This window comes from Mobula birostris, chromosome 25 (assembly GCF_030028105.1).
Source record: "Mobula birostris isolate sMobBir1 chromosome 25, sMobBir1.hap1, whole genome shotgun sequence".
Lineage (NCBI taxonomy): Eukaryota > Metazoa > Chordata > Chondrichthyes > Myliobatiformes > Myliobatidae > Mobula > Mobula birostris.
In genome coordinates, this window is record NC_092394.1 from 35,851,458 (window position 1) to 35,974,001 (window position 122,544).

Sequence of the window (122,544 nt, forward strand, 5' to 3'; positions counted from 1 at the left end):
AAACAGTTAACGTGTCAGACCAAGACCCTTCATCAGGACTGGAAAGGAAGGGGAAAGAAGCCAGAATATGTAGGAGGAGGGAGGTGAAGGATTACAAGCTGGCTTCATACCCTACCACCTCCAGCATTCGGTTCCAATGGCTGTTTCCCTCTATCTCCTATTCTCACCTGCCTTACATGTCAGAATCTTGCACTGATAGCACTCTGTATGCCTGTTTATCTCCCTCCAGCAGCTGCCTCCCATTGTCACACTCCCCTTTCCCCAAACCTTGCTTTATCTTTTTCTCATTTTCCTCTGTCTTTCTCTGGCTGCCTTTACTTCATTCACTTGCCATTGCCTTCCAAACTCCTCCTCTATTCACCTCCTCTAACTGCCTGTCATCTTATATATATAATTCAGAATCCATCTTACCTCTCCACTCTCAATCCAGTCTGAAAAATCGACAATTTCTGTGCTCTCACAGATGCTGCGTGACTCATTGTTCTTCTGGGAGATTGTTCCTCCGGATTCCAGCATCTGCCATCCCTTGTGTCTTGTAAATAGTCTTGTCTTTCTAAATTAAGGCTCCCATCCACCTGTACCTGAGAAATTATTCCAATAATTTGCCCTCGACCAAACTTAAACCAACTGATTCATAGTTTATACCTTTCTCCTTTCTGAAGAGGCTGGTCTTTGTCTTTCAAATTACCGGTTTTTCTACTGGACCTACTAGCCTTCTCCTTCTAACCCTCCCCCTCCTTCTTTATAGGGCCTCTGCCCCTTCCCTCTTCAGTCCCGACGAAGGGATCCGGCCCGAAACGTCGACTCATCGTCTCCACGGATGCTGCCCGACCTGCTGAGTTCCTCCAGCATGTTGTGAGTGCTGGTAGTTCTCAAATGCTCAGACATCACTATGGTGTTCAGACAGGAGAGAAAAATCACGGCATGTAAGTCTTTACACCTTTCAACAGTCTGAGTTATATTTCATTCTGGACTACCAATTTATCAGCTTTAGAAGTTATTAAATTCCTTTATCCTTACACTATTCCCCCATCCAATATTTCATCAATCCGCTTCACTGCATCGGCACATCACATCCTCTTTGTGAGGGGGCCAAACATCATTCGCTGAAAACTTTCCCACAGACTCTTTCCATACATGTGTACTTCTGTAGAAATTTGGCAACAAAGTGTGGGATTCGAGTTTTGTGACCAAAAAGCTGCCGACGTGAACTGAAACAAAATGTCAATGATAGTGAAGTTTAACAATTAAAAAAACGTCTAAATCAAAAGTTCTTATAAACTTTGGGAACCTTCAAATTTTGCTTGAGTCTTTTCACCCCAATTGCTTCATTTAAACATAGATCCTAATTCACAGCAATAGGGCCAAAAATCAGCAACGCAAAATTTTTGCGGGTTAATCATAACACTCCTTTAAAGCAGTCTCATCTCGCACGTTCTTGAATGCCAGCGGCTCCAGACCGCTTGTCTCCGCCCCGACGCCTAACGGCGCATGCGTGTATGTAATCATTGCGGGGTGAATGTCACCTCCACGGCAAGATGGCGGCTAGAGTTCTCCTGAGCGTTGCAACCGGTGCCAGGAGGGTTGCAGCCCGGCCTCGAAGCGAGCACCGCGTTTTACCTTTAGATGCCGGCACCGCCACGTTAACTCTAACCAGGTCAGTGCACGGAAAGATCCGCACCCAATATTGTTTTGCCGCCTGTGGCTGTGCGTTGTTGGAGTGCGTAAACTGAGGTAAAGTTTGTCAACAGGCCCCTTTCTTTTTGTCAAATGACAGGTGCGCCGCTATCTTTAACAAAATACCGCTAATCAGCAAAGTTGTCGGCTAAAGCAACATCAATTTATCATGTACTTTATTACAACCATCAGAATCGCCGACAATTGGTGGGCTTTAAGCCTTATTTCTAAAGTTTCTTTTAAGAGATTTGATTTGGGGATTTTATTTAGTCAAGGTCATTATCTGTAACAGTTGCATCTTTTGTAATTACATAGATAATTGTCCTGTCCCTTAGCTGAAACGTTTCAACATCTTTTTTTGGAGTACGTTCATTCTAAGCGAGAAAATGATTTATTTGCAGCTAAGCTGCAGTAAACAAAATAATAAACACGCGAGATTCTGCAGATGTTGGAAATCCAGAGAAACACACACAAAATGATGGAGGAACTCAGCAGGTCAGGCAGCATCTATGGAAATGAACAAACTATCGACGTTTTGGGCCGAGACCTTTCTTCAGGACTCATAAAAATAATACTGTGTTTGTGGGATTAGATAGTAAGAAATATTAAGTCTTAAATTCAATAAATCATATATTGAATATTTACAAAATTGAAACTTAAAGGCTCTCATTTATATAACCCTTATTTGTAATATTTACAGTAATATACTTTTGTAGGCAAGTCACTGTATAATTTAGAAAGTGTGCAATATAACACAATTATGGTAATGACCAGATGACACTTTAACTAGAGTTGATTAAAGGATGTAGGTATATTGATTAGGACAGGCTCACCTCCCTTCTGTTCTTCAAATTAGTGCCATGAAACTTTTGAGACCTGATGCTGCCCTAGTTTAACTTCCTTTAAGGTTCAACATTTTTAAGTGTGCTATGCTTCCCAAGCACTGAAGCTAAACATCACCCTCTAATTTTACTCTCATTATGCACAGTGTTTAGTTTGGTTTTCAGTTGCAATCAAAATTTGTAACTCTGGACCATTTGACTGTTCAAGCAGGTAAAAGCTAAATGGTTTGTTTGATACTACCCTGGCATTCTGAATTAAAATATTACTCTCAAGGAATGGGGAAATGTTACTTGTATTGTGCTCATGACTGCTTCCACCTACATTGCTTCTAAACAGAGCATCTTTTGAATGGAAAGGAAAAACTTGCTTTTGTAGAATTTAAGCGATAAGTGAAAAGAGACTGAAGGGGGTCCATGTATGAATAGGAATATAGAAAAGCATATGACAGGGAAGGACCTTTATGGATCTCTGGGTGCCGACATTGTATAGCATGTAACATATTCCATGATGTCAGACTAGTACTTTCTACAAATTCTCTTTTCTAATGTTCTTATGGATTCAGTTGTCCGTTTGCTAGTACCCCTCTGATTCTGCTGTCCTGTGCAGTATAACTTACATTATCATCATTCATTATACTTTTAATTTTATCATATGTGGGTTTACACTTAACCATATCTAACCTTAGTTCCCAAGCCTATATTTATCTTTCTGAATTTTAACCACTGTTTGCAGATTCCCACTTATTTTACTCCATGTCACCCTACCGCACTTTTTATAGGTATTGCCACATAAGTTGTGTCTTTGACAGGTTCCATGATGTGTTATTAAAATAAGTTTGCACAGAACCATGCATCATGCTAGACGATCAGAAGCCTGGTGGAATAGTTTGTAAAGGATGGAAGAGAGAGAAATAGCCGGGTAGGTTTAGGGAGCAAATTTATTAAGATCTTAGAAGCTCTATAAAACTCTGGTTAGGCCACACTTGGAGTACTGTATCCAGTTCTGGTCGCCTCACTATAGGAAGGATGTGGAAGCATTGGAAAGGGTACAGAGGAGATTTACCAGGATGCTGCCTGGTTTAGAGAGTATGCATTATGATCAGAGATTAAGGGAGCTAGGGCTTTACTCTTTGGAGAGGAGGAGGATGAGAGGAGACATGATAGAGGTATACAAGATATTAAGAGGAATAGATAGAATGGACATCCAGTGCCCCTTCCCCAGGACACCACTGCTCAATACAAGAGGACATGGCTTTAAGGTAAGGGGTAAGGGGTGGGAAGTTCAGAGGGGATATTAGAGGAAGGATTTTTACTCAGAGAGTGGTTGGTGTGTGGAATGCACTGCCTGAGTCAGTGGTGGAGGCAGATAGATTAGTGAAATTTAAGAGACTTCTAGGTAGGTATATGGAGGAATTTAAGGTGGGGAGTTATATGGGAGGCAGGGTTTAAGGGTCGGCACAATGTTGTGGGCCGAAGGGCCTGTACTGTGCTGTACTATTCTATGTTTTATGTTCTAAAATCAAATAAGCTTAATAGAAAGGAAACTATAGACCTGTTAGCGTGACATCAGTGGTTGAAAAGTTGTAGGAATTGATTGTTAGGGGTGAGATTATGGAGTACCTGGAGGCACATGACAAGATAGGCAAAAGCAGGCATAGTTTCCTGAAAGAAAAATCCTACCTGACTAACCTACTCCAGTTTTTTGAGGAAATTACAAGCACGGTAGACAAAGGAGATTCAGTAGATGTGTACTTGGATTTTCAGAAGGCCTTCGACAAGGTGCCGCACATGAGGCTGCTTAGTAGATAGCAGCCTGTGGAATTATGGAGAAGTTACTAGTATGGGTGGAACATTGGCTGATTAGTGGATAACAGAGTGTGGGAATAAAGGGATCCCCTTCTGGCTGGCTGCTGGTTACCAGTGGAGTTCCACAGGGCTCGGTGTTGGGACCGCTGCTTTTTACGATGTATGTCAATGATATGGACAATGGTATTAATGGATTCGTGGCTAAATTTGCTGATGATACAAAGATAGGCGGATGAGCGGGTAGATGTAGAGGGACTTGGATAGTTTAGAGGAATAAGCAAAGAAGTGGCAAATGAAATACAATGTTAGAAAGTGTATGCTCTTGCATTTTGGTGGAAGAAATAAATGGACAGACTATTATTTAGATGGGGAGAGAATTCAAAATGCAGAGATGCGAAGGGACTTGGGTGCCCTTGTGCAGGATACACTAAAGGTTAACCTCCAGGTTGAGATGGTGGTGAAGAAGGTGAATGCAATGTTGGCATTCATTTTTAGGGGTATAGAATATAAGAGCAGGGATGTGATGTTGAGGCTCTATAAGGCACTCGTGGAACTACACTTGGAGTATTGTGTGTAGTTTTGGGCTCCTTAGAAATGATATACTGACATTGGAGAGGGTTCAGAGAAGATTCATGAGAATGATTCTAGGAATGAAAGGGTTACTGGGAATGTCTGGCATTCTTGGGCTGTATTCCCTGGACTTCAGGAGAATGGGGGGGGGGGGAATCTCATAGAAACATTCCGAATGTTAAAAGGCCTGAGCAGATTAAATATGGCAAAGTTATTTCCCATGGTATGGGAGTCTAGGTCAAGGGGGCACGACTTCAGGATTGAAGGACATCCATTTAGAGCAGAAATGTGAAATTACTTTAGTCAGAGGGTGGTAAATCTGTGGAATTTGTTGTCACAAGCGGCTGTGGAGGCCAAGTCATTGGGTGCATTTAAGGCAGAGATAAATGGGTTCTTGATTAGTCAGGGCATTAAATGGTATGGGGAGAAGGCAGGGGAGTGGGGATGACTGGAAGAATTGGATAAGTCCATGATTGAATGGCAGAGCAGACCCGATGGGCCGAATAGCCTACTTCTACTCCTATACCTTATAGTCTTATAAATATGAAAGGATTACAGATACCTAAAAATTTAGGACAGGAAGAAAATAGGGAGGGGAGACAACAGAGAAATTTGAAATTGAGGACGAGAATTTTAAAACTGATTCAGTGGGAATTAGGGTAAGTCACCAGGTACAAGGGTGATGGTAAATAGAAAAGTGTACATTAGCTCCATTAGAGCAGAGACTTAACAAGAGTAGAATGGAAGTAATTGATGAGGAACACATTGAAATGATTAAGTCGATAGATAATAATAAATGTATTACAAGATGAGTTGAGGCAGCAATGGACTTGAAGTGTTACAGAAAAAGAAATAGACAGTTTGATTACATGTATACATGGGCTGAAGCACAGCCCAATCAGGTGTTACACCATGATTTTGGGCAATGTCATTCAATTTTAGAAAATTAACAGATGGAGGAAGGGAGTCAGTGATTAAGGTTTTGAGTTTGTGACAAATAACAGGCTACAGTTTTGGTCTTCACAGCATTATTTGTAGGAAACATGTTAAAAAAGGTTTAAATCATTATTGGAGATAATAGCTAAAAGAGGCGGTGTTTAGATAAAACTGATTGTCAGCATGCATATGGTTTTCAGCTATGTTGCTATGTCACAGGATGTGGATAAAAAATACAAAGATCTGCATTTGGTTCTGTTCTATGATACTAAAGGTAATGATGTAGTTATGGAAGGAGAAGGACTTTGCTTATAATTCTCTGCCTCTGCCTAAGTAAGAATGGAGCCAGTTGATGTGCTCCTATCTGGATGGTTGAAGGTGGGGAGGCTTTGGAGAAGGATAACGTGGTCAACCTGTCTGAGCTTGAAGACATCATGAATGGGGAAAAAGAGGGATAATTGTTTTGCAGTGATGTACATCTTTAGTTTCCAATTTATTCTTCACTCACTTCCTCATCCCTGGAACTATTCTAGTGAATATTATTTGCACCCTCTCTAGGAATTATCATAATTAGCACCTGTTATGTACCTATCAGGGTAAAGTCCGACTGGGAAATAAAGATTGACCTAATAAACAATGTTCAAAAAATAAGTAGCCATGCTCCCAATTTCTTTCTGAGGTAACTGTTCACGTTTCTATACAGGGCATTGTCTGCAACTTCATTCAACAACAGGGAGGATAGCTGGTTTAAATCGCTGTTTGTCAGAAAGGTGGATCCACGCAAAGATGCTCATTCAAATTTGCTAGCTAAAAAAGAAACAAGCAGCCTATACAAAATTCAGTGTAAGTATTCACAGTGTCTTCTGGTCTGTTAAGGGATGCCTTATTTTCAAAGAGTTTCCAGCTTAACTGTAAACATTTTCTTTCCAGTTCACAGTGTAAAACCAGAATCCCTAGAGGCTTACAACAAGCTTTGGTAAGATAAAGTTCAATCTCTTAAGTTATTTTGGCTAAAGAAATGTGTGATTGTCTGAAGTACATCTATTTCTCAGTTTGCTGATCTTTCATCTTAGAAATTTGTTTTCTTTTAAGCTGTAGCAGAATGTGCATAATACTACTCCATAATATAGTATTTTTAATCTTCTAAATGATTAACAGCCAGTAACACTTAAAAAAAAAAAAAATCTCATGTTATTTATTACTTTAGCTAAGGAGATTGGGAATATTTATGAAGTACAGTACCAGTATTTGTATTAGAAAAAGTGTCCAGGAATACTCTTATTTTTGAATGAAGAAAAGCTTGACCTGATGTGCATAATGTGTTTAACAATCTGTAGCTAGCATTCAGGTAATTTCAAGTTTATTTTGATAAAAATTATGTAATCGTACTAACCTGAGATACTTTTGGCTTGATCATGTTGTATGTTGTTTGCTGTCTGCTGCCTGAACTTGTAGCCTTTGGTTTCAAAAGGCTTGTACTCTTCTAAGCCTGATATTAAAGGCATGCATTGTTGGCATTCTGCTCCCTTGGAGTGGTGAGATCCAGATGGCAGGGAGACCACAGATGGTATAGATCAGAGACTTACCCCTAAAATAATGTGATAGGTTTACATAGCTGGTGAAGCAGGGCAACTCTGAATGCTGAATTACAAGGATGTTGAGAAACAAAACTGAAATGAATAATTGAAAAACTAAAATTCCTATTTTAAAAAAAATTAGAAAAATAAAACTGAAGAATATGTAAAATGCTTAAGAACATTAGAAAAACCCTTTCCTTCCTGCTTCCTAACTAATGTCTAATATCCTCAATGGTGATCAGTGTGAAACATGGATTTGGCTTATCTTTCATTCTCTAAGTTCAAGATTTCTGTTTTTAAAATTGCATGCATGAAGATTGGGTTTTGTATCTATTCATACAGCTGAGTGTTTGGTGTGCTAATCAGGTGTGCCAACAAAACTGCGGTAGATACGAGCCACTGTACACTTGTCCATGATTTATATTTTAAAATGGCATTGAATTCTTTGTTATATTGTAAACTGAAGATTTATTTTCTGATGGCTACATCACTTATCAGGTGCAAGAGCACTTGCTTGTTTGTCACCAATAATAAAACAAAGTAACTAAAGTAACTGGACCCAGAACATGAACACACTTATAACTCAAACATTCTTTTTATTTTAGCTGTGCACAAGGAGAACAGCATGACCCCTGTCACCTACACTGTTCTGAAGTCTAAACAGAAAACTGCTGTCTATAATACAGAATTGGCTTATCAGTTGTGGATATTAATCACAATATTCATTAAAAGTCAATCTGACTTTGAGCTGACAACCGATGATGTTTTGAAATTAGTAAAGAAGTTGTTCCTTAGTGGCTGAGTGTATTTCACATACTTCTGTTATTCTTGTCCCATCTGTCTCTGGCATCCCATCTTGTGTAAAGGGACACTGTTTTAGTAAGACCTTTCTAGAAAAGTGTGACTACAGAGGCCTCACTTGTCTGGCTTGAGTACACACTGCTGCAGTCACCCCTGCCTATCTGTCATAAGCAGAGGTGTTTACAGTGGTCTCACTTGACCACTACTGCCCCATTAGTACTATTGCCTATTTGTTATCATTAACCGTTGCCTTACCACAACTTCCACAGTTCCTTCTCTTTGTCTAGTGGAGGACAACATAGATCTGAGTGAATTTCAAGAATGCAGAGTCTCTGAATCTCTGACAGTTTCATCAGGGATATTTGGCTGTTGATATCAGGAACATACAAGCAACATGCCTAGCTAATAGTGGCACAAGCACCACCTCTCTTTAATAACAGAAAGTCTAGTGCCAGAAGGTGGAAGATTGAAAGTCTAGCTGAGTGATGCAAATAACAACATCCTCTTACTCAATGTCAGCAAGTCCAAGGAGCTGTATTGACTTCAGGAGGAGGAAACTAGAGGTCCATGAGCCAATCCTCATTGGAGGATCAGAGGTGGAGAGGGTCAGTAACTTTCAATTCCTCAGTATTATTATTTCGGAGGACTTGTCCTGGGTCTAGTTCATGAGTACAATTATGAAGAAAGCACAGCAGCACCTCTGCTTCCTTAGGAAGTTGTGAAGATCTGGTATGACACCTAAAACTTCGACTAACTTCTATCGATGTGTAGTGAAGAGTATTTTCTGGCTGCGTCACAGCCTGGTATGGACACACCAATGCACTTGAATGGAAAATCCTACAAAAAGTAGTGGATACGGCACAGTCCATCACAGGTAAAGCATTCCCCACCATTGAGCACATCTGCATGAAGCATTGTCGCAGGAAAGCAGCATCCATCATCAGGGACCCCCACCACTCAGGACATGCTCTCTTCTCGCTGCTACCATTAGGAAGAAGATACAGGAGCCTTAGGACTCATAACATCAGGTTGATGATCAGTTATTATCTCTCATTCATCAGGCTCTTGAATCAAAGAAGATGACTTCACTCAACTTCACTTGCCCTATCCTGTGTTCCCACAACCTCTGGACTCTCTTTCAAGGGCTCTTCTTTTCATGTTCTCAATATTTATTGTTTATTTATTTATTATTATTTCTTTCTTTTTGTATTTGTATAGTTTGTTTTCTTTTGCACGCTGGTTGAATGCCCAAGTTGTTGCCGTCTTTCATTGATTCTATTTTAGTTGTTATTCTTTTATGGATTTATTTTGTATGCCTGCAAGAAAGTGAATCTCAGGGTTGTATATGGTGACTTTCAAGCTCAACGAAATTTATTATCAAAGTTTGATTTTGGGGCCACAGTGTGGTTTGCCAGCAGTTTGGCAATAATGTCATTGATGGCCTGGCTGTTGTTGTGTAGTGCTGAGACTATGGTCGTGGCCAGTTTCTCCAGCAATGCTGAGACTATGTTAATGCTTTCACAAGCCACTCTGGCAGATTCCCAGAACAGGCATGCTACAATCCAGACGCACTCAGTTTCCATAGTCCTTTGATGGCAGCTCCACACAATAGGATATAGAGAGAGAGAGTTGGCTGATGGTACATCTGTGGTACTACATAGGCCAGATAACAATGACCTCTCCACGGCTTTGGTTCAGGCCAAAGATCCCATTTTGAAGAGGTACCCCTGGCAGCCAGTGATAGGCCTGTCGACAACTTAACTAGTAAACACCATTAATGGCATTTGGAGGGTCACTAGCAGTATAGACATTGCATGTACTGTTACCCAAGTCTAGTCCCATCCCTTAATGGTCACACTAATATACTTCACCCTATCCCCAAGAAGCAGCACCAGAGCAGGGGGTTTATGCAACCATTATAAGTAGGTGTATACTCTCCCTCAAAACAGTTGTATTGGCAAGATTCTTTTCTATGGGCAATGCTGTTCCATACAGTTCCAGTTTTGTTATCAAAGTAAAACACAGAACCAAACTCATTACAATCCAGGGATATACATGCATTGACAAGCCACCTTCTGAATGTATAGGCCAGTTCTGGAGAGCATCCACCAACCTGACCAGTGTGTACACTATGCATATTCAAAGCTAAGGCGAGGGGAACATGTTAGGAGCATTACTGTGATGAGCTACTTGTGCATTTAGGTGGAAATTAGATGTCCAGGTCACTCAAAACTTATAATACTATTTAAGGTGGCAAATAGCAAAGATCAAGAGTTCAGTCCATCAGTCCTTATCATCAATGTTTTTCTGGCCACCTGTTCCCTGGTCCAGTAGCACTTCTGGCTTAATGTGCGAGCCGTATATCCAAGTCAGCTTTCCTTGGATCTTAAAAGCAGTAACTGTGGTCAGCAACACTTGAAATGGTTCCAGACAGTTCTTCTGTCTGTAGGCTCTCCCCAATACCCAGTCTCCTGGATGGTAGGGCTGATACTGCAGCCAGCATTGTCTTCTGGGCGTCAAGTACCTGTTGATGGGAACCTTTAAGAGCTTGTGTTAGTGCTATACAATACTGCAATATGCTTTCACTTATAGTATGGATATTTAGCTGTTTCATTAAAAAAAGAGGTGACTGGCAAGCCCAAGGGATGTCCCAAAACTATCTCATGCAGAGATAGGAATGTTACGCAGTTCAGAGTGCAGTGCATTGTCATGGGGGCCAGTGGACGTGCTTCTGGCTACTTTAGCTTGAGCTCATTGCACAATTTAACTAATCTGTTTTTCAGCACCCTGTATCTGCCTTTCAGCTGACCTGTAAGATTGATGGTAGTAAGGGCAGGTGAAATGATGCTTATGCTATAAGGCTTTTGTTAATTCCAAGATAACTTTATTCCTAAAGTGAGGGCAGTTATCACAAGACTTTTCTGAGGGATTCCAAACTAAGAAATAAATTCTCATAATAAAAATGATCAAAAGTTGCTACATCGTTTCTCTGAGTTGGATAAGCTTTTGGCCATGAAGGTAACAAACAAAATAACAAGTGCATAATTACAACGCAAACATTTAGGCAACTGCATAAAGTCCATTGGGAGATGTAAAAATAAGGAGGGCCCAGCAGTGGCAGATATGTGGCAGTGACTTTTGGGGTTATGTCTCTGGCAAATCATATAGTTGCTGTTTATGGTCGTGAATCTCCCATTCTCAAAGGTGGCTGTGGCACCTCAGCTGTTATATGATGTACATACACCACATATCCAGTAAAATTTTCTACAATTTTTTTTTCCAGTAGCAGCTCAGAAGGAAAAGCCATCAAAGAAAAGTTGCATATGAGCTTTCTGCAGGTGGCATTTTACATTGGTCAGAATTAGACTCACACAAGTTCTTGAGTACTGTCTGTACGGCTTATTTGAACTGCGTAGTCTATGGGTGATGGTGGAGGTGGAAACTGATATCAAAGTTGCCTTGGCCTGAGGGCATCTTCAAGCCCAGTGGCCAGACTGTCCGCAAACTAAACATACCCTTCGTAGACACCTCCACGTTTTACCCCTACTGTGTCTACTGTCCTATTTCTATATTTGTTGGATCAAAGAACTGTAAAGCCCATTTAGAATTTACTTCACATTTAGAATAATATTATCTAAATAACTACGCTGTTCAAAATAAAAATTACCAGTCACAAGTGGATCACATGATCCATATGTGTATAATTTAGTTATATATAAAACAAAACTGTAAGTTAAAATAACAGTTAAATTGTATAGGACAGCTATCGCAATACTTTTAAAGCAACGTACAATATTGTCCAGATGCTATAATGGGGCAGTCACAAGTATTGTCCCCATTCCCCTTAACAGCTTTAATCCCTTGATGTTGCAATTGCTTTTGGCAATATTGTAAAACACTTGCAATTTTATTTAACTCTTCTTATCTGAACAATACATGTTTTCCTTTAATCCATGTCACAATTTATTTACAATAGTTTATTAGGATGGACATCGCCGCTTCTAAAATGAATCTGGAACACTTTATATTATGCACAAGTTCCACATATTCATTAACATTATTGTCTTCTGTCCAATACTTTTTTTAATGCCAATCTATGGTGTGAGAGACACATTTTGTCAGAGCTCCTACTAGGTCAGTTCAAGATGCATTTAAATCAATATTTTGCTCATCGCCTCTGCTTTCTATCTCCGATAGTGCTATTGGTCACCACTGCCTGTGGCTGGGCACCATCTGATGCCAGCCTCACTGAGTGTTAGAGGTGCCACTTGTCCTGGGCCTTGTTGAAACTGTGCCTGGGAAAGCAGCGGTGCAGCTTCTTGTTCATCCTCAGACTGATGCTAGTTGTTTCTTTTCAAAAACTGAGGTAGTTTTATACTTTGCCTGTCCTTCCTGTGTCTTTTCCTTCTTTAACTTTTGCTCACTTAATAGAGTACCTGGGCCCAAAATACATGCACTCTTACGACTCAAACATTCTTTTTTATTTTACTTATGCATAAGGGGAACAGCATGGCCCCTGTCACTCACACTGTCCTGAAGAGTGACCAGAAAACTGCTATTTTTATACAACACACAAGAAATTCTGCCGATGCTGGAAATCCAAAGTAGCATACTCACAATGCTGGAGGAACTCAGGTGGTCAGGTTGCATCCATGCTTTTGGGCCAAAACGATGACTGCTTGTTCATTTTCATGGATGTTCCCTGATCTTCTGAGTTCCTCCTGCATTTTGTGTATTTTTATATGGAATAGGCTTATCAGTTATGAATATAGACCATTTGTATATTGTATGTTTGAACTCCTTGTCAATCGCCTTTTACAATAGAGGTGTTAAAAGTTAATCTTTGCTCCTATACTCCCTTGTTATGAAGGCCAGCATGCCATTAGCTTTCTTCACTGCCTGCTGTACTTGCATGCTTGCTTTCAGTGACTGACGTACAAGAACACCTAGATCTCATTGTGCTTCCCCTTTTCCTAACTTGACTCCATTTAGATAATAATCTGCTTTCCCATTCTTAACACCAAAGTGGATAACCTCACATTTATCCACATTAAACTGCATCTGCCATGCATCTGCCCACTCACCCAGTCTGTCCAAGTCACCCTGCATTCTCATAACATCCTCCTCACATTTCACACTGCCACCCAGCTTTGTGTCATCTGCAAATTTGCTAATGTTACTTTTAATCGCTTCATCTAAATCATTAATGTATATTGTAAACAGCTGTGGTCCCAGCACTGAACCCTGCGGTACCCCACCGATCACCGCCTGCCATTCCGAAAGGGACCCCGTAATCGCTACTCTTTGTTTTCTGTCAGCCAGCCAATTTTCAATCCATGTCAGTACTCTGCCCCCAATACCATGTGCCCTAATTTTGCCCACTAATCTCCTATGTGGGACTTTATCAAAGACTTTCTGAAAGTCCAGGTACACTGCATTCTCTGGCTCTCCCTTGTCTATTTTCATAGTTACATCCTCAAAAAATTCCAGAAGATTAGTCAAGCATGACTTCCCCTTCGTATATCCATGCTGACTTGGACCTATCCTGTTACTACCATCCAAATGTGTCATAATTTCGTCTTTTATAATTGACTCCATCATCTTTCCCACCACTGACGTCAGGCTAACCATTCTATAATTTCCTGTTTTCTCTCTTCCCTCCTTTCTTGAAATGTGGGACAACATTAGCCACCCCCCCAATCCACAGGAACTGATCCTGAATCTATAGAACATTGGAAAATGATTACCAATGCATCCACGATTTCTAAAGCCACCTCCTTAAGTACCCTGGGATGCAGACCATCAGGTCCCGGGGACTTATCAGCCTTCAGCCCCAACAGCCTATCCAACACCATTTTTTGCCTAATATAAATTTCCTTCAATTCATTCATTACCCTAGGTCCTTTGGCCACTATTACATCTGGGAGATTGTTTGTGTCTTCCCTAGTGAAGACAAATCCAAAGTACCTGTTCAACTCGTCTGCCATTTCCTTGTTCCCCATAATAAATTCACCCTTTTCTGTCTTTAAGGGCCCAATTTTGGTCTTAACTATTTTTTTCCTTTTCACATACGTAAAGAAGCTTTTACTATCCTCCTTTATATTCTTGGCTAGTTTACCTTCGTACCTCATTTTTTCTCCTCGTATTACCTTTTTAGTTATCTTCTGTTGCTCTTTAAAAGTTTCCCAATCCTCCGGCTTCCCACTCACCTTTGCTATGTTATACTTCTTCTCTTTTATCTTTATACTGTCCTTTACTTCCCTTGTCAGCCACGGCCTCCCCTTACTCCCTTTAGGATCTTCCTTCCTCTTTGGAATGAACTGATTCTGCACCTTCTGCATTATTCCCGGAAATACCTGCCATTGTTGTTCCACTGTCATCCCTGCTAGGGTATTGTTCCATTGAACTTTGGCGAGCTCCTCCCTTAGCTCCATAGTTCCCTTTGTTTAACTGTAATACTGACACTTCTGATTTTCCCTTCTCCCTCTCAATTTGTAGATTAACACTTATCATATTATGGTCACTACCTCCTAATGACTCCTTTACCTCGAGGTCCCTGATCAAATCCGGTTCATTGCACAACACTAAATCTAGAATTGCCTTCTCTCTGGTATGCTCCAGTACAAGCTATTCTAAGAATCCATCTTGGAGGCACTTCACAAACTCCCTTTCTTGGGGTCCAGTACCACCCTGATTCTTCCAGTCTACCCGCATGTTGAAATCCCCCATAACAACTGTAGCATTACCTTTGCTGCATGCCAATTTTAACTCTTGATTCAACTTACACCCTACATCCAGACTACTGTTTGGGGGCCTGTAGATAACTCCCATTAGGGTCTTTCTACCCTTAGAATTTCTCAGTTCTATCCATGCTGACTCTACGTCTCCTGATTCTATGTCCCCCCTCGCAAGGGGCTGTATATCATTACTCACCAACAGAACCACCCCACTCCCTCTGCCCATCAGTCTGTCCTTTCGATAGAACGTATACCCTTGAATATTCATTTCCCAGGCCCTGTCCACTTGAAGCCATCCTCTGTTATTCCCACAACAGCATACTTACCAATTTCCAACTGTGCCTCAAGCTCATCTACTTTATTTCTTATACTCCGTGCATTCATATACAATACTTTTAATTCATTACTCCCCTCACCTTTCATATCAATTCCTATTTCACTTGGCCATACTGTATGATTCCTTCTTGAGCCTTCTGCCCTGTTGATTCTGTTGTCTGTCTTAACTTATTCTCACTTTCCCCTTAACTGCATCCTTATATTTCCAGTTTGAAAACAAAGGTAGCAAGTTGTCTGCTTAAAACGAGAATCCTTCAAAAAATTCTGATTTTGCAGAAAATGCACCAGTTAAATAAAATTCTGTTGCTTGTATCAACATGTTAAACCCAGACTCAAGAATCCAGGCATAGGAGTGCAGTGTCAACATGTCAAAATTTAATAATCTCACAAGTTGTTAGAGTGAATTGCTTGAAGAAAGAGTAAGCAGGGAGACTAATGAATACACGAGACTAATGAATACACAAAATAGTACTGCAGTATGCTGGTGCAATCAAAGTGGATATCCTGATGCATTTTATATTCCCAAATATTCTCCTAAAAGCAGGCCGCTTATCTGTATAGTTTTGGACGATAAAGGTTTTAGCCCATTGGACTAGAATATTAAGAAATTGCAAAGGTTACAAAATATCTACAATTAACATTGCTTGTTTTTTTTTTGCAGCATAGATGTATTACCAAAGATTCACAAAGATGACAAATACCCTTGTGAGCTCGTAGGGACATGGAATACATGGTACGGAGAGCAGGATCAAGCTGGTATGAGTTATATAAATATTTTATTTGTATGTGTTAGGACTTTTTTAGCATTATGGCAAAGCGTGTTAATTAAAACTTGAGATACAAGACTGTAGGTACTGGAAATCAAGAACAGCACACAAGAGCATTGGAGGAACTCAGCAATCAGACAGCATCCATAAAGGGAAATGAATATTTGACATTTTGGGTTGAGATGCTTTATCTGGACTGGACAGATTGACGAGACAGCTGGTATAAGAATGATGTTTTGGGTGCAAAAACTGGCAGGTTTTGGGTGCATCCAGCATTTACTTACCAAATGTGGTAACTAATTAAAGTTAGATTGGACAGAAGCATTTCATTTATTTACATAAACATGATTGTAGTTTTAATTTTTGAATGTTTTATCTTCTTTATGATGTATTCCATCCTGAAGTGTTTTTTGTTACTGAAACATAGTACTAAGCTTAATTTTTGTGACATCTTGTCTTTTGTGAGGCTTAATAAATCCTTTTGATTCCCATTTAAAAAAAAAGATTATAGAACTAACCTATCTAATCGTATCTCTAAATGTATATACAGACATGACCAATGATTGTAATTTAACTAACTTAATTTCAGATTTTTATGGTGGTATGGAGCCATGTAAAAATTAGTTTTAACTTAATTGTACAACTACCCAGAAATGAGTACAGTGAATTCTTGTTAATAGGGTCATTGGCTAATCAGTGTAGCCGTTTATTTGGGACAACTCTTAAAGAGCAAAAACTAAATAGAGAAAATAGCCCAGATTCCATTTATTGATTTGGGACACTGCTGCTTAATTAGGACAGGAGAATATTGCTGAACATTTTTTTATTGAAATTCAGCATCATACAAACATTTCCATAAGATGTATTTCAGATACTGTATGTATATATCATATATTCATGTTTGCTACAAATCTTCACATAGTATTTACCTGAGGTATACACTTATAGAAAAGAAAAGAGAGAACAAACAAAAGGAAAACTATGTACAAGTAGGGAGTGATTTCTTTTTTAACAACATAATCATTGATTTGTGAGAATAAAATCAGGCCTATGAGGTGTTATGTAGTTAAACCATTTTCCCAGTATGAATCAAATTGTTCCAATTTATGATTGATAGATGCTGTTATCTTCTCCATTTTGTAAATGTCCATTGTAATTTCCATCCATGTGTTTAAAGTTGGGCTCTCCTGTGATAACCATTTCCTGGTAAGAGTCTTTTTACCAGCCACCAGCAGTATATTCATTAAATATTTATCTCTTTTCAACCATTCTTGAGGTATATACCCAAAATATATGGTCTTATTTCTAAGGATATTTCACATTTAAAAATGTCTTGTAGGGCGTTGTGTATCCCACTCAAATAGTCTTTGATAACGGGGCAATCCCAGAAAATATGGTAAAGGTTTGCATTTTGATTTCCACAATTTCTCCAGCAAACAGGGAGGTTACTATTATAAGACCAATATCTGTTCTTAATGTAGATTATAGATTATTTACCTCCCTCATGGCCAAACTATTAGAAGAGTTTCTACCTACACTGATACATAATGATCAGACAGGTTTTATACAACAATGCCAAACACAAGACAATATACGAAGGACCCTACACATTATGGATTATATACAAAAAAAATAAAGCAAAGTGATAAGCGTGGACGCTGAAAAGGCATTTGATTCAGTTAATTGGAATTTTCTTTATAGAAGTTTTATATAGATTTGTTTTACATGCTACAATTATTAAAACTATACAGGCACTATTTGACAATCCCACTGCTAGGATTAAAATCAGTGGATATTTATCAAACAGTTTTACCCTAGAAAGGGACTCGAGACAGGGTCGTTGCATGGTCATCGCTACTCTTCGCATTATATCTGGAACCACTAGCTCAATACATCAGACAAAATGAAGATATCAGGGGAATTATTATTAAAGGGACAGCGCATAACTTGGCCTTTTACACGGATGACATTTTGATCTATCTAGGGCAACCAACATACTCTTTACCTAAATTGATGCAGTCCTTTGAACAATATGGTCAATTATCAGGATTCAAGATCAACATAGATAAAACCCAATTACTTTTATATAACTATAGCCCATCAAGAGAAATTGAAAGTAGATAACCCTTTCAAATACAAAATACTCTGTAGATGCTGGCGTCAAAGCAACACTCACAACACGCTGGAGGAACTCAGCAGATCGGGCAGTATCTGTGGAAACGATCAGTTAACGTTTCGGGCTGGAACCCTTTGTCAGGACTGAAGAGGGAAGGGGCAGAGGCTCTATAAAGAAGGTGGGGGGGGGAGGGTGGGAAGGAAAAGGCTGGTAGGTTCCAGGTGAAAAACCAGTAAGGGGAAGGATAAAGGAGTGGGGGAGGGGATAGGCAGGAAAGGTGAAGAAGGAAGAGGGGAAAGCACAATGGGGAGTAGAAGGAGGCGGAACCATGAGGGAGGTAGTAGGCAGCTGGGGGAGGGGGCAGAGTGAAACTGGGATAGGGGAAGGGAGGGGGAGGGAATTGCTGGAAGTTGGAGAATTCAATGTTCATACCAAGGGGCTGGAGACTACCCAGAGGGTATATGAGGTGTTGCTCCTCCAACCTGAGTTTAGCCTCATCATGGTAGTAGAGGAGGCCGTGTATGGACATATCTGAATGGGATTGTGAAGCAGAGTTGAAGTGGGTGGCAACTGAGAGATTCTGTCTGTTGTGGCGGACAGAGCAGAGGTGCTCGACGAAGCAGTCCTCCGACGAAGCAGTCCCCCAATCTGTGTCAGGTTTCACCGATGTGGAGGAGGCTGCACCGGGAGTACTGGATGCAATAGATGACCCCAACAGACTCACAAGTGAAGTGTTGCCTCACCTGGAAGGACTGTTTGGGGCCCTGAATGGTGGCAAGAGAGGAGGTGTAGGGACAGGTGTAGCACTTACGCTTACAGGGATAAGTGCCGAGTGGGAGATCCATGGGGAGGGACTTGTGGACCAGGGGGTTGCAGAGGGAATGATCCCTGTGGAAAGCGGAGAGGGGTGGAGAGGGAAAGATGTGCTTAGTGGTGGGGTCCTGTTGAAGGTGGCAGAAGTTGCGGAGGATAATGTGCTGGATCCGGAGGCTGGTGGGGTGGTAGGTGAGGACAAGGGGAACTCTGTCCCTGTTGTGATGGTGGGAGGATGGGGTGAGGGCCGAAGTGCGGGAAATGGAGGAGATGTAGGTGAGGGCATCATTGATGACAGCAGAAGGGAAACCACGATTCTTAAAGAAAGAGGAAATTTGAGATGTCCTAGAATGGAAAGCCTCATCCTGGGAGCAGATGCGGCAGAGGTGGAGGAACTGGGAATAGGGAATGGCATTTTTGCATGTGGCAGGGTGGGAAGGGGTATAGTCGAGCTAGTTAAGAGAGTCAGTGGGCTTATAGACGATGTCAGTGGACAGTCTGTCTCCAGAGATAGAGACCGAGAGATTGAGAAAGGGGAGAGAAGTGTCTGAGATAGACCAAGTGATTTGAGGGCTGGGTGGAAGTTTGAAGTAAAGTCGATGAAATTGATGAGCAGTCTTTCAAATATTTGGGCATTATCATGCCAAAAGATTTGGCAAAATTATCAAAGTGCAATTAATTGTTTACATATAAAAAAAATTAAGGAAGACATAACAAGATGGAATCTAATTCTTTTCTTTAGTCTCAGTTCAAGGATTGAATCCATTAAAATGAATATATTTTCCAGACTATTATATCTCTTTCAGACCCTACCAATAGAGATTAACCAAAATCAATTTGATGAATGGCACAAAATGTTACCAAGGTATATATGGCAAGGTAAAAGACCTAGAGTTCGTCTCAAAACTTTGCGGTTAGCCAAGGAAAAGGGGGGATGGGCCTACCTTCTCTTCGAGATTATTATTTTGCAGCATAGATGAGAGCTATGATATACTGGTGCAACCCATCATATGACACTCAATGGAAAAATATTGAAGAGAAGATACCTTCCATCCCCATACAGGCAATTTTGGCTGATAACAACCTACAAAGTTACATAAATGATATTGACAACCCATGGGTGAAATGGACTCTTAAAATATGGAAAACTATTATAAAAGAACATAAACTAGAGGAAGATATTGTAATTCTTAAATGGTGTGCATATGACTTGGATTTTACGCCAAATGAACTGGATGCTAGATTTAAGGACTGGACAGCTAAAGGAATAACAGTTCTATGCAATATAATGAAAGAAGGAACACTGTTCAGTTTTGAAATGCTTTAAAGAGAAACACATTAGAAAAACAAGACGTTTATCGGTATTTGCAGATGTGACATTATGTTAATAGGAGCGTGAAAAATGTAACCGAGACAAGTACATGTTTGATAGAACTGTTTAGAAAAGCATATAATTCAGATGATGGTAGTAGAATCATTTCAAGCGTGTATAAGGGTCTGTCAAATCTTAAAACACACTGGACTTCATACATTAAAACAAAATGGAAGAAGGAAGGAGGGATAACTATATCTGAGGAAGAATGGACAATAATATGGAGGTATCAATGGAAGTGTACCAGTTCACAGAAGTGGAGGGAGTTTGGGTGGAAAAACCTGATAAGATATTTTATTACACCCCAGAAATCCCACAATGATAGTAACCTCCCTGTTTGCTGAACAGTTTCTAAGTAGCATCAGTCATGTGCATTTGTGTGGCCAGTAAATACTACACCGTGCTTAGAGTGATCAGTTTTTAAATAGCATCAGTTGCATGTGCTTGTGTTCCACTGATAGTTGATGAGCAATTAGCAGTAAGACAGTTTGGAACTCTTTTGCCCTCTGTTGTTTCAAGCATTCAGGCTTGATGATACCTGAACTGGCTAAAATTAAAAATGAAACAATTTTGCTACTTCAGCAAGTTAGGAATTATGAAGGTATCGACAATCGTCTTGAAATTTATAATGAAAATGAAGATTTAGAGAATGTAATTGTTTAAAGCATTGCATTAAGGCAGTCCATTATCTTCACTAGGTGTCTGCTCATTTTGTTCATTTACAATCAAAAGAACACAGCAGATGAATTCCACTATTAATAACTATTAGGAAAATGAATTGTTACTCAGTTTGTCTTTTTTATACCTTTTAACTATTTTCATGAAATTTCAGCTAATTGGGCCAAGACGTACTGGTCTTGATGTGTCCTAATTAACTGGAATCCACGGTATTTTGCCTTATTAGCAGTAGTTACAAAAAGTGTGTCCATCCAGAACTTTCATTAACTTTGGTTGTGATTCAAAGAAAAGATGTGCTGAAACTGGAGAGGTTTCAAATGAGGTTCACAGGAATTATTCCAGGATTGAATAGCTTGTCATATGAAGAGCACTTGATGGCTCTAAGCCTATATTCACTAGAGTTCAGAAGAATGAGGGGTGACTTCCTTGAAACCTATCGAATGGTGAAAGGCCTTGATAGAGTGGATGTGGAGAGGATGTTTCCTATGGTGGGAGAGTCTAAGACCAGGGGACACAGCCTCAGAATAGAGGATCTTCCTTTTAGAACAGAGGTCAGGAATTTCTTCAGCCAGAGAGTGGTGAATCTGTGGAATTCTTTGCCACAGGCAGCTGTGGAGGCCAAGTCTTTATGTATATTTAAGGCAGAGGTTGATAGATTTTTTTTATTGGTCAGGGCATGAAGGGAGACGGCATGAAATTGGGGGCTAAGAGGAAATTTGGATCAGCCATGATGAAATGGTGGAGCAGACTCAATGGGCCAAGTGGCCTAATTCTGCTTCTATGTTTTATGGTCTAATCTTGAAGTATGAAATAGAGAAAACCTGCTATTCCTTTATCTTGGTCTTTTTCAGTCCATCTGTGGAAATACAGTGGAGGTTACCCTGCACTTACAGAGGTGATGAATAAACTGAGGCAAAACAAGGTAAAGTAGTTGAGCTATAATACAGTTAAAAAGACCATCCATTGACTGTAATGCTTTCACCATTGTGTTTAAACTGCTGTTACCATTACTAGATGAAAGTCAAAAAGCTGCATAAAAGCTGAAATTGCTGGAAGACATTGTATGCCATGTATCACTTGTGGAAGAGGAAAGTTTTTGACAATGGATTTCATCTGTAACATAAACTGCATAAATGGAAAGAGAAATAGTTTATCCTATGAAGTATTACAGCAGTTTCTGTGATTGCATATAAAACTTACTAGAGAAGACACATCTGAGTTATGAACACCTTTTGTACAATGGTGTTTCTTATAATTAACAGTAGAAAACTTGAAACTTGCATATATAAGCCAGTATGTTTTGTGCTACGAAGGAATATCAGAAAAGGAAGCTTCTGCTTTTTTTCTTTCTTGTTGAATTTCTTCCATTTGCAGTATGTAACTATGTCAAAACAAATTATCCTCTTTTTAAAAAAAAAATTAAAATGTTAGAATTTTGTCAGCAGTTTATCCAGCTTCAGTATAGAGAGTAAACATTTTAGGTTGATGACAATGATGACTTAAAACTGTTTCTTTCTCCATCTCGTTAAAAATTTTGATGTGGCAGGCATGCACAGTATACACCAACGATTTGTATTGCTATCACTCACAATGTAATATGCTTTACTGCATAAATGATAATATAAATGCAAGTGACGTAGTAAACAGTTTTTCCAATTTCCTCCTGGATTTTAATTTTGAAAGATCAGGGAATTGAGGGGTGTGGGGAATTGACCCAGATGAGGAGATGAGACCTGGGCTTATTAGACATGATCAGATTGATTGGTGGTTTTAGAGCCTACGCAGCCTTTTATTGCTCCAATTTCCTTGCATTCTTGGAGGCATTGTCAGATAAAACCTGGCAGCAAGTTTGTTAAAGTAATATTAGAGATGGGTAGATTTTAAGGAGCATTTCGAGGTAGAGCGGCAATGAGATTTAGAAAAAAATTCCACACCCTAGAGCTGATGGCACAACTCCCAGTGGTAGAGAGATTTTAAAATGAAAAGAAAATCAGGGTTACATAGGAGGCTGAAATTGAGAGGACCAGATCTTCAAGTATTATCCAAGCATAGATTAACTTACATCCTGAACAGTCTGGCTGTTTGTCCAGGAGTTGATAGATTGCAGAAATACAGAGTAAAAATGTTTTATAATTTCAAGTTTTGTACTGTTATTTACCAGAATTATTTTGCCCTGATGACATTTAGCCAATTCATGTTCTTAAAAAAATTATTATAAGAATAAAACTAAGCATAGGGTTTAAAAATGTGTTCCTTTTTGCATTCTCTCCCCAACTACTTGACTGATCTTTTTCTTCTTCTTGCTGTAGTGATGTAAGGCTGGCCTTGAGGAAGGAATGAAGCAGCTGGTTTTAAAATAGTGAAGGAAAGTGCAGTGGATCTGTATTCTGTATCCTATTGAAAACATTTTGCTTCTTGATCTAATGACCAACTAGTATGAATATTTGCCTTTGCTATTCGTGAAATTTAAGTATTTTTTTTGCAGGAGTTCATGGAATTTAGGAAGGAAAGGGGACAAATGCTACTTTCCCGAAAAAACCAAATGCTTTTAGAGTTCAGTTTCTGGAATGAACCTTTGCCCAGGACAGGACCCAATATTTATGAACTCAGATCATACCAGCTCAGGGTAAGGAACTTGTGATTTCTGCATTTATTATTACCATTGTAAGATATTATAACTGAAAACTGCAAAACACTAATGTATTAATTGGTTATGAGGGAACACATATAGTATCCAAAATTACTGTAATGTTTGGTGATGGATAAACCTATACTTGAAATAGTTTTTCAGATCATGCTAATTTGAATAAATCCCAATAACTGCTGTTGAATGGCCAGCAAACCAAAACCTACCACATGTAGCAATCTAAATTGGCTTTAAGTGCAACATTTAACATTTTATTTCTTGGATCATCCTCCATGCTGCTTCAGGCTTGCACTTCTGTTATTTTTTTCATTATTGGGCTCAAGCCTACTTCTGCTTAGTTTCTTGGAGCTGGTGTTAACACATATTCAGTAATACCTATGATATGTGATTTTTCTGCATGTACTTGAAGAAAATACAAGCCCATGGGGAAAGCGTAGTAGTGACATTAATTAGCTTGTTGAAAGATCCAGCATAGGCACAACAGGCCATTTGTTCTCCTGCATCCTTCAGGAGCATCCATATTTTGGAATCTCGAGGTTGAAATGTGTGTTTCTGCTGTTTTAATACATCTGAGATTACATATAAAGAAACTTGTCTATCTACAATTCCCTAATGATATTCCTCAGTCCTAAACTCAAGTGTACTTACCCACTATATTAACCATGCTTGATGTAACATGTACATAGTTGTACAGACTGACAGATGGTCCAGTTAAGTGTTACTGTGTCAAGAAGCTTTTTAGGTTATGATGATGGTGATGATGTGACTAAATGAATTAACAATATGAGGAAAATATCTTGATTATAATTCATGCATTGTGAAGTTCTTTAGATTATATACCGTGTATGATTCATTAGAATCTTCACCTTAAATTTGTGATGCATTTACTGTCTTAAATCACTAAAATACTGAGATCCTGATGCATTATATTTGTAAATGGAGTTTTAATATTGTTTTAATATTGGTATGATTTTTTCAGCCAGGAACAATGATTGAATGGGGTAATAACTGGTGAGTGGCAAACTACTGCTCATGTACAATTTACCCTTATAATTAGGTACCATGTGAAATTTGCATTGTAAAAGTATTTGGCAATGATAGACTGATATCACACTTTAATTCTTTAATTTGGAGTCACTGTTGGATATTATAATCTATTTTACTTTTCAGGAAAGGTAATCTTGTTAACTAGTTTCTTCATGTCCATTGTTACCCCAGTCTTCAAAACTTTATCCTCAATTCCTGCAAATTTCCCTCTGCTAACTATTTATCTTGCATTTTTTTCTATGATTTATCAATCTTCTCCATTGTCTGCTCACTACCACCATCTGAATGAAAGATTTCATTCCAGTTTCCATCCCGTCCACCCCACTGAGACTTAAGTGGTAAAAGCAACAAATGAGATTATTTGATTAACTGAAATAGTATCAATCTATTACAATAAATTTACTCCTCAAAACCTCAATTGTTTATTGCCAAAGGGTTGCCCTTTCTAATTACATGTTTAATGCAATCTCATTAACCACCACATTGTAAATAGTAGTCTTTCTTGCATGATAAATGAGAGAATGTTTTAAGAATCCCACTTTGGAAACTGCTGACTTCCATCTCCCTCCATATTAATTGATCCTGTCTTATCTACTGGCTGCCTTGGTTGAATTAATAACTTCTGGTAGAGAAATACTGTATATGCATACTTGATTAGAAAACATTTATAGCACCATACGGGTTTCATGGGCTGCTTGGTTTCCTTCCCTGCTGCAAATTTTCTGAGCTATATCTAGTGATGTTCTGATTTTCTATTCTTGTATTCTGCCTCCTATTTCTTTGTACAAATCTTGGAGGTCTTGGTTAGTTAAAGGCGTTATTTAAGTGGTAGTTGTGAGTTTGAGTCAGCATCTGTTGGGCAAAACATTTATTAGGTGTCTCATTCACTGAAATTCAAAGCTTATTTTGAAATGACCAAAAGAATTATTTAACACTATAGATGTATACAAGTGCAATTAAAGACTCTTTTAATTGTTAAGAGCTCAAAAGGTTATAATTTAGCAGCAATTATCAAGAATCTATTTTCTAGTTTTCTCAATTTCCAAGTTTATGAGAGTATAGCGGTAATAGCTGGATAAGTGATGGCAGATTTGTGTAAGCCATTTTTAAATCATCAGGAGCACGTGAAGAGGAAGAAATCATTAATTACAATGTTTTGCCATTAGACTACTAGTACTGACAGGCTCAAATAAGCTACAAATTTCAGGCAATTATGTTTCTATTTATTGTGCAATTAAACTCAGTGAGGAAAGTTAGGGTGATATTTAAGCATTCTATTAAAGAACATGTATATATTTGTACAATGCCACTTCAACCTTTCTAGCTCAGAATGAGCATAATTGAACTACAGTTTCATTTCAGCAGATAAATAAATTTGTTCTTGATAAAACGCTGCCCTAAATGAATTGGTTCTGAATGAGTAAGTAGAAAAGTTAAAATACTTTGAGATGTAATAATGGATATACCCACAGTATGATGTATTAGTCTTTCATGCTTTTACTAAGTTAACAATTACATAGTTTCCCAAACACAGCTATTAAGTGATCAACAAAACAAATGATCACTTGTGACAAGTTAGGGTTCTAGTTTCACTTCAAAAACTTTGTTCCTTCTGCCATTTTCCACATTGCTTCCAGTTAATTCTTTTCTGTACTCCCACTTTGTTTCTCTCTGTCTCTCTCCTGCTTCCCAAATTCCTCCTCACACCCAACATAATTTCTTTCTATGTCATTAGATTTTCCTTATTGCCTCTGTTGCTTATTCAAAGGCTCATCAGTTCAAAACGTTCAAAATTAGTTAAACTATTTATTTCGTTATTTAGTTTTCTTTGACCAGTTGATATATTTGCCTGCACTTTCAGAAACTTGCATGGCAAAAATTTTCAGAATGTCAAATGTTGAAAAATAAACTGATAGAACCACCCCATACAGGTATTACAACAGGTAATTTTACATTGGGGTGGCACGATAGCACAATGCTTAACAGTACAGGCCACCTGAGTTCAATTCGTGTTGCTGCTACCTGTAAGGAGTTTATATGTTCTCCCTGTGATCATGTGGGTTTCCTCTGGGTGCTCCGGTTTCATCCCACGTCCAAAGATGTACCAGTTGGGAGGTTAATTGATCATTGTAAATTGTTCTGTGATTAGAGGGGAGGGGAAAGCTAGCATTAAAAAATTGGGGGAATTGCTGGGCGTGTGTGGGTCAAAGGGCTGGAAGGGCCTACTCCACACTGTATCCCAATAAATAAATAAATAGAGTGGTTCACAATAGTACTTAAACCTAAAGTTTTTGAGTTTATCTTTCTTCCACCATTAGAATTACTCTCTAGTCTTCTCCATTACTTTCATAGTCTATTCTCCCCCCCGCCCCCATTATATGTTTAGCTGGGCTGCAAGGAATTTATGATAGTTTTATATTCATTGTTTCAATTTTAGTTGAATTACACAATGAATAACTGCTAATAGATTTAATCTTTACTGCAAAAAAAAGCTTTGTTTTGTTTCTCTAATCATTTAGAATAATTATTGTGTCACTGTTAGAATTAATGTATGCCAAAATGTGTTTGAGGATGCAGCATAAAACAAAATTTTAAATGCTCTATCCTAATGTAGCAAAATCACAATGTAAGTTATAGTTTGAATTTTTTTTTACAGAATAATAATGGAATTATGTGTTCATAGAAGAATATTAGTAATACAGCAGGAAAGCTTATCTTTTAGTGCATAACCCCATTAAAGAAAGCTAGTATATTTTTTCTGTTGAAAAGAGACCTGCTCTCCTTCGAAATCTGTTGCGGTATCTTTACTTCTGTTTCACCAAGATGGATGCTATGGGCCAAATGGGCTTTGCAGCATTGCTTCCTTTTATGATTTGCAGAAACTCTCGCTGACTCGGCAATAGTTTGGTGTATAAAGGGAGGACGGGAGGATGAGTGCAGGACCCTGATGGAGGACTTTGTCAAATGGTGCAAGCTGAATCATCTGCAGCTCAACATCGGTAAGACAAAGGAGATGGAGATGGACTTTAGGAAGACTCAGCCTGCACTGCTCCCTGTTACTATTGACGGTGAAGACGTGGATGTGGTGAGGACCTACAAGTACCCGGGGGTGCACCTGGATGATAGACTTAAGTGAAGCACGAACACAGAGGCTGTGTAGAAGAAGGGCCAGAGTTGCCTCTACTTCCTGAGGACACTGAGGTCCTTTGAAGTATGCAGGCCTCTCTTTCACATGTTCTACCAGTCTGTTGTTGCCTGTACAATCTTCTATGCAGTGGTATGCTGGGGCAATGGCATCAATGTAGGCGATGCCGACAAGCTCAATAAACTGATTAGAAAGGCTGGCTCTGTTATAGGAGTCAAACTGGACGCACCAGAGGCCGTGGTAGAACAAAGGACCCTACGGAAAGTCCTGGCAATTCTGGACAGTGTTTCACACCCTCTGCATGACAACTTGGCTGAACAGAGGAGCACTTTTAGTAATAGACCAAGACAACTGCACTTTTTCTAAAGAGTGCTATATGATGTCATTCATACCTGTGGCCATTAGGATCTATAATGAGTCAATCTATAGCAGGGAAAGTGATGACCTCCCCCCCCCCCCCCCCCCCCCGCCTCCTGTTAGACTGTTTGAGGGAACTTTTTAAAAATTCATTCTTTCTTCTCTAATATTTATATATCTGTGCACTTGTAATGCTACTGTGACACTGGGATCAATAAAGTATCTATCTATCCACTTGATCAGTTGTCTTCAACAATATTCTCTCTTGCTTTGGTGGTGGTTCTGTAGGATTTGATCATTTGAGATGTTGCACACTTTTCAAAATATCAAGTGGGAGTATAATCAGTGATGTAAAACTGTTTCTATGTCAGCTCCTTCTAAAACCACAATCTTATCTAGAAGACAAGGACAACAAGGGCCCAGAAATGCCACCTGCCAGTTCCCCTTCAAGCCCCACTCCATCCTGATGGAAATATATTGCCAATCTTCATTGTGTCAAATACAGTGGAGCCAGGTTAATTGGGACGCATTGGGACCAGAACATTTTGGCCCAATTAACTGGCTGACCCAGTTAGCCAGTTTCATGGAAATAGTTAAAAAGGTATTTTTTAAAAAAAAGATAAACTGCCATTTATTTATTTATGTATGTATGTATTTAAATGAAATACAGAATAAATTAGAATACAACCAAAACTACTACAGTACTATAAAACTGTTATTAGTTCCTTGTAGTTATGGATGGAGGAATTCATTCAGTGTATTCTGACATGTTCTTTTGATTGGCTGTAAACGAACAAAATCAGTGCAGACACCTAGTGCAGATAGTGGATTGCCTTCAAGCAGTGTTTTCAAAGATTGCATCCTCCAAATCTTCATTTTCATTGTAACATTCAAGATGATTTTTGATACCTTCAAATTCTTCATGGTTCTTAACTTGTAGAAGTTGTGAACTTGTTTCATTTTCACTCCCGGCTGTTTCTGGCACCTTCAAGCTTGAAACCTTAGTGAATAAAACAGTTCTGAATTGTCTTGCTCTTTATTCAATTATTAATGACAAATCATTGCTTTTTGAACACAAACACATAAGTGACATTATTTTAAAACTGCCTGCTGTAAGCACGGTGTAGTTAGTGTCTAATGGCCACTCGACTGATGCTAATTAGAAATTGTTTTTGGCAACAGTCTCCTGCCCCAAGTAAGTGGCATAATGTCCCAAATAAATTAAGGGAATCCTGGCGATTTTCTCAATTTGTTCATGTTCTTCAAGAGTTTTACCAAATAAGTGGTTGCCCTGATTAACCGATGGCCCAATTAACTGAAATCTACTGTACTGGCAATCTTTATGTAAAATACTGTGACTGTCACCTTCATCACATGACCTACCTCTGTCTTTCCAGCAACCATCAGATCCTTGAGTAAAATTCTAAGTAATTTAATTTTCTTTTGATTATTGACCAGCATTGGAGAAATATTGGTTAATAAATGAAAGTCAGATTCTGTTACAATGAAATTAATAACAGAATACAAGAAGACATAAGTAAACTAGTGAGTTGGGTAAACATAATTGAAATTTAAAGCAGAGAACTGAAATAAAGTACTTTGGTAGGATGAGCAAGATGCGGTTTAAGTAAGTAGAAGCATAATTGTTTTAAACTCTTTAAACAAAAGGTAGAAAGTTAAATGTAAATTCCTTCACTGTTATTAAGAAGCACCAACATGTACATATTCTAATAAAAATAAATCCTAATTATTAGTCTTATTTAATTTAATGTTTGCATCATTTATGGGATGTGGATTTTTTGTGTATTTCCAATTATCTCAAATAGTTTCCTTGCCTATTGTTCAAGTGTAGAAGGTACTTGAGCATTCCTTTTAGATTGAAGCTTGTGTAATTTAATATCACTTGTCACTTACCATCCCATGCCTGGATGTTGACTCGGTCTTATTTCATTCTTTAAAGGAAGTGCAAATAAGGCTAAAGATAGAAATCAAGCCCACGTAACATTAGGATGAATGGTTTATTAAAATGGCTACTAATATTGTTTGGGGCTATGGCACAACCCTGAGGAATCCTGATATAACCCTGAAGGTTAATTTATTGGCTTCCAGTATTACAGAAGCCATCTTTCTTTATGATATTAATGACAAGCAAGTGAATAGTTTATCCTCAATCCCAATTACTTTAATTTTACCGAATCTTTCTTGTATTATACTGTTTAATAATTTTATGATATCAAAGCTAGCCACTTTCACTTAACCTTTTCACATCCGGCCTTTTGTCCATATTTGAACTAAGGCTGTAAAGTGGTCAAAATCTGAATGGTCCTGGAGCTTAGTGTGTTATTGTTAGGTGAATGCTACTTGATAGAATGAGCAACCATTCCTTTCATCACTTTGACAAATGAGTGTAGGTTAAGGGAATGGCAATTGGCAGATTAAATTTCTCCTGTTTGTTGTGAATTTGGTATACTTGGGAAATCTATTTTTCCAAATACAAACGTTTGTAGAAGACTCAGCTGTCACTAGAACAATTTGGCTAGAGATATGACTAATTCTAGATTAGTCTTCAGTATTCAGTTAAGCTGAAGCTTTTTAATGAATGCAGTGCACTCAGCAGTTTCTTTAAGTGGAGTGAATCAAGTTGTCCGAGGACCGATCTCTTTAATTGCATTCTCTGAATGCAATTACGCATGCAAAGCTCTGCCATATTTGTGGATGGAGATGTTTATGGAAACTTTTTTATTCTGCCTGGAATTGGCAAGTCTGTAGAGCTCTGATCTAATGGCTGACGATACAGTCCACCATTAGATTAGCTCTATTCAAAGCTTGGTGTTTTTACATTTTAGCTTACATGTAGTTGCCATTTTACATGACCAGACTGTTAATATATGGATCTATCTGAAGTATGCCACAAAGTTGAAAATCCTGTTTTAACTGTTTAAAAATTTAATGTTGCAGCTGCTTTAATGTTTGAGGATTTTGGTTGAATGAAAAATCATTGAGTTTTTCAACTACTCTTCATTCAGAATTTAAAATACTGTAAGTGTTTGTGTAAAGTGTTATTAGTGTAAAGGAATCAAACTTTAATTTATGCAAAGCTAAATAATTATGACTGCATGTTAAATAAGTTGAAATCTTGTGTTATCAGTTTCCAACATTAAAATTTTAGGAAAATTGAGTTATTAATCGTTATTTTGTGAATCAAAGTTCAACTTTCAGAGGTCTTTTTCAACAAAATTGAAACAATCATTCACATTTATAATATAACTGCTTCAAATCTCAATTATCTATAATGATGAATAATAAGTTTATGATTCATTTAATTTTTCATAGGGCTCGTGCCATTCGATTTCGACAGGAGAACAATGAAGCAGTTGGTGGCTTCTTCTCGCAGATTGGTGAACTTTATACAGTGCATCACCTATGGGGTAAATAAGATCAGTTAGTTACTGCATTCAGGTTTCTTTATAATTTTTCTGACTAGTTATGGCTTCTAATGATTATTGAATTTGTTTGAACTGTGAGGATTTCTGGTCAAGGTAGCACTGAGTTGCAGTCTCCGTCAAGGTTGTGGCTCAGGTTTTGTGGCTTTTTAGGTTTGTAGGGATGGTTTTAGGGACAGAGAGGAGAGTTAGTGGTCAGACTAGGTTTTAGGGAAAGGGATGTGGGAGAGTTAAAGGTCTGGCCAGAGTCTAGGCCATCGCTCTGCATTTGAAGGCCAGTGATATGTGATGAAGGACATCTGTGGATGGGTGTCAGGCTGGAAGACCAGAGAAGGCTGGTCCCGCCACCCAACCCCCCAAATCAGTAAATCGTCATCAGCTTCTAGGATCAGAATTTTATGCGGACAGTAGTAGGAAGGGCTATTGACCCCTATGTATGCAAGTCGTTGAGAATGGAATTCAAGGCCTAGTGTTTAGGGTCCTAGTTATCAGAGAGTCTGGATCTCAGGTTCCTCATTGATTGTCACCAGCAAGTCCTGGGATTGTTATCAAAGACTGAAGCTTGAAGGTTGATTGGAAGTTTGGAAGACCGGAAATCAAGACCCAATGGCCAAAGCCCTGGGTCTGTGAGTCTGACTCCGTTAGGGAAGTTGAAGGCTCAATGTCTGTGAGTCTGCTTGAGTCCTGGAGACAGCCTGTCCTGGGGTTGGAGGACTGTATGCGTGCGTGGGGGAGAGAGAGAGCAACAGGGTTTAGTTTGCTATTGTTTTGTTGCAGTTCTGTGATGATGTTGGTGTTGGACTGTGTGGCAACACTTCAGGGCTGCTCCCAACATGTTCTTAGGTTGTGTTGATTTTTAACGTGAATGATGCATTTCAATGTACATGTGAAAAATAAATAAAAAGAATGTTAATTTCAAGAAGAAGAAAAGGTTTTGCTTATTACTGATGAGTGATTACAGCTTGAGAGTTACCTACTAAAATTTACTGAAATTATTGACTGGGATAGCAAACATACTCCTGAAATTGTGAATTTTCCTATTGTTTTTATTGGATCAAGAGCACAGCAAACAAAATAAATGCTGTCATTTATTTACATTAGGCTTTAGATACATGTGATGTATCAGAAGCGAAGTCATTTAAGTTGTGCAGCTAAACAATGCTGGCATAAGTAATCTTTGCCAGAGTCTTTGCTGTTTATTTGTAACACATAAGTTCTTTACTATTTTTGTCTCTAACCCACTTACTGCTAATAGTTTTATTGATTCAATTAATTGCTCCTAAGTTTAAAATAAATCAATAAATAAAGCACTATTGCTGTTATTGCCTACCATGTGAATTAAAAATATAGGTGGTTTTCAGCTTGGTTGCAGTTGAATGAAATAAATAATTGTGCAAGATAACTAGAGAGCAATGCATTAATTTTATTTACTGTATCGTTAATGAAGTTTTCAGATAGAGCATTCGTAGAAAAAGGATAGAGGTGCTAAGCAGCAATGATAATGTAGAATATGCAAGTGATAATCCTCTGACTATTCAGAAATCAAGATGTATTTGGCACCTGTTCATCGCCAGAGCTAAGAAAAGAGCTGAAGAAATTACTACTGACAGCATCCACCCTAGCAGTCACCTATTCACTAAATTGCCATCAGGGAGATGCTACAAGTGCATCACCACCAGGACCACATGTCATCTTTCCTGTATCTAACCAGCTTCTCAACAAAACTCACTCAGGTTTAATACCCTAACTGTCCCTGCACAACATCTGTTAAATGGTCTTTCCTGCTCTCCTTGTTCTGTTGATAATTATTGAGTCTCTTCATATGTTCACATTTATTTGATTATTGATATTGTGCATGTGACCGTTCTGCTAATTGTTGATTGCTTTTGGCTGTTTGCACTATTGTCTTGTAAGTTGTTGGTTCCTTTTGTATTGTCTGGTATGATATTGTCCTGTGTTTTATGTTTGGAACTGAAGCACAATCAATTCTGGTATGTTTTACATACTGGCAGTAATATGATTCTAATTCTAACAAGCTGGGTGCTGATTACTGCATTCCCTTTCATTCGCTGGGGCCTTTTATGTTAAACAAAGTTTGGGCATCAGCACATGGTGTGCCAGGGGTTCCAAGCTTCCTTCAAGCTCACTTGGTTCTGTTTCCTATTCTCTTGATCAACAGTGCCACACCCCCACCTCTTTTGCCTCCTTTCCTGTCCTTTCTGAAACATCTAAAGCCTGGCACTTGAAGTAACCATTCCTGCCCCTGAGCCAACCAAGTTTCTGTAATGGCCACTACATCATAGCTCCAAATACTGATCCATGCTCTAAGCTCAGTTTTGTTCATAGTACTCCTCGCATTAAAATAGACACATCTCAAACTATCGATCTGAGCGCATTCCTTCTCTATCATCTGCCTATCCTCTCTCTCGCACTGTCTCCAAGCTTTCTCTATTTGTGAGCTAACACCTCTTCCTCCGTCTCTTCAGTTCGGTTCCCACCCCCAGCAATTCTCGTTTAAACTCTTCCCCAGTAGCCTTAGCAAACCTCCCCACCAGGATATTGGTCCCCCTGGGATTCAAGTGCAACCCGTCCTTTTTGTACAGGTCACTTTTACCCCAAAAGAGGTCCCAATGATCCAGAAATCTGAATCACTGCCCCCTGCTCCAATCCCTCAGCCATGCATTTATCCTCCACCTCACTCTGTTCCTATACTCACTGTCACGTGGCACAGACAGTTATCCCGAGATGACTATCTTTGTGGTCCTTTCCTTCCTAATTCCCTGTAGTCTGCTTTCAGGACCTCCTCCCTTTTCCTGCCTATGTCGTTGGTATCAATATGTATTTACCCCAATAGGTGTATACTGTCTTGAGGAAAATTACGGTGGATAAATCCTCAGGGCCTGATAATTTGTTGCCTTGGACCCTGTAGAGGCTAGTGCAGAAATTGCAGGAGCCCTAGCAGAAATATTTAAAATGTCCTTAGCCATGGTTGAAGTGCCAGAGGATTGGAGGATAGCTAATGTTGTTCCATTGTTTTAGAAAGGCTCTAAGAATAAGCCAGAAAATTATAGGCTGGTGAGCCTGCCATCAATAGTGGGTAAGTTATTCTTAGGGACTGGATATATAAATATTTGGATAGACAAGCACTGATTCAAGTTCTAAGTAAATTTGTTACCTAAGTACATTTATGTCGCCATATTCAACCCTGAGATTCATTTTCTTGCAGGCATTCCCAGTCAATACAAAGAAATACAATAGAATCAATGAAAACTACACACAATGAGACAAGCAACCAGTGTGCAAAAGACAACTATGCAAATACAAAACAGAAAAAATCATAAAGTAATCATAAATAAATAAGCAGTAAATATCGAGAACTTGAGATGAAGAGTCCTTGAAAGTGAGCCCATAGGTTGTGGGAACAATTCAGTGTTGGGGTGAGTGAAGTTATGCCCTCTGGTTCAAGAGCCTTATGGTGGAGGGATAATAACTGTTCTTGAAACTGGTGCTGTGGATCTTGGGTCCTAAGGCTCCTTTACCTCCTCCCTGCTGGCAGCAGTGAGAAGAGAATATGGCTTGGATGGTGGAGGTCCTTGACGGATGCTGCTTTCCTGCGTTAGCGCTCCTCATAGATGTGCTCAATGGTGGGGAGGGTTTTACCCGTGATGGACTGGGTTGTATTTACTACTTTTGTAGGCTTTTCCGTTCAAGGGAATTGGTGTTTCCATGACAGGCTGTGATGCAACCAGTCAGTATATTATCCACTGCACATCTGAAGTAATGCCAAGTAATTTAATGTGTCTCTCTCCAGCTCTGACCCCCTGATGAGAACTAGCTCATGGAGCTCTGGTTTCCTCCTCCAGTAATCAATATTCAGCTCCTTGGTCTTGCTGACATTGAGTGAAAGGTTGTTGCTGTGGCACCATTCAGACAGATTTTCAATCTCCCTCCTATATGCTGATTCGTCATCACCTTTGATACGCCAATGACAGTGGTGTCATCAAAAAACTTAAATATGGTATTAAAGGTGTGCTTAGCCTCACAGACCATAAGTGTAAGGCAAGTAGAGTAGAGGGCTAAGCACACAGCTTTGTGATGTACCTGTGGTGATGGAGATTGTGGAAGAGATGTTGTTGCCAATCTGAACTGACTGGAGTCTGCAAGTGAGGAAATTATTTGAGGTCTACGTCTTGGTGGGGAGGGTTATTGGTTAGTTGTGAGGTGATGATAGTATTGAATGCTGAACTGTAGTCAATGAAGAGAATCCTGATGTATGTATTGTCACTGTCCAGATGTTCCGGGATTGAGCGAAGAGCCAATGAAATGGCACTTTCTGTTGACAGTAGGCAAATTGGAGCATCTCCAAGTTGCAGGAATTGATATGTTTCATCACCGTGATTCTGTCCAAAGCTCACTAATGCTAAGTTAGCAAGCTGTGCTGTCACTTGAATGTAAAGACCCAGTTAGGCTTACTTTTGAGTAGAATGCAATCATGGTTTTGTCCTTGAGCATCCAGCAGTCAATTGAGACATTAAGAACCTCAGATACTCAATTCTTAAATGAGAATTGCCAGCCAACTACACACTACGTCAGCAAAGACAGAGTCTGTGATTATGCAGAAAAAGTTGCAGAGATGGGAAAGAAAGTTACTTAATACATTAAGAAGCTGAGCCATGTAGAGCAGGAAAGTCCGATCAATGCCAGCCTTATTGTTCTCAGTCAGACGTTTGTGTGCATGCAATTACAGTTTGCTTCATTGTTTCTTGGTTGAGATGGAAAATAATCAACCACAATTAACAATTATGCCACAGTGCATGCATTGTACTGTATCAGAAAGAAGAAAATGCATGCTGCATTTAATGGCCTTATGTTAGTTATATTCAGGAATTCTGCTATGCACTTTTCTCTACAAATTTATGTGGTTTCACCTATGGCAAATGCCCAATTGTGAAAGGACAGCAAACATAAAGTTAGAGTCTTCACAAATGCAGTTTATAAGGGCGGTCAGGGAGAGGGAAGTTGTTTTACAAATCTGGAGGACAAAATGGCAACTTTTGATTGTAATTTCATCATCACACTTGTGTTCTGAAGTAATCCATCTGACAAAGGATTCTATTTTCATGCTTGTGAAGCTATCCAGGTTACTGGACTAGTGATGTGTTCAGCAAGCTTAATTTACAAAAAATATTGACAAAAATGTCATCAACCATTGTATATCATGTTATGTAATAGAAGTATTTCACTTATGTTGTGGATAGGCCTTCAGCTCAATCTGTCCATGCTGACAATGTGGCCGATCTAAGCAAGACTCATTTGCTCACGTTTGGCCCGTATCTCTCTCAGCCTTTCATATACATGTACCTGTGGTGGCAGGTGAAATTGTCAATTTACTAAGAGATCTGTTTTAAAAATATTGATCTGAAGGGATGACCAACTATAATTGACAACTTAAAGAGTAGATGATAGTTGATTTTTAACATTTGGTTTTAATGGCTTAGTTATATTAAATATAAGTAATATAAACCTAACTTTATTTCTTGTACTTCGTGCTTTTTAAAGCTTACAAAGATTTGCAGTCAAGAGATGAAACACGAAATTCAGCATGGCAGAAACCTGGCTGGGATGAATGTGTATACTACACAGGTATTTTTAGTCTAAAATTAGTGTTCTGAAACGGTTGAAGTAAAGCTACATAGATCTATAATATTTAGTCTTCAATTTCCAAGCATGGTAGAATGAGCTTTTATACCCTGTATCAGAAAGAAGAAAATATAACTGATTTTTTTAGTTTATTAGCATTCAGATGTGGAAAATACCTTTTCACTTTTCAGTATTTCACCTGTAGAACCAAATCAGTGTCATCCAGCAATTCTCAGTACTCAGCACCCAAAAATTAAATGTGACAATGCCGGGCATCTTTTGTGGCTGGCATTCAGTTTGCAGCAGAATTCCATTTCAGTGTAACTGACCATCTTTAAAAAGACCTAGATGGAGTGGATGTGTCTGAGTTTAGGACTACAGGGCATAGCCTCAGATTAGTGGGACATCCATCTAGAACAGAGATGAGATGGAACTTTTTTAGCCAGAGAGTGGTGAATCTGTGGAATTCATTGCCACAGAAGGCTGAAGACAAAGTTATTGAGCATATTTAAAGCGGAGGTTGATGGGTTCTTGATTATTCAGGGTGTCAAAGGTTACGGTGAGAAGGCAGGAGAATGGGAGACACCTCCTGTGCTCCTTGATGTTGGTTTCTACCGTGCATCCCATCTGGCTGATGTATGCTGTTGTGCATACACAGGGAATCTTGTAAACACCAGTTGTCCTGCGTCCCAGATCATCTTTGACCCACATAAGCTGTGATTTGAGCTTCCTTAGAGTTTGTGAATGGTATTAATCCAGTATTTCTTCAGGATCCTGACGATCCTTCTGGAAACTATGGAAATGTAGGGAAAACAGGAGGTAGCAATGTTTGGGTTATGCGGAGAAATCTGCGGTAGTGGAACATCGCATTCGCAATGGCTATAGGATTGACTTCAACGGCACAAAACTACTGTGCCGTGCCAATGGCTTTTGGGACTGCCTGGTGAAGGAAGCCATTGAAATAAAACTAGAGGAAAAGAATATTAACAAAGATGAAGGTCTTGCTCTAAGTAAGAGCTGGATTTCAATTGTAAACAGGATGGGAGAGTGGAAACCTAATTGGATGAGGATTAACCAATCAGGAGGGACAGAGGATGGGGGTATAAATACCACCAGACTAGACATGCCCAGGCATCAACTTTAATGAAGGTGGCAGAGTTTGTCATTGAAATATCGGATAAAATTGATATTTGTTACCTGGCTGGAAGCCTGAGAAGAGTTTATTCGTCTCTTATGCTGGGAAAGCACTAGATTCTTTATCATTGTTTTTGACTTTCTTTTCTGATACAACACTACCTTATAACATATTTGTATGAATAAATATTTTTTCTATATACATATATTCACAAAACCTATATGAAGCATAGTTGTGTGAACAATAAAATTGCTGAATGAAATTGTTCAGGTGCAGTGCTGGTATAGATTTTGTCTGGAATTATCCAGTTGATTTTTTGAGGAGAATATTTGCATTTTCTGTTAAATGTTTGCTTACTGAATACAAATACAAATGATTTAAAATTAAATATTTATAAAGAACTGGCAGATTGCAGTATTTACATTTTGATCCATCAATTTTTGCTATCAAGTAAAGTGTGTATTTTAAATGTATGCATGAATTATACATTGTTTCCTCTCCACAGTGCCACTCATTCAGCGGATGGATTCCAGGATTATGATCCCACTGAAGATTTCACCACTTCAGTAGAACTCAACTAGGAACATCTTGCAAGAAAGTTAATTGTGTTTTGTCTTAACATATGAGGGAAAAATGAGCTTGTCAAGATTCAAAAGCGTATTTTAACTTCTGGACCTTTTATCAAATTTACAGAAATATTTCTGAAGCTAACTCCGTTACCACCGGTAATATTTTATTTCCAAAGCACTAAAATTACACTGTTAGGTGTTTAATATCTTGAATGCTTACCATATATTTTATTGTCTTATTTCAGTTTTGCTTCACTCCTTTACCTTTGGACAGTTTCATTAATGTGTTTTTTTTAAATCTCATCTGTTCCACTTATTTTACTTAGTGGAATAGTTTTTGAAAAGTGTAAATTTAAGGTATTAATTCAATCTTGTGTTCCATTGTGCAATATGGACAAATTATGCCTGATTCTTGGGAAAAAAAAAGTGAAGTTCCCACCCCAAAACATTGATCCCCATTCAGTAAAATCTCAGAACATTACAATTTTTAAAACTGTTAGTTAGGAAATTACTTTTTAAATCAAAATTAGTTTTTGTGAAGAAAGAATAGTACACTTGCTGTTTATCTGATGCAAATTCAACATAAAATGTTATAGTAGATTATTGTTGGGTTGCTTTCTACTGCTGTAGGTGGTGCATGTTAAATCACTGAACAAAATTTAAGCTTACGATGTCATTTTTTTAAACTGGTTTTGTCGTGTGCTTATTTTTTAAATGGCACCATTATGTATAGTTTTTGGGATTTACAATAATTAGGTAAATCTAATTAATGAAAGGAGTGAGTTTTGAGGTCATTGTTCAACAGTCAGGCTACAACAGCCAATACACTCTTAAGACTGTAATAAACTTGATTTATGATATTTCTGTTTAGATTGGCTGCACATTTTGTAATATACGCAAATGATGACAAATTAGATTAGTACACTGGTGCAGCTGATACAGCTTACTGCCTCTTAGCTCCATCATCCTGAATTCAGTGCTGATTCCTGGAAATGTCTGTGAGAGGTTTGCATATTCTTTCTGATCATCTGTTTTCCCACAATGGCTTCATCCTATGTCCAAAAGATGGGCAGCTTGCTAGGGTAGTTGACCACAGTAAATTACAGTGGCGTGTGGGAGTGGGGAGGTAGTGTTGAAGGAAATGTGGGAAGAATAAAATGGGATTAGTGTACAAGTACTGTAGAAAATTTTTAGGTATATAAAGCTAAGTTACCTAAGACTTTTGCACAGTATTGTATATGTCAACATTAAGTGGAGAGTGAAGTGGGTACATTTGGCGGGAGCAGAGGATATTGGGAATGGCAAGGGTAGAGTGCTGCGGGAGGGGTATAGGGGAGGTGGCAAAGGAGTGCTGGGACGGGGTGGCGCAAGTACAGACACACACAGCCTTAGACACCAGGCAATTGCATTCGTTTATTGATCATTACAGAATCCATTTCTGGTGCTTCCTGCTCAAACCCTCTCCCTTCCCCTTTTCCCAGCTTTGAATCCCCTCTTCCTGCCCCCTTCTCTCTCAGTCCACAATAGAGACCTATATCAGAATCAGGTTTATAATCACTCACATGTCATGAAATTTTTATTTTGTGCTAGCAATACAGTGCAATGCATAAACTTACTACAGTATTGTGAAAAAGTTTTAGGCACCCTAGCTATATATATAGTTGCAAGGAAAAGTTTATGAACCCTTTGCAATTATCTGGTTTTCTGCAATTACTCATCAAATGTGGTCTGATCTTCATCTAAGTCACAATAATAGATAAACACAATCTGCCAAAACTAATAACACACAATCAATTGTACTACTGGTCAATACTGAGTACACCATTTAAACAATCATAATCCAGGTTCAAAAAAGTAAGTGTACCTCTGGGGTAATGCCTTCTACAAGATCTATTTGGAGTCTGATGTTCCAATCAATGAGATGAGATTTGAGGTGTGGGTTGTCGAGGTGCCCTACCTTATACAAAAAAAACAGTCAAGTTACTGACAGAGCCTGCTCTTCTCAAGAAAGATCTGTTTATTCCCGCCATGCTTTGATCAAAACAATTTTCAGAGGACCTTAGAAGAATTGTGGATATGATTGAAGCTGGAAAAAAACTACAAAAGCATTTCTAAAGACCTGAGTGTTGCATCAGCCACAGTAAGAGAAATATTCTACAAATGAAGGAAATTCAGTCCTGTTGCTACTCTCCCTAGGAGTGAGCGTCCTGCAAAGATCACTCCAAAAGCACAATGTGCAATGGTGAAAGAGGTGAAAAAGAACCCAGGGGTGTAATAGTGTAAGACCTGCAGAAATCTCTAGAACTTGCTAAAGTCTCTGTTTATGTGTCCACTATAAGAAAATCACTGAACAAGAATGGTGTTCATGGAAGGACAGCATGAAGGAAACCACTGCTCTCCCCAAAAAAAAAAACCATTGCTGCACATCTCAAGTTTTCAAAAAACCACCTGGATGTTCCACAACGCATCTGGGACAATGTTTTGCGAGCAGATGAGACAAAAGTTGGAACTTTTTTGCAGAAATGCACACTGCTATGTTTGGAAGAAAAAGGGCACTGCACACTAACAGTAAAACCTCATCCCAACTGTGAAACATGGTGGAAGGAGGGTCATGGTTTGGGGTTGCTTTGCTGAGGGAACTATGAATTCAAAATTTTAAAGAACATTTACAGAAGAATGTCAGGATAGCATTCCTTTGCCTGAAGCTTAATAGAAGATGGATGATGTAACAAGACAATGATCTGAAACACAAAAGTAAATCAACAACAGAATAGTTTAAGAAGAAAATCTGTGTTTTGGAATAGCCAAATCAGTGTCCAGACCTTAACCCCTTTGAGATGCTGTAGCATGACCTGAAGAGGGCTTTTCATGCAAGATATCCCAGAAATATTGATGAACTGAAACAGTTTTGTATGGAGGAATGGTCTGAACTTTCTCCATGCCATTATGCAAGTCTGATCAGCGGCTACAGGAAATAATTGGTGGAGGTTATTGCTGCTGAAAGAGGTTCTACCAGTGATTTAAAAACAAGGGTTCACATCCTTTTTCCAGCCTGGACTGTGAATGATTAAACATTGTGTTAAACAATGTGCTCCAAGCCTTCCCTGGTAATGCTCTCCAGCTCTTCCTGTCTGACATGGCAACTGCATCGGTGCTGCTTTTTGCACCAATTCTGATCTCATCAATTTCATCAACTTTGCCTCCAACTTTCACCCTGCTTTTAAATTCACTTAGTCCATTTCTGACACTTTTGTTCCCTTTCCCAATCTGTTTTCATCTCTGGAGACAAACTGTTGACCAACATCTTTTATAAACCTACCAACTTCCACAACTATCATGACTATACCTCTTCCCACCCTGTCTCGTGTAAAAATGCTATTCCTTTTCTCTGTTGCTTTGTCTCTTCTGCATCCATTCTCAAGACAAGGCTTTCCTTTCCAGGATATCAGAGATGTCCTCCTCCTTCAAAGAACTAGATTTCCTTTTTTCACATTGATGCTGCCCTCACCCACATCGCCTTCACTTCGTGGACATTCACAATCTTTCTGCTGCCTTAACAAGTATAGAGCTCTCCTGTCCTCACCTAACACCCCATGAGCTTCCGCATCCAACACATAATTCTCTGCAACTTCTGCCGTCTTCAACAGGTTCCTAACATCAAACACATCTTTATCTCTCTCCTCCCAACACTCTTCACTTTCAGGGAGTGCCCCTTCCCTGATTCCCTTATCCATTTGTCCCTCCCCATTGATCTCCCTGCTAGCTCATAACCCTGCAAACTACACCTCCCCATTCACCTGTTCCCTCACTTAAATTCAGGGCTCCAGTCTTTCCAAGCGAGGCAACATTTCACCTGTGAATCTATCAGGGTCGTCTATTGTATTCAGTGCTTCTTCTACATTGGTGAGACTTGTCATAAATTGGGGGACCACTTTGTCAAGCCCTCCACTCCATCCACCAAAAGCAGAATTTCCCAGTGGCCAACTATTTCAATTCGTATTCCTATCTCTATTCCTGTTTTGACATGTTGGTCCGTGGCCTCTTTTTTTTGTAATATGTTGAGACTATACTCAGGGTGGAGGAGCAACACCTCATATTCCACCTAGGTAGCCTCCATCCAGATGATGACAAGAACATTGATTTCTCCTGGTAGTTTTTTTTTCCTCTCCACTTTTCTCTTCTATTCCCACCAAGACCTCTTTGGTATCTTCTCAAGCAACATTAACTAATTTGGACAAAAATAATCATAGGAATCTGGATCCAAATTTTCCATAGTTGCATATACTTCACTGTTAAGAACATGATTGAAAGTTCAGTGTCTCATGAAGCCAGAATTACTTGTTGCAACATGCAAAGGACCAGAAAATTCTACTTAATATAATTTAGAGTAACAAATAAGAACTATTTACAATAGTGAGTAATAAATAACCAGTAGCTTTGAAGGGGCTTTGAATGTTACAATGAATTGCAGAAATTTTGGGACTGCTCTTCAGAAAGGTTGTTGCAAATCCAGTGGGCCAAGTAGTCTCCTGTAATCCTCAGATTTTATTCATTTAACAAATTTTTATACCAGTTGAATTTCTTCTTCATCCTTGGAGTATCTTTTCTTAACTATTGGCATTATTCTGATGAGTTGGATTACAGCTTTCATATCATCTGGGACAAAACTTTACTAAGAATCTAAAAACAAAAACATCTTTTCAACACCCCTCCCTCAATCCATGAGAATTTTTTGCTGTAAAAATATGCCCTGCCTTACTGTATTGATTGATTTTTGGCTCATTTTTTCATCACTTACAGTATTCAGGGGAAAATAAAGGTTTTGGCCACACCCACACAGGAATGACAGCTATGACTTTTAGCTGCAACTCTAACTCCACTACCCATACATCAGTGTTCTGAGTGTATCCCACACAGGATGGTGAGATGACAAAGCAGATATTGTTTTGCTATATGCAGGGAACTGGTAGAGTAAGTTTCCTTGTACTATATACACAAGCAAAGCATGCATCTCTGAATACTTAGAATCCACTATGGGAAGTAGAAAAGGGTGTTTTTTAAAGAAGGGATGAGCATATATGTAACTTTTGTAAATGCATGCAGTTAGAAATATGGGATGCCTATATGGGCCATTAATGAACTGTATTACATCAATGAATTTCAGCACAGATGAATTGCTGCTTAACATAACCTTAACAACTAAAGTAGTTAACAACCAGACCTTACTTTTCACATTGTCCATTGACCAACAGATCCAAACAAGGAAGAAAGTTAAATATATTTTATACTCAACTTAGATCTATTTCTTCCCTTCTGAATATCATTTTTTCCACACGAACTCAGATGGGAATTAACACACTGATATCTAGGCAGTGCTATTCTATCAATCACAGAAAGACTGAGTTGTTAAATTGTGAGTTAGCCTAGGAGAAGATTAGCCTCAAAATCAAGTGAGTTTTTTTTTCAGCTGCAGAGCAGGGAGGAATTTTAAACTCAGAAACATGATTTGACTGCACATTAACAATCAGATAAGGTTGTAACATTTTGCAGAATCAAGCCCTTTTAACCACTTTGGTATCAAGGACAGAAACATTCCATTTAGAGCAAATACTAACATTCACTTGCAAGAATTTGCAATCTGGGTATCTTTTTGTATGCTTGGAATTCAAGTTATATTCTTGCTCCATAATGAATACTAAAGTAAAATAAAAAAAAAAATCCGTTCCCAGTCTATAAGGGAAGTAAGGGTTCATAAAGCCAGCGTTTCTTGCTTGCTCCTAAATTGCCATGAGAAGGCAGAATGAGCCGGCTTCTTGAACTATTCCAGTCCATGTGCTCCTGGTAGTCTCAATCTGCTGTTAGGTGAGGAGGTCCAGTATCTTCAAAGTAAATCTATTATCAATGTACATATATGTCAACATATATAACCTTGAGATTCATTTTCTTGTGGGCATACTCAATAAATCCATAAAATAATTGCCATACAGAATCAATGAAAGATTGCACCAACTTGGGTGTTCAGCCAGGGCAAGAGAACAAACTCTGCAAATACAGAAAGAAAGAATTAATAGTAATAAATAAATAAGCAATAAATATCACAAACAGGAGATGGAGTCTTTGAAAGTGAGTCCATAGGTTGTGGGAACATTTCAATGATGGGGCAACTGAAGTTGAGTGTACGTTAAAAGAGCATGCTCTGGATGGTGGGGATCACTGATGATGAATGCTGCTTTACTACAACGGCATTTCAGGTAGATGTGCTCAACAGTGGGGAGTACTTTACCCATGATGGACTGGACTGTGTCCACTACTTTTTGTAAGATTTTCCATTTAAGAGTATTGGTGCTTTCATACCAGAAGCCAGTCAATATACTCTCTACTACACACTTACAGAAGTTTGTCAAAGTTTTAGATATCATGCCAAATCTTCGGAGACTTCTAAGTAAGTGGAGGTGCTGCTATACTTTCTTTGTAATTTCATATGTGCTGGGCCCAGGACAGGTCCTCTGAAATGATAACATCACTCCACCTCTGATCCTTTAATGACTAGATCATGGAGCTCTGAAGTCAGTAATCAGCATCCTAATCTTGATAACATAGGTTGCTGTTATAGCACTACTCAGCCAGATTTTCAATCTCCCTCCTATATGCTGATTCATCACCTTTGATTTGGCCCATGACAGTAGTGTCATAACAAACCTGAATATGGAATTGGAGCTGTGGTAAGTGTAAAGCAAATAGAGCAGGGGTCTAAGCACACAGGTTTGTGATGCACCTGTGCTGATGGAAATCGTGGAGGAGATGTTGCCAATCCGAACTGACTGCAAGTGAGGAAATCAAGGATCCAACTGCACAAGAAGCTATTATGGCTTATGTATTGGAGCTTATTGATTAGTTTTGAGGGGATGATGATATTAAATGCTGAGCTCTAGTTGATAGAGCTTCCTTATGTATCCATTTTTGCTGTCCAGATGTTCCAGGCTTGAGTGAAGAGCCAATGAGATGGCATTGCAGTGGACCTGTTGCTCCAGTAGGTTCAAGTTGCTTCTCTGGCAGGAGTTACGTTTCATCACCAACCTCTCTCAAAACACTTCATCACTGTGAATGTATGTGCTACTAGATGATGGTCATTGAGGCAGATCACCATGTTCTTCTTTGGCACCGGTATAATTGAAGCCTGCTTGAAGCAGGTGTGTACCTCAAACTGTTAAACTGAGAGGTTAAAGAGCTCAGTGAACACTCCAGACATTTGATCAGCACAGGTCCTTAGTATCTTCTCAAGTAACATGCAAGTGGTGCTATTTCTGGGAGCTAGCAATAGCCTTTTAGGCACCAGCAGACATGGATTTTCAGCAGGTACATATTGTGGTCACTGCTGACTACTCAGGCTTATGTGTTTCCTGTTTATATTTCTGCACCAGCAAACGCATATCCTTTAAGTGCAAATTTGGCACAACAGCATCAACATCTTTGACCGATGAGCTGAATTATAATATTGTTCAACAGTAGTTTCCCTAGGCCTTTCAATAGAGCATGTTCCCTGGGATTTCCTTGGCGCTCTGATTCTCATTTTACTGTACGTTCTAGAGACAGCACTAAATGACAACTTTGGAAGAACTTGAGATGTTGGAATTGCCTCTCATTAGAAATGTATCTATTTAAGGTGGAAAATAAAGTTAGACTGTTTGAGGGTTTATTATCTTCCATAAATGCTTCAATATAGCTCACTATCGCACACGTTACAGAAAAATATCCTGCTCATTAAATAAAAATTCCTTGATATAGCAGCTCAGCAGAATTGCAGATTTCCATCTACTCTCATCTACAAATTGCTGTGACATAGGCATATTTCACATTTTGAAGTTTTGTTGAAGAATGGAGCTCTGTATAGTAAGAATCATGCATGACAGTGTTCAAATACATCCTTAGCAAGATTTCTGGTTAGAAAGCAGGCAAGCAGTCAAGTTTAAAAAAAAAACAATACATTACTTGTGCCGTAATATTCTACGTTTTGTTCAATATTTTTGGTGCTGCTGCCAGACCTTCTGTATGTGTACCTTGTCCTACAATTACAGAGCCATATAGAAGTACAGGACAGAAAGAAGCCAACCGGTCCATCTAGTCCATGCTGAAACTGCCCCTCCCCCAATGACCTCCTTAATACCAAATCTTAATGGGTAGTCCCAGCATACAATCTGAAGAAACAAGAGAACTTCAAAATTGTTTATTGTAATTCTTCAGTACACAAGCACAAAGGAGAACAAAGTGATGAGGGGTGTGAATTATTAAGTAATTTTATTATCCATTCCCCTTATGGCTGGAATTGGTGTATTTGTGATAACAACCAACAAGGTCACTGATCAAAATAGGTTTCACACAAAGGAAATACAAAATTGATCCAAAGCCCATCTAGACATTTCACGTTAGGAAAAGAACAAGACTCTATCCTTGCAAAATGGCCATAAAGGTGGAGACAGAACTGGTAAAGGTACCTCTCTGTTATATCTCAAGAGCAGAGCTAACAGTAAAGTAAGGCATGAGTTAAAATCTTTTAGGAAATAATGTGATTAGTATCTGGAATGGTCCTTTGATAGAGGAGTGATTCAAAGTACTCTGAAATCATTCAAGAGAGAACTAAGTCCATTATATCAAGAACTGCCTTGAATAATTGAAGAGGCTCAATAGCTTCCTTCAACCCTCATTTTCGTGAAGTTTTTCTGGCAGGCGTGCGAGAATAGTTGCTAAGACACCAAATAAGGCAAAGGTGAAACTTCACTTGGCGCCTTGAGAACTGGATTCCGCATTCCATTTGCAGGGCTGCTAATGTGAACTTAAATTTATCACAAAAGGCTTGTTTTTCCAAAATGGTTAAATACAGTGATTAAAAGGCAAACTAGCACAGCATACCTGTCTGCATTCACTATTAACTTAATAAACTGTGTTGCAGGCCTGGGTTACTTATCCATCCGAGAAGATAACTATACATGAGAGTCAAAGCAAAGCAGAATGTACAGTATATATCTCATTGGTATGCTGTAAACAAAAAGATTTTATACTTAACTTTTTTCCTCCCCAGGCAAAAATCTATTCATTTAAAATTAAAAACAATTTACCTTGATCAGAAAATGTAGTAAAAATGTAACGTTCTAGAGTCAGTCTTGCAATTAGTGAACTAAAGTCAAACAGAAGTATCTCTTTTCAATATAATTATTGACTTTAGAAAAGTGCCATAATTCCAAATATACTCTCTACAATTTGCAAATTAATTAGGAATGAAACACCCTCATTTTTAAAAAATATATAAACAGGGCTTTGTAGAAGAAAATGGAGAATAAAAAAGTCATGCAGAGATTATTGAGTTTCCAAGCATACTAGAAAAAAGCATTATGCTCCCACTGAACCAAGTTTTTCCTAAAGCTATCACCAATCTCAAAGTGGGAGCCATTCTGCCCTGTTTAGTCTGGATATACAACATGGAAAATGGGGAATCCAAAAGCATAAACATGGGTTTGTGTTTCAAGCACCAACCAACATAAAGTTCCCCTAGTTTCTAGAGTTCCACTGCTAGGCAGTGTATTGTGTGGTGAGTGGCTGATGTAGGAAGTGGGCTCTGGCTCTGAATGATAAAACAGAAATAGCACTCTACAACTGCATCACTTTTCCAATGAGCAAGTCAGAAACAAAATAGGAAAGTAACATGGATAAGGTTAAATTTATTATAATGCAAACACACAAGAATTTCATGTTTTCCTGTAAATACATTTTTATAAGTACAATTTGCCTTTTTAAATTAAATTTACTATTCCAGTTCTGCAGTAATTTCTTGAAAGCTTGTGACAAACCATTTGGCTTTCTCCTTTACTTGTTGCCGAACAATATTCCCACCAAATCCAATAAATGCATCCTAGGACAGGAAGCCAAAAGTCTATTAGGCATTTCTTAAAATAGGTTTTCAGAACATTAAACAGAATCTAAATTAAAAACTTAATGCTAATTAAGGCCAATTCTATTATTAGATGTACGTATATAATGAAAAGCTTAAATTAGAATTTGTACTTTGAAGTTACTCTTTTGATATGACAGTTTCAGTGTCTGTACATACTGCGGGTGGGCAAGCCTCCAGGTCTGTGATTCCATCCCCAATCATCACAACTTTCTTAAAGCCTCTTTCTTTCTTCAGGAGACTTATGACCTGCCCTTTCCCACCAGATTCTGCTGTTGGTTGTGTTTCGTCAAAACCAGCATAATCACCTGCAATAAAACACAACTGTTAGGTCACCTTTGAAACTTGCTTAAAATGGAGAGATGTCCTCCACAATATAAATCTGGAGGGGAGTGAAAAAAGCAAGGCAGAAATTTCAAATAACAATACAGTTCATTCATTACCAACCCTGAGCTCACCTGCACACCACCTGAGCATCACCACAGCATCTACAAAATTAATTTCAGGTACAAGCTGTCTGATTAACAAAGGAATCTGTTTTGAGCTCTTTTATTTAATTTTGCTCTGGCCAAAGGCAGCAAATTGTTCATTTGGGACAACCCAGATGCAAAAGATAGCTAAATTCTGAAATGCAGATGAACGCCACCGAACTACTATCAACTCTCCATATTACATTATTTAAATTGCCCTTATGATGAAGTATGATTTATAAAAAGTAGGCTTTAATATTCCAAGGTTTCAAAGTGAAGCAAGACAATGAGTGACATGCTGTACGTGGAAGACAGAGGTAACCTAAATGGTGAAAGGATAATGAGATCATCTTGGGCCAGCTACCTACCTCCCACATCTACATATAACCACAGAACAGTTTCAGCACAATTGTCTTCTTGGCCATTCAAGTAACACAATGAAAGGGAAAAGAAAGAAGTTGATAATAACTAGCAAATATCCAGTAAGGAGCCAAAGGATAAGATTCCTGTGTTACTTTAATAATGAAATCTAACCTACATACATTTTCAATACAAATTACATGGCTTTTCGATAAGTGAATAAGTAATCTAAGTGATTTAATTCCTAGTGTTCTAAATTGCTTCCAGTAAACATAGAACATAGAATAGTACAGCACATTACAGGCCCTTCGGCCCACAATGTTGTGCCGACCCTCAAACCCTGCCTCCCATATAAGCCCCCACCTTAGATTCCTCCATATACCTGTCTAGTAGTCTTATACTTCACTAGTGTATATGTCTCCACCACTGACTCAGGCAGTGCATTCCATGCACCAAACACTCTCTGAGTAAAAAACCTTCCTCTAATATCCCCCTTGAACTTCCCACCCCTTACCTTAAAGCCATGTCCTCTTGTATTGAGCAGTGGTGCCCTGGGGAAGAGGTGCTAGCTATCCACTCTATCTATTCCTCTTATTATCTTGTCCTCCTCTATCATGTCTCCTCTCATCCTCCTTCTCTCCAAAGAGTAAATCCCTAGCTCCCTTAATCTCTGATCATAATGCATACTTTCTAAACCAGGCACCATCCTGGTAAATCTCCTCTGTACCCTTTCCAATGCTTCCACATCCTTCCTATAGTGAGGTGACCAGAACTGGACACAGTACTCCAAGTGTGGCCTAACCAGAGTTTTATAGAGCTGCATCATTACATCGCAACTCTTAAACTCTATCCCTCGACTTATGAAAGCTAATACCCCATAAGCTTTCTTAACTACCCTATCCACCTGTGAGGCAACTTTCAGGGATCTGTGAACATGTACCCCGAGATCCCTCTGCTCCTCCACACTACCAAGTATCCTGAAATTACTAAATAAAATATTAGGTAGCTTTATGACCCCTTTCATTATATTACCATCAGTGAATCTTCCTCTTGCTAGAATGCACCACCTCAACTTCTCACTACTATTACCTAAGTGACCATGATGAGCCTTGACACATTATCCACTTGTGGAATGCCTTACTACTATGCTCAATGCCATCTCTGTCTTCCATCCACACTTCTACTGGAACACTGGCTAGTTTCTCCTCTCCCACACCCAAGGGTGAAATGTCCCACTGGGCAGAGACTGAAGATTATATCTTGGATACTTTTGGTCTGCAAGTGAGAGAAGGCAACAAGCGTCAGTGAGGCACAATAAAGAGAAATATTACATGAACATTTAAGTCAAAATAAACTTGGATGCAGATTCTATTCTCAACATGCTTTCATCCCACTTATTGTACATAAAACAGTCAAAAGCAAAAACATCTTTTGGACAATTGTCCAAATGTCCACAGAGGCCTTGGAATTTGGATCTTAATTTGAGCAAAGATACAGGGTTTACTGAGAAATACAAGGAAGGAGATTGTTGGCAAGCAATTGGCTAGGTAACTCAAGACCATAATTTCTATTAGGCCCAAAACTCCCCCACCTTTGGAACCTTCCACCTTATCAAAATCTTTCTGTTTGTTCAAACAGCCTTTTTTTTTTACACTCAAACTTGTTTTTAATCTACGACTTCTATCGGCCCATTCTGATAAAAGTCATCAATCTGAAATATTATCTTTTCTTCTCTCCACAAGTGCTGATTAAGCCACTGAATATTTCTAGCGTTCCCTCACCGTCCCTTTCTAAACCGTCTACAGTCAGCAAATTTCAGAAACCAAGATCAGACTTGTCAGGTTTAAGATGTCCAAGTAACTCAGACTCACAGAGAATCTACTTCCCTATCTCTAGCATTTTCTCCCCACATTAGCCATTTCAGTTTCCTTTAGATTTAAGTCTTATCACATGCCAAAGAGAGGCCCATATTTACAATGAAGTGATGAACTCTACTAAGATCATTTTACATTGTGCTATTAAAAACAGCACGGAATCCTTTATCCCATTAATCTGGACAGGAACTGAATGGGATTTCCAACCTTTGTAACATCTGCAATCCCATTTGCTTTTCTTTATAAACGTCCCTGCCCACTCCTATCTTTCCCTCAAAAATAAGGCTTATATAATGCTATGCGCTTGAGATGCTGATACAAATAATTTTATCATTGCACCTTTGCACGTATGTACTTATGTAGATGACAGCAGGTAGACTTCAACTTTGACATTCTCAATATGATCAGTAGTTCATTTGCTTTGGTTGAATCCTACTAAGTAAATGTTTCTGGTCCAAAGTTATTTATCAGTAATTATAAATCTAACCATTCAAGTGAAATTTCAGCTTATTTGCATAGACATTGGTTAAGGGAATATTGATCCTTGCTGCTATGCTGTCCACAATGGAATGGAATCCACCAGATATCAAGAAGACTTGCACATTCCGCCGCTGAAGCCGATCAACTAGGTCCCTAAAAATACAAGTTTAAAAAGCCATTACGCTTCATCGGATCAGTGCTAATCTGCAAAATTTACTGATACAATTACAACATTGAGTTTCTTATCAAAAGTTAGTTTGTTCTTCTCTTCTGCACCCAGCTCCTTTGGATAATTGTCTTCGATCTTTGAAACTGCAAAATTACCCAACCTTCCTATAACATTCTATCAAGTTCAGTCCAGTCTTTCTTCAGGTAAACAGTGTAAAGCACAACCAATATTGGGTTGCTACATCTCATATACCCCACTTGAAGAGTTTTAAAAATAGTGTTAACCTTCAAGATTTTGATCACCATTAATTATAAAATATAGACCCTGAAGTTTATTATTCTAAATACATACATATGAATATTAATATTTGAGAGAACCCCACTCTTCAAGAATTATACATGGCATATGCCCCCTAGGGAAGAAGATACAATAGAAATACAGCAATTAAATTTCTATTTTCCTACTCCCCTTACAAAAAAAGTTTCTTCTTTCTCATCACAATGGTGCCACATCCTTACAAACAGTCCGACAGTTTCACACTTTTTATACTATTAAGAACACCTACAGTAACTTACAACATGCCGTCAGTTAAGCAAGGGGGTTGATCATTTATTAGTTTGTTCACTTGATCTCGTGATGGTTGGATTATAGCTAGACGCTCTGTTAAGGCCTTCTTAAATGGGATACTTCCACTCATTGCATTCCGGGTCCTGTAATAAATTTAAAGAATCGCTCCATTAACTGGAGAAAATGGACTCATGCTCCAACACACATCACAAATGAAGATGACGTAGACCACCAAATACTCTGCTAAATAGGACACTGGGGATATGTGTCCACAATAAACCATCAGGGCTGATTATCCATGACATTCTGTAACTTCATGGTATCAATTTGTTACTTTTCAAATAGCAAGTTAAGAATGTTACTTTGGTTCACTGCAATTTGTAACAGAGAATGCAAAGGATATTGTATCTGGATACAAACACCCATAAGAACTTTATGACTAACAAAATGCACCACTCATTTTTTTAATGCCAAGGAGCCTTACCCCAGGTTGGGAACCCCTGCTCTAGACTCATCATGTTCAATCAATAATTGTGTGCACCCTCAAAAGCCTCCAATTACTTTTTTTTAAAAATGGATGACCTAACAAAAGTTTCGCACAGCTGCAAAACGACTTTTCTCCACAACATCCCAATCGATGTAGGAACGAATGCTGTACACATTCTTTACCATCATATCTCTGTGTTGCTACTTTCAGGGAGTTCTGGGCTCTCACTTCAAGGTGCTCCAGTACATCAATACTCCTATGGGCCCTGTCACTTAATGCACATTTTCTCTTACATTTGATCTCCCAAAGAGCTCCACACATTTGCCCCAACATAATTCAATACGTCTTTTCTCAGTCCATGTTCAGTTCTTTGAACTTGATGTTAAGCGCGAGGTGGTTGTTATGACAATGAACCACCAATTCTTGTACCATTTGCAAGCTTACTAATCAGCTCGTCTATACAAGTTTTCATTTCAGAATATCACTGAGACTCCAGTGCTGATCCTTTCAGGACTATAGGTTGGCATTCAACACCATCATCTCCTCAGTATTAATCACCAAGCCTTTAAACTTGGACCTCCATACTTCCCTCTAAAAAAGGATCTTTGACCTCCTTATTGGGAGTCAGTGCAGATTGGTCACAACCTCTCCTTTTCACTGACAATCACTGACTTCAGAGATGCATGCTTAGCCCACTGCTCTACATTCACCACTGTGTGGCCCAGCCCACTTCAAAAGCCATCGTTGTAGGTAAAATCTCAGATGGCTACGAGGTGGGACACAGGAGTAAGATAGATCAGCTAGTTAAGCGGTGTTGCAACAGCAAGCTTGCGCTCATCAGCAAGACAAAGGAATTGATTATAAACTTCAGGAAGGGGAAGTCAGTAGAATACCTCATTGAGGAAAGGGTGAGCAGCTTTCAACATGCTGGAGGAACTCAGCAGGTCAGGCAGCATCCATGGAAAAGATCAGTCCACGTTTTGGGCCGGAACCCTTTGTCAGGACTGTACAGGGAAGGAGCAGAGGCCCTATAAAAAAGGTGGGGGGAGGGTGGGAAGGAGAAGGCTGGTAGATTCCAGGTGAAAAACCAGTAAGGGGAAAGATAAAGGAGTGGGGGAGGGGATAGGCAAGAAAGGTGAAGAAGGAATAGGGGAAAACACAATGGGTAGTAGAAGGAGGCGGAACCATGAGGGAGGTGATAGGCAGCTGGGAGAGGGGGTAGAGTGAAATAGGGATAGAGGAAGGGAGGGGGAGGGAATTACTGGAAATTGGAGAATTCAATGTTCATACCAAGGGGCTGGAGACTACCCAGACGGTATATGAGGTGTTGCTCCTCCAACCTGAGTTTAGCCTCATCATGGCAGTAGAGGAGCCCATGTATGGACATATCTGAATGGGAGTGGGAAGCAGAGTTGAAGTGGGTGGCTACTGTGAGATCCTGTCTGTTGTGGTGGACCCCTTACTGGTTTTTCGTTATAGAGTGAAGACAAGGATGTGGCGGTAGTTTAATTAGTTACTATAGGTGGAGGACAGGAAAATCAAGATGATTGATGGGAGTGAGCTATAAGGAAATGAGAGAAAGAATGGGATTGAGCAGGCCAGGCAGCGTCTATGGAACAGAGTACAGTCAACATTTCAGGCCAAGACCCTTCCTCAGGAAGGCCCAAGAGATCGAATTTACTCCTTTCCACAGATGCTGCCTGGCCTGCTGACTTCCTCCAGCATTTTGTGTGTGTTGCTTGGATTTCCAGCATCTGCACATTTTCTCTTGTTTGTGAAAGAATGGGATAGCTTTGCACAGTGGCAGTATCGTAGCTGATGAGGTTCCCCTGAGGCGCAATTATTGCTTACTGAAACCAACTGCCGTAAAACAAGACGGGGACGGGATTGCTGTGAGAGCCAGCAGACTCAAGGTGCAAGATAGCCTCCCTCCAGGCCATGAGAAAAACATTAAAATTATAAAGATATAAAATACCATGCAGTCAAATGGGAGTTATTTTCGGTGTGTAGCCTTACCCACAACTCCTCAGATCATAAACCACTTCACAGCTTCATGCAGCAAATCCCAGACACCATTCTGGCATAGAATACTTTTTTATTGTCGCCAAACAATTGATACTAGAACATACAATTAACACAGCGATATCTGATTCTGTGCTTCCCGCTCCCTGTATTATAAATCGATAGTAAATATTAAAATATTAAAAACTTAAATTATAAATCATAAATAGAAAATAGAAAAATGGAAAGTAAGGTAGTGCAAAAAAACCGAGAGGCAGGTCCAGATATTTGGAGGGTATGGCCCAGATCTGGGTCAGGATCCGTTCAGCAGTCTTATCACTGTTGGAAAGAAGCTGTTCCCAAATTTGGCCATACGAGTCTTCAAGCTCCTGAGCCTTATAAATGGCAAACTATCATCTAGTCAGACTGGTGCCAAACAATGACAATCTTCTTCAAGAGGAGGTCTAAACCATCTTTAGTGACACACCATCAATATTTAATCAGGAATTTGACTGGAGTAATCAGAGACTAAAACATCTCTTGGTTACAGAGCTGTTTGACCACCTACAAAGAATACTCTCCACTTGCCTAGCGGAGTGCAGCTCCAACAAAACCTCTAATATATGACATGACTTGAGTAAGGTCATTTAATTGGCAAAATAATGCCCATTTTAAATAATCCCCTTCTCCCACACCAAAGCACATGGGTGCAGGGTGTCCCATCTAAAAAAACACATACCATAGCCCACCAAGTTTTTTCCAAGCCCACAATCTCCACTAATTAGGACAAAGGCAGCATAAACAAAGTTCCACGGACAACATTGTTTCTTCCATCATCATGGGATCAAAATCCAGGAACTGTCTATCAGTTATTAACGTGAGAGTACATGGGTAACTGGCAATAGAACAAGTGTGAAAAGAAGAGAAGCATTCAAAGCACAGCAAATTGTTAATGTCTACCAGAAAGCACATTGAATAGCAACTTACAAAGAAGAACTTGAGATGAATTTGAAAGTGAAAAAAATATTGCAGGTCATTCATAAAAAAATGGACAAGAGTAAGGCTAAACAAAAGCTCTTTCAAAGGCAAGATGGCTGAATGGAACCTTTCTATGATGTGATCCTATATTTCTTCTCCTCTCTCCCTCCTTCTAATGTCCTCACGATCATACAGGTTAGTATTCAATAAAATTGGTCCATTCCACCTACAGAGCATTTCAAATATTTAATTCCACTAAAAACATCTGGATATCTTTGATGTTAATTTCATACCCATATAAGAATAATACTTTGTGGTGCACATTTAGGATGACATGTACAATCACAGACTGGGTTATGCTTGTTGGGATCGCCAACAAAAGCCACTGGAGCAACACACAGCTGGTAGTATAAAAGTCATTATTCAGCACACACACAAACTGGCAGCATTTGGAGACATCCTGCAAAGAGACTCCCTGACCCATCACATTTTTATCGCTAAAGATCAAAGGTAACAACAGAGCAACTTTAATAGCTACAATGCACTAATAATGCTTCCTTTAAGTTGCATATAATTTTCAAAACCTAGATCTTCACACCAACACTCCAGACACCCTATATTGAACAATGTCTCTGAGCTGCATTCATGCATATGCAGACATCTCAGGTTAACAGGGTGCTTCTTGCTCAATTGTGTGTTTCCTGGTTTGCAGTCGACCCCAGTCTGCAGCTCCAAGAACACCACGGTTTGAAGCTGTATTTTAAACTCAATCTACAATCCACATTCAGATCTGAAGACTGGTTGCTGTCGAAATTAATATTTGCTATATCCCAAAACACCAGAAATCACCCTAGAAACTTGTACACTGGAAACATTCAATCCACCAGATTAGATAATTGCCCTGGCTACATAATTACATAATTGGGTTGCTTCATCAATCCAGCAGAGAGCCAGGGTTTGATTGTGGTGGTAAATCTAAAACACTGGTCAAAAGCAGTTATAGACTATAAAGGTAATATTACAGCAGCACCCTTCATTATTAAGACAACAGACCATGTCAACTTACATTTCTGCCACAACATCCCCAACTCCACAAAACTTCGCCAGTTCATCAATTCCTTCTTCTTTTATTATGGTGCTGTCGACATCAAAACACACCGCATCTGCACTCCGTAGGATAGCTTTAGTTTCAACAGCTGTAGCCATTTTGCTGCACACATTCCTCTAGAGACAATAAAAAAACATAACCCTAGAGCACAAGGAAAAGCAGAAGGTAACTGGAAGGCAAGTGTCCAATGTCACACATATATATACCACTGAATTTTCAAAAAAAGCTGGGTACAGACAGCCCAGCACATCTGTAGTTGTGAACTTCCAATGATTCAGGACATTTACAAGGATAGCTGTGTAAAAAGGGCCTGTAGGATCATTGGGAACCCGAGCCATCCCAACCACAATCTATTTCAGCTGCTAGCATCCAAGAAGCGGTACTGCAACATAAAAGCCAGGACCAACCAGGCTCCAGGACAGCTTCTTCCACCAGGCCATCAGACTGATGAACTCATGCTGACTTCAGTATACTCTATATTACATTGACTGTTCTATTTACTATAAATTACTGATTACACATTGCACATTTAGACGTAACGAAAAGATGTTTACTCTTCGTGTATGCGAGGGATGTAAGAATAAAGTCAATGCAAGACACCCCACTCCCCGTTCCTCCGGCTGATCGTAGTATACTGAAAATTTGTTGTCCTAGCCTTCTGCTTGTCTCACTCTTCAGCACTGAAACATTGAGTAACAGACCTTCACCTCCACACCCACTCCACCCCCTCACATAAGAACTCGGAATGATACAACACAGATTTCTCTGGCGGATATGTCCATCAGGTAAAAAGAAACGTTTCTTGTGGATTCTGCTAGTTTGGCTAAGTTAGCAGAGTCTCAGACTGACAGTGACCCCATCCGAAGGGCAGTCATTAAGTTGGATATCTTCAGTGGTCACAGGCAAGTCTTTACAGAAACCAAAACATCCTGAAAGATGGTTAATAATTATGGATCATTCACTTTCCGGATCCGTTCGTCCTCTACCCGACTGTTACCTCACGTTCAGGATTAAAGTGACTGAATAGTCCCTTATGCCTTCAACACGATTTCACAAATTTAGGCAGTGAGGGTAATGGCTACGAAAAGATTACCTTTAGGGAAGATCAGATTTTAGAATTTGGCAAGTAAACTTCATGGGACTGGATCAAAGTGCAGAGGAAGAATCTAGAACAGTACTGCAGAGAAACAGGCCATTCAGCTCACAAAACTGCAACGAACGCGATGCCAAATTAAACAAATTAACATTCTGCTCGCAATGATCTATTTCCCTCTACTTCAAGCACATCCACGTGTCTAACAGCCTCTTAAACTCCACAATCCTATTTGTCTTCACCACCACTCCGGCAGCCTGTTCCAACACCATCCAATCTGCAAAAACCGCGTCCTGCACGTTTAAATTCTCCCCTCCTACCTTAGATGCGCAACTTCAAGAATTTGAGAATTCTCCTTCCTAAGCCTCAGAATGTTATAAAATTTTAATCAAGTTTCCCCTCAGTCTCCAACACTCCGGAGAGACAAAAAAAACCTCTTCTCTCTTCACAGACCCTCTAATCCAGGCAGAAACCCAAGTCCCCCTCCACGACCAGAGGCTTTACCTTCCTGTAAAGGAGCGCTCAGCTAACTTTAAAGACAACACACGGCCGAAGTGGAAACTTTTTTAATGCAACAGGCGGAAGGGCGAATGAGGAATGAACAGTTTCTCCATGATAGAGAAATGGTAAAGTAGCCTCGGTCCGGGCCTCCACAGAGATCTCACACTGCCACTGTCAGTCGGAGCTTCTCATGCTCAGTAAACCAACGCATCAGACGCACAGTAGCCCCGGTGCCAGCCAGATCCACGGGAAGCCGGCAAACAGTATGTGAAGGCCGGGGCGGGGGGGGGGGGGAATTAAAAAACTACAAGTTTAATTCCTGAAGCAACTTTGATTTCCACTTCTTTCGACATGCAGCGCCACAATCTAGCATTTGATTGACACTTACCCCAGATTTAGCAGAGCAAAGGGCAGCGCCGTTCAAACACCAACCATCACTTCCCTCCCAGTGCCCAAGCACACAGTGAAATGTGGTATAATTCCCTCCTTCCTCCAGATTTCGGATTAAACACGCAGGAGACAATCACCAAAAACCGAAGAAAATCGCCGCAGTTTGCAACCAATGAAAGACTTGCTTCAGCGTCAGCGCCCAGTCGCGGATAATTAATTAAAAGGGCAATGTCCGATTATTCCATATGTAATCGCTCATGGGCCCCAGCATCCAAAGAACAGCATATCTCAGGGTCAGACCCTTCGAACTAGGACAGCTATTGGCCAGGCAAGCGAAATGCTGACAAATGTCACATATTTATGAAGGAGTTGATCCTTGCCTAACAAATTACCAGTTTAATTACCAGGACATTGCTTGTACTGGCTGGTTACTTGATTTTATTTATTGTTTATTTATCTTATTTGTTGTTTTATAGCTTTGAGTGTGAGAGTTGCAAACTCATTTTCGCTGTATTGGTGCATGACAAATTGTACTATGCAGTGACAATAAAGGTATTTCATTTCAAATTAATCCAATCTGCCCGCACATGATCTACATCCATCAATTCTCAATATGTTCATGTGCCTGTCTAAATGCATTTTAAGTATCACTGTCTCGTGTACTTCTACCACCCTCCCCTTGCGGTGACTTCCAGAAACCTCGTCGTAGGTCACATCTGGAATTTCCAGTTGGCGGACGATTTCCCGCCACACCGCGCTGACATATTGGGAAATCATGTACGTGGCAGGTTACAGCAGTAGTTTGCCGTTGCCTTCTGCAGGGTGAGTTTAAAGAGGTCACCACCTCTTGCAGTGGATGACCAGGACGTCTAAGTGCCTTGTCGTGCTCTTAGTGCCCCACCAACGCCTGCTGGCCTGCCTTCTTGACCGTTGGACCATTAATCGGTCTCCTCCACTCGATCTGCCAGGGCCAGACTTCACATGCTGGGACAGGCAGATCCCCTACCTCACCAAGGGTCAAAGACCCGTCGGCTACCCTCACTTGGTTTGGCCCGTCTGCCAAGACGGTTTACCAGGGTGTGGCCGCTGTGCGTGTTACGGCTACTTGGAGCCACAGGTGAGAGCTGAGCGCCAGGTGGGAACCAAAGGTGGATGAGCTGCCCTGAAAAAGGGCACGGCAGCCCCCCCACCGGAGGTACTACCCCTCCCTAGACACCCCATACACCCCTCCAGAAACCTACCAATTTGTAAAACAAATTGGCTACTCTGTCTTGAGATCTGAGAAAAACTTGAAACTATCTAGATTTGGAAAAAATACAACATATTGACAACTTTTTGATGGCTTGTGTGGTGTTGGACACAGAGGGGCCAAACCTCAGTTCACTGACATAACACAAGCTCTCGCCCAGCGGAAGTAGAAGCCTGTGTACCCTAGGAAGGCCTTGACAACTGGTGAGGTGGGAAGATCAACAAAGGTCAAGGCTCAGGTCCAGTCTAGATTATAGATTATATGACATTCGTCAGCATTTTGCTTCCTGACCAATAGGTCAAAATCAACACATCATGGTTTTCTCTGTCCATCTATCTCTTGTACTCCCTCTTGGAATGTGACTAATGCCCCAAATGACTACTGCTTACTTTCCACTTCCACTAATTACTGCCTTGGCATCCCAGGTAGTGAGGGCAAATGGAGAGCCGGTAAAGGGAAGAGATGACTGGGAGAAGGATAAAGGAAATGATGGTTGTGCCATAGTGCCATAGAGCACAGAAACAGGCCCTCAGTTCACCCTGTCCATGCCTAGGGCACATTCGTAACATGATTAAAGACCCATCCCATCCTGGACACTGTCTGTCCAGTCTCCTGCCACCTGGTAGGAGATATAGAAACATCTTAGCTGAGACAGTTAGACTGAAAAACAGCTTCTTCCTGAGGGCTGTTGCGCAGCTGAATAATGCCACACCCTGGTTTGCGAATGGCCTTTGAGAGTTATGGGATATCAAAGTCACTTGTATGTAAATACGGGAATATTTATTTATTTAAATTACACCATATCACATGCATTGTAAGTATCTGTTTTTCACGGACTGGATAGCACTGCAATCTCGTTGTCTTGAGCAATGACAATAAAGTTCTATTCTATTATATACAGGCAAAACCCAATTTATGGCCATTCACCATTGTAATGGAAATTCACCATTACAGGATTCACAAATCACTGAGATATTATATAAAATTCAGCCTCACTGAATTAATGTGAATAGAAGTAATAACAATGCAGGCTTTGTTTTCTTTTCAACTCGCATTACCTGATGCATGTGCAGATGACACAGCTCGAGGTCACTCACCAATCCCATTTAGCATCACTTGGTCCATAGCGTTCTATGCTCGGGTGACTGGAGTGCATGGATAAATACTTTTAAAAATGTGAGAATCTCTGCTTCCATCACTATCTTAGGCTGTGCATTTCAAAACCTAACCACTCTCTGGGTGAAACAATTCTTCTTCATATCCCCTCTGTACCTCTTACTTCTTGACCTCTAGTTATAGACACCTCACCACTGAGAAATGTTTGCTACTGAATACCATATCTATGTCCTGCATAATTCTGTATACCTCTTCAAAGTTCTCCCTCAGTCTTCTCCGCTCCAAAGAAAACAAACCAAACCTATTTGTCTTCTCATAACTGAGACATTCTGCCCCATGCCATATTCTGGTGAATTTCCTCAGCATTGCCTCTAGACCAACCATGTCCTTTCTATTTTCAAATGATCAAAACTATACAGAATATTTGAGATATGGTTTCACCAATATTTTATAAAGTTGTACCAAAACTTCCTTACCCTTATATTCTGTGCCTCAGCAAGTGAAAGCTAGCAACCTGTATATCTTGGAGATAAATGAGAACTGGAATTTGGACTAAAAGATAAATTCTGATGCAGGATTTACCCTGTGACCACCCTTTTATCTCCACCCCTTTACCTTCTTGGCTGCTTGACCCATCACTTTATGGACATATAATCAATTTATGTATATAAGCCATTTTATGTACTTCTATCCAGTGGTTTATTTTAATTCCACAAGTTTTCTTTTCCATCAATCTATCCATGATGCCACCCTAATGAACCTTTGTACTTATTCACCAAAATCAACTTTTTCCCCAATACTCCCCAGGGCCTGGCCATTCATTGTATATGTCATACCCTTTTCTCACCTCCCAAACTGTATCACTGCACACTTATCAAGATTGCATTCCATCTGCCGTTGCTTCTGTCCAATTTATCGATTGATCAGACTCTTTCTGTGGTCTGACCTATCCTCCTCACTATTCATAATGCGACTAATTTTTGTGTCATGTACACAATTACGAATCGTATTTCCAACATTAATATCTAGGTTATTAATGTACATATAAAAACAAAGAGGAAGCATTTCAATACAATTTCCAGTGGTACTCCACTGGTCACAGGTTTCTAATCACTAAAGAAAGCTTCCACCATCACCCGTGGTGTCCTACAACCAAGACAATTCTGGATCCATTTTGACAATTTGTCTTCAGTCCCATGTATTGTAAACTTTTGGATGTAGTGAGGATGTTTCCTCTAATGGGTGCTTCTAGGACCAGAGGGCACAGCATCAGAATTAAGGGGTGTCCATTTAGAACAGAGATGACAAATTTATTTAGCCAGAATGTGGTGAATCTGTGGAATTCTTTGCCACAGACAGCTGTGCAGGCCAAGTCATACTTAAGGCAGAGGTTGATAGGTTCTTTATCAATCAGAGTGTCAAAGGTTACAGTGAGAAGACAGGAGAATGTAGCTGAGAGGGATAATAAATCAGCCATGATGGAATGGCAGAGCAGACTCAAAAGGCCAAATAGCCTATTTCTGCTCATGGTCTTATGGTCTTACTGACATTGAGGAAGAGGTTATTTGCCTGACACCAGGACTTGATCTCTTTCACCTCCTCACCGTAGGCTGTCTTATTGTTGTTGGTGATGTGCCCCACCACTGTTGTGTCATCGGCAAACTTGACAAAGTGATTATTTGAATGTTTGGCTGTGCATTTAAACATCTCTGTCAGGTCTCGAGCTGTCTTCACCCTTTCTTCTTATAGCAGTTTGGGATAAATCTTACTGTGTGTGAAAAGGGATTTGGGAAGGAAGGCGAAACAATGAATGGTGGACAGAAGGAAATGGAGAAAGAGTGAACAAGCTAGAAGGAGTACTTGGATCAAAGGAAGGATATTTGTAACAGCAACTCGTACAGAGAATCATACCATTGTCCAAGGAGAATATGGAAACCTGCCTCAATAACTATTGTCCAATAGCACTTGCATCCACTGTACTAAAGTATTTTGAGAGGTTAGTCATGAAACATCAATTCCTGCCTGAATAGTGACTTGGATCTGCTCCAATTTGCCTACCGTCACAACAGGTCAACGCCAGATCCCATTTCATTGGCTCTTCACTCAACCATGGAGCATCTGGACAATGAAGATGCATTGATGAGGATGTATCTGAATCCTTGATTTCCTCACTTGCACATTCTAGTCGTATGGATTGGCAACAGAATCTCCTCCACAGTCATCGTAAGCACAAGTACACCACAAGACTATGTGCTTAGTCCCCTGCTCTACTCATTTTATACATATGACTGTGTGGCTAAGTACTGCTTTAGTGCCATATTTAAGTTTGCTGACAACTCCACTGTTGTTGGCTGAATCAGGGGTAGTAATGAATCGCCATATAGGAGGGAGATTGAAGATCTGGCTGAGTGATGCCACAACAACAACCTCTTACTCATGTCAGCAAAAGCAAAGAGCTGATTACTGACTGCAGGAAGAAGAAGTCAGAAGTTCATGAACTAGTTCGCATTAGGAGATCAGAAATAGGGAGTTTCAGTAACCTTAGATTCCTTGGCATTATCATATAAAAGGATCTGTCTGGAACCAGCAAGTAAGTGCCATCACAACTAAGGCATGAAAGTACATCTACTTTTTAGAAGTTCGTGCACATTCAGCATGTCATCTAAAACTCTGACAAACTTTATATGGAGTTTCCTGACAGGTTGTATCACAGCCTAGCATGGAAACACCAATGCCCAAGAACAAAGGATCCTAACAAAAAGTAGGAGATACTGCCCAGTCTATCACAGGAAAAACCATTGAGCACATCTACAAGGAGAGCTGCCACAAGAAAGATCAAGGACCCCCAATATCCAGATCATGCTCTCTTCTCGTTGCTGCTAATAGGATGGAGGTACAAGAGCTGTAGTTCCCACACCATTATGTTCAGGAAATTATTTCCCTACAACCTGAACCAGCATGGATAACTTCACCCGCCTTAATTCTGAACTGAAGTTCTGAAAAAAAAAAGGATCAGCTATGATTGAATGGCAGAGCAGACTGGATGAACCAAATAGCCTAATTCTACTCCTATGGTTTTATGATCTGATTCCACAACCCATGGATTCATTTTCAAGGACTCTACACCTCATGTTCTCGGTATTATGAAGAAGAAGAAGAAGAAAGCCCTTAAATCCGAGTGGGGTCATTGGAACAGTGTCATGACAGTGTTTTTTTTAGCAGGCTTTCTCATTTTTATGAGGCCGAGTTGCTAGCACAGTGCTCAACCCAGCACGGATGGAAAATGTGCAAGGGAGTGGGCTGGATTCGAAGTCGGGAGCCTTCGCTCCAAAGTCTGGTGCTGATGCCACCAGCTGACCATGTTTTCGGTATTATTTATTTATTTATTTGCACTGTTTATCTTCGTTTGCACATTGGTTGTTTGCCAGTCTTTGTGCGTAGTTTTTTCATTGATTCTATTTCTCCGTTTTCTTGTGTGAATGCATGCAAGAAAATAATTCTCAAGGTACTATATGGTGACATATACCTACTTAGGTTATAAACTTATTTTAAACTTTGTACTTTGGGAGTTAGAAAAGGGCTGGGGTGAATTGGACGGCATAAAGTGGCAGCTTGAACATTATGGTAAAACTGTGTACGTACATCTATTGATGCTTCTGGACACATCTTCAGTGATGTTCCTGGAATCATCGGGTGTTTTGGGTCTTTCAACATCATGCACCCTCCTCCAGGTGACCCAGCCGGGGCTGATCAGACCCCAGCTTGTGTCCAGATGGCTAGCTACTTATGACTCCATGGCTCCCCTCTTTTGAGCCACAGCCATCTTGAGGCCCTCTCTGCCACATCGGTGGTACTGCGGATGGCTCTCCTCTTCCCCTCTCCCTCGATGCCCAAAATGCTGAAGGCTCTAACTAAAGAATGGGCTATGAATCCTCTACAACCAACCTCCACTGGGAGCTGCGATACTAACAATAATTGTTGTCATGGTTTGCAGCTTCCTATCAACCTCTCCCTTTGCCGTTGCCTCCAGAATTTGGTTAACATCTTCATCAAACTGCTTCCACAGTGAAGTCATGTTAGCTGCAGGCCATATGATCCGCCTCCTGTTAGACTTCATGTTCGAGGGATTAGTTTGCAACACTTGGAGGTTCCGGACATTATGGGGTGACTCCGGGTCTGGCCCCTCCTTTGTCTCACCAGGTTGGACACCTGCGCGTCGTGCTGCTCCTGCTCCCGCCAAACACTTCATTCTCGCTTGGTGGATCTTCAAGCCGCGATCGTTCTTGCAGATTTTGCCACATGCACACTGCTTCCTCATTGTCGTTTGTTCATTGCCTGGGTCTGATGTCGTTGTGTCCATCCGACTGGGGTGCTCATCCTCCCCCCCTCTCGGGCACCCCTGGGGGTATCTTTTCCTTAGAAGAGTACATGGACTGAGGTAGGGGAAGAATTTCAGAGGATTGGAAATGGATGCTTGGAAGAAAAGCATTGTTTGTGAGTGGAGTCCGGAGTACAAATTGTGCCTTTGTGGAATGATAGGAACTAGATAGAGGAGAGTGACTTTTGCAAGAAAATTTGTAGACATAAAATCTGGACCAAATTAAATCACTGACCTGTATTTTCTGACAGGAATGTTAGTGTATCTATCAGGTGTAGCAATTTGACATCAGTCATTTAGCCTAAGTACAGGTGTATAGTAGTGGCAGCATGCATCTTCCAGAAAAAAGGGTCATGCAGATATAGACGGAAAGGCAGTCACTGCAAGAAATTTTCTCCTCCTTCTCAAAAGAAAGAATCTTTTGCAGTCTTTTTAGTATACTCCCCAAACTATTTACTACTTTCATACTAAAATTCTTTGCAAATATATATGCCTTGTTGCATGAGATGTGAGAGAGGTTTTGGTGGTTTGCTAATTTATAAGTACTGCTCGGCAAGCACCGCAGACTTAAGAAGTACTTTCTGTCTGTGGATTGTAATTTCTTTAGTTGATAATTAAATACATGAATTCTGCTGTCCATAAACATCAGCACTGAAGTGATAATGTAAGAGGATTCTTTAGCATCTCAGTTAATCATTGGAGCCCATTTTCTATCATGTTCTTCACACAATATTTCCTGTACATTTAAAATATGAAATGCATTACTGAATGTTAATCAATTGTTACCAAATGAACACTCCGCAGTTCTGCAACCCGATCTTGTTTAATTTATGTCAAAGTCCCAGCTCGTAAAATCTCAATTAATGTTTGTGGAGACTTGATTATTAGATTGTGAGATTGTTACAACTTGACTGAGTCTTAGGGTAGGGGGCAACTGCACAGTTGTGACTCTTGGAGTCCCACTAATACCAAATGATGTCAGGAAAAGGGATACCTAGTCCCTGAAGTCTCCACATATTTGTGAGCATCATTTTTGGGCAGACATTTCTGAACAGACATTCCACAGTCAATACCTTATGCTGTTTATTCACCTGTCTTATTATGAATGTACAGAGAATTCAGATTCAAATGCCAGCTATAATTTTGTTGATAACACAACTCCTGTTGGCAGAATTTCAGATGGTAATGAGAGGGCGTACAGGAGCAAGATGTATCAGCTAGTTGAGTGGTGCCGCAGCAAGAACCTTGCACTCGATGTCTCTAAGACCAAAGAACTGATTGTGGACTTCAGAAAGGGTAGGACGAGTGAACACATACCAGTGCTCATAGAGGGATCAGAAGTGGAAAGAGTGAGCAATTTCGAGTTCCTAGGTGTCAACATCACTGAGGATCTTTCCTGGGCCCAACATGTCAATGCAGCTACAAATAAGGCATGACAGAGGTTTATATTTCATCAGGAGTTTGAGGAGATTTGGAATGTTAACAAAGACACTTGCAAATTTCTACAGACACGCCGTGGAGAGCATTCTAACTGGTCGCATCGCCAGCTGATATGGGCACACCTTGAAGAGTGGTATCCAGGACATCTTGAAGGAGTGATGCCTCAAAAAGGTGGCATCCATCATTAAGGCCCTGCATTACTCAGGACGTGCCCTGTTCTCATTGCTACCGTCAGGAAGGAGGTAGAGAAGCCTCAGGACTCACACTACCAGGTTCAGGAACAGTTAGTACCCCTCTTGAAACAGTGAGGATAACTTCATTCAATTTCAAATGCCCTATCACTAATTGGTTCCCACATTGGTTCTGGAGGTGGAGCGGAGTAATGATGGCACTAAATGGCGACTCCTTTGTTTGCATCTTCGGAAACAGCTCTATTTCCATACTTAATATCTTTATTTTTCCCTTTCAGGGTTCTTTTGAAGTCCCTGACCTGGAGTTACACGCTAACTTTGGTTCTTTGCGGGAATGGGACCCGCTCTCGGGGTTACATAACTGGCTGTTATTTGGCACACCAAGGGCTCAGCCTAAGAGTCCAGCTCGGATTTGGAAGCCTGGGATCTTGGAACTCTGGAGATGGCAGATCGAGGGTCTGTGTCACGGCAGGAGACCTGTGTGTCATTGGGGGAGCTGAAGTATATACGGCTGTGTGCCCGGAGATCCGAGGTCTTTGAGATCTTCAGGCACAGAGCTTGAGAAAAACAACATAATGGACTTATAACATTGTAAACCAGCAAGTTGTTTGTTATGTCTCCCTGCTCGCTGGTAAAACGGAGACATCTCCTTCTCCCTTATTAGGGAGAGAGAGAGTATGTCGTATACTGGGTGAAACACGAAGTCTCTGGGGTAACTGCAAGTCTGTGTCTTTGCTATTGCTTTGCGCACACTTGAGTGCTCGGTAGCGGGTGCCGATGTGTTTTTTTGCGGGTGGGGGGGGGATTGTTGCTCGCTGTTGCTTACGCACAGCAGTGAGGGGAACTGGGGGGTACAATTGGGGTTCTAACATTTGTCTGTCGTTCATTCTTTGGGGAACTCCTCTGTTTTTGTGAATGGTTGCGAAGAAAAAGCATTTCAGAATGTATATTGTATACATTTCTGACATTAAATTGAACCTTTCAAGGACTCCATCTCATATTCTCAATATTATTTATTTATTTATATATTTTATTTTGTATTTGCGCTGTTTGTTCCTTTTGCTCATTGGTTGCTTGTCTGCCCAGGTGGGTGCAATATTTCATTGATTCTATTATGGCTCTTGGAGATACTGAGTATGCCTGCAAGAAAACTTATCTTAGGTTGTATTTGGTGTCACATGTACCTTGATAATAAATTTACTTGGTAACTGTTGATCAAAAAAGCATGTTCAATGGCTTAACGATCTGCTGGGGAGGTCCCTGAACGGCATCCTTTTTGAGATTTCCGATGAGTCTACTAAAACCTTCTAGTTTTCTAGGTTGGCCATAAGTTGAAAGCACAGGCTTAACATCTTTTGAAAGTGCAGACTGAAGGCACTATCCAAACATCTCTCCCAAAATCTAATGAGATGGATACCCTGCTGAAAGAAAAAGTGTGTGTAAACCCACCCAGCAACAGTAAAATCCATTTTAAAGTTATGTTTTATTAAGCATAGAAGCCCCACAGAAAGATAGCAATACACATCATGATAATGACATTTATATTAACCACAGTATTCCAGGTGGTATTCTCACTTATGTCTGTCAATTCCTTCATAGCCGCTGCCTTTTCCTCTTCTGTTGGTTCTGGCACCGGCTCAGAACTGATGCCACAGAACCAAGCACAACATACAATAAATATGTTCCTTTTCTTCTTTGGCTCTGCAACTGAAACATATAAAAAATGAATTGTTGAAATGTAGAAGACTGAACTCTTTCCCATCGCCCCTCCTGTAACCAAAGTTAGAGCATGGGCATCATACTCATATGATCTACCATGCACACTTAACTTTAGAACAATTGGGCTTATTCAGGTAGGGCTGCTTATGTCCAAGCCCTGAGGTTGTTGAAGTTACATCCACACTACTGAATACCTTTTCATCTACGCAGTTCATTCATCAGTCCCAGACATCAGATGTCATTTGCACGTACCCAATATAATCACTCACACACCGCTCAATATCCTGCCATTTATTATTGTCCATTCGCTTGTCCCTTCAAGGGAGCATTGACTCAATCTCCTCTTGTAAGGATTTTCTCCTGACCAGATCATTCATATCTTAACGGAGACTTAACAGCTTACCATGTTACTAACCTTATGTCCTTGGAAACTTCTTTATTTAGAGCGATATCATTAACATATATACCATTATTAAGCAACTAAGTACTGAGTCCCATGGAACTCCACTGCCAACAAACTTGACAGTGTTATCAGTCCTCTAATCCTTTGGCATCAACAGACAGTGGTCAATAAAGTGTTTTTAATATTTCAGTAATATTTGATGTGAGCCTGCAGAGGTTTAGCTTGCTACTTGTTGTGCAGAACCTACTCGCTCCTTGGCATTATGGAGTCTGCAAAGAAAAGAGCCTTCAGGACCATCGCAGAGGCTGCTAAGTGAGCCTCCAGGTGACTATGAATCAAGAGGTATGACCTGTGGATCAATGCTGCTGGGACACAAGCCGGGGCCTGATCAACCCTAGCTGGGTGCCTGGGTGAGAGCGTCTAATGTAGGAAGACCCAAAACTCCTGATGACCCCAGATTGCATCAGTGATGATGTGTCCCTGCACATCCTAGGACATATCTCAGCATCATGAGTAATATTGCAAATAGATTTGTTTGATTAATCATTCTTTCTTTGTTTACACAATTCATCATGGGTTATACGTAAAAAGTACGTGAATGGCATACGTTATTATGCCACCATGTCATATGTGAGTGCCTCACTAAAAAAAAGGTAAGGAAAACCAAGTAGACAAGATCCTGACTCCTGTGTTTTTTCTTTCAGTTAGTTTCTGGAGTTAAAAACATAATGGTCAGAGCCTTTCCTATTTTGTCCATTGCTTCTTTTAACATCCTGGAATATATTTTGCATGGGTCTGACAATTTACCTAGATGCTAATCTTCTAGGCAGCATGGTGGTGTACTGGTTAGCACAATGCTTTACAGTACAGGTGACCGGGGTTCAATTCCCACCACTGCCTGTAAGGAGTTTGTGTGTCCTCCCCGGGACCACATGGAATTTCTCCTGCAGTCCAAAGAAGTACTGATTGGTAGGTTACTTGTCCCGTGATTAGGCTAATTGGGGGATTGCTGGCCCAGAAGGGCCTGTACCACGCTGTTTATCAATAAATTAATAACTCTGCTGTTACAATATTTATCTCATAGAATATGCTATACTTGTTCATGTAAACTGCTACAGCAGCATCACTCCTCCAACCCCACCTCCCAACCTTAAGTAAAGACAATTGCAAAATATTTGTTAAGATTCTTAAGCAGGTTACCTTGTTGGTTCATAATAAGCTTTTTTCTTTCCTTCATTATCACCTTGCTCTTTATGTATATTTAAAGCATCTTTGGATTTAAAAAATTTTTATCCTCAAATATTTTTTCATGAATTTTCAGCTTTTAACCTCCATCCTCAGTACCTGTTGTCTCTGGGTGCATGTCAGCAATGCCGTTTTCTACGTCTACTTGAGTTTTCATATTTGTCTTTGGCTTTTCCGTAACGTCCAAGTCAACCCTTTCAGCCTGGCTGTAACGGAGGCTGTATACCACACGATGAAGCTGGAGACCCAAGTAACCACAATTAGTTAAACCTGCATCTGTGACTCTAATAGAGAAACCAACTCTGATCGAATTCAAATTTTATGCACTTTCATTATTTCTTGTCTTCTTTGTATATCCTTAATATTCTCAGAATCTGCCTGTTTTGGTATTATCTGCAAACTTGGACATCACTTTCCCTTGTTTTATATTCAAATTATTAACGTACACGGTCGGCCAAAGTGGTCCCAGAGCAGAAGGTAATATTTCCAATCACTTAATATTTAAATCCTGCCATCTGTTCCCTCCCTACCAGCAAGCTCTTAATCTTATTTATCATCATACTTTAATTCTATACCACTTAACTTTCTCCAAAAATCTTCTATACAATACAGCATCAATGGCTTTCTGAAAGTCTATTTGTATGACATCCATTGCTTTTCTTCATCTAGCATCTGTTACACATCAAAAAATACCTTCCTTTCATTATGTCTTTAGCTGAATTTTTCCATGGTGCTTCTGAGTTTTGCGGTTTTTCTCTGTGAAGCTTCTTGAAGCTACATTTTTGCTAGTCAATATCTTTTCCAGCTCCTCTATGTAAGCTCTCTCTGTCCATCAACAGCATGATCTCTTAGGGAAAGAGGATGATCTGCTCCCATTTTTTTTCTTGTTCTGATGACATTTCTGCGCTTCTCGCCTCTGCCTTCTGCTGCTATCAATCTGTCTCCTCTACCTCCTTCCCTGTTGTCTACTCTCCCCTGTGGGCATCTCCATATGCCTCTCCTCTCTCTCCATTTCATTCTCCCTCTCCTCTCCCTCATTAATCTCCATTTTCTCTCCCACCCTATTCTCTTTCTTTCATCAGTGCATTTTATAGAGAGATTTTTAAACTGAGGGCGAACACAGATCAACCATTGTAGTGTAGTGAATGCACAAAAGATTTTTGATGAGATGCCATGCACATAATTAGGACTCATGGGATACTGGTGTGGGTTGAGAACTGGTTGACAGATGGAATCCAGAAATTAATAATAAATGAATTATAATCTAGTTGGCAGGTTTGAAGGATATTGATAATTACAGTCTCCATCAGTAGCTTAAATGAGGGAATGATGTGTAATATATTAGGGTGGTACAGGGGCACAGCTAGTAGAGCCATCGCCTCACAGTTCCATCAACCAGACTCCAATCCGGACATCCAGTGCTGCCCATGTTGAGTTTGCTTGTTCTCTCTGAGATCTCTTCAGTTTCCGCTGGGTGCTCTACTTGTAAGGTCATGGATTAGTAAGTTAGTTGGCCCCTGTAAATTGTCTGTGGTATGAAGGTGTGTTGTAGAATTGTGGTGCATTTGATGGGAATGCAGAGAGGAGAAAATAGGGAGTCAGTTAGTTGTACACTAGATGGTCAGCATTGTCCTGGTGGAGCAAATGACCTGTTTCTGCGATGTGGTGCTGTATTCATGTTACCTGATAGTGGAAAGCTCAGTGGAAAGATAGCTTTGAGGAGGGAGCAGAGAGGGCCTAAAAGGATATAGACTGATTGAGATGGTAGGCAAGTGACAGAGTACAACTGCGCGATCTGTAAAAGTATCTACTTTGTAAGAAAAAAAAACAAGGAAAAATTGCAGCATTTATTTGAAAAGTGACGAGAGTGGGAAATGCTGATACTCAGAAGGCTTTGGGTGTCTTTGTACACAAATCACACAAAGATATCTGACATATAAAGGGTGCCAGTACTGATCCCTGTGAAACATCACTAGTCACAGGCATTCAATGTCAAAATGAATCCTCTGCCATCACTATGTGTCATATGTGCTCCGTTTGTTACATGCTTTCAAGACTGAAAAAACTGAGCATCCAAAGTCCTAATGAATCAAGCTGCTGAAATATTAAGGAATGTGAGGGTTAGAGGAGAGCTAGCGAGGTAGAATAAAAAACCGCGGGGAGAGGTGGAGGCGGGAGGAGAAGATGGTGGCACGATGCAGCGCGCGCAGCTCTCCGGTGAAATGATATCGTATTTGTTAAATAGGGGCCGTGGACAATTCTGATTTGATGGAGACAGATGTGAGAAGCACAGAGGAACATCTGGAGAAATTTCTGAAATGCCCGGTTCGCTGCCGCTGCTACTGTGTGATCGAGAATCTCTGGAGGGAAGGCCCCAAAATCCCCACCTTTGCCTGCTGCTAGCTACTGAGGCTGAGGTTGAAGCGCTTGACAGAGATGGTGCTCGGTACTCGGTGTCGGAGGGCTGATCAGAGCTCGAAGTTTCGGACGACTCAGAGTCGGACTGTGGTCGGGCATGGCAGAGAGAGTTTTCTTCCTTCTCCCGTCTGCGTGAGATGTGGGACTTTCGAGAGATGTTGAACGTTTTTGCTGTGCCATGGCCTGTTCTTCAACAAGTTATGGTATTTTTGCACCATTGTAACTATATGTTATAATTATGTTGTTTTTGTCAGTTTTTCAGTCTTGGTCTGTCCTGTGTTTCTGTGATACCACACCGGAGGAATATTGTATCATTTCTTAATGCATGCATTACTAAATGACAATAAAAGAGGACTGCGTGTCCTCATAATCTAATCTAAAAAATCTAGAAAAAAACAGAACCCTATTCAAGGTCCAGCAATAAAATCATAAAAATAGAAGTGGAGAGTACACGAGGAAAAGGATATATACTATGCCCCTGATTCCTAGCCATTCCTTGTTATAGACTGATAGCCAACGATCGGTCATCCAAAACTTACATGCTTCTCTTCGATCTTTGGAGTGCAGAAGGAGATAACGAGGACCAGGATACATGTACAGGTGAACAGAATGATGGCAAAATAGAGGTAGTGGATTCCACAGAAAACAAATGGGCAGGAGGAGGGGAAGATGCAGCTGCCCGTGCCATAGACAAACTCAGCTATCATACGACAGAGTCCCATGGCCAGACCTCCGATCAAACCCCAGAAGGCACCCTGCAGGGTAAAGGACAAGAACCTAATCACAAGCAGCATCAAATATGCCAATCTCTAGCAATTACCGTTAAATTTAATATCTTTTAAACCAATAGCAGGAAGCATTTTTGGATACAACTTGCATTGCAACATCCATGTACATGGAACTGATTGTTAGAGCATGCTAATCATGATATAGTATTACCTCTTAGGGTTTTTTAAAAATCCATTTTAGGAGGAATATAATATTGAAGTGCATGGAAATACAGCCATTTCATCATGATTACTAAACTTGAATCAAGTCCCTGGGAAAGGAAAGTCCCATAATATACTGCAGTGAAGGAACTGAAGAAATGGTCACTGCATTCGCAGGATAACTATCAGAGAGAATAATTGTATGAGGATTCTTTAAAATTGGGTATGTTGTAAGCAAAATTAATGTTACTAGCAGACTGGTCAACTAGCATTGTAAGTGAATCAAAATAGGGTAATGTTTGGACACCCTCACGACTAAGTCAAGACAATGACTTAAGCAACATGGAGGATTGTGATTCCTGTCCCTTGTTCTGCAGGAATCTAGGAAGAACATTAACTTAGGAAATTAACATAAATTGAGGAAATGCAAGGTGAGTTAACCAGGAAACAAATTGAACCTTGGTTCCATTTCTCCTGCATATGAATCACAACCAAACGGGGGGACAAAATGAAGAGCCTGCTTCATCAGCTGTCTGACGACTGCCTGTATTGTCAGACACTGTTTCACTCATTCATTCAAAAGCCAGTCATTTAGGAGGAGCAGATACTGGGAATGAGGAAATTGCATGGTGACAGTAACCTATCACAAAGTGGTTGGAGGAATGGTCGCATTCAAGAGTGAATTAAATTGTCTGGCATTCTCACTGAAAGAGTATCTCCCAGAGGGAGGTGATGAACAGGCAAGGAGATAAGTCCTGCTGAAGGGTCTCGGCCCAAAGCGTCAACTGTACTCTTTTCCATAGATGCTGTTTGGCCTGCTGAGTTCCTCCAGCATTTTGTGTGTGTTGCTTGAGTACCTCCCAGATTTGTTTCCTGCTCCTTTGTTCTACATTTATTCTGGCTCTTGCTTTAATTTCCTCTTACCTCTGCTCAATTTGTACCTTCGATACATGGGCATATTATGAAAACATCTGCAGCAATTTAAACTGTGTACTTTGGCTCCCTAATTGAAGGAAGGGGAGAAAACGATTTCCCTGCCTGAAACTATAAATAACATACAGGTAACTTATTCTTCTTTCATACTTGCTTCAAACAGTTACAATTCTGTGGTAAAGGGCAAAACTTTTGGACATCATTCTTTATTAACCCTTCACAAAAATATGACCTCTTTCAATGCTGGCTTATCTGTTAGTGACCAATGCAATCTGAGTGCAAATCTGGATATTTTGCTTATGCTCAAATTAGATCACATTTCCCTTCAGATGTTGAACCCCTTGATATTCAGTATGTCCAACCCATTACTGCCTTATGTGTGTCTCAATGGGAAGTGCAGCAGGTGCTTCATACAGTACCTAACCTGTGTTTTTTGGAAATGACAATGGGGGAGAAAAGTCCTAGAGATGAATAACATAGCTCATTCCATTAGTTAACTTGTGTCAGAGCGGCTGCTTACTGGCTCATTGACCCTCTTCACAAAGACACCCAGCAGGACAACTGCGCCAATGGGTGGTGCTAAATAACTGGTGGTAGCCTGGATATAGTCGAAGAGTTGTCCGCTTTGTGCTGCCTGTACCACAGGTATCCAAGCAATGCTGATCGTGACAATGCAGAGAATCCAGACCCTGAGTAAGAGAATAAGGAAAATTGTCATTTGTATCTGTTTATGTGAAGTTTAATTTAGGCTATAACCAAAGTATTTGTGCTTTTCAGATTCCTTTCATTTGAGGAGAAGATAAAGCAGAAAGAAAGTGCTGTAGATAACCTCAAAGTTGCTGGTGAACGCAGCAGATCCTCTCAGATCCCCTTTGCCAATCACCTGTCCAGCTCTTGGCTCCATCCCTCCCCCTCCTGTCTTCTCCTATCATTTTGGATCTCCCCCTCCCCCTCCCACTTTCAAATCTCTTACTAACTCTTCCTTCAGTTAGTCCTGACGAAGGGTCTCGGCCTGAAACGTCGACTGCACCTCTTCCTAGAGATGCTGCCTGGCCTGCTGCGTTCACCAGCAACTTTGATGTGTGTTGCTTGAATTTCCAGCATCTGCAGAATTCCTGTTGTTTGCTGCATATAACCTTATGATTTTGATGGCACACTGCCAAAAGTACAATATGAAACTAGAAAGATGAGAAAAATATGTACTCAACCCTTCAGTGAGAAACATGGGATATTCATTCAGAAGTGTAGTGAACTAAAATTCCTGGAATCATTTAACTAGCAATTATAATGTAGCTGGGGTTAAGATCTTCAGTATTGATGAGATATGATGAGCCAAATGGTTTCATTTGTCTATAATTCTCTTGTGAAATATTTCTTCGGTTTGGTGAGTGGCTATTCACCTGCCAACAATCATCAGCTCCTTGTTGCTGGCATCCTTCCGGATCCGGGCCCAGATGTCCATGGTGAAGAGGGTGCTGCTGCTGTTGAAGATGGATGCAAGTGAGCTCATAAGGGCTGCCAACATCACTGCGAGCATCAAGCCACGTAGTCCTGTAGAGAGACAGAAAGCAGGTTTAAACCAATCATTCATTTGGAGACAGGCTGAGGACTGCTATTGTACACAGACGCAACACAGTGAGGAATTACCACAACACGCTGGAGGAACTCAGCAGGTCGGGCAGCATCTGTGGAAACGATGAGTCGACGTTTCGGGCCGGAACCCTTCGTCAGGACTGAAGAGGGAAGGGGCAGAGGCCCTATAAAGAAGGTGGGGGGAGGGTGGGAAGGAGACAGCTGGTAGGTTCCAGGTGAAAAACCAGTAAGGGGAAAGATAAAGGGGTGGGGGAGGGGAAGCAGGGAGGGGATAGGCAGGAAAGGTGAGGAAGGAATAGGGTTCTCCTTCCCACCCTCCCCCCACCTTCTTTATAGGGCCTCTGCCCCTTCCCTCTTCAGTCCTGAGAAAGGGTTCTGGCCTGAAACGTTGACTGATCATTTCCACGGATGCTGCCCGACCTGCTGAGTTCCTCCAGCGTGTTGTGAGTGTTGCTTTGACCCCAGCATCTGCAGAGTATTTTGTGTTTACAGTGAGGAACTGGTGAGTATGGAGGAAATACAGCAGAAAACTGGGTACAGGTAGAAAGGACATAATGGAGAAAGTGTAAAGTATAGACAAAATGGGAGCAGTAGGGCATTGCGAAGACTGCTTGAGAGTATCTACGTAGTGGTTATGTTATTAAACTAACAATCCAAACACCCGGTCTGCAGAGTCAGACACAAACATTGCCGCAGGAAAGCAACATCCATCATCGGGAATCCCCACCACCCAGGCCATGCTCTCTTCTCGCTGCTGCCATCAGGAAGAAGGTACAGGAGCCTCAGGACTCTCACCATCAGGTTCAGGAACTGTTATTACACCTCAACCATCGGGCTTTTGAACAAAAGGAGATAACTTCACTCAACTTCACTCGCCCCATCAGTGAAATGTTCCCATAACCTTTAGACTCACTTTCAGGCGTACTTCATTTCATGTTCGGGATATTTATTGCATATTTATCATTATTTCTTTCTTTTTGTATTTGCACAGTTTGTTGTCTTTTGCACATTGGTTGAGGTCGGTGCGATCTTACATTGATTCTTATATATTTGTTTGCTTACTTATTTATTCTATTACACGAGATATTAAGAGGAATAGTTAGAGTGGATAGCCAGCGCCTCTTCCCCAGGGCACCACTGCTCAATACAAAAGGGCATGGCTTTAAGGGGTGGGTAGTTCAAGGGGAATATCAGAGGAAGGTTTTTTACTCAGAGAGTGGTTGGTGCATGGAATGCACTGCCTGAGTCAGTGGTGGAGGCAGATACACTAGTGAAGTTTAAGAGACTACTAGACAGGTATATGGAGGAATTTAAGGTGGGGGGGTTATATGGGAGGCAGGGTTCAAGGGTTGGCACAAAATTGTGGGCCGAAGGGCCTGTACTGTGCTGTATCTTCTATGTTCCATTATAGTTATTACTCTATTATAGATTTATTGAGTATACCTACAAGAAAATAAATCTCACGGTTGTATATGCTGACATGTACGTACTTTGAAAATAAATTTTGAACTTTGAAGTACAAATGCCATCTGTGTAACTAGGCGCTTTAAATCGGTGAATGAAATATACTGGAATAGAAATCTGGGAATTAGATTCATGAAGTTTCTGGATCGTTGTAAAAGTCTATTTTTGGTTTAATAATCCTTCTAGAAGGAATTTTACTTTTGTCAACTAGTCTGGCCTGTGTTTGACTCAGGTCCATCACAGCAATGTCCATTGAAATGATTTGGCGTGCTGTTCAGTTCCATAGCATTGCTTTCAATAGACATAGGAAGATTCAAAGCAGGGTAAAATTAATTAATATTTTATATTGGTAGAGTTCTACCACTAACATTGTTGATTCAACCTATTTGCATTGCTTTGGCTACTTTCACAACGTCGTCCATACCTGCTTACTTTCACTTTTGAATTAAGGCTACCTACTTCTCTGGGAAGAAAGAAGGCATGCCCAGTTAAGTAACATCACCCAAGACCTCTTCACTAATATCTGAGGAAACTGAGGGAGCAGCCCCAAAGACAAACCAAGTTGGGTGCCTATACTCATACTGGGGCACCTTCTGGCATTATGGTGCAAATGTTATTTACCCTTCATTAGCTGGTACCTGAAGGTTGTTGGGGTCTCACTATATATGAAAACGAGTAGCTTCTTTGCTTCCGGAGTTGCAATTGGACTGAATACTGTAGTTCTCAGCAAATGTTCCCACTTTCAGATGACCATGGTAATTTAACCTAGGACACTAACCTGAGCAACTTATGCAGGGTTGACCCACGGAGATGATGAAACGCCAGTAACAATAGCTCTCTGATCAAGATTAAAGGCAAGACTCAGCAACGAAAATGAAAATGTTATCAGTGAAGATTGTGGAAATTAAGAAATACGAAAATGATAACATCAAGTTTAATTTTTTTCCAAAAGCGTGATTTCCCGGTGGCCACTCGTTTCAATTCTACTTCCCATTCCCATTCCGACATGTCAACCCATGTCCTCCTCTACTGCCACAGTAAGGCCACATCAGGTTGGAGGAGGAACGGCTTGTATTCCATCTGGGTAGCCTCCAACCTGATGGTGTGAATATTGATTTCTCAGACTTCCAGTGTTTACCCCCCTCCACCCCAATTCACCATTTCCCATTCTTGTTTCCCTCTCACACTTTCTCTTCTTAACTGCCCATCACCTCCCTCTGGTGGGCCTCCCCCTTCCTGTCTTCTGTAATCTCCTATCAGATTCCCTCTTCTCCAGCCCTTTATTTCTTCCAGTAATCAACTTCCCAGCTCTTGACTTCACCCGTCCCACTCTCCCAGATTCACCTATCACCTTGTACTTCTTCCTCCCCTTCACCCATCTTCTTACTCTGACTTCTTTCCTCTTCCTTTCCATGAAGAAGGGTCTTGGCTCAGAACATTCCCATCCACAGATGCTGCCTGACCTGCTGAGCTCCTCCAGCACATTGTTTGTATTGCTTTCAATTTTGATACCGTATTATGGGAGGGGAGGACTGAAGAAAGACACTGAACTAAGATGTAAAGCTGAGCACACTTGTTCACCGCTGAGCCATGTATTAAGCGGCAGAGTTAACCACCTCACTCAAGGGTGCAGTTTGCCTCCAACAAACCTGTGGTAGGAAAGTGATGGAACTTTGCTCTTGATCATTGTCCACAGACCCCTGTGGGAACGTACTGTGGGTGTTGCCATTGTCTGAGGTGGAATCAGGGTCCATTGTGAGAGAAATTCGTCTACAGTGGATGAATTCATCTCACACACGATACAGATATAATACCAGAGGGTGGCCAGTACCTGAGGAGTCATGCACAGCTAAGAGAGCAGTAACAGCTAGAGAAATTAGTGAAAAGAATAAGTTGAACATAGACAGGATTCAGAGCAGGGAAACACATAAAGACAAGCTATTTGTAGCTGAGTTTACAGTGAAACAAATTGTTTACCATTGGGCATGAGAGACACTACCAGCTTTGGGTAAGCAATATTCGAGCAGCCAACTGGGGTACCGCAGATGCGTTCACACTCCTCTGGCACAACACAGGCGACGTCATCTATGGGACAAAGAGTAACCCACCAAAATGAATTGCCTCGGTTTTCCAAGAATGTCCCAAATTAACCTCTTGTAATGGATGCCACTTAATATTATCCCAAAGTTGATCAATACGTTAGAGAGATTAAAACTTTTTGTCACAGAAACAGTCATAGATCAGATTGAGTACTCTGAGCAATTACTCCCATTTCATAGCCACCACCTCTCTGCCCGTTACTACATGACCATCCTCAGCTTTGAGTTACCCACCTCCTGCCTTGCCATCTTACTCACCAGTTCTCCTCTTCCCTTCTAGCCACACCATTAACCAACCAATTCATCCATTCTCCATCCACAATATTGACAATATTTCCCATCACCCGTTTTACTGACCAATTATTCAATTCCCTTCTACTCATCTTACAGACAATGTAAATACAATGGTATGCATCTCACTTTTCATTCATTGTAGCATTAGATCTTACACTCATGAAGCATTTGAAGAGGGCCCAGTTCCTGAATATCCAGTGTCTCGTGTTTCGAAAACACATGTTAGATACATCCATTACTTTGCTGTCAGGACACAACACACTGCTGCTTCTGGCTCATTTTACAATTTCACAGTGTTGCCAATGCTATTTCCACCACTCATTGCCTTAATTCCTTGGTAGAAGGCCAGTTTTAGTGAGTCATAGCACCAGTTACAGCTAACTAACACTGTTTAATCACAAACAAGAGAAAACCAGCAGATGCTGGAAATCCAAAGCAACACACACAAAATGCTGGAGGAGCTCAGCAGGCCAGGCAGCGTCTATGGAAAAGAGTACTCCAAGGGTTTCGGCCCGAAACAGCAACTGTTTACTCTTTTCCATAGAGGCTGCCTGGCCTGCTGAGTTCCTCCAGCATTTTGCATGTGTGTAGCACTATTTAATGTTGGCTTTTATCTCTTGGGGGGAGGCGTGGGATTACATTATGAATTAAGCAGCTGCTAGCAGGAGTCCCTGAAGTGAAACTGATCAGATTGACATTCAAGAATGAAATAACAGGGGAAGGGAGCTGGTTTCACTTCACTGGAGGCCTTACTATAGAAGGTAGAGAGGAAGAAAGGGGTCCTGTTTCTGCAGAGCTGCAGAGGAGGTAAGATATCCAGAGTCCAACTGGCTATGGCGCTGCAACAAGTTCAGTGATCCCACAAGTGTGGTCAAGATCAGTGAATGGATCTTTAGTTGCTACATCCCACCAACTGCATCATCAAACTCTGATTGGTTCTTCTGATGAGAACTCAGATTGTGGACTCTGATGATCGAACCTACTGCAGCTGACGGGGATTAGCTGTTCTGCCAGGAAGCCTGCTTCCAATAGAAGAGCAAGAACATAAACAGAAGCAGGAAGACATTTAGATCCTTCGGTCAGTTCTGCATTCAATAACATCACAGCTAATCTTTTACCATTTTCCTACACTGGTCCCCATATCCTATGCTTTCCACAGCATCTAAACATCTAACCATTTCTATCCTTAGTGATGGGGCCTCAACAGGACACTTGAGTAGAGAATTTTGAAAATTCACAATCCTCCAGGTGAGGATTCTTTTTATTATTTACAGTCAGCTTAATGGTTTACTGTGAACACCCATTGATAGGATATTTAATTCAAAAATACCTCTAATTCCACTTAATAAACATACTTTCTTAATAAACTACATGAGTGATTAGACATTGAATAATAAGCACACAATATAAAAGCAAGGATGTAATGTTGAGTCTTTATAAAGCACTGATGAGGCCTCACTTTGAGTATTGTGAGCAGTTTTGGGTCCTTTATCTTCGAAATGATGTGCTGAAACTGGAGGGGGTTCAAAGGAGGTTCACAAAAATGATTCCATGATTGAATGGCTTGTCATATGAAGAGCATTTGATGGCTCTGGGCCTGTATTCGCTGGAATTCAGAAAAATGAGGGGTGACCTCATTGAAACCTATCCAATGGTGAAAGGCCTTGATAGAGTGGATGTGGAGAGAATGCTTCCTGTGATGGGAGAGCCTAAGACAAGAGGACACAGCTTCATAACAGAGGAGGTGCCCTTTTAGAACAGAGATAACATGTTACCAGGTTTGGATATGGCCCAAGTGCGGAGTGAGAGACACTGAAGCAGGTCGATAGTTTAATGCAAACAGTGTTAAAGGGAAAATAAAACAATAAACGCTAGACCAAATAGGGATGTTAACTAAAACTCTCAAATGGAAAATGAAGCCTACATAGTGGCTGAAAAGAAAATCTAAACATTAAACGAATACCACTAGTCTTCAGAGTCAGTTGACTCAAAAGTCCAATTCTCAGGGAGGACCAAAAGCAAACAGGCAGCAAAGCATTGCTGTGCTCTGTCCAAGTTTCAACGAGCACTACGATGACAAGTATGGAGTTAAATACTATCACTATTAAATAATAATTAGCTGACACTTGCATATTCACAAGCGCAATTGCCGTATCTACTGCGCTGCCGAACCCATGGTAGTGACAGGGCCCCCCTCTCTAGGCGCAGTCCGTTGAATTCCCGGATGTCCAGCCAGATGGGAGGAGTGACCCCATTCCAACACCTTGGAATGCACTGCAGCAGGGACAAACAGCCAGTTGGGAGGTGCCCCATCTGGGTCTGGATCTGATTGTTGGGCGGCCCTCAACTCTGCCTCTATTCCCCAGATCACTGGGGCAGCGATACATGAGTGAGGAAGTATGGGCTCTGGATTGGCATTGTCTGCAGATCCATCGAATCGCCGGGGGAGAGCATTGGCCTTTGTATTCTTGCTGCCGGGACGATAAGTGAGGATGAAATTGAACCGTGCGAAGAAGAGAGCCCACCGGGCTGGATGAGAGTTGAGTCTCTTAGCATCTTGAATACAGGAGAGATTTTTGTGATCTGTCCAGACCAAGAATGGATGCTCTGCCCCCTCCAGCCAGTATCACCATTCTTCCAGGGTCTCCTTGACAGCCAGAAGCTCCCAGTTCCCAACATCATAATTCCTCTCGGCTGGAGTCAAGTGACGGGAAAGAAAGGCACTAGGGTGCAGCCGGCTATCCACAGATGAGTGCTGAGAGAGGACAGCTCCAATGCCTACATCGGATGCATCCACCTCGACAATGAATGGCTGAGATGGGTCTGGGTGTTGCAGCAGTGGGGCAGTGGTGAAACGTCGCTTTAGCTCTGAAAGTGCTTGGTTGGCATCGTCCGTCCAATGGAATCCTGCCAAGATCTTCTTGGTGAGTGCATTAATTGGAGCCGCGATAGAGCCGAAATTCCGGATGAAGCGGCGATAAAAATTTGCAAGCCCCATGAAGCGCCATACCTGTTTGACTGTAGATGGTTTGGGCTACTCTGCAACTGTCTAAACTTTACTAGGATCCATTTGAACACTGTATAGGGTAAGTATATAGCCCAAAAACGACGCCTGGTCTTTATGGAATTCATATTTTTCAGGCTTGGCGTACAGGTCATATTTAAGAAGGCGTCCGAGTACTCTCCGGACATGCTGGACGTGCTCCTGATGAGAGCGGGAATAGATCAGGATGTCGTCTAAATACACAAACACAAACTGGTTCAACATGTCCCTGAGCACATTGTTAACCAAGGCCAGGAATATAGCAGGGGCATTGGCCAGACCAAAAGGCATCATCAGGTATTCATAGTGGCCATTATAGGTGCTGAAAGCCATTTTCCACTCATCCCCTTCTCTTATGCGAATCAGATTGTAAGCATTGCGCAGATCAATTTTGGAAAATATGGTTGCTCCCTGGAGATGTTCAAACACAGACGCCAGCAAGGGAAGAGGGTAACGGTTCTTCACAGTGATGTTGTTCAGGGGCCGATAATCGATACAGGGACAGAGCTTGCCATCTTTTTGCTCACAAAAAAGAAGCCCGCTGCTGCTGGCGAGGGTGACGGATGGATAAACCCCATGCTCAATGCTTCCTTAATGTATTCCTCCATGGCCACCGTTTCAGGACGAGAGAGGGAAAAGAGCCAGCCCAGGGAAGGACTAGTGCCAGGTAGGAGGTCTATGGCACAGTCGTATGGCTGGTGTGGGGGCAGGGTGGTGGGCTTTCTTTTACTGAAAACCTCAAGGAGATTCGCGTATTCAGCCGGAATCCCAGACAGGCCCACATCCTTAGCTGACAGAGGAGGGGGTTCATAGGATGGAGGTTGAGCTGGACCCAGACAGGTAGACAGGCATGCCAGCCCACACTCTTGGAGTACCTTCAGAGACCAATCGATCCGTGGTTATGTCGGGATAACCAGGGGAGACCAAGCACCAGTGGCAGTTCAGGTGAATTAATCAGATAGAAAGATACTTCTTCATGATGGTTGCCTTCGAGCACCAGTTGGAGGGGTTGGTTGGAAAGGTGAATCTGGCTGGTTCTCAAAGGTTGATCTTCCAGTGCCTTGATTTCGATCTCTTCTCTTAATTCCTGAGTTGGAACTCCCAATCTTTGAGCGAGAGAGATGTCCACGCAATTCCTGGCTGCACCAGAGTCAATAAACGCTTTAGGTTCATGGGTCTGAGACCTCCACGACAAGGAAGCTGCGAGCATTACAGAATTAGAGGAAGCTGACTGAAGAGAGAACTGACCCACCAGGATTCCCCTCCCTGCTGACGGGTACTCTCTTTTACTGGAGGCTTGGAACATACCGCCCGGAAGTGTCCCGGATCACCACAATAGAGGCAGGATCCTGTTCTCTGGCGCCACTCTTGTTCCTCCTGAGACAAGCGCATGCGCCCCACTTGCTTAGGCTCCTCCCTGGGCTGGGTGCTGGGTGGTGAGGGAGAGGGAGAGGGCGAGCAAAGATGGTGATCATGTGAGGGAAGTAGAGAGAGCGAGGAAAGACGGTGATCAGGCGGCACGTAGGAAGTTTGAAACGTTCTTTCCCGGCACCACTCATTTCCCGGTCGTCAACTCGAATAGCCAGATTAATCAGGTCACCCAGACTATCCTGCTCCTCCTGGACAGCGATCTCATGCCACACCCCTGCGTTTAGACCACGCTGGAAGGCAGTGATGAGAGATCTCTCATTCCATCTCATCTCTACTGCAAAGGTATGGAATTTAACTGCACAGGCTCTCACTGTTCCTCTGCCTTGGCACAGGTCCAAGAGTTGGTGGGCAGCCTCCTGACCCCGTACTGGAAGATCAAAAACCCTCCTTAACTCCACCACGAAATGTCGCAACGACTGGGCTGCGGGGTATCCTTGCTCCCGTAAAGCACTGAACAGGCTGAGTGAGGTTCGTCAAGAAGACTGACCATGTACACCAATTTTCGCACATCATCACCAAAACGACCAGGCTGGGCTTGGAATGTCAGCTCGCATTGGGTAATAAAATTCCTGCAACCATCCGGGATCACCAGAATCCCTGCCAGGTGGTGGAATACTCGGTTCCTGTATGGTCATGGGAGTGGCTCTGGTCCAGGAGTGGGAGCATTAGTAGCAGAGATTTTTGGGGCAGCAGAAACGGAGGACCTGCGAGATGCTGGAAGTGGGACTGAGGTGGCCTGAAGCTGCTGAATTGAGTTGGCGAGAACGTTAATGGCTGTCAGCTGATGCTGGCTGTTCACAGTAGGTTCGTGGATGGCGGCCGTGAGTGCAGAGATCCCAGACACCCGAGTCCGATTGTCCGTGGTGAGCTGTTGAATAGTTGTGGCTAGGGACGATACCTGTTCCTCCAAGTGAGACTGGGCTTGTCAGCACAAAGTTACCTGCCTCATTGCCTCCGTAACTTCACTGAGTACAGATTCCATTGCCTGTAGCTTGTCTCCTACCTGACCAATGAATCTCACGGCCAAGGTCAGCTGCTCCCTCTCTGCTGGGTCCACCTTTGTGCGGTCGAGGCTTACTGTCACCAGGTTTGAATATGGCCCAAGTGCGGAGTGAGAGACGCTGGAGCAGGTTGATAGTTCACAGACTTTAATGTAAACAGTGTTAAAGGGAAAATAAAACAATAAACGCCAGGCCAAATAGGGCCGTTAACTTAAACCCTCAAATGGAATACGAAGCCTGCACTGTGACTGAAAAGAAAAATCTAAACATTAAACAAATATCGCTAGTCTTCAGAGTCAGTTGACTCGACAGTCCAATTTCTCAGGGAAGACCAAAAGCAAACAGACAGCGAAGCGTTGCTGTGCTCTGTCCGAGTCTTGACAAGCACTACGACGACAAGTATGGAGTTAAATACTATCACCATTAAATAATAGTTAGCAGACACATGCATATTCACAAGCGAAATTGCCGTATCTACTGTGCTGCCGAATCCATGGTTATGACATAATGAGGAACTCCTTTAGCCAGAGAGTGGTGAATCCGTGGAATTTTTTTGCCTCAGGTGGCTGTGGAGGCCAAGTCTTTATGTATATTTAAGGCAAAAGTTGATAGATTCTTGATTGATCAGTGCATGAAAGGTTATGGGGAGAAGGCAGGAGAATGGGGCTGAGAGGAAAATTGGATCAGCCATGATGAAATGGCGGAGCAGACTCAATGGGCCAAAAATCCTAATTCTGCTCATGTATACTATGGTTTTATGACTGATTAACATCAATGTTCTTGTCTATGTTTAAAATCTTCATGATTCTCAGGGATCAAGTCTATGGCCATTGATTAACATAAAACAATAAGTCAATTATATGGCCCTTCATGTCAGGTTCACTATCCAACGGAATAGGACTGTGGAGAGAGATAGTGCAGACTAATGCCGTCTCTTTCCCAACATTGCCAATAGCTCAAGTCCAGGATGAATTCTTCTATTTCTCCTGGTAGTTTCTAGGAACCATAATACTTGTGACAGAACTCAAGGAAATCAGATTTGTCCACCTTCTGACTATCATTTAAGTATTGAGGGAGACCCAAAGTCAACTGGCTGATACCGTTACTGAGAGATGGTGAAAGGTGGGAAGTGGGTAAGATTTACCAACAATGACAGAGGACTCGTGCTGTGTGTTTAATATTCCAGTAATATCTGAATAATCTTGTGTATATTTGTTTCATTAAGCATTCTTGTTCATTTACATAATTAGTTATGGGTTATATGTATAAATACATGAATTCCATATGTCATCGTGCTGCCACATGATACCTAAGCACCTCACTTAAACTAAACTCCTGTGTCCTCCCTTGAATTAGTTTGATGCTTTGAAGTTACCAAAACATAACCAAGAGGAGAACTTGTAATACTCTCATCTCACACTGTTCCATCTGTAAAAGGGCAAAAAAAAATCACCAGCAATCCTCTCACCCCCACATTATCTCACCTCAAACCAAGGGAAAAGAACCATAAGTAATCCCATTACAGAGGCCTGAAATTGCCTTAGGCAAATCCAACTATGGCTTAAGGTCATGTAAACCTTTTGCATCACCTGTGCAGGGAAGAAAAGCAATATTTTCTTCTCTGATGGTAATGAAAGGGAATGTCATTTCAGGTTCTTGGGCTTTGTCTGTTCCATATAATTCAGATGTATTTGTCGGGTGAAATCATTACACACCAGACTGAAATCTGGACTCTTTCTATGCTATTTACCCTTGTACATCATCACAAAATGTCCTCTCTACCCCATCAGTAATGTTTCCTCTCCTATTTAAGGGTTGTGAAACATGGTGCTAGCCTTACATCACATGAAGAAATTTGAGACTGGGAAGTGTACAGTCTGTAGATGATGAGGTCACCTTGTACTAATGATACTTACGCGGCAGTTTGGGATGTTTGGGATGGAGTGTTAGGTCTTACCTCACCAATAATCTGTAGCATATTTTAGTTTTCGCAAAAATCTGCAGGGTTGGAACAAGCAGCCTTTTGATTAAGAAAACTTACCTGGATATAGAATTCGACTGATCATGCCTGGCAAGACCATCAGGTACATGGGCAGCAACTTCATGTAACCGCACAGAACACAGCCGGCCTTCACCTGTGTCAGGTTCTTTGCTGCTAAGCAACGTTGGATAATGACCTGGAAGAGACAGATATGAGAAAAATAATTGTTAGAAAGATGTGAAGAAAACTGTTTAAATGTACTTCTAATTACCCTCATCTGCAATGTATTGTTTCTCTAGTTTATATCTCACCAGTCCAGCAGTTATTATACCCATCTTTCTCCTTTGTTTTCGTACTTTAATACGATACCATCTCATCCTAACTTATCACTAAAGGCACAGATTTGTTTATGATCCCATATGACCTGGGGCCTCTATCTCATGTCAATTCATTTGTTTACATCCTCAGTCAAGTCCTCTGATTCCCTTTCCCGCTCACATTTGATCATCTCTCATTATTGGGACAGCACAGCAGCGTAGTGGTTAGCCCAATGCTTTACAGTCCCAGCCACCCAGCTTTGTTTCCTGCCGTCATCTGTAAGGATGTCGTATGTGCTCCCCTGATTGTGTGTGCTTCTGGTTTCCGCCCACAGTCCAAAGACGTCCTGGTTGGTAGGTTAATTGGTCGTTGTAAATTGTCCCATGATTATAAAGACATCCGTTAGTCTTGCGAGACCATGGATCTGTGCCTGGAAAATCTTCACTCTCCAGGGCACAGGCCTGGGCAAGTTTGTATGGAAGACCAGCAGTTGCCCATGCTACAAGTCTCCCCTCTCCATGATACCAATGTTGTCCAAGGGAAGGGCATTAGGACCCATACAGCTTGGCACCAGTGTCGTTGCAGAGCAATGTGTGATTAAGTGCCTTGCTCAAGGACACAACACATTCCCTCGGCTGGGGCTCGAACTCACGACCTTCAGGTCGCTAGTCCAATGCCTTAACCACTTGGCCACGTGCCCTCTCCCGTGATTAAGCTTGTGTTAAATTGGGGATTGCTGGACAAAGAGGCTTAAGGGCCAGAAGGACGGACTTTGCCACTGTATCTCAATAAGTAAATATTGCTTGGATATGCATCTGATGTTTATTATAGAGACAAAGTAGTTACTACCTGAAGATTAATAATACATTGAGCTAGTAAATAATAGAATGGCACATTCCATTATTCTAGGGAAGAACAATGTATTTAACACACTGATGTTATATGAAGCTTTGAAACAAATGGCAATCATTCCCTCCATCTGGAATCTAACTGAGCATTTTGTTTTTAAGAAACAAATATGTTGAGACCTGGTCAATCTGCGGCCTACCTGATCACTGCACCAGAACCAAACTCCAATGATGGTTATGCCAAAGACTAATCCTGGCCAGGGTAAGTCACCACTGACTGCGTCCCGCAGGAGGTTGAATGAGTCCGCCCGGGGAAGGTAGCACTGGTCAGAGATGTTGTAGCGGGATGGATCTGTTGAATTATGCCTGATGGGTATGGCGTCCTTGTATCTGGTTACCAATGCCTGATAACCCCCAACTTCATGGAAGGCTGTGGGAGGCAGAAAAGATATCTGCATGTCAAAGGGAAAATTGCAGGAGAGGAAGGCCAGCTGGTCCAGTCTAATGAACTCATCGATAAAAATCCTACAGCTCGACTTGCCTCTGAAGCCTCCTAATTTTATTCGATCCCTAATACACCAAAAGTTTATTTCACATTGATCTCCTTCTGTGCCCTTGGTCTACTATTACCACTAAATTTACAAATCATATTTTATTGCCACTTTTTCTATTCTCTCAGCGGTCTTATGATTTGTTCTCTGTAAAATTTCTTGTCAAGAGACACAGGAAACTGAAAAACTGGAACAGCACACCAACAAACTGAAGGAACTCGGGGGGGTCAGGCAGCATCTATGAAAGAAAATGGATAATCAACATTTTGTGTCGAGATCCTTCATCCAGACTGGAAAGAGGGGAAGCGTTACTTCCAAAGAGGGAAGATTACTTGTCCGGTGCCTGCTTAGAAAGGATGAGCTGACTTTGGAGAGGTTCACGAAAATGCTTCTGGGATTGAAAGGTGCATTATATGAGGAGTGTTTGATGACTCTAGAATTCAGAAGAATGGGGGGGGTGGAAATCTCATTGAAGCCTATCAGATGTTGAAAGGCCTCGATAGAGTGCATGTGGAGAGGATATTTCCTTTGGTGGGGGAGTGGAAGATCAAAGGACACAGCCTCAGAATAGAGGGACACCCACTTAGAAAGGTGATAGGGAGGAATTTCTTTAGCTGGAGAGTGGTGAATCTGTGGGATTTGTTGCCACACGTGACTGTGGAGGCTAAGTCATTAGGTATATTTAAAGCAGGGGTTGATAATATTCTTGGTTAGCTAGGGCATGAGGGGATATGGGGAGAAGGCAGGAGATTGGGACTGAGAGGAAAATGAATCAGCCATGATGAAATGGCAGAGCTGACTCAATGGGCTAAATGGCTTAATTCTGCTCGTATATCTTACAGTCTTAATAGGTTGCTAATTCCCAAGTCTCTTTATTCTAAGGTTATAATTTCGACCTTTGACTCTAGAATCACCTTAATATTCCTTTTCAGCCATGGCTCCAGCCTTTAAAAATCTTGTTACTTAGCAATAAGAGCTGAATTGAAAATTTAAGATGCAGTGTGACAATAGCATCCTAAAGTTTGATTAATTTTATGTTGCCTGATATTCTACTGTTTAGGCAATGTAGTTCAGCATTCTGCTAAATACCTCTCATTCAAATCAATGACATGGATTATGAAGAGATGGAGTCCCAGCATCTCTTCCTGCAACACCCCACTAGTCCTGGCTTCTCAGCCTGAAGTTGTTCCTTCATTCCTACTTTCTGTACTCTTTTAAGCAACATTCCCTCTAATTTTTTTTACAGCTGTGCAGTCCAACCATTGCTCTGAGCTGGAAATTTTTTTCACAGCCTGAAAATTGTGTGGTACTTTAATAGAAGATTATATAAAAGAAAATCCCAGCTGCGTGGCAACATAAACTATGTGTGTAGGGGCATTTCAGTTACTGCGCTGCTGCACCCCTACACAGCTTGGAGGGAACAGTGCCTTTAACCACTCTCCAATTCACTCAAGTAGATTGCTTCCAATGTGATGTTCTCCAATTTTGTTTAACTTCTTGTGCAGCACTTTATCAAAGCCTTTCTGGAAGTACAAATACGCCATATCCACTGCTTCCTTCTTATACAATTGGCTAGTTACAACTTAGAAAAACTTTCTAACATGAGCTCCCTTTCATGAATCCCTATTGACTCTACAAAATATGCAAAGGATTAAAAGTACATTTATTATCAAAGTATGCATAAGTTATACACCCTTGAAATTCGTCTGCTTAGAAAGCAAGAAACCCTAAAGAACTCAATTAAAAAAAAGACCAACACCCAATGCGCAGAGAAAAAGGAAAACAAACACAAATCATGCAAGCAATAAAAGCAAGCTAAAGCATTCTGAACCAAATTGAGTCCATAGACCCAAATTGGCCTGTAGTCTCAGTTCATCATATAGTGGGGCAAATAACCATGAGGCTTGCAGACACGAAGCACGTAACAGCCGGAGCAGTCTCAGAGCCTCTGCCTCAGTGCCGAGCAGAGTGGAGTAAAACATCGCGGAGCAGAACCGGCTCAAGCCTCACATATCACATATACTCCTAACAGAGAATGGAATATGCAGCCAATGCAGCGTTTGCCTCATAATTAGCATTGAGAGATGATGTGGTATAACTCTTCACCACCAAGGTATTACAGGAATGCTTGAGAGTACGGAGGAACATCTGGAGAAACTTCTGAAATGCCGCTGCTACTGTGTGGTCCGGAATCTCCGGAGCCGAAGGCCCCAAATCCTTGGCTTTGCTTGTTTTGGCGGCCGGGGAGGGGTCGAAGGCCCTCGGCAGAGGATGGCGATCGGGAGGCTGTATTGGAGGGACTGGTCGGAGGCTCGAAGTTTTCGGACGGACGGACTCAGTGCCAGCTGTGGTTGGGTGCTTCCAGTGCATTGGCAGTTGTCGGTGCCTGGAGGTTTATGGCAGGGAGTTTCTCCCTTTTGCCACCTGCTATCGGGGACTCAGGAGTCGATTGGGACTTTGAGACTTTTTTTTTACCGTGCCCATGGTCTGCTCTTTATCAAATTATGGTATTCCTTTGCACTGCTGTAACTATATGTTATAATTATGTGGTTCTGTCAGTGTTAGTCTTTGGTTTGTCCTGTTTTTCTGTGATATCACATGCATGCATTTCTAAATGACAATAAACGAGGACTGAGTGTTCTCATTCTTATATCATCTGATTCCAAATCCTGTTATTACCCTTTCAAATCTCTGAAGCCATTTTCCTATCGGGAGAGAACTGAGGATGGCTTGGAATACACATCCAGGGCCACAAGGATAGACATGGCTCTCAGCAGTTTAACAAGATCTAATAGCAGCATGCTATTAGATGGCTACATACATACAGTACCTACATATCATAGTTACATAGTGAGCATTAGTTTATTCAAACAGAATTTTGTTTGAAATGCACAGATTAATTCGATTAGGTGTTGGAATTCACTGTCTCCTTGACACCTGCAGGATAACCCACTACCTCAGTTAGAAATTCAGCAGATAAAGATTTCATTGCTCCAGATTAAGATTAGCCATATTGTTTACAGTACTTATACACAATATGTTAATAATGATCAACACTACTTGAATTTGTCAATCGTTATCACAATGCAAACATGTGATTAATGAGACACTCACTGCTGCACCATATAGAACGAGGCAGCTGTTTTCTCCGTTACCTCGCTCAATATTCTGGGCCTGTTCAGGGCACAATCAAAAAGTGCACACACACATAACATGTTTATGAAAGAGGATGTATGACTGCAGCAGAACAGAAGCAGTTCTGTAGATATCAGGTTTAGTGTGAACAGCACATGTCTTCTTTTCCTTTGCATTTTCTCATGACCCCTGCTCTACCCCACAAAAACCAGATGTTCTCTGATGCCTACAAATCCAGATATTGTCACGAGGTCACCTCATTAGAAGATAGCTATGCGGCCAACGTGTGGTTTGTCTTCTTAATTATGCATTGCCCTTTGCACTTGAAAATCCAGTCGTTCATGCACAGTGGTAACCAAGTTATTTGGGGCACCAATATATTTTAATATTTTGCCATCTACTAATTAAAGTTTGGTAAAGGGAAACTTTAATTATAGGGAAGCGAGGAAATTTTTTGTCATTTTTATCTGAAAGGTAGAAGAAATAATGATCTTACAGTATCCCATCAGCACAAACGCTCCAGCGATGATCACCAATGTCTGTACTGTGTCTGTATACATCAAAGCAGCAAGTCCCCCTGCAAAACATCAAAAACAGATATTACGCAAAAACATGGCTCCTTGTTTCTAGAACTGTTCTATGTTTATCACATTTAACTTTTTAAAGGGCTGATGCATGAGGATCCGATGGCCCTCCTCTTTCACCACAAACTAATATTATTTAGCTCCTGCTGCTAAGGAGATAGTTAGTACCTCCACCACTCAAGTCTGTTAGCATTTGGTTTGCCAACTGCCCGTTATAGTTTGTGAGATTCCCCTTTGGCAGGCAGGTCTTTGAGGTTCAGGGGAGATAATTTTGCTAGCCTAAAATCTACTGCACAGTGTGAGAACAAATAGTTCAGTAGAGATCTTCTTTTCTGTCCTAGGCCACCAGATCAGAGACTTTCATCCATGGACCCCTTGCTTAATGTTATTGGTCCATGGCAGAAAAAAGGTTGGGAACCCCTGGTTTAGAGACTCTCAATTTAGTCACAGTACATGAAGGAACCAGATAGGGAGGGGATGAGCATTGTCTGTTTCACCATCCAGATAGTAGAGGAAGCTACTCTGGATTAGATATTTCATGGTACTCATTTCATGTCATGAAAATGAATAACATCCAATAAGCATCTCAGAAGTTCTATCAGGGTATTTGTCCAGTGCTGTAATGCATCTGGTCAGAATACAAAATCTGATACCCTGAGTTTATGTTGGTCTTTACTAGAACAGTGTAGGAGGGTGAAGAAAGAACTGTCAGAGTGTGAGTGACATGAAGAATTCACATAACATACAACAGGAAACTTGAAGATACCCCTGCAGACTGAACAGAGGTATGCTATGAAGTGATCATCCTATCTATTTTCGGGTTGTCCAATCTAGAAGAGACCATATTATAGGCAATGAATACATTTTAAACAATTTTTCTGAAAGGTACACAGAATTAATAATGTCCATTTCAAGATCACATTTGCTCAGCCATAAAAGAATATAACTGTTCAACTTGGTATTCTGGAGTTTTCTCAACTGTTCTTGCTGTATAAAGGTTAAATATCAGAATGAAGAGCGGCATAATTAATTTATGTGTATAGACATTGCTGATTGCATTCCAGAATATTCCATTTGACCCTTTAAAGATTTATATAGAGTGCAAGAGTCAAAGGTCCAATGAATAATTACATTTTGATGGAATTTTAATTTTACAGTCAGCTGGCACAGTTATTAGTATGAGCTAAAAATTAAAAACATCATGTCAATGACCTCATTTAACATGTTAGTTTATTAACTGGAACAGATTAGCATTCTGGAAAAACTGCTGCAGTTTATTGCCTATTTCATGTGCACAAAGGTATTCAAGGAGTTACCGTATCTGGTTCTTTCTACCACTTGTCTTTTTTTTTGGCATGTGCCTGCATGCGTGTGAGTCTGTGCTTCTGCGTGACCATGATGATGTCTTTTTCATGGCTTTTACAAGGCGCGGAGCGAGTGAGAGAGAGAGAGAGAGAGAGAGAGACTGTGTGGCATGCCACTCCTCACACAGACATTTTTGCAGTATTTCCCCTCTATTTTACGAGGTCGAGTCACGATCTCGACACTCAACCCGGCACGGATGGAAAGCATACTCGGGGGCGGACCAGACTGGTTTCGAACCCAGGAACCTCCACTCCTGGGTCTGGCGCCGATGTTGTTGCACCACCAGCCGGCCCTCTACCACTTGTCATAATGTGCGCTGGCAATATTGGAACCCAAGTGCAGAGGAAAGGCAGACCCTGATGCAGAAATGGCGACGAGGGGTTATTCATAATAACCCCAAAGGAACATGGGTGGCTCAGCCAAATGACACCGCGAGAAGCAATGTTCTCAAAACAAGCTTCCTGTGATTAATGCTAATTGGGCATCCACTTAAACAATACAAGAAACACAGAATCCCTGAGCCTATCCAAATAAATTTAACAAGCTTAAACAGAAAGCACCAAAAGACCGCAAGTCACTAGAGAAAAACACCAGGAACTATTAATGACTGTTGTTAAACAACAATTAACCAACTGAGGTGCTCTAAAAATCTTGGAGCCCAACACTCTCCAGCAGCCCACACAGGTCCAAAGAGCTCATTACACCACTAGTGGCATTATTATTACCATGGGAGTAATATACCATTATACTTTAATGCTGAGGAGAGGAGAAGAGATTTAGAGCACATCTACCCAGAGGTTAGATCATCTAGTACAGTACCATGTTTTTGAGCACTACACAATTCAACTTCAATGAAAGATGAAGGGTAGCTGGAACATGCTGTGCATTGTACAAAATCCATGATCTTTCTTCGGGCTTCTCAGAGAGATGCATGAATGAATGAATGAAGGATCTTGACGTGTTGCAATATCCAGTGCTGGGAGAAGCACTCCACTCCTGAATTGTTATCTGCACACGCTCTCTGAGGACAACTCACACAGAAGTGGGAATTTCTGAGACCGGCTTCAATGTTACCTTAATGATCCTGACGAACAGGTTCTGCTCCAGTTCTGGGATCCCAGCTCCCATATGCTGCTTTAAGTAATAAACTTACCAGGCTCCCCCCTCGGATCTAATTCTATCCCCCAAACCTGTGATGCTTACCTTCTTGATAAGTTCATTACCTTTGCCCAATATAACTAAACCTACTGATCTGATCCAGTTCAAAATACTGTTCTGCCAATACTTCTCCACCAACAACTCCATAAATCTGCTTCCTATATCTAGACTCTCTCACCCATCACTAATTAATAACTACCAATTCCCTCCTCCTGATCAGCCTCCCTCCCATCCCAACTACAATGAACAACCCCTCCCCCACCCCATGACAATCTCCCAAAAATACTTCACCCTCCTCTAATTACAATCTCCCTAAAGTACTTCCCCCCCCTAATTACTCTTAGCTGCAGGGCCTAGGCAGCTACCCTGATCTCCCTACCAACTGTGTCCAATTATGACCTCAGTCTCAGCTTTGATTAACCAAATTTTCACCAATCTCCTGGTCTTTCTCCTGAAATTGCCTGATCTCTCTCAGGAGTGCCCAGGAGAAACCTTCAAAGTCCAAGGAAAATTTATTATCAAGATACATGTATACCACATGAGATTCCCTTTCTTGCAGACACTCACAGTAGAACAAAGAAATATAATAGAATCAATGAAGAATGACACACAAAGTCTGAAAAACAACCAATGTAAAAAAGAAGACAACTTGAGCAAATACAAATAATAAAAAAATAAATAAATAATATTGATGATATGAGTTGCAGATTCTTTGGAAGAGAATCCATAGGATGTGGAATCAGTTCAGTGTTGATGTGAGTGAAGTTATCCATGCTGGTTCAGGACCCCGATGTTTGAAAGGTAATAGCTGTTCCTGAACCTGCTGGTATGTGACCTAAGGCTTCTGCCCTCTTTCCCAACGGTTCAACGAGACAAGAGCATGGCCTGGATAGTGGGGGGTCTTTGAAGATGGATGCTGCTTTCTTGTGGATGTGCTCAATGGTGGAGAGTTCTTCCACCACTTTTTGTGGGCTTTTCCATTCTTGGGTATTGGTACAACCAACACAATAATACAACCAGACAGTAAATGCTCCACTGTGCATCTATAGAAGTTTGTCAAAGTTTTAGATGACATGCCAAATCTGCACAAATGTTTAAGAATGTAGGGGTGCTGCTGTACCTTCTTTGTAATGGCTAATATCCGGACAGGTCCTCTGAAATGATAACGCCAAGGAATTTAAAGTTACTGACCCTGTCCACCTCTGATCAACTAATAAGGATTGGCTCATGGGCCTCTGGTTTCTTCCCCCCGTAGTTAATAATCAACTCTTTGACTTTGCTGATGTTGAGGGAGAGATTGTTGTTGTTGCACTTTTGAACCAGATTTTCATTCTTTTTCCAATATGCCGATTTAACACCACCTTTGGTTTGGCCAACAACAGTGACGTGGCCAGGTAACATGATATGATATTGGTACTGTAAGTATAAAGACGGTAGAGAAGGAGATTTTTCTCTGTTCAATGACACACAATGCCTTGAACCTCATCCTGCACAACCAGATTTCCCAGCAGTGCATCCTTTCAATGTCTAGATAAAGATTCTTATATTCTATTGTCCCAGAACTATTGGTGCCTTAAAACATAGAAGCTGACCTGAGTTAAGTGGAACGCCTAAATTTAACCTCAAGGTAGCCTGAGAGCTTCACTTGGTTAGAAAAACTCAAGTAGCCATTTACAGGAGCTCAGTTTTTTTGTGAACTTTATATAGGCTTAAAAGTAATAAAGAGCCTGCTAGAATCTACTTTTCATGTGTGTTTGCTTCATTAGCTTGGGAGTGTCTATGCAGTGTGAAATGAGCTGCATCACTATGGCACAGAAACTGCTCTGCAGCGGACAGGAGGGCTCTACGACAGGTAGTTAAAACTGCCCAACGCATCACTGGCACCGGCCAATCTGCCATTGAGGACATATATACAGAAAGGTGCCGGAAAAAGACCAGCAATATCATGAAGGATCCCACCATGGAGAAGAAGCTAAGCCCACCAGGCTCAAAAAATAGTTACGTCCCCCAAATTATCAGGCTGATCAACACCTCCACCTATTAACCCATTCCACCACCTCCCACCACTATATACATATCCCCTAATATATATACACTCAGTCTTAGTATGTAACAGTTACTTGTAGCTTGAGTTTTATAGAATTGTTATGTATTTATATTTATTGTGTTTTATTATTGTTCTTTATGCTTATTCTGTTTTTTGTGGTGTATCAGATCCAGAGTAGCAATGATTCCTTTCTCCTTTACACTCATGCACTGCAGAATGATAATAAGCACTCCTGAATATCATGAAAAGGCTCCCAGAAGCGAAACATCAACTGTTTCGCTTTCCACAGGTGCTGCATGACCTGCTGAGTACGTGCTGAATTTACAATTACCTGCAGCTTCTTAAAAAAATTTCGTCAATTATCTTGATTCAGAATCAGAATCAGGTTTATTATCACCGGCATGTGACGTGAAATCTGTTAACTTAGCAGCAGCGGTTCAATGTAATTCATAATGTAGAAGAGAAAAAATAAATAAATAAGTAAATCAATTACAGTATGTATATTGAATAGATTAAAAAACTTACAGTAAACAGAGATACTGTATATTAAAAAAAAAGTGAGGTAGTGTCCAAGGTCCATTTTGGAATCGGATGGCAGAGGGGAAGAAGCTGTTCCTGAATCACTGAGTGTGTGCCTTCAGGCTTCTGTACCTCCTTCCTGATGGTAACAGTGAGAAAAGGGCATGCCCTGGGTGCTGGAGGTACTTAATAATGGACGATGCCTTTCTGAGACACTGCTCCCTGAAGATATCCTGGGTATTTTGTAGGCTAGTACCCAAGATGGAGCTGAACAGATTTACAACCCTCTGCAACTTCTTTCGGTCCTGTGCAGTAGCACCCCGCACCCCCCCCATAGCAGACAATGATGTAGCCTGTCAGAATGCTCTCCACAGTACATCTACAGAAGTTATTGAGTGTATTTGTTGACATGCCAAATCTCTTCAAACTCCTAATGAAGTATAGCCACTGTCTTGCCTTCTTTATAACTACATCGATATGCTGGGACCAGGTTAGGTCCTCAGAGATCTTAACACCCAGGAGCTTGAAACTGCTCACTCCCTCCACTTCTGATCTCTCTATGAGGATTGGTATGTGTTCCTTCGTCTTACCCTTCCTGAAGTCCACAGTCAGCTCTTTTGTCTTACTGACGTTGAGTGCCAGGTTGTTGCTGTGGCACCACTCCACTAGTTGGCACATCTCACTCCTGTACGCCCTCTTGAGATTCTACCAACGATGGTTCTGGTAGAATGGTCATCAATGACCATCTAAACTGATTATATGTATAACACCCGGCTGTATGAATTATATGCAAATTTCAGTTATGTTGTGGAATCCAGTCAAAAAGTCATTTTAAATTTTGAGCTGGTGAAGATGTTAAAAATAACTTGTTTAATTAATTTTAATTGATTCAAGAGTGGGAGAAAAGTCAAAAGCTTTGATGCTTACTGATGTGTTTTTCTGCATCCTCAGCAGAGGGCCTCAGGGTCAGAGCCATCTTGTGCATTGGACAGTTGTCTGGATAGTGACACATTCATATCAAGGTAACTAGGGTTTGGGAGAATGCAGGGTTCTAAAAAGCTGAAGTCAGCTGTACCTCAACTGGGCATCCACCAAATTGGAACGTACTAGTAAGAATCACTGAATAAAGATACAAAAAAAAAACTAGGAGCTCATTTTTTCTTCTCCTCTCAACATAGATTCCCTGAGATCAGTTTTAACAAACAACGCCATTCCTTCTGAATGCAGGCCAGTGGTGGAATAGAAGGTCCCACATTATGTAGTTCAGTACTACAGTGGGGTGGGGGGGAGCATTTGACCCAGCACAGAGCAGATAAGGAAGCTGAGTCTATCCTAACTGTATGGCTCATTGCCAAAGTGGGTGAGATCAACTGACTCTACATAAAGCAGAGGTGGGAGCTTGCTTGTTTTGGCTGTCTATAGCTAAAGCGTCCATATTTTGAGCACTATATGCCTGAATGCAACACGTAAAGTCAATATTCGCCCACCTGATCTTCTTTGCCTACCTGTGACAGTATAGATACAAGTAATAATCAACAGTGCAATAACTGCAACGTAGATGTTCCACCCCAGAGCTTGTTGGATGAAAACTGCTCCAGAGAACATGTCCACCTATAATGTAAACAGACAAACAAGTCACCATTGGTAAATGAACACGAAATAGCAGGATTGTTTCCACCGGGATCCTTAAAGTGGAAGGTAGAACTCAAGGAACTCTTTCATAAACAGAGTCTGACTCTCAGGCACCATTAAGAAGAAAATTTCTCCATTAGAACGACTCTTATAAGCAGGCCTCTTGTTGGGGAAGCTAGGTGAATGACATAATGACATAAGGAGATACTTACCGAAATTTTGGTAAATATGTAAAGGAAGAGAGAGATAAGAGATAGGTATAGTCTAATTCGGTTTCCTCCAAACCTCTTCATTAGGTATTGGGGCATGGTGATGACCTGAAGAAAGGTACAAGTGGAATTCTCAAATAATGTCCAATTATATGCATCAAAAAAGAGTTAGCGAATATACAAAAATGCTTTGTCAGTATTTGAGTGCAGAGGACAGACAGGAAAATAATAACCCAGAAACATTAAATGGAACATGTATTTTCAATTTAGGATGATATACAAAAGCCAACCTCAATTAAAATCATTGACAGAAGATATTCTGTAGGTACTGGAAATCCAGAGTCACAGTTTACAAAATGCTGGAGGAACTCAGCATGTCAGGCGTCATCAATGGAAAGGAATAAAGTGTCTATGTTTCAAGCTGAAACCCTTCATCAGGACTCTCATGAATGATCTCAGGCGAAACGTCAAATATTCCTTCTATAGATGCTGTATGACCTGCTGAGTTCCCCTAGCATTTTGAGTGAATTAAAAATAATTGGGAATTAAATCAGGAAAATGGTATAAATTGCAGTTAAATTGCTTTTGCTTGCTAGAATCAAAGTTAGCATTACCACCCTCCCCCGCCCCATCCTTTCGCATATGGTATCCAACACTGAATGCAGCTTCAGGGGTCTAGATAACACGTTGCATATTGTCCTTCCATCTTTGAGACCTTGTTTGAGAAAGGATGTCACAGAATTCTCTATGCATCAACTAATAGCCAAAACTAGTATGAAACAAATGCTAAAGCAATTCAATTGCGATAGACTTTAATACTTACCCCGGCTGTCAGATAAACTGGAACGAAAAGCCAACCCAGAAGTAATACAACAAACAGGGCCTGTGGAATGAAAATCTCAATGTGAAAATTGGGTAGATCATCCCAAAAGAAACGACAGAGCATCTGCACTCGGCACCCTGGGTATCAATGACAGGAACACACGGGGAGCTGTGTGCAAACAGCAGAGGGCGCACTCATCATCCCAAACAAATACATGTCCAACCTGCCTGTCAGTGGCAGAGTCTGCACATACAACAGACGTCTCCCAACTAACTCAGAATGGAGAGGCTTGGAGCGGAAGCAAGTCATCACCAAACTCACGGGACTGCCTATGAAAAAGGGATTAGTCACTATTGGTCAGTAGTTCTATCAGTCCAGTCCTTAGGGGTTGCAACATTAATCGGTTAACTGCTGTTAGTGTGAGGACCATAATATAAAGTGTGATCCCGAACAGTCAATTTCAATTTTGAGTCTATTACTGAGATGTAAGCAATTTAGATTTAGATTTAGGGAGCAGTTTTAAAAATAATGCAGATGATATTAAACCTGGTAAAGCAGTAATCAGGACACTTGTAGGATAATGGAGTATGACAGACAAGGAAAACAATGGAGTCAGTAAATCTTCCGTAGAAAGCACTTTAAGAGGAACATTAGGGCATTGAACAGGACAGCAGAGCAGTAAGCATTACGGCTCGCGTTGTCGTGTTGTCCATGATGCCAATCCAGCCTAATACCACCTGCCTACACAAGGTCTATATCCTTCCGTTCTGACTGTTCATGTATCTGTATAAATATCTTAAAAATTGCTGTCGTATCTGCATGCACCAGCTCCACTGGCAGAACTTCTCAGACTTCTCTCACTCTATGTTAAAAAAACATAAACCTCCTTTAAACTTTTCCCATTTCACCATAAAGTTATGCCCTCTGGTATCTGACTTTTCTAGTCTGGGGAGAAGACTCTGACTATCTCCCTTTTCTATCCCTCTCAGTATTTTTTACAGGGTATACTGTACTTCTGTCAGGCTGCCCTTCAGCCTCGGGTGCTCCAGGGAAAACAATCGAAACTTGTTCAACCTCTCCTTAAAGTTAATATTCTACATGACTCATATGGAAAAATGGTATACTAAAAAGGGGATGATTTTGCAAAAGCAATGATAACTTTGATGTCCTTTCACTTAACTAAAGCAATTTTAAAAATATGAGTTATTTAGATTTACAAATAATGGAATAAAATATGAAGGCAAACAGGTCATACCAGAACTGTACAAATTATTGGATAGGCATTAGCTGGAGTATTGGAAATGATGAAAGGTTACAAACTGCAAATTTGGAAACTTGAAATAAAACCAGAAATGCTGGAATTACTCCGCAATTCAGGCAGCACCTGTGGAAGGAAAACAGAATTAATATTTAAAGCCAAAACCCTTTCTGGATGCAACATTGGATCCAGTACTAAGACAGTGTGTCTCACACTGTCCAGGATATATGAAGAGGGTCCATCTGGAGGAAAACTCAGAATTCCAGAGATTCATCAGTCAAGGTTATCAAAATGATTACTGTCTTTGAATTTAAGCTCAGTTTCTTTCATTGTACTTACATTCCACTCAAAGCCACCGACTGCTAAACCATTTGCTGCTCCTGTGCCTGCTAATCCAACAAAATGTCCACTTCCGATATTACTGGCAAAAAGCGAGGCTCCAATCTGGAATTCGAATTGAGAAAGACAGTTTTTCCCCCCATGAAAAAGCCGTTAAAATGTCTGTCCTTTGCAAAAATGGACAATTGACTGTCAAAACAAAACATTTTCCTCTAGCAAAGAAATTCAGAGTACTAGGCAAACAAAAGAAACTACACTTTCAATTCAGAAACCTCGATGCAATCACCTTACACCTTGGAGAGGCTTAGTAACAAAAGGAATACTTATCAGCAATTACATAATTGAGCACTATTTTTTAGAACTACAATTTGAAACATGCTGCAATCACATAACATGCCAAGAGAATTTCCACATCACTGAGAAACCCTGGGTTGTCCAAATCATCTTAAAAGCTACCTGTTGCTGCTGACAAACATGAAGCATTAACTTAACTTCTTGTTGTTTATGGGCTTTTATCCAATTCTAACCATTTGTATTTTTACATATTCAGGCTGTGATATACTTGTCAATTGTGGCTTATTGTCCAACAATGACAAATTTGTGAATTTACATAAAAGTTCAAATGATAGATTTATAACAATTTAGCAGTTTTAATTTATGAAGCTGTTATATGTCTTATAGTCTTATCGAGAAGGCAGGTGTATGGGGTTGAGTGGGATCCAGGATCAGCCATGATGGAATGCCAGAGCAGAGTCGATGGGCTGAATGGCCTAATTCTGCTCCTATGTCTTATGGTCTTAGAGTAAATCAAGAAAATAGTTGTCACTTACAGTGTACCATTTCATGTTCCTCCCAGCCAAGAAGTATCCACCCACTGTTCCACGGTTCGTCCTACACATGGACTAAACAAAAAAAAAGCAAGATATATTAGACAACAAATCAGATTAGAATTGATATATCTATCAGCAAATAACTATGCCTGTTTGGAAAGAAGAAGCAATTTGTAGCAGATCTGAAGAGTTACGATGAGTGTTTAAAACACTTGTTGGAGACTATGTCCTCCAAGTGAAAGGACAAGAGGGGATTTGGAGAGAGAAGAACAAGAAGTCTGTCAATTAGGTCCCATCCTGATCAATCCCACCACTCTGTATTTTAAATATTCAAGCTGATGCACAGGAACTGATATACAGGTGACCTATAACAGCTCCAGCTTTAAATAGACAGGTAAATTTAGAGCTTGAGTTATTGGTAGATACTGCAAAATGAATTGTGCAAACCTGTCCCAATGCTGCTAGTGTGGAGAATTGTACATTCAAATTGGCATGAGGGGCTTTAATACGGTGCACAGCTTGGTAAATGAGTGGCTACATATCCTGATGGCAAGGATGTTGTGTATTTAATGTTTCAATAATCTTTGAGTAGCCTTGCATATATATTGTTTGATTGAGCATTCTTAGGCATTTAATTAATTCATTGCAGGTTATATGTATAAATATGAGAATTGCATACTTCATCATGCTGCCACGTGATATGTTTGTGCCTCACTTAAAGTAAAACTCAAAATTAGACCCGCATTTTCGAACTCCCGTATCTTCCTTTGAATTAGTTTAATAATTTGAAGTTACAAAACGTAACAAAAAGTCTGTGTGATATCTCCATTCCTCTCAAGCTTGTACGGAATGAATAAATTTGCCAAAGGAGAGTGCTTGGTGTGGGCTTATCAGGGGGAAATTACACTGGTGCATAAGGACAGCTCAGTAAGAACAGGGACGTGAAGAACAGCATAGGAGAGAGGGTTGACAAACATTAGAAATGCACCAGTGTGACTTCCTCCTCCTTCTCCCCACAGCCTCCCCACTATCAAGACCACAATGCCAGAAAAAAGGCAAAGAACAGTCTTAATAGATAAGTAGAAGTGTTTCTTTCCATTTATAGTGCAGAATTGGTGAGGATAAGTAAGATCTGCATATAGGTAAGCAACAGGCATGAATGGAAGACCAAGTATGTTCCACACCAAGACCAAGATCAAAGATGATGCCATCATGATGTTCCACACAGGTTTCCTCTCAGGTGATTCAGGTTGGAATCTTATATGAACAACCCATAAAAGTTGTCAATGATAAACACTACAAAATACTTCCTGCACTGCGAGAAGGATTGCAGTCAATGTCAAAAAGCTTGGGAGATTTAAATGTCAAATGCAGCAGGTTCTACCTGGAGCTTGGATCCCATCTGTTTCCATGACAGAAATCGTAGCTAACTCCACGTAGGCATTTGCGGTATCTTCCATTGCATCTCCGGCAGCTGCCATCCAATGGGAACTGCAGTGGAAGCTTTGGCTGGTAGTATTGAGGATGTTGAATGGGGCAAAATGCATTACTGTGATCTCATTAGGGTTGCTGAAGCACCAGACAGGAGGTGTGACAGAGACTTGTAAGGTACAAATGTACCTCCTCTTTTAGTCACTGCTGCTTCTGCAATGTCTTTGTCAGCCATCCTAGTACATACGTCCATTTGGCTGGCTGCAAACCGTCCTAAGCTCAGAAATATTGAACACTTCCCTCCAGAGTTACTTGCAGTCTCCTCTATTGCAGGCTTCTATCAGCCAAGTTGCAGTTGATGGAGTAGGACTGCATATGGCACCAGACAGGAAAAAGCACAAGGAAGAATGGATTAAGAAAATACAGAAGGTGAAGTAGCTGACACTTGTATGGAATTTGGTAGGCTTTAATTTATCAATTTTAAAATATTGCTTTTATTTTTCCATCGGACCTTTGTAAGCGGTATTGGTTGTTTTACAGGTAATTGGTTAATGATAAGAATTCAAAGTACTTAAGGAACAATCTGACCAATTTGAGTGTCTGGCTTTCCTCTTCCCTTCTACTCTCTGCTTTCTTCTCCACGTGTACAGTACTTGATCCTTCTTATGAGATTGGTGCTGAAGAACTGTCTTTGGTGGTTGGAATTAAGAACTGTTCCTGGAAGACGGATCAGTTCTGGCATATTGTGAAGGTAGTCTGGCATGTTGAAGAGTGTTATATTTCTTAGGTGAGACATAGGTCAGTGCAGGTCAGTATGATGTCAGACAGGTCAGAGCCAGTGCTATGGAGTACTGGTTCCACGAGGGGAGATGCTGCAGCTCTCTTAAAAATATATGAAAGCAGGACTTTCAGTTAAATCTTGAAACATCTAAAAATTATCCATCTGGAAAAGGATCAGTTCTTGGCACTCAATTATCTACTATTTATATTAACCACCCAGAGAATGGAGCAGCAGACAAGGTATCCAAGATTGCCAGTGGCACTACAATTGATGGGAAGACATATTTATGGTGAGCATATTTGGCTCTGCAACAGAATACAGATAAATAGAGTGAGCAGACTAAAATTTGAACGTGTGAAATCATGCCCTTTATATGTGGAATCAAAGTGCAAACTAATATCTAAAAGGAGGGAAATTGCAAATAGAGTGAACTACGTGTTTTTGTGCAAGAAATACAAAAAAAAAGTTTGGAGGCAGGAGCAACAAGTAGTTAGAAAGGTGAATAGCATAATGGCCTTTATTACAAGGGGTTGGAATCTAGAAATAGAGAATCATAGCGGCAGTAGGTGAAGACAAACTGGAATTGTTACGGTACGCACCTGACCGTGCCAGCCTCCAAGGTTTAATCGATCCGATTCTTCAGAGTACGGATAGCTACCACAGTCCTTTTAAAGCTTTTAGTCCTCTCCGCTAACTGGCAGCCATGTTTTGGTGCCAAAATTTGGATACTTAAAGAGCGCTTGAACACAGGTTCAGGGCTCAATCATCAGCTCAACTTTGGTTCACTCTGTGGTTGTGTTTAGGATTTCTGTCTTATTTGGAGTCTCGTCTAGTCTTGTTAGGCTCTTGTCTAGGCATCCAGCCAAGAATCCTGTTCTCATCTCGGTCTGGAAATCGTGTCTGAATTCTCGTCTTGGATACTCCAGCACTTGGGTCCTTACAGTGCTTGCCTAGGCCTCTCGTTGCAGGAATACAGTGCACAAGTTTTGTCTTCTTATTTAAGAAAGGGTGTATGGTGTTGGAGGAAGTTGCATGACTTATTGGAGCAAACCGTTGACTTAGAGCTACCACAAGTTATTACAATATTTGAGACCTGTACCAAAACTCAACTCATACAGACCAGCTCTCCTTTGACTGAGGTGGAGTTCTTTCAGTTCAAGCCATCTTTTGTATTAATTTGATGTCGGTTTCTGAATATTTTAGAAATGCTCACCTATTTGCCCATTTTACATTTACATTGCTAACGTAATCTTCCTGCAATATAAAGGCTACCTGCGAAAGAAGAACCCTAAAACAAGAGGAGTATTCTTATTCAAAGACATCCATATCAGATCACATGAACATCTCTGCTGGACTTTTTCCAGAACATTGGCCCGTTCCAGTCAATAAACTCAATGAACAAAACACTTGATGCAATGATTCTCTTTAATCTTTCACTTACACTGACAATTGCGCTAAAGAAGGAGCAATTGAAATTCCTCCATGATGTTTCCTTGTAATTTTTTGTGGGGCCGTTGACTCTTCAAGTCAGTGAACTCTTACAGGGTCAGATGGAAGGTTCTGAAATGCTGATTGATGATAGCTGTGCGCTTAACCATGTCTCTCCCTATTCGGTAATAATGTTAATTATTAGCCCTTATGCTGCTGACGGATTTTAGGAATTTACTGGATCAAATTTTTTTTCCTTTTCAATTGAACTGCTGTGACCTTGAAGTAAACTCTAATATTAGGAAAATAAAAGCAAATCTTGTTCTCTTGTAATTATCGCAGGGGATTTTAAAATTTTGTTCTCTGAAGCTTCAATGCAAAAATGTCCAATCGTAGCCTAAAACTAACATATCTATCTCATTTTTGAATCTGAGCTGATATTCAAATGTCAATTTGTTAGAGAATTGTATTGGTAAGTTGTAACGTGAAATCCCTCAATGAAATATATTCGCAGCCAAGTCTGTTGGGACAGGTGTTTAAAAAAATCTGTTGGACTATGCTTAAGGCAGGTAATGTTATCAGCAGGATTTCTCAAATAGTATAAAGATATAGAGAGCCATTGAGGATGCCTTTACATTATATTTGAATATTCAAGACACCACCTGCAGCTTGAAGTGCGGGCAGAGCTGACTCACCGTGCTTTAAATTTAGCTTAGAGGAGATTTGGATTAATTAATTTTGTTTCTCCTCCCACATATTTTACCTGACTTATTGAATACATTCAGCATCTTCCGCCTCTGACAAAGTTCATAATTTAGTTGACCTGGCCAGACTTAGTACGTGAATTGCCCAGACCCAGTTGGTTAATGAGTTGTCCAAGTCCAACCTCTGCATGAGTTGCCTGCACTCAGTTGATCATTATCATCATTATTTAGATCAAAGCAGTTGATAAGGTTTGAGGGGTTGAAATGCAAGTTCCAAATGAAATTGCATTTAACTTTCATGGGGCATCAAAATGGAATAGTTTGACATAAGCTCCTTTGATCCATGGGGTCTTGGCAAGCTTGGCATAGAAATTGCAGGTTCAGGATTTACACTACTAGTTTCTCTTGATGTTAAAACCAATTCAGAAAATAAAATCATTCAGCCAGTACTAGGAGCGTTGGTTGAAGTTTTTCCAAATGCTTTCCTCTGTTTTCCTTGCCTTTTCTGAGCAAGATTGATCATTGCTACAAAGGATTCCACAGGAGGTGGTTGTCCCTCAAGATCTCATTCAAATAGCCACTTACTAGCAAAAAAAAATGGCTGTGAAATGTTTGTTTGAGGGGAAGATCATTGTTGCCGTAAATCCCATACTCTCCTTATGCCCCAGTTCACAGAGTAATGGAGCATACAATGGTAAAATTGACCAAGAGCTAGATTATCGGCACCCAATTGCCCACCATTGAGAACATCTACCATAAACGCTCCTGGGCAGGGCGAAAAGCATTATCAGGGATGCATCTCACCCTAACCATGGACTTCTTACTCTCCTCCCATCTGGTAGGCGCTACAGGAGCCTCCGCTCCCGCACCAGCAGGCACAGAAAGAGCTTCTTCCCTGAGGCTGTGACCCTGCTGAACCTCTCATCACAGCGCTAAGCAGTATTGCATCTGTATTGTACCGTCTCAGTACTTTTATATTTGTGTGGTGTAGCACTTTTTTTATTCACAGTTATTTTGTAAATAACAGTATTCTTTGCTTTTCTGGTCTGATGCTAAGTGTATTTCATTTGCTTTGTAACTGTACTCAGCACAATGACAATTAGGTTGAATCTAATCTAATCTAATTAGCAAGATCCCTGGCTGATTTTTTCCCAACGTAAATCCAGAGATATTGAGGCCAGCTATAGCAATGGAGAGCAATCCAAGTATATCATGCAGTTTGTGTTTCAGTAGTTTATGAAGTAAGATGAAAGAGATCAGAATTGGGCCCTAAGTTACTAAGATACACCCCTAAAACAGAGGGACCCAATATTCCATTTTACCATGCTAGACACAGAGAGTCCAAGACTTCCAGTAAACAGACTCTTGATGCCTAGTCAGCATGTGTGTAATCATCAACAAGTGATGAGGTTGCATCTAAAGGATAAACAGCTCCAACAATGGTCACAGAAGACTTGAATGCTGTATATTGCTCTATCTTTTAGAAAGTCCAAGTAGACCAATAACAGGAGGACCACAATTCTAATATGGTCATATTGTAGTTTTACTGCTCCTCACTGTGTGTAGTTCCATTGCCCTTTACAAGTTATATTTCCACTCTCTTTTCTAGAATACAGTTCCACTGCCTCTCATAGTACAGTTCTGTCATTAAGAGGGGAAGGGGTGGGATGTGAAGGTAGACTCAGTGATGATTAGCCTAATAGTACTTCAATATAGGGCAGTAGAATTTTATTCAGTAAAGGATGGAAGAATTATAACATGTAAAGGTAAGTGGAACAGTACCCATACAAGGACAATATAACAGTAGTGAATTGTGGATCTCCAGCAGTCTGGTTTCAATTCTGATCTGCTGTGATGTCTGTGTGGAGTTTGCACATTTGTCACATGACCACATGCATTTCTGACTGGTGCCATGGATTTCTCCCCCATTACAAGCATCTGCTGGTGGGCTATCTGGTTCTTATAAAATTGGGGGTAACGGATCCATAGCCCAGTGACACCACATTCTAGGGATCTCCAGGGAGTGGTAGGACGTTTGGTGGTGGGCTTGTTGTACTCCACCCAGGGGCAGCTCATCCAACTTTGGTCCCCACCTGCCACCTGGCTCTGACCTGTGGCTCCAAGTAACTGTTTGCATGCGACGGTGGCCACACCCCAGCACGCCACTCCGACAGGCGGGCTAAGCCAGATGAGAGAGAGATATGCCTACTGCAGCACGCCAAGCCAGTTCTGGCCGACTGGACGGATGAGATCAACTACAACATCCAACGGTCAAGAAGACGGTGCTGCAATGTTTTGCGAAGGGTGTGACAAGGCACAGAAGGTGTCATGGCTCTCCACTGCAGCTGAGGAAGTCTCCAGTCATGATGATTTTTTTGTACCACTGGACCAAGATTTTTGAGGCTGAGAGAGTCGAACTGCCCTAGTGCAATGGCTTTTTCACTAGAAAACTCCTCCTGCACAGGATAAATCATTGTTGGAAACGATGGACAACTAGCACCATATTCAACACTAGTGTGCAGGACTTTGCCCTAGATTGGGGCAGCAGAACTAGTATGTCCTAGGTTGCACCGCCATTCCATCATCACTGATTTATTATCCCTCTCAATCCCATTCTCCTGCTTTCTCCTCGTAACCTTCACTGCCCTGAGTAATCCTTTCAAACTTTGCTTTAAATATACTCAATGACTTGGGCTGTGCAGCCATCTATGGCAACAAATTCCACAGATTCTCTACCCTCCAGCTAAAGAAACTCCTCCTCATCTCTGCTGTAAATGGATGTCGCTCTATTCTGAGGCTGATTCCTCCGGTCCTAGACTCCCCCACTAAAGGAAGCATCCTCTGCACATGCACTCTATCTAGGCCTTTCTGTATTCAATGGGGTTTAATGAGATCCCCCCTCCTTTTCTAAATTCCATCGAGAACAAGCCCAGAGTCATCAAATGCTCCTTATATGTCAACCCCTTCATTCCTGGAATCATTCTCAAGTACCTCCTCTGGACCCTCTCCAATGTCAACACATCATTTCGGAGATAATGGGCCTAAAACTGCTCACAATACTCTGTGTGGTCTGATCAAGGCCTCAGCATTACAACCTTGCTCTCATATTTTAGTATTCTTGAAATGAATTCTAACAATTGATTTGCCTTCCTCACCACCAACTCAACCTGCAAGTTAACCTTGAGGGAATCCCAAATCTGAGGCGCAAAGTGACTCCTGAAAGATCATTACTAATGCCTCCACAATCTCTTCAGTCTTCTCTTTCAGAACCCTGGAGCATAGACCACCTGGTCCAGGTGTAACTTCACACCTTTTAGCCTTCCAAGCACTTTCTCTTTAGTCATAAAACTATCCTCATTTATGCCCCCTGACATATTCAAATTTCTGGCACACTGCTAGTGTCTTCCACAGTGAAGACTGACACAAAATACTTATTAAGTTTTTCTGTCATTTTCTTGTCCCCCACACTACCATTCCAGGGTCATTTTCCAGCAGTCTGATATCCACTCTTGCCTCTCATTTACTCTTTATATATTTGAATAAAATTTTGGTATCTTCTTTGATATTATTGGCTAGCTTACCTTCATATTTTATCTTTTCCCTTCTTATGGCTTTTTTAGTTGCCTTTTGTTGGTTCTTAAAAGCTTCCCAATGCTCTAATTTCACACTAATTTTTGCTATGTTATATGCCCTCTCCTTTCCTTTAATGCTGTCTTTGATTTCCCTTCTCAGCCACGGTTGCCTCATCCTCCCTTTTGAACTTTTCATCACCTTTAGGTTGTATCTATTCTGCTTTTTCTGAATTGACCCCCAAAATTTCAGCCATTGCTGTTTTGCCATCATCCCTGCTAGTATCCCCTTCCAGTCAACTTTGGTCGGCCCCACTCTTATGCCTCTGTAATTTCCCTTCCTCCACTGTAATACTGAAACATCTGACATTATCTTCTCCCTCTCAAACTGCAGCATGAATTTTATTGTTATGATTACTGACTCCTAAGGGGTCCTTTATTTAAGCTCCCTAATCAAATCTGGTTCATAACACAACGCCCAATCCAGAATTGCCTCTCTACTAGTGGGCCCAACTATAAGTTTCTCTAAAAATCATCTCATAGGTATTCAACAAATTCCCTCTCTTGGGATCCAGCACCAACATGATTTTCCCAATCTACCTGCATATTGAAATCCCCCATCACTATTGTAACATTGCCCCCTTTTACATGCTTTTTCTATCTCCTGCTGTAATTTGTATCCCACATTCTGGCTATTATTTGGAGGCCTGTATATAACTCCCCTAAGGGTGTTTTTTTCATCCTTGCAATTTTTTAACTCTATCCACATCTTCCGATCCTATGTCACTTCTTTCTAAAGATATGATTTCATTTAATACCAACAGAACCACCCCACCCACTCTGCCTATCTGCCTGTCCTTTTGATAAAATATGTACCCTTGGAGGTTAAGCTCACAACTATAATCTTCCTTCATCCATGACTCAACGATGTCTACAACATCACAATTGCCAAACTCTAACTGTGCTACAAGATCATCTACCTTATCCTGTATACTGCATGCAATCAAATACTGTATATCACCTTAAGTCCTGTATTCATCACCCTTTTTGCGTTGTCCTCATGTTACATTCAACTCATCCTACTGACTACAATTTTGCCCTACCATCTGCCTGTCCTTCTACACAGTCTCACTACACACAGCATCTACTTGTATACCATTTGCCCCATCTTCAGCCCTATCATTTTGTTCCAATTACACTGCCTAATTAATTTAAATCCTCCCAAACATCTCTAGCAAACCTGCCCGCAAGGATATGGGTTCATGTGTAAGCTGTCCTTTGTTGTGCAGGTCACACCTTCCCCAGAGGAGATCCCAATGATCCAGAAATCTGAAACCTTGCCCCTTATACCAATTCCTCAGCCACACATTCATCTGCCAAGTTAACCCATGCTTACCCTCACTGGAACATTGCATCGGCAGCAATCCAGAGATTACTACCCTGCGAATCCTACTTTTCAGCTTTCTACCTAATTTTCAATATTCTTTCTTCAGGACCTCCACCCTTTTCCTAACTATATCACTGGTACCAATATGTACCATGACTTCTGGCTGCTTACCCTCCCGCTTCAGAATGCTGTGGACCGAATCGGAGACATCGCTGACCCTGGTGCCTGGGAGGCAAAATACCATCCAAGTTTCTTTTTCATGTCCACAGAATCTCCTGTCTGTTCATCTGACTATGGAATCCCCTTTCACTGCTGAACTCCTCTTCACCTCACTTCCCTTCTGAGCTACAGAGCCGGATTCAGTGCCGGAGACCCTGTTTTCTGCGGCTTCTCCCTGGCAGCTTGTCCCCCTGCCTCTTCACACCCCCCACAACAATTTCCAAAGCCGTATACAGTACTTATTATTGAGGGAAAAGGCCACAGGGATACTTTGTACAGGCTGCCCATATCCCTTCCTCTTCCTGACAGTCACCCAGGTACCTGCCTCCTGCAACAGGATTAACTACCTCACTGTAGCTCCTATCTTTCACCTCCTCATCCCCCCATATGAGCTGAAACTGTAGCTCCACTTCCTCAGCACAGTCTCTAAGGAGCAGCAGCTCAAAGCACTTTGTGCAGATGTAGTTATCAGAATAATGAGGCCTTCGAGCCTATGTGGGAAGCTGGAGAGTATTGGGCTCTGAGGCTTTTAGGGCATCTGTATTTGTTTATTGTTGTCTTAGTGAGAGTCATTAAACCCTGGTGCTTTCTGCTTAATTTTGTTAAGTTTATTTTGACTGACATAGGCTTTCTGTATTCTGTGATTATTTAAGCGGAGTCCCAATTAGTGCTTATTGCTGGGTCCTAACTTTGAGAATGTTACGTCATGCAGAGTTGCTCTGCCACGCCACCGAAGTCTTGTTGGAACCCTTATGAATGAACCACGGTCACAGCCCCCAGATGTGAGTCTGTCTTTCCTCTGCACTCGGGTTCAGGCTTTGCCAGTGCTCATTGTGACAATCAGGGGGACTGGAGGGCTCCCAGTCTTCCCTATCTCACACAAGGAACATACCACTATCTCTGGACCTATTATCAGCACACTAGCTATGTACTAATAGACAAAGAGTGGGAAAAAAACTTCCTAGAAACTCACTTAGAACCTCCGCCTGTGTTTGCCCAAGCATGGGCAATAGAACGGTTCTTTTTAGAGACCAAGATTTAGTCTGTTATAGAACAACAGGAGCACCGCAGTGGGGCAGTGGAACTGTTTCCTGGTAGAGGGATTGGAATAACATTTTTAATGGAGTAATGAATCTCTAAACAGTGTGTTCAGTGGATCTGTGTTCCACCGTTGGATAAGTCAGTGGAATCATATGAAGGTTGTGTCCGAGGACGGTAGGTTGGTCTAACTAGGAGAGATTAGAGTTCAAATTTCAAAGTACATTTACTATCGAAGTATGTATACTATATACAATCTTGAGATTCATCTCCTTTCATGAAGCCTTAAAGCAAAGAAATCCAATGGAAACCATTAAAAAAAGCAATTGACAAGGTTCTCCACTGTAGGCTCATTCAAAAAGTCAGGAGGTTTGGGATCTTAGGAAACTTAGCTGTGTGTATTCAGAATTGGCTTGCCCATAGAAGGCAGAGAGTAGTTGTAGATACAGCGTTGTCTGCCTGGAGGTCAGTGACCAGTGGTGTTCCACTGGGATCTGCTCCGAGATCCTTACTCTTTTGAATTTTTATAGAAATGGAAGGGTGATTCAGTAAGTTTGCAGATAACACAAAGGTTGGTGATGTTGTGGATAGTGTAGACGGGTGTTGTAGGTTACAGCAGACATTAATAAGATTTAGAGTGGAGCTGAGAAGTGATAGGTAGAGTTCAACTCAGAAGTGTGAAGTGATTCATGTTAGGGCAAACTTGAAGGCAGAAAATAGGGCTAATAGCAGGATTCTTAACAGTATGGAGGAACAGAGGGGCCTTGGGGTTCACGTCCATAGATCCCTCAATGTTGCAGTGCAAGTTGATCGGCTGGCTAAGAAGGCATTTGGTGCATTGGCTTTCATCAGTTGGGGATTGTGTTCAAGAGCCATGAGGTAATGTTGCAGCTCTGTAAAAATTTGGTTAGACCACACTTGAAGTGTATTGCTTTGCTTTCCAGCGTCTGCAGATTTTCTCTGGTTCTTAAAGTATGGTGTTCAGTTCTGGCCACCTCATTATAGGAAGCTTTCGAGAGAGTGCAGAGAAGATTTCCCAGGATGATTCTTGGATAAGAAAGCATGCCTTATGAGGATAGTTGAGCGAGTTAGAGTTTTTCTCTTTGGAAAGAAGGAGGATGAAAGCTGACTTGATAGAGGTGTACAATATGAGAGGGAGGCATAGTTCTGATGGAGGGAAATGGCATAAATTTAAGATGTTGGAAGGAAAGTATGAGGGTTAAGTCAGAGGCAGGTTTTTTTTTACACAGGGAGTGGTAGATGTGTGGCACACTGCCAGGCAGATACATTAGGGACATTTTGAGTCTCCTGGATGGGCATATGGATGAAAGGAAAATGGGAGGAAGGCTATGTGGAAGGGAAGGGTTAGATAGATCTTGGAGTAGGTTAAAAGGTCAGCACAGCATCATGGGCTGAAGGGTCTGTATTGTGCTGTACTGTTCTTTGTTCTTTGACTTTGGTGGCAGTGGGTGGAAGATCACCAGAGTTGGTAAGGTTGGTGGTAGCGTGGGACACAATGGCTGGTGCTTCTTCGTGAGGTTCTGTGCATGGGGTAGGTAAGAAGAGGTTTCTGAAAGCTGTCGTTTGGCCTCAGCAAGGTAGAGGTCAGTTCACCAGACTACAACAGCCCTGGCCTTGTCTGCAGGTTTGTGGTAAGGTTGGGATTGGTGCAGAGAAAGAAGAGGGTAGTGCATTTAGAGGGGATGAATTTAGAATAGGCCTGAGGAAGGGTGAAGTTGGGATGGTTGGTATCTCATCAGCAGTTACGGAAGATTTGTTAATCAGTACTCAAAAGCACCATAAGGTTGGGTACATAGAGAAAAATCAAGGGATGTAATGTTTGCGCAGGTAATTGGGGCTGAGGTGCAAAATCATTCATAATTTTATTGTATAGTAGTGAGTCCAAGTAGCCTACTCTTCCTTCAATTTCCTATATCCTTACTTGCTTTTGTTCAGTAGGAATGAACCTGGCTATTTAACTGTAGAGTACCAGATCCAAACCCAAAAACAGAATAACATAACTCAATCCAAGGGTGAGCTACTCTAATCAGAACTTCATGGAGAAGAGACATTTAACCAAAATATAGTGACAGCATAACGATTTTGCACAAGGGTAAATATCCAAGGAGAAGATAACTCAAGAAAGGCGAGGGAGTAAATACTTACCCACAATCCAATGCCAATGACTAAAATAAAGTACAGGGTAATCACACTGATATCTGCAGCATTGTTGATGGCCACAGCTTGGGAAGGAGATGCAATGACTGTTGGAGATGCAGAAGACTTCATTTCAGCTCAGTACGTAGATGGGGAATGCACCAGCCAAGAAAGAGATTGAGATAATAGCTGATATTACGAGAGACTGGCCTATTAATACAAAGCTAATAAGTAATGATTGAACCAATCACGTTTAATAGGTTACTGAGTGGCAAAAACATTCCAATTCAACATTAGTTGTCACTCAAGGGAGACGTTCTTAGTTGTTCAAACATCAGATTTTATCAAAAAGGATCTTATTGAATTGCTATGCTATGGTATTGAGGCAGACTGGTTAGGTACCAGCCCAGATCTCTGTTGGGAAATTTACTTACTGTAATAATGTTTTTGTAAACTGACAAAGAAGGTGTTAACATTTGATAGCTTAAATTCAAATAAAAGTTCACAGTTTTAACTTAACTTGGCACACAGGTATCAGTCTATCTTAAGTATCTCCTCTACTGTCACGATGAGGCCTCTCTGAACTTGGAGGAGCAGCACCTCATATTCTGTTAGGGTAGTTTCCAACCTGATGGCGTAAACATCAATTTCTACACCTTCCAGTAATTTTTCCCGCTGCTCCTTCACTCTTTTACCATTCCCTATTTTGGCTCCCCTCTTAACCCTTCTCTTCTCCTCACCTGCCTATAACCTCTCTCTGGCACCCCTCCTCCCCCGCTTTCTTCCATGGCCGAATCTCCTCAGATTCCTTCTTCTTCAGCCCTTGACTCTTTCCACCTATAACTTCCCAGTTCTTGCTTCATCCACCCCTCTCCCCGGCTTCACCTATCACCTTATAACTTGGCCTCCCTCTCCTCCCCCACCTTCGTATTCTGTTTTCTCCTCCGTCCTTTCCAGTGCTGATGAAGGGTCTTGGCCTGATACATCAACTCTTTATTTCTCTCCATAGATGCTGCCTGACCTGCTGAGTTCTTCCAGCATTTTAACAAAATTGAGTCTTGAGAGCAGTGGATTTCTTCCTAAGCGATTCTTTACAGGACCTTCAACATCTGCGTGTAACAAAAAAATAGCGTCCAATTTTTCAGGGATCCTGATGGTTCAGCATCTGGATCACTCACTAATTTGCAATGTAAGTTATGTTTCCAGGGAGCAAGTGGGGTGTGTGGCCTGAGTCAAGGGTCCAGTATGCAGCCAGTGCTGTAGTGTGGATTGTGGCCTGGTTGTGAGGCTGGAGCTGTGGGGTCTGGAAGACCGGTGGTCAAAGATTGTGGGAAGATTTTCAGTTGGAGTCGGGGTCTGGAGTGCTAGTTCATCTTCTGCTTCATTTAAACCGTATCAATTCATTGAAAAAATTACATTACTATTGAATATGTGAAAAAAAGGGAAAAACATTGTGCTTGGGTCTTAATAGAAATAATACCCAATGGTCTGGAAAAACTGCTAGTCTGGCATGACCGGACAAGAGTGCTGATATTTAAGAGAATTTGGAAAGTCAGCCAGAAAGTAAGTATAAATTCAGTAAGAAAGTAAGTGGAGATCTTTCCAGAAAAAGGTAAGGTGAGGTAACATTCCATTGAATACCTAGACTTAAAAGCTAGATATCTACTGTGTAAAAAGTGTTTGATATATGGATGGATTTAATAACATGGGGAATGGAGCAACAGAAGGCTGTCCAAGGCATCTGCACTGAGACCACCCAAAGATAAAATAAAATAGAAGGAAAGAGAATTATAAGCAAGAAAATAGACATTGTATCCTGGAACGCTGAGTGACATGTTGCTTTCCCTGTTGGATTCAGGGTCTCATCCAACAAATCTAAAAACTCCTGGGAAGATAGGGTGCAGTTAAAGGTCATGGTTCATGTTGGAATCAATGTCATATTCATGGTCTTTACCCAGAAATCAAGATATTAGCGCTAGGTAATAAAGCAAACCATAGATGCTGTTGAGCTCCAAATACTTTTGTACAACAGAATGAATGAATTAACAATAGAAAGATTAACGGGAAATTATACAGTAGAAAGGCTGGTGCAGAATTAAAGAATTCACATTCTTTGCATATGGAGTAACCTTTACTGAAGAGAAGGGCATTGCCCATGTCACGATGATGCTCTGATCCAAAGGATAAATACCTTATAAATCTTCACAAACAGCATTTTCCACATTTAGTTATGCTTAGTCTGGTACTCATAACATAGTACTGGAAGCTGGTTAATTCACTAGACAGCTTTGTTGGACTCTGGTTTAGTAGAGTATTATTTTTATGTCACTAGCCATATAAAATCATTTACGTTTCCCTTGTAATGCTGACACTTCTGTTTCAAACAGACTGATTCCCTGCATTAACTGATAGAATGCCGCGGCTAATTGGATGTGATCAATGTTAGGTTAACTTTTAAAAATTAACTGTGCTGTGCTGCTGAAGTTTAAAAAGAACTAGCACTCAACCAAGTTCAATGGCAATTTATCTTCACACAGAGGTGCTCCTTACCACATGAATAAATGTGAGCTATGGACTCTGCCATCCTATTCAGATGAATCTTGGTCATTGAAACCTTGTTAAGGTTAATCAGGAATCAAATATATGCTGAGACTAGAAAATGCCTGTGAACACAAAACCTCATCCCCTACATTAAAATTCTCAAGACACTCTTTTCCCGTAACATACTGTAGAAAGAATAACATTAATGAATAATGTTTCAGTTGGAGACAAAAATGATGCTGCCTGACTTGCTGAGTTCCTCTGGCATTTTGTGTGTGTTGCTCAAGATTTCCAGCATCTTCAAAATCCCTTGTGTTTACATTTTCCTTATCAATCAGGCTAGATCAGGGCCCCCAACCTTTTTAATGCCATGAACCAATACCATTTAGAAAAAGGTTTCCGGGCCCCAGGTTGGGAATTCCTGGGCTAGAGAGTTCTTAATTATAAGGATATTTGTTCATATTTTTCTCATCATGTGGTCCCAGGATAGTCATTCCCAGATGCCCTTATCTTGTTTGTTCTGTTTCTCATGGTCAAATTGCATATAGTAGCTAGAAAGCTGTCCCAGCTGTACTCTCACCGGTTGCCTCTCATGTGACCTTCCTTCACTGTGTGCTTCTTGTTCCGTGTTTCACTCTGGCTGGCAGAGTGCCCTGCTAGAGTCAGTTGGGGTACTTGACTTCTTGTCTCCAGCTGCACTACAATTACCAGGGAACACACACAAAATGCTGGAGGAACTCATCAGGCCAGGGATACCGGGCCAATTACCACTGATACTTGTGGGCTGGTTGCTCGGCTGTTCAATGTCATCCAGGATTGTGGTGGTTCGGTAACAGTTTACCAGAACCTGTGGTGTTCATTTGCTTTCCGCCACAATAGTGCAGTTCCATGAGCACTGACAACTCAGGCAAACCTGCACCTTTTAAAGGGGAAGGGATAAACCATTGTGACCTAGTGTACCTTGGGTGAAGAAGGTTCTACATTTTTCCAAACAAACTTTAGGCTTTGGGGAGATGATCTGTTTCTGCAGTGTACCAGGAATGCTTCCAAAGTCTTGGAAGAGAATGGTGTGCTGTACTACAAATAGTGATACTGCTGAAGCCTTAACCCGTGCTGTTCATTGGAATATCAAATCAAGGATGTAACATTGAGTAACACACACAAAATTCTGGAGGAACTTAGCAGGTCAGGCAGCATCTATGGAAAAGAGTACAGTCGATGGTTCAGGCCAAGACCCGTCATCGGTACCTCCAGCAATTTGCACATGTTGCTTGGATTTCCAGCATCTGCAGATTTTCTCTTGTTTGTAATGTAATATTGAGACTTTATAAAGCACCAGTGAGGCCTCACGGAGTGTTGTGAGCACTTTTGGGCCCCTTATCTAAGAAAATATGTGTTGACATTGGAAAAAGTTGAAAGGAGGTTCAGGAAAATAATTCTGGGATTGAAAGGCTTGTTATATGAGGAGCATTTAGTGGCTCTAGGCCTGTATTCACTAGAATTCAGAAGAATGAGGGTGACCTCATTGAAACCTATTGAATGTTGAAAGGCCTTGATAAAGTGGCTGTGGAGAGGATGTTTCCTATGGTGGGGGAGTCTAAGACCAGAGGTCGCAATCTCGGAGTAGAGAGGCATGGAGGAGAGGAGGAATTTCTTTAGCCAAAGAAGTGGTGAATCTGTGGAATTCGTTGCCACAGGCGGTGGTGGAGGCCAAGTCATTGGGTGTATTTAAGGCAGAGGTTGATAGAGTTTTGATTAGTCAGGGCATGAAGGGATTCAGGGGGAAAGCAGGTGGTTAGGGCTGAGATGAGAAATAGATCAGCTTTGATGAAATAGTGGAGCATACTTGATGTGCCAAATGGCCTAATTTTGCACCTATATCTTATGGTCTTATGAAGACCAAGGATCTGGATACAGCGCCTTAAATTCAAAAACATAATGGTCACATGGTAAGCAGATCTTCAGCGCCTTATCCCACCAAGTCCACACCAGCTTCTGACGTATTTTTGGTCTCCAGGCTCTAGTGGTTTACGGGAAGAAAGTTGGAAAGGATTATGTTGGTACTAGCTCGCTATAGGAAAGAGGTTGCCTAATGCTTCTGCTATAAAGATCTCAGATAAGCACATCAGTGGTGTAGATTATAGAAGGCAAATGGCATTGCATAACAAAATGTTTAGTCTGGTACAAGCCAGACAGAAATACTGCATGCAATGCTCAGGTGTGCATGGAGTGCAAAATTGAAATTTCATATGGCTTTTAAAGATCTTGGTGCAGATCCTTTCCATTAAGGCATAGAGTGGACACAATTTCACAGTGTAAGCCGCATGGAGTGAAAATCTACGTACTAAATGTGCATTAGGTGAAAACCTAAAAATCAAGAAGATCTTTCCCATTAGTTTAACATGTAAATATTTTCATTGCATCTCAAAAAAAACAACAAATTCGGAGCATGAATAGACTACACTCATTAGACTCTCATACCTGCTCTCCCAGAGAACACTTAAAATGTGTCAGTATGTGTATCTGAAACCACTAAATGTTAATTGATTAAAAATTACATCTTATACTAAAGTAATGTATACATCGGAATGCTCATCAAGTGAATCATACAAAATTGTTTTGTGGGATTATGTAGAACTAGGACTTGCCTATTGAAGACAGAGATGAGCCATGGTTTTGTCTCTAAGAAGCTTGGGAATTTTTGGAAACTTCCTTAAAAGTGAGCGGAAGCAAAATCTTCTTTCAGGCCATTTCTTGATCAGCAAGCAGATCAATAGTCACTGTGAGTAAGCAGGAATGCAGAGTTGAGGTTGCAATCAGGTCAGCCAGGATCTTATTTAATGGAAGAGCAGGTGTGAGAGCCTAAGTAGTCTATTCATGCACCCTCACTTCTTCATACCCTTATATGCACATCGTAGTGGTGACTTTCTAAGTTGGTGTTTATAGTTAGGAAAGATTTAAAAGGTTGTGGGACAAATGCAGGCAAATGAGACGAGCTCGGGAAGCAACTTTGGTTGTCACAGACAAATTGGGCCAATTCCCATATGACTGACAATGAACACACATACAAATTGCTGGTGAACGCAGGAGGCCAGGCAGCATCTATAGGAAGAGGTACAGTCGATGCTTCAGGCCGAGACCCTTCATCAGGACTAACTGAAAGAAGAGATAGTAAGAGATTTGAAAGTGGGAGGGGGACAATGAGGAAGTTGAAAGGTGGAGTCATCAGATAGCGAGAGAGTGCTGCTTCATCTAAACTTGATGGAATTTGTGATATTGGTGGTGAAGATTCTTCTATGCAAGTCATACATAAG

General features: G+C 40.9%; 3 protein-coding genes and 1 pseudogene across 4 annotated transcripts; 2 read left to right on the top strand and 2 right to left on the bottom strand.

The window, feature by feature from the left end:
- The first annotated feature begins 1,507 nt into the window (after positions 1–1,507).
- Positions 1,508–39,871, top strand: LOC140187506 (protein NipSnap homolog 2-like). Its single transcript, XM_072242850.1, has 10 exons — positions 1,508–1,657; positions 6,535–6,674; positions 6,762–6,807; positions 15,944–16,038; positions 21,880–21,950; positions 23,514–23,654; positions 24,655–24,686; positions 31,558–31,652; positions 37,227–37,310; positions 38,948–39,871. Exons 1-10 carry the CDS (start codon positions 1,539–1,541, stop codon positions 39,010–39,012), a joined length of 888 nt encoding a protein of 295 aa, XP_072098951.1. The 5' UTR covers positions 1,508–1,538; the 3' UTR covers positions 39,013–39,871.
- Positions 39,872–47,227: 7,356 nt separating this feature from the next.
- On the bottom strand, positions 47,228–59,589 carry psph (phosphoserine phosphatase). Of its 2 annotated transcripts, none has more exons than XM_072243223.1 (6): positions 59,431–59,589; positions 57,407–57,564; positions 52,883–53,017; positions 52,146–52,291; positions 49,114–49,262; positions 47,228–48,915 (listed from the first exon to the last, which is right to left on the bottom strand). In XM_072243223.1, the coding sequence occupies exons 2-6, from the start codon at positions 57,544–57,546 to the stop codon at positions 48,811–48,813; spliced, it is 675 nt and encodes a 224-aa protein (XP_072099324.1). In that variant the 5' UTR covers positions 57,547–57,564; positions 59,431–59,589; the 3' UTR covers positions 47,228–48,810. The 2 variants fall into 2 exon arrangements, with proteins under 2 accessions (XP_072099324.1, XP_072099323.1); XM_072243222.1 differs by having other exon boundaries at positions 47,229–48,915; positions 57,407–57,589.
- LOC140187939 (U4 spliceosomal RNA) lies at positions 55,151–55,270 on the top strand (annotated as a pseudogene).
- Positions 59,590–69,274: 9,685 nt separating the features above from the next.
- On the bottom strand, positions 69,275–116,862 carry slc5a2 (solute carrier family 5 member 2). The gene is made up of 15 exons (XM_072243616.1): positions 116,699–116,862; positions 103,976–104,047; positions 103,146–103,250; positions 101,549–101,608; positions 100,729–100,833; positions 100,390–100,495; positions 93,708–93,788; positions 89,726–89,955; positions 88,420–88,555; positions 80,488–80,595; positions 76,854–77,004; positions 75,974–76,142; positions 74,131–74,346; positions 71,273–71,411; positions 69,275–69,513 (listed from the first exon to the last, which is right to left on the bottom strand). The coding sequence occupies exons 1-15, from the start codon at positions 116,819–116,821 to the stop codon at positions 69,293–69,295; spliced, it is 2,022 nt and encodes a 673-aa protein (XP_072099717.1). The 5' UTR covers positions 116,822–116,862; the 3' UTR covers positions 69,275–69,292.
- Between the last annotated feature and the right edge of the window lie 5,682 nt (positions 116,863–122,544).

Excerpts from the sequence above, each read along its gene's own strand:
- LOC140187506 (XM_072242850.1), top strand. The coding sequence starts at position 1,539 with ATGGCGGCTAGAGTTCTCCTGAGCGTTGCAACCGGTGCCAGGAGGGTT. Across the intron at positions 24,687-31,557 it reads ATTGAATGGGGTAATAACTG|GGCTCGTGCCATTCGATTTC; the intron begins GTGAGTGGCAAA and ends AATTTTTCATAG. Across the intron at positions 31,653-37,226 it reads TACAGTGCATCACCTATGGG|CTTACAAAGATTTGCAGTCA; the intron begins GTAAATAAGATC and ends TGCTTTTTAAAG.
- psph (XM_072243223.1), bottom strand. The coding sequence starts at position 57,546 with ATGGCTACAGCTGTTGAAACTAAAGCTATCCTACGGAGTGCAGATGCG. Across the intron at positions 53,018-57,406 it reads GGGGATGTTGTGGCAGAAAT|GACCCGGAATGCAATGAGTG; the intron begins GTAAGTTGACAT and ends AATTTATTACAG. Across the intron at positions 52,292-52,882 it reads TGCTTAACTGACGGCATGTT|GGACCTAGTTGATCGGCTTC; the intron begins GTAAGTTACTGT and ends TTGTATTTTTAG.
- slc5a2 (XM_072243616.1), bottom strand. The coding sequence starts at position 116,821 with ATGAAGTCTTCTGCATCTCCAACAGTCATTGCATCTCCTTCCCAAGCT. Across the intron at positions 104,048-116,698 it reads TCATTGGCATTGGATTGTGG|TCCATGTGTAGGACGAACCG; the intron begins GTAAGTATTTAC and ends TTTTTTGTTTAG. Across the intron at positions 71,412-74,130 it reads CAAAGATCGAAGAGAAGCAT|CTTCATCGTGTGGTATACAG; the intron begins GTAAGTTTTGGA and ends TTGGGTCTCCAG.